Source organism: Cynocephalus volans, chromosome 16, assembly GCF_027409185.1.
Source record: "Cynocephalus volans isolate mCynVol1 chromosome 16, mCynVol1.pri, whole genome shotgun sequence".
Lineage (NCBI taxonomy): Eukaryota > Metazoa > Chordata > Mammalia > Dermoptera > Cynocephalidae > Cynocephalus > Cynocephalus volans.
The window spans coordinates 9,885,260-10,029,438 of record NC_084475.1 but is presented as its reverse complement, the minus strand read 5'-3'; the positions used below and the strand labels follow the sequence as shown (position 1 = coordinate 10,029,438).

Here is a 144,179-nt window from a genome sequence, read left to right as displayed (position 1 = left end):
CAAAATAAGAGACAAACAGGAAACCGTGTTTATTTTTTACCATAAGCCAGCCAAACTCCCACACCTATGCTGTGCATTTCCTCTGTTGGGTGTTATAAAGTGCAGCAAGAAAATGACCCTTCCCCTCCCTTTCTCTCAAGAAGCTGTCTTACAGTCACCCTGCTGGGCACAGAGTGTGTAAAAGATTGCAGTGGAGCACAGCTAGAGACAGGAAAAATGCTCCATTCTTCATCCAGGGTTCCTCAAGAGAGTTGTTTTGAAACTCTCCCTAATAGGGAACCATGTAGCTGTTTAGCAGTGACTACACTAGTTAAGAACAGGATAGCATTTAATAACAAGTCCTAACCTAGCATTACCGAGTCACAAGGTAGACCACGCTGCAGCCAAAAGTTGTTCCGTAATGAAGTGACGTGGAAGAAAACAATAGAACCCCCAGTGCCATGGGATGTGCTGTGTGTTCCTAAACCTTGCTTGTGAGGGCTGCTAAACTTTTCCTTCAAATCATGATTTTGTTCACAATTCCCCCAGTGAATTTTCTTTATCCAACAGAGGCTCTTCTTGAGAGAAGTCGAAACATGAATACCTGTTCTAATTTAGACTGCTCTTTTAACTCCATTTAAATTACTATTATCATGTCCAGCCTTCCGTAATGATGCACCTTGGTAGGCCAAAATGTCTCTGAGGTGCAGGCCTTTAATGAGGATCTTAGTCCCAGAGATATAATTTGACCTGTCTGCCGTGAAGCATTCACCAGCTCAGCTCGACCTTGTCCCCACTTTCTCTGAACTTCTCTTGCCCTTTTAAGATCCATTCTGCTTGGTTCTCTTCCATTTTCTCAAGATATGGGCTCCCGACTGTGTCTTTCTGCTGGGATCTACCTGCCCGTTCTTCACATTGTTATATATTATAGTGTCATAGCCTAACACTAATGGGAAGATTGGGGAAATATCCTTCTTCATATTCACACAGGAAAAAAAATCATTATAAGGTCATCCAGTTGATAAGAAATTTGCTTTAAAATGTAGTTGCCCTGAGATTTTACATATGTTGAAGAATGTGGATCTTCATTCTGACCTTTTCCCACGTGCAAAGGAGCCTGAAAACCCTTCTAAAAGTTTCCCAAAAGCAAACTGCTATTGTTCTCAGTGTAGGAAGGGTACTGACTTGGATGTAAGGTGTGTTTCCCTGAGGAGTCGGGTATGTGGAGGCATCACTAGGGCAGTTGGTCACATAAGATTGGTCAAATAAAAAGATCTCAATCATTGAGAAATAGGCAACTTTTGGCATAGCATGGGGGTCTGTCACTCAGACCAACCCCTCATGGATTTATGCCTGGGTCCTAGGATGAAGGGAGTTACAAGTAAAAGGATGGAGATGCTGAGGCCTTGGAGCCAAGAAAGTATTGGTCTAGAGCCACTGCAGAGTGACACAGAATAGGAAGAAACAGGAGCTCTTGTTAGGGAGAAAACATAAGCCACTTTGGTACCTCAGAGGCACCAGCAAATCAACAGTGTCAGCCTCTGTCCCTTGGCTCTCCCAAACAAGGTGATCTCTTAGAACAGCTTCCCACCTGCACCCCACAGCTAGTCTGCAGAGGAAAGTCAATAACCTACATTTACTGAGGAGTCACTGCTCCTTCTCATCTTTAAAGGAAAAATCCTTGAAGCACTTCACTAGAAAGTACATACCAGCATGTTCAATGAGTCCCACTCTGAAAACAGAGGGCCTCCAGCATGGGACCCCAGACCCAGAAAGCCAGGAAGGTGGTGCCAGGTTTGAGAAGACGGATAAAGAAAGCTGAGTTATAGTCCCAGCTTTGCCACTAATCGATGCAGGCTCTGCTGTTTCTTATGCAAAATGGGAGGGCTGCTCTAAACGAATCCCCTCTGGGGTCATCTCTGAGTCTGGTATTCATTCTTTTGAAAGGTAGTCTGGGACCTCTGGACTCTGGAAATACCTATGTGGCCAGGAAGTGAATGCACAGAAAAGTCCTCAGGATTTCCAGAGTCCACAGTCACAGGCTCAACATGCCATGTGAAAAGATGTCAACTGGCCACAGAAGCTGGAATGAAAAAGCGTCCATACATGCATCAGTGTCTATGCCCACATCACCCAGCTGGTTTTCCTCTAACCTGGACCCATTCTCATGTCTTACTTCTCTGAGCTTCTCATTAAAGTGGAGATTTTAAGAAAGTGAACAGCCAGAGCCTTCAGGAAAGTTTGCTGTTCTTTTTAATTTGTCAAAATCATGCCACCCTTATGTCCTTCACATCTGAGGTGGCTTGTTTTTCTTCCTTTCCCTCCTGAAACTGCAAGTGACATACATTCAGATGCTAAGGGACAAGATCAGTGCAACAAACTGAATGTTTGTGTCCTCCCGAAGTTCTTAGGTTGAAACCCTAATCCTTAATGTGATGGCATTTGGAGGTGGGGCCTTTGGGAGGTGACTAGGTCATGAGGGTGGAGTCCTCATGAATGGCATCAGTGCCCTTATAAAAGGGATCCCAGAGAGCTCTCTCATCCTCTTTCCACCATGTGAAGACACAATGAGAGATTGGCAGTCAGTAACCTAGAAGAGGGTCCTCACCAGAGCCCAGCGATGCTGGCACCCTGATCTCAGGCTTCCAGTCACCAGAAATAAATGTCTGCTGCTTATATGACACCCAGTCAGTGTGCTGTGATGACTGAACAGCAAATAAAGCAGTTTGGCTTGGAGTGTAGGGAAGTAAATGTGGGATGACTTTAGTAACATTTGAAAACAGAAGTAGGGAAGAAGCACAGAGGACATGTCCTTCCTTCGTGTAAGCACCTCCCAGCTTACCGCTATCCTGTCCAGAGATTAAAATACACAGTTAAATATTTGTTTAGTCAAGAAGACATTCACCCAAGGACAAAATCTCCTCTGGGTGTCATTTGCCACTTGCCTTTTTGTCCCTTAGATGTTGACCTCGAGTCTCAAACCCAAAGAAACGTGGAATAGGAAGACAGTGACAAGGCTGGATTTGTCCCTTAACTGCTGTTTCCTCAAGCCAGATGGGTCTGTCCTTAACTGCACTGTCCTACTGATTGGTAGGTCACTGTGTTATGTACTTGCTGGCATGTTTGGGTCTGGTCTGGTATTGATTTAAGACAGGGGAATAAGTCACAAATCCTTATGGGCAAAGATAATTGCAATGGGACGTGTTTTTCCTAACCAAAGTCATTTCTTCATTGCCACTGGATTTAGGAGGACTCCATCCCAACAGTCTCTGCCACAGCTGTCTCCCCAGAGTGGGTGTCCCAGTCCCTGCCCTCTTGGCCTTTAACGTGGCCATCAGCTAATCTTTGAGATTCCTCCTCTTTCCCTTTCCACTAGAAAGTTCCCAAGGCTTAAAAGAGGTTTTACTTTAGAGCAACAGCTTTAAATTGTCCAAATAACTGACTTTGTACTTGCCCTTTTGAAGTCTAATTTTTAAATTCATGCATTAACAAATGAAGTAATCTATTATTTTTACATGTATTTATATTGCAAACTGATCTAAGGATAATGCACAGCTCACAAGCTCTTTTTGTAGATAATGGCAGCTGCTGAAGAATTATCTATCTCACAACCTTCCTTCCAGGCTACAAGAAAAGCAAGTCTCAGACCAAATTTGCCCTGTCACATTGACATTTATTCAACAAACGTTTATCAGCAAGCAGGCACACAACATTTTATGCAGTCAATTCGTAGACTCAAACGAAGTCTCGACTCTCTGTCTTTTAGGAGACATGAGCATCACATTTACAGGAAAGGTTTAGTCAAGACAGACACAAGATTTCAGGAGCAGGACTCAAGTTGCTCTCGTTTGACTTCAGGCAACCAGAAATGCTCCAAGGTCAGAGGCTGGATGCAAGGCCCTGCAGGGATCCAGCCTCAGATGCCCACTTGAAGTGTATGGGCTACAACATTTTAAGATTTTTAGATTCTGGTCAGGGAGGGTAATAAGCATCTCTATAACATTTTAGCTAACACACAAAACCTGAATAGTTTCATTTCTCCAATGAGAGCTCATCTCTAATAATCCATGCTAATTATCAATCTATTATTGTCACCAATAAAAGTATTTCTAATAGCACTATGTTATCTAGCAAAGGCTCAAATGTTGATCGAAATCTGGATAACAGAAATACTTGGTTATGGCACCTGTGATACAACTATAACATGTAAACAATTTTTTGAGGAGGAAAACATGGAAGAATGAAAAGGCAGCTAGTCCCAAGATTTCAAATTAGAGTGTTGGTGTTATGACCTGCACATCTTTTTGGTCCCATTCAAGTGATAACCCTTGATATTAGAGTATTATGCCTAGATATGGGCACTGGTTAGGTTAAAGTATTAACTAGCTGAATGATCAACAAGTATACGAATTATACTTCATATTTCAAAAGAGTAAAATAAGACAGGGGAAAGAACACAGTTTAGGGGAAAGATGAAGTGTCCTGTTTTACATGTGTTGTGGCTAATTTCCCTACAGCGTGTGGAAACGGTTAGAGTCCAGTGGGTAGTTGTGTATATGGAGGGAGAAATTTTTTTATGATTGGGTAAACATATATGTTTAAATGCCAAACAGAAGCAATCTACGAAGACATTGAGGATGTAGGGGAACTTGGGGTTAACGAAGATTCCAAAGGACACAGGGTGAGGTTGAGGTAGGAGAAAAGAGAGGAAAGGCTGAGTGAGAGGAAAAGCAAAGCCGTGTGGGAATCAGCAGCACAGCCCATGCGGGTGTCCGGCAGACACTGCAGCTGGTGGGGAGGTGAGGCGTGACATGGTCGCCTGGTCTGAAGGTCTCAGACAGAGCTGCCAGGTAAAGCAACTTCATGCGAATGAAGGTGAGGTTAGACACTCAGAGGTGGTCTAGTCTATAGGTGCAGCAGCAGTTCATCCCAAAGTCCTATATCTACCGGCCCTGTCCTTAATCTGGACACAGGAGCCCCATCAGGATAAGATGTGCTCTTCCCTTCCCTAACTGAACTCTCTGCCACAATTACCTTGCTGGCCTCGGCTACTCCTAACTGGAGTGCATGTTTCCACCTGACCCAAGTAGGAACAGTGCTTCCTTGAATTATTAGGTCTTCTAATCCTCTACTACACCTGTACACCCAGTGTCACCATAAATATGCACCCACGCTTGGGATGTTCCCCCATTGATCCCAATGGACGACTATAGGCAAGGAAAAGTTCAAAAGTTTAAGAGCGCCTGAGAAACCAAACTGACACCTACTTATTGTTTTATTTGATATGAAATTACCACATAGTCAGGTGTAAAAAATTCGGAACATACAAAAAGAAAGTACAAAGAGTAAAATTAAAATAGCCTTAATCTGTAATAACCACCATGTTTTTCAAAACTTACTTCCAGACTTTTTTCTTCATGCAGATGACTTACATTTTATTAAAATGGATCCATTTACATAATAATGTACCCTGAATGTTTTTCCATGTAAGGAAATATTCTTCTACTAAAATAGTTTCCATGGCTGCATGGTACAGATTAATTTTCCAATTTTTTATTTTCATTTAAAAAATTGTGCTTATTATGCCTGTAAATAAGTCTTTGCAGAAATCTATTATTACTTCCTTAGGATGGATTCCTGGATATGCAATTGGTGAACCAAAGCATATGGGTACTCAGAAAGCTTTCAAGACATTGCCAAAATGCCCTGCAGAAACTTTGGATTAATTTTCCCTCCCGTCAGAGGTATATGAAAGAATATTGTTCCCTGTGCCAAAATCCTCCAATATTGGGAAGTCCAACCACAGCAACCACACAAACTAGATTGGCTATTTGCATTACAGAGGAAGTAGTCATCATGGAGTGGTCAAGAGCATGGGCTTTAGAATCAGATAATCCTGGGCTCAAGTGTGTGTTTCTGCCACTTATTGTGTGTGAGAATTTCAGCAGGTTATTGAGAAAGAAAAAGAAAAAGATAAAAAGTCTACCAAGGTATAATCACCATATGATCAATTGTATATATTTAATGTATACGATTTCAACTATAAGAGAACTGACATAGCTACACTAATATCAGACAAAATAACTTTAAGGTGAAGTGTTACAAGCTGATAAATTTTGACAGATTTATCACTCATGAAACCGTCACCACAGTGAAGACTGTGAACATATCTGTTGCCTTCACGTTTCCTCATGCTCTTTTGTAATTCCTCCCTTCTGGCTTTCCCTACTTCCCACCCCGGGCAACCACAGATCCTTCTGTCGTTATCCATTAGTTTGCATTCTCTAGAGTTTTGTATAAATGGGATAAAACACTATGTCCTCTTTTTCATCTTGTTTCTTTCACTCAACATAATTATTTTGAGACGCATCTGTGTTGTCACATATACCAAAAGGAAACTGGTGAAATCACGGTAGGATTGAGACAGGGAAGCTCCAGAGATGGAATGAACAGCGTGAGATCAGGGCCTGGACGGGACGTGGGGAGAACTGCGGGAGCAAGCGAGAGTTGAGGATGCAGTGGTGAAGGGTGGCAAGAACGGGGGTAGTGACACGCTGGGACCCAGAAGACAGGGACGACGGTCAGACTTCATTGCAGCACTCACTGAAGACATGTGGAATCACCGAAAGCTTACATCTACAGTGCATCATCATGAAGAGAAAATCAGACCCAACTACCGCGACGTAATAGTCATTGATCATTAGTGGGGGTTCCGGGATCCCCTAGACTTACCGCTATTTATGGACTTGCCAGAAGAGGCCCCTAGCATTTTGACACTCTTCACTTCTTTTTAAAATGGAATTCTTTTGAATGGACTGAGTTGAATTCACTGGAGTTATTTGTATGAACCAGCCCATACAGATTTGGGAGTTTTGCTTTATTCCATTACAGCCTATAAAAAGCCAATAAATAAGATTTTCTTACCATCTCTTGGCTATTTTAGAAGAAATAGAAAAGAAAAATTCTGTCACAAACAATCCTCGCTGAGTTTTGATGATGATCCTAAAACTTTCCCTCTGGTACCCGAAAGTAATTACACTCGGTTGAGGCAAAAAAATCTTTGTTTTCCAATCACAGAACAGATGTTTTCCAGGAGCAATTACCTCTACGCCACTCGTAAAAATAATCTAACAAATTGATCTTTGATTTAGGAAACAGCTGTGTGACTCTGCCAGCAGCAAGCCCTTATTAGAAAAAAAAAAAAAAGTAATTGTCATTTATATGAACAAATGGAACAAATGTATTTCAGAGCAGCTTTTCCTGGTTTCCAGAATCCTCAGATTCCAAGAATCAAGAGCCAGTGCCTGTCACTATTGCTCGTTCTGTGGCAGCGGGGGTCTGGAGGAACACTTAGTTTTGCCACAAGAGGCATTTCATGAGCATATCTCTGTTGGATCCCAGGATCTAGGTACATCTCGCATATTATATGCCCTGTCAAGGTACTGGTAACTTTCTACAGTGGTTCTGATCAGTCATTCACTTCATACTCACTTTGTTGAGCATCTACAATCTCAGACAAAGTATCACTGTCCTGCTCACACTGCCTCCTGTACTCAGAAGTGTCAGCAGCTCCCCTGGGAAGTGGAGACCCTCGTAGAGAGCTCTTCAGTCCCCTTTCTGTACATAACTCCCACCTCTGTGCTCTCACCAGGCTCTTAGCTTCCCCACCTCTGCTCCTTCACACCTCAGGTTGACTTCCCAGCTAGTGGTAGTCGCATTTTATGCAAGGAATTCATTTCTTCAATTCACATAACTTAGGACCAATCATCCTGCAAGAACATATATAATACCTGGAGTATATTTCTCTGAACACATAAAGTGACAAGCAAAATTATCCTTAAGGATGTATAGCCCCCTGTTTTTCCATTTTCACCACTATTTTGTCCAATTACAGAATTTTTGAGAACTTAAGGTGTACCCATTGTAAAGCATTCTTATTTTTTCTCAACATTAGCTCTATTGTTTTGCAGAGTGCATTCTTCTAAATTACCATTACGGTGTATCGTAACCACTGTTTGGTCTTCTTCAGAGCATTTTACCACATCTAGCTTTGTTCCAAAGTTAATGATATTTTAGGCACATTTTTCTGTATCAGACTTAGCACCACCACGTAATAAAAGTTTAGACAGTATTGTTACAAAGCACATTAAATACTTTAAATTATTATAATTGTAAATATTAAAATAGTAGCATAATAGTTGCCACAACCATAGAATTTCTAATACCCATAAACAACAAATTGATTTTTTGGATTAAATAATAATAACATGGAATAGCGAGTATTTCGTTTTACCAGCAAAAGAGGCATTGACATTTAGCAATAATCTGAGCACAGTTTACTATCCACTCAACCTACCAGCTTAGAAATTATAAAATAAATTGTGTTTTTAATTTGGGGGATAAGAATAATTCCAAATTTGGGACAATAGATGACACTTTATTAATATATCTATGCATCATATTTTCAAATTTCTATAATTCAGGTTTACACAAAAGGAAACAACTTTGAAACTTCCTCTCACTAATTTTCTCTCCCCTTTTCCCAATAATTTCTACCTGTCAGAATCGTACCAGTATTTAAGGCCTAGATCAAATACAGTCTCTTCTAAAAGAAAAAAAATGTAATCTTCCCAACACAATTCAATCTGCTTTTTGCTTAAATCCAGTAACATTTGGACCTGTATTACAACACTACCTTATGCGGATACGTCTGTTTTTCTTATCTTTTCCTCTTCTTCCTTAGGCTAATTGTTCCTTGCAGACAGGGACTGTGTCTTACCTTCATATATAGCCCTTGGGGTCCCAGCACAGCACTTGACAGAGGAAATGTTGAATAAAAGTTTGCTCTTAAATGAATCAAATTGTAAATCAACATTAATCACCTGTCTCCAAATGACCTGGCCTCAATACTGATTCCTTTGACTCAATCAGCTATAAGTAAAAAATCAAATATTTTCTCAGAAATAAGATTTGGCCCAATGTTAGTTTCCTATGGCTGCCATGACGAAGTACCAAAAACCAAGTGACTTAGAACGATGAAGTCTACTGTCTCACAGTTCTGTAGGCCAGAATCTGAGGTCGAGCTGTCAGCAGGATTGGTTTCTTCTGAGAGCTTGAGGGAGAATCTGTTCCAGGCCACCCTGCTAGCTTCTGGTGGTTTCTGGCAATCTTTGGGCTCTGTCAGCCTCTGCTACATCACTCCTACTCTGCCTCTATGTTCACATGATAGAGGTGTTCTCTCTCTCTCTCTCTCTCTCTCTCTCTGTGTGTGTGTCTGTGTCTGTGTCTGTGTGTGTGTGTGTGTGTGTATGTCTGTGTGTGTGTGTGTGTGTGTGTGTCCACATTTCCCATTTTCATTAAGACACTGGTCACATTGGGTTAGGGACCTATATTACTCAGGGTTCTCCAGAGAGACAGATCCAATAGGATATGTATATAAATATATGAAAGGGGACTTATTAGGGGAATTGGCTCAGGAAATTGTGAAGGCTGAGGAGTCCCACTATAGGCCACCTGAAAACTGAATGATGCTAGCATGTCAGTCCAAGCCCAGAAGTCTCAGAACCAGGGAAGCCACTGGTATGGTTCTCAGTCCAAAGCCAAAGGCCTGAGAGCCGGGGATTTTGCTGGTATAAGTCCTGGAACCCAGAGGCTGAAGAGTCTGAAGTTCAGATGTGCATAGACAGGAGAGATGTGCATAGACAGGAGAGATGTGCATAGACAGGAGAGATGTGCATAGACAGGAGAGATGTGCATAGACAGGACAGCTCCAGTGGATATAGAAAGAGATTCTCTTTTCCTGCATTTTTATTTTCTCCAGGCCCACCAGCCCATTGGACAGTGCCCACCCATATTGAAGGTGGATCCTTCCCACCTGGTCCACTCAGGCCCACATGCTAATCTCTTATGGAAACAGCGTCATAGGCACACCCCAAAAGATTGCTTTACCAGGTTTCTAGGTATTCCTTAATCTAATCAAGTTGACGCCCAGCACAGGACCCAACCTCATACTCCAGTATGACCTCATCTTAACTAATTATATCTGCAATGACTCTGTTTCCAAATAAGGTCACATTCTGAGGTACTGAGGGTTAGGACTTCAATGTAGGGGGTTAGGACTTTGATGGAGACGATTCAACCCATAACAGGTACCGTTTTGTAAAAGAGCCAAAGGAAAACACCTGGCATCACTTTCTGAAACAAAGGAATGGCCTTGTGAGTTGGCTTTCAAAGAGCCCTGGTTGCCAGTCAAGAGACCATTGTAGGTTGTCCAAGATGAGTCAAGAGCCTCTCAGGATCCTCTACGTATAACAAAACTTGCCCTATCATCCTCCATCAGTTGTTGGAGTAACATATGGGTCTCGCAACGTGAGTGATGCTCAGGGGGAAATCATAACACTCTGAAGAGAGAAACTATCTCACGAAGCTGTGCTTTCCTGCACTCAGTGCCCAACCAGGGCTCTCAGTTCAATGCTTAGTTGAATAAAGAATGAATAAACAGCCAAGAAACGTGCTGAAAGTTATTGATCCAGATGGAAATAGTTCAAACAGGTGATATAGTGTATCCAGAAAGGTCAGCATTTACATAATTATTACACTCCTTTGATATTTGGGGAGACAAGGGAAAGGAAAGTGTGATGATTGCACAATCTGCCGTACCAGCCATCAGACAAAGAACACAGTAACCCAAGCAAAAGGGGAAGAAACACTTAATCCATCTGCCTGGGGTTTTTTTAAACACTACATTTTATAACTTTGTTTATGACTTAGCCAGCAGATTTTGCCACCTTCCATACTTTAAACTATTTTAGGATGTTTGTTAGTTAGAAATATATTTTATAAAGCATCTGTGTGAAAATGTGTATTTCTGATCCTTTTCTTTAAACACTTGTGAAGATTCCCATATATGTTGTCCAACAACCTCCTTTCTTGGCTTAATAGCGTTTCTTGAAATTATTTCCTTATCCACCCACATAGAGCTACCTTTTCATTTTTAACAGTTGTATGGCATTTCAGTGAATGAATATACCACAGTTTATTTAACAGATCCCCTATCAGTGGATGTTTAGATTAGTTCCCAACAGAATCGATATCCTTGAACATTTTTCTTTGCGGTTTTCTGAAATTGTTTCTTCAGGTGTAACCCAGAAATGTAACAGTGTGTAATCAGGGAGTGAATTGGCAAGCCAAATTTTATTACTAGATTTCCATTCATTCCTTCATTCAACAAATATTTACCAAACATGAACTATGGCAACAAATATTTACCAAACATGAACTGATTCTGCCTTCATGGAGCATACATCTGAGTAGAAGAAGACGAAACAAACAAATGAATAAATAAGTAAGATTATCTCAGAAAAGAATACGTGTGTTTGAAGAAATGAACAGGGCATAGTGATAAAGAGCAACTGGTGGGTGGGAGGAGGGGGGATTACATAACTCAGGGCTCAGCTAGAAAATCAGAAGCTGCAGGAGATGTATATTAAGAGATTTATTGCAAGGAATTGAGTTATGTGATGGTGGGGTCTGGCTAGGCTAGTCCAAGTCCATAGGAGGGGCTGGCACCTTGGGCATGGACTGAAGCTGCTGTCCACCGCAAAATTTCTTCTTCTTCAGGGAAGCCTCAGTTCTGCTTTTAAGGTCTTTCAATTGGTTGAACCAGGTCCACCCAGATTATCTCAAATAATCTCCCTTTCTTCAAGTCAACTGATTATGGGCTTTAATTACATCTACAAAATACCTTCACAGCACCACCTAGATTTGTGTTTGAAGAACTGGAGACCATAGCCTAGCCAAGACGACACATAAGATGGCCCAAAAACGTGACATTTGAACAAAAATTTGAAGAGAGAAGCCGAGCAGAGGGAAAACAAGTACCTAGGCCCTAATACTGGAAAAAGCGTGAAATGCTTAAAGTACTGCTGAGAGGCCCATGTTCCTGGTCAGTTATAAACTGGGAGGAAAAAAGAGCAAAATTTCCTTTCTTTTTTTTTTTAAAGATGACAGGTAAAGGGGATTTTAACCCTTGACTTGGGGTTGTCAGCACCACACTCTCCCAAGTGAGCTAACCAGCCATCCCTATATAGGGATCTGAACCCGCTGCCTTGATGTTGTCAGCACCACATTCTCCCAAGTGAGCCTCGGGCTGGCCCTAAAAAGAGCAAAATTAAATGGAGGATACCAAATTAGATGGGACTTTAAGGTCATAGAAAAAGGTGTGGATTTTATTCAAATATAAGAAGCCATTAAAAATTTTAATGAGCAGAGCAACATAAGTTGACATAGTTTTAGAAAGGTAGATATAATTTTCCTGTGCAGGGAGATCAGTTAGAAAAATACCCAGATGAGAGTAAATTGTGGTTCCACTGGGATGCTGGTGGTGAAATGGAGAATACTGGATAGGCTTGAGAAATACGTTGAGGTAAACCAAGGCAGATGCAGCTATTTAACTATTGGTATTCATTCACCCGTTTTTACTTACCAACAGAGGTCCAGTTTTGTTCAAGGTAGAATATGTCCTACTGCAAAACTCGTTATCCCCAACTATCCTTGCTGCTGGTGTCGACCATAAAGGTATAAGGAGAAGTTGCTGGACGGGGCTTCCAGAAAACCTCTTTTTAAGGACAAGCTCTGCTGGCATGACTTTTTACCATTTGTCCTTCCATCTTATTCTTACCTAAAATTGGAATGCAAGTTTAGGTGCAGCAGACACCATCTTGCCACCATGAAGACAAAAGCCACACAACTTAAGTGTATGCATTTGTGTGTTTGTTTGTACTATGACGAAGGTGCTTATATGCACATACATCGGCACTGAGGAATGGAATCCTTTGTGAATGAGCTAATTTGCTGGGTCTGGACTTGAGTTATCAGAAGTAAAAGTCCTAGAAGTCCCTTCTTCTCCTTCTTGACAAACAAAGTACCCATTTATCTTTTTTCAGCGAAATCCAATTAGGCCTTGATGTAGAGATGGCAGGTTAAAATATTAGGATTCCATTTGCCATGTCCATAATTCCTTTAGTGCATTTGCCTCTCCAAGGAACCAGATCACAATAAACAAACTCCTGGCATTTTCTCAAATTTCGGTCTCTGGCATCTATCTCATGATCCTTTTCAGAAGAGATGGTGGAAAAAGAAGCCATGGTTCATTCTGGGTCAGCTGCCACAGCCACTGATTGACGCTAGCATCAGAGTCTTTCTCCGGATTGTGTCTTTACAAGGAAGAGAAGTGTGTGGGTGGGGTGACGTCATTCCCATTCACTCTGGAAGTTTGCAAGACACTCAACAGAGAGATGTTTACAATCTGGTGCTTTTTGGATTTTCCTTTGTTTTTCTGGCTTTGCTGGTGAGTTTTGTTAGAAAGATACCTCCAGCTTGTTTCACTGAAGCAAATGTCAAAGTGGTCTTGGGAATAATAGGACGTAAGAGTTTATTTGTAGTTGTAACATGTCTTACGAAACTAGATGCAGTTTCCGTAGAGAATCATTGGCTACACCAGATGTTTTGTTTTCACAGTTCTGATTCCCAATTGCCATCTTATTTACAAATGACAGACCAGCCTGGAAGAAGAGCAAAGGCCTAGTTTTTTTTTTTTTTAAGTGCAGACTGTAGGGCTAACCTCAAACCAATAAAGCAAAAACTTCAGGGGTGGGATTTAGGCATTTATATGTGATTTTGTGATGTATGGCTTTTTCTCACTCCTACGAGTCCGTAATGTCATGATTTCTCCTGGAAGAAAACACGAACAAGGCCTAAAGAATAATTCAAAGGCAAAGTCTGTTAAGTTGGCTGGTTCAGAGCTCCATATAAAACTTAATATGGTTGAGGAATACGCAGAAGAGGTTACCAGTCCTGCCACCATTTACTGGGAAAATCAACTCAATTCATATGGTAAAATGTTTCAGGAGTCACACAGGATAACATACAATAGGAGAAAGAAAATGAACCATAAACGCTGAAAATATGAGTGCTAAAATGATAATCAGAGTTGGGTGTGGACTGCTTCTTGTAAGAAAATTAGTTTGGTTTTGATATTGGGAAAACTGCACATCTGCATAAGAAATATTGACTTGATGACAATTGTATGTTAAAATTAACTATTTTCAGCCCTGAATCACACACGTGATTATAGTATATGAGGTAGCATTTTCAGAGTGGAGGAAAAAAAGAATTAGTATTCAATAAATTATGCTGGGGCTTTCCATTTCAAAAAAGGAGTTAGATCCCTCCCTCATACCATATACAAACATGAATTGCAGATGGATTAAATACATAAAGGTAAAGCACAAAACTGCAAAAGCAGTAGAAAAACATTGTTGTAATTCTAAGTCTAAGAAAGCATTCCTAAGGGAGACATAAAACCAAGACGGTGTAAATGAAAAGATGTGACGGATTTGATGACCCAAAAATAAAAAACTCTGCACCACACAAGACATCAACAAAGTTAAAAACAAACAAACCAATTTTAGCCTGTGAGAAAGTCCTTGCAGCAAATATATTAAAGGAATAATATCTAGGATATAGAGTTACTGCAGAAATGGGCAAATATTTCAAAAGAAAACAGTTAAACAATCAAAACCATGTAAAGAAATATGAACAGATTTCAGGAACAGAAACACAAATCATGAGCAAACGTGAAAATATGCTCAACCTCTTTTAAACTCTAAAGCAACAAAAATTATTACAGCGAGTATTTAACAAATACTGATAATATCCAGTGTTAGCTAGAAGGCACCCTCATACACTGCTGAGCTGATTGTAAACCCATAAATATAAATAAATAAATGCCCATATATCTGAAATCAGAAATTCCATTCTTAAAAGTTTATCCTCCGAAAATATTAGTGCCAATACTACAAAGATGGGTATAAAAAAAAAAAATGCTTACTTCAGAATTGTTTGTAATGGCAAAAAAAATTAGGAACATCTTTAATTCCCATCATTAATGGACTGGTTAAAGAAATTATGGTAAAGCCATACAATGAAACACAGCACTACTTTTTATATATGAGGTATGTGCTGACTTAGAAAGCTCTCCAAGTTTTATTATTGAATGCAAAAGGCAAGTCACAGATACAATTAATATCACTTGAATTAAAAATTGTAGACCTAAATATACACGAGAATGTACAGGCATATAAAGAGTCCAAGAAATACATACACTCAGCTCTTAACAGGGGCTGTTTCTAGAGAGAGGAATGAGATTGGGGAGAAAGACACTGAAAAGGGATTTTAAGATTATAATTCTAAATTTTAGACTTGTTACAAGAACACATTTATGCATTACTTGTGTGTCATAAAAAGTAATTTTTTAATTTTTAGTCAAGAAATTAAAAAGTAATACCTGATCATTATTGAAAAAATAGAAAATACACAAAATAATAAAAGAAAAAATTTTTAAATCTTTTGTACTTTCATCATGCAGACCCCTTCAAGTCTTATTTTAATAAATATATAACCATGTGTATACATGAATATCTAATATTTTGAATTCGAATTATTTCACTCTAAATATTCTTGACATATATACTTATATAATTTCTGATACTTATATAATATTCCATTATGTGAATTCACCATATAATTTATTTAACTATCCCTCCATTGTTTGACAGAGATGTCTTGCTATTTTGTTATATGTATGAAAAAAAGTACATAAATTATATTATATATACATAAATCTTTGATGAGATTCCTCACCCATCAATTGCTGATATATCTCTGATTTGTTTCTCTTCCTAGAAGTAGAATTCTTGGTCAAAGATAGGTACTTTTTTAAGCTTTCTTTTTCTCTGTCATTTCACAATTCTCTGTACATTTTCTACATAGGACTTAAAAGTAATTGAACAATCCTGCAATTATTTGTTCAGTGACTAGCTCCTCTGCCTCTCTGTAAGCTGCCTAAGGGCAGGGCCTGTGCCCAGTCATGCCTGACAGTCATTATAGAATGAGTGAGCCTTTCCAAGCCTTCCTTCAAATACCAAGTTCTGCTGAAATACAGTAAGTGGTTTCAGCTCATTTTAAGAGGGTGAGATTCCAGAAAGGATCCTGTCTTGTGCAATAAAGATGACATTAAGCTAGGAATTAGATGATTCAAGCTACATTGCACCCATAACACCTTGAACAAGTCATTTAACCCCTCTCAGCTTCAATAAACATGTTTGCAAAATGAGGATAATATCTTCTGCCTTTCTACAGGACTATTGTGAGGAAATAACTTGTGAGGTGGAGCTTTTGCTCAGTGTAGACCTGGGGTATAATCGAGACTGAGATATTTCTTGCAATAAAATGAAAGATACTTGCAACAGCTAATTTCTTTCTTCAGAAAATGTTTCTTCAGATTCTTAGAGACACTTATCATTTTACCATATCTCTGGCATAGACGCATCAATGGAGCCACGAGGAACTGGAATGGATCTGAGCTCTCAGGAAACAGGGTTGTGCTTCAGCAAAGGAAACAAACACTTGTTTTGCTTCAGTCTGAAACACAGTTCTGGGGTTTTAACACACATCTAGTCTTCACATCACCTCTTGAGATTATGTACTGGACACTTTTCAGAGTGTAGGTCCAGCATCCCATGTCCCTGTCATTGTGCCCTTATGAGAGCAGTGGACCCTGGAAGTCATTTTTTATGATGTGACCTCAACCCCTGGTCACAGATGATTGGTCTAGAAAGGGGCAGCTTACTCAAGCTCCTGCAGTCAGAGTCTGTCTCCAGGAACTTGGAAAAAGCCAGCCCCTCTACTGACTGAAGTTGTGTCCTTGGACCTTGTGACGGCATAATAACCCTCTTCTTTACAGTTATTAAAAGTAACTGGATTTTTGTATTCCATTGAATTCTGTCCTAACTGAAAGGATAGAATTTATCAGTAACAGTAAGACTAAAATCATGCCTGTTGTGGATTTCTGGCTCTCTCTCTTTCTCATCAATCTCCTTCTGATCATGCATATAAACAAAGGAGTAGACAAATTCACAAAACATCAGTACTTCTCATGAACAATTTTCCTCCACTGCTATGAAAATTAAAAAAACAAACAGCAGTAGACTTTCTCATCCACAACCCCCACTCTCCACCAGCTGTTGAAATTTTGCAAGCCAACAAAACCAGTTGTGGCTGGACAATGCAGCGTGCAGAAGAGGTAGACAAATCACTTCCTAGGCCCGCAGCTCGCTTGGACCCAATGGAGAAAGTGTGGTTCTTTTTCTGAGTGCTTGAAGTAGAGATGTGCTTTTGTAGCAGCTCACACAGCAGAAGCTGTGTGGTCTGTGGCCCTTTATTCAATAGGACAAACCATCTCAAAGAAGCCGTGTGTCACTAACATGGAAAGTCCCCAAACAAGTATTTTAAAATAATGACTTTCGCAGTCAAGTTTATACAAGCATCCTCCCTACCGCCCACGGCCACCCATATGTAGCTGAGAAGCCAGTCTGGGGGGTGGGAAGACGGGATTCTCTCCAGAAGAATAAAGAGATCAGAAAGAGAAGAACACAGGAAAAATCATTCTTCCTGGTGGTTTTCCTGTTCCAGGTTCCTGTTGTCCCTCATTTATGTGAGACACTCCAGCAGCCTTCTAATAAATCACCCTTTGTTTTGCTAAAGCTGGCTCGAGTGAAGTTCTAATACTTGTGACAAAAGAGATGTAAATAATACTGGTAGATATTACCACCCCCCTTTTTCAATGAGGAAACTGAGAGTCACTGAAGTTAAGTAACTTGCCCAAGGTCCAGTGGTTTTCCTCTCCAGGTTTATCTAACTCTGAAGCCCGGGTTTTTTCCACTGAGCTGATGAGGACAGGAAGGGCCAAGCCAGTGGCAGCTGAACTAGCAGGGTGTACTGCCTCGTGGGTGTCCCACCTCGCTCTCGACAAGAAGTCATCTAGTAAGAGAACCTCATTCACCTTCATCGTTCATTTGTTTTTCCATCTTCCTATTTTTCTGGTCAGGACTAGAACCCCACCCCAAGCCACAGCCCTTGAAATCTGAGTCATGGCAGATCTGCGAAAGAGGGATTTGGGAACAAGAGATTTTTGCACCTCTCCTCCCAGATCTGAGGTCAGGTAGGGTGCCTGCTGTTTACCCTGTATTATTGGATTGTGTATTTAGAGATTAAAAAGCAAGTGGCTAATTGCAGTCCAGCCAGTCTGCCAAAAACCAACACTCTATCTTCCCTTCCACTGTGTCTCATACATGGGAATTTTGGAAATGGAGGAAGTGGGCCCTACCACCGAACAGAATTTATGCCCTTGAATTTTCTTTATTTTTGTGAAAATTAGAAGAAAGAAAGCACACATCGCCTATAATCCTGTGATCCTAGCACTACCAGCATTAGGAATTTGCTACATTTTTTTCCCTTCCCTTTCCTTATGCATTTGTTTTATACAAAGTTGTTATCGAATATTTATCCAATTCTGTAGCATGCTTTTTTTTTTTATCTTAACATTGTTTCATAAGCATTTTCCATGTTGCTGCATGTTCTTCACAACCGTAAATTTAAGGACAGGCCAATTTTAAGAATGTAGCATAATTGTGGTGGGCATTTGCAGGGGGTTCTTTACGATGCTGCCTCCGGCCCTCCTATCTCGAAAGGACAATATGCTTATTACTAGAAGCTGAGCCAAATATTGCCTCTCCCCACCCCCTGGAAGCCAGGACTTGGGAACAGGATATAAGTCCAGCCTCACAATGCTTTAAGTCTTGTGAGAGAAATGCAAAGTTACAGGAAGATGAGAAACTGTTCGCTGCTGCAGAGGAGGTGCCGTGAATCCAGCAGCACAAGCTCGCTAACAGAGGCAGCGTCAGAGCCAGACCATTCCTGGAGCACAAACCTGGCTCTCTTCCCAAAACTAAGTCTCCCTTCGTTCCTACCATTTCCAATCTGGGTTCTCAGCCTCCCCATGGATTCAGAACTCTCTGATACATTTACAATAATTTCTTTCTTTTCTCCCTACTTCGGCCAGAAGAAACTTCTATTCCTCTCACTGGCAACCCTGACTATTTCCCCCACAGTTTGGGCCATTGAGTTCATTCATTCTAGTCAGTGAGCAACTATTTATTAAGCCTCTACCTCATGCTCTGTGCTGCTGGAGGAATAGAAAAACAGTAGTAAGAATCAGTTTTTAAAAAATCACTGCTCACATGGAGCTTACTTTCCAGTGGAGTTCTAGCGTATGTTTTAATGGAAGGGAAAATTGTTTCTGAATAATCACTGCTATTGTTAAGGTTAAGCAAAATTTAGAATGATGTAAATGATAGAGGAGAGGTGCCTATCGGGTTCCAAAGAGTCAAACCATATATAAACCCTAGTTCAAAATGGAAAGACTGCATTACCTCTACTTGCTTTAGGCTGATATGCCCCTTACTGAGATCATAGCTGTGTCCAGAACAGGAGCATAAATAGATCCTCCTTAATGAATGCGAATTAAAAGCAAGTGCGCAGTGTAACCTAGCCCAGAGCTGTGTACAGCTACAAGAACTGTATAAGGCTTCACACCTATAGAAAACCAAACCCATGTCGAGCTCCTAAAGAGGAAAATGTTGGGTTGGGGAGAGGAAGCCTAGATAGCTCAGAAGTGGTTCAGTCTTTCCTCCCAAACTGACCACAGTTGTCAATCCCTAAAGTTCTCTGAGGAGAACGTAACTGCTTCAGTTGTGCATTGGATAGATGGGTGGTAGAAGAATCGATTAATGGACAGATGGTTGGACAACTGGGGTGGTAAATGGATGGATAGATGTGGAAATGAATGGGTGAATGGGTGATGGGCGGGTGGATGGATGGACGGATGGATGAGTGTGTGGGTGAGTGCGTTGGGGAATAAGTGAATGAATGTGAGAGTATCAGGGCTAGAACTAATAGCCATGTCTGACGGGCATCTTCCATTTTTATTTCTAATGAACTTTGGGTGCTTTCTTTTCTCATTTGATTTTAACTTTTTATTGTGAAATATGAAACACAGAGGGAAAAGTGCAAAAAGAAAACATTCACAGCCACCATAAAGAATACACCCATGTTACCAACCCTCAAACCAAAAGATAGAACTCTCCCAGGCTCCAGCACCCCTTCGTGTGCCTCTTCTGGTCACAGCCCCATCCTTCTCCACAAAGGGGACATCTGCCATCATGACTTTTATGGTGATCACTTACCTGCCTTTTTATCTCATTTCAACTACTATTTATTCATTCTTAAAATCTGCAGTTTTATTCAGTCTATCTTGATCTTTACGTAAGTGGAATCATAAAATACATCATCTTTGTGATTAGCTTCTTTCGCTCAACGTCAGGTTGGTGAGATTCATCCACATGTTGTATATAGCTACAGTTTATTCATTTCATCTCAGTGGAGAACTTCACTGTGTACTATATATTGCAATGCATTTCCCTTGGGGCTATTAAATAACACTGCATTGAAATTCCTGTATATATCTCTGAGTGAACGTGTATGCTCCTTTCTGTTAGCTATACGCCTATGAGTGCAACTCCCAGGTCATGGTGAATGTGAATCTTCAGTTTCGGTGAAAAGTACCACACCATTTTCCAAGCGAGTGCAACAAACTTATACTCTAACCGATAGTGTGTAAGAGTTCCAGTTATCTCAGATCTTCCCCAACACTTGATTTTTAGTGTTAGGCATTCTGGTGGGTGTGTACTCTTATCTCATTGTGGTTTTAACATTTATCTTCCTGAAGTGTAGTGAAGTTGAACCTTATCACAAGTGCATTGGCCATCTGTATCTCCTTTTAAAGTGTCTCTTTAGACCATGTTCATTTTCTACTAGTTTGGCTGACTTTTGTCCATTTATTTCAATAAGGTGTTTTTCGTATTCAGATTTGCGTATAAAGTTATGTTGGGGAATGATCCATCTTTCACCGTTCTCTGGGAGAGTTTGTGGAATAGTAATATCTTTTTTCTTAAGGATTCTGGTATAATATGCCAGTGAAGCCATATGGACCTAGAGCTTCCTTAGAATGAAAATTTTAAATTTTTGATCAATTTCTTCAATAAAGGGGAGAACAATCAGATTTCCTATTTCTTCTTCTGTCAGTTTTGTTGAGTTGCTTTATCAGGGGATTTGTTTTGTCTAAACAATAAAATTTATTAGGGTTTATATTAGTTTTCTGGGACTGCCATAACATAATACCACATACTGGGTGGTTTTGACAACAGAAATTTATTTTCTCGCAGTTCCGGAGGCTAGAAATCCAAGGTCAAGGCGTCAGCAGATTTGGTTTCTCCTGAGGCCTCTCAATTTGGCTTGAAGATAGCTGCCTTCTCATTGTGTCCTCATATGGCCTTTCATCTGTGCATAGATCCTTGGTTTCTCTTCCTGTTTTTATAAGGACAGGACACCTTATTGGATTAAGGCCAACCCTTACAACCTCATTTAACCTTGATTACCTCTTAAAAGGCCCTATCTCCAAATAGAGTCACATTGGGGGTTAGAACCTCAACATACAAATTTTGGTGAGACAAATACAGTCCATAAAGGAGTTTATAAAATCCTGTTATCTTTTCAATGTCTGTAGTATTTCTGATGACTTTTCCTCTTTGATCTCAGGCCTTAGTTATTTTTGTCTACTTTCTTCCTTTGTCTCCCTGTTTATAAAACCATTTTAACATCTTTTTAATGTCTGTAAGATCTGTGGTGATGCCTCTTTTTTTATATCAGACATTGGTCATTTGTGCCTTCTTTCTTTTCTTTTAAATTACTCCTTTGAGAAGTTTATCAATTATTTTAGTCTTTACTAAAAGCCAAATTTTTGGCTTTGGCATTGGCCTTCTACTTCCTTATGGTCTGCTCTAAGCTCCTTTAAGTTCATTTTGATGGTTTTCCCCAACTTCTTGGAGCAGATATTTGGCTAATTAATTTTCAAAATGTTTTCCAATATACATGTTTAAGGCATTTCCCTGTAGGCACTGATGTAACTGGAAGTTCTCATATTTAATATTTTCAATATTACTCAATTCAAAACATTTTCTAGTTTCCATTATGATTCCGTCTTTGTCCCGTGGTTAATTTACAAGTGTATTTCTTAATACTTTCATATTGATTTTTTCTTTTTAAATCAATTGTAAGTATAATTTACTTAAATACAATAAAATATATACATTTAATACACACTTTAGTGAGTTTTGAAAAATATAAACACCTGATACAACTAAGAGATAACATTTTCTTCATTCCAGAAAGTTCTCCATCTCTGCTTTCAATCCCAGATAACCACTAAACAGCTTTCTAGTTTTGTTTGCTGTAGAATTTTATATAAATAGAATCATATAAAATTTACTCTGTTTTCACCATCATAATGTTTTTGAGACAAAGCCATGTTGTTGTATGTATTAGTAGTTTGCTTCTTTTTATTGCTGAGGAAGTATTCCATTGAATGGATATATCACGATGTTTTTCTTATCCATTCACTGTTTGATAAACATCTGGGTTGTTTCTAGTTTTTTGTTATTGTAAATAAAACTGCAATAAACATTTTTGTCTAATTCTCTTTGTAGACATGTTTTCATGTCTCTTATACACAAACCTAGTAATGAAATTTCTGGGTCATATGGTAAATATATAAGGTTTACAAGAAACTGCCCAACTCTTTTCTAAAGTATTTCTACAATTTTACATTCTCAGCAATAATAAATGAAGTTCTATTTTCTCTGTATCCTTACCAACACTTTCTACTGCTAGCCTTTTTAATTTTAGCCATCTTAAAATTCAATTTGGCTATAATGCTTAACATCATTTTATGTGGTTTTTGGCCATTAAGGTATCTTCTTTTGTGAAGTGTCCTTTCAAATCTTTTACCCAGTTTTGGGGGGAGTCATTATTGTCTTATTATTGAGTTGCCAGAGTTCTTTATATATTTTGGACACAAATCATTTGTCATATATATGTACTGCAAATATTTTCTCTGAGTCCGTAGCTTGCTTCTTCATTTTCTTAACAGTGCCTTTTTAATAGCAAAGATTTAAATTTTGATGGAGTCCAACACATTAATTTTTATTATTATGAGTGCTTTTTGTGTCCTGTATAAGAAATCTTTGCCTCCCCCAATGCCATGAATATTTTCTTAACTTTCACATTTAGGCTTAATATCCATCTTGAGCTCATTTTTGTGTATGATGTAATGTACAGTTTGAGGTTCACTTTTTGTACATGGACGTGCAGTTATTCCAGCACTCTTTGTTTTTGATCTTTAACTTAGTTAAATTTTGTTTAAATATCACTGTACGATTTGCATTTTTGAAATTTGGTCAGATTTCCTTTTGTTTTAGCATACAGACAATTTATATTGTGTGTTTGAAATTAAGGTGTATTCTCCAGCTGTTGGCTACAATGTTCTCTACGTGTCCTTGGGTCAAATTTGTTGACTGTATTATCCAAATTTTAGACCTTGTTGCGGATTCTTTTTTTTTAATATGTATGGTTTTTTCTTATTTTAATTTATCGATATACAATGTAGTTGATTTTCACATCCCCCTCCCCACCCCGTTGCTCCCTCCCTCACCCCTCTCCACCCCCCCCATTAATATCATGTCTGTTCACTTGTCTTAACAAGTTCAAGGAATTGTTGTGATTGTTGTTTCTTCCCCCCCACCACAGTTTATTTCTTAGTGTATTTATTTATTTATTTTTAGCTCCCACAAATAAGTGAGAACATGTGGTATTTCTTTTTCTGTGCCTGACATTTCACTTATTATAAATTTCTCTAAGTCCATCCATATTGTCGCAAATGGCAGTATTTCATTCTTTTTTATAGCAGAGTAGTATTCCATTGTGTAAATATACCACAGTTTCCATATCCACTCATCTGATGATGGACATTTGTGCTGGTTCCAACTCTTGACTATTGTAAATAGAGCTGCGATAAACATGGGAGTACAGGTATCCCTACGACATGATGATTTCCATTCCTCTGGGTATATTCCCAGCAGTGGAATAGCTAAGTCATTTGGTAGATCTATCTGCAATTGTTTGAGGAACTTCCATCCCATTTTTCATAAAGGACCGTTTCGCAGTCCCACCAACAGTGTATGAGGGTTCCTTTTTCTCCACAATCTTGCCAGCATTTATCATCCACAGTCTTTTGGATATTAGCCATCCTAACTGGAATGAAATAGTATCTCAAAGTGGTTTCAGACCAATAACAATAAAAGAGATTGAAGCTGTTATCAGAAGTCTCCCAGCAAAGAAAAGCCCAAGACTGGATGGGTTCCCTGCAGAATTCTACCAAACCTTCAAAGAGGAATTGATACCAATTCTCTACAAACTATTCCAAAAGATTGAAACAGAGACTATTTTCCCAAACTCATTCTGTGAGGCAAACATCACCCTGATACCAAAACCAGACAAAGATATAACATAAAAAGAAAACTACGGGCCAATATCCTTGATGGATATGATGCAAAAATCCTCAATAAAATACTAGCTAACAGAATACAGCAACATATACACAAAATTATACACCATGATCAAGTGGGATTCCTCCCAGGGATGCAAGGTTGGTTCAACATACGCAAATCAATAAATGTGACACACCACATCAACAAAATCAAAGACAAAAACCATATGATCGTCTCTATAGCCACTGAAAAAGCATTTGACAAAATTCAACATTCATTCATGATAAAGACTCTCTACAAGTTAGGTATAGATGGAAATTATCTCAACATAATTAAAGCCATATATGATAAGCCCGCTGCCAATATCATCCTCGTAGGAAGCAGACAAGGACTCACCACTCCTATTCAACACAGTGTTTGAAGTACTAGCCAGAGCAATCAGAAAAGAGAAGGAAATAAAGGGCATCCAGATTGGAAAAGGTGACGTCAAACAGTCCCTGTTTGCAGATGATATGATCCTATATATCAAACAGCCTAAAGCCTCTACAAAAAAAGAGTTGATAAGTGATTTCAGCAAAGTTGTAGGATACAAAATCAACACACAAATATCAGTAGCATATCTATACTCCAACAGTGAACATGCAGAAAAGGAAATCAAGAAAGCTAGCTCATTTACAATAGCCACTAAAAAAATCAAAAACTTAGGAATAAAGTTAACCAAAAATGTGAAAAATCTCTACAATGAGAACTACAAACCACTGCTGAGAGAAATTAAAGAGGACACAAGAAGATGGGAAGATATCCCATACTCTTGGATCGGAAGAATCAACATTGTAAAAATGTCGATACTACCCAAAGTGATCTACAGATTCAATGCAATCCCCATCAAAATTGTTGCTGATTCTTTATCCACTTATTTTATCAGCAGTTGAGACAGATGTGATAAAAATCTTTCAATATGACTGGGGTTCTGCTCATTTTTGCCTTAAAATTCTGGTTTCATATTATTGGATGCATACAAATTTATGGAATTCTTATAACGTCTTGGTAAATTGAATGTTCTAACGTTATGAAAATTCTTCTTTGTCTCTGCTAATCTTTTTGCCATAAAATCAGCATCTTTTAATCTTTACATAGCTACATCAAATTTCTCTTGGTTAGAGTTTGCATACTATAACCTTTTTTTACTTTTATACTCTCATTTCAGATTCTTGTGTTTTTGATATGTCTCTTGCAGCCAACATATAGATGGGTCTTCTTTCATTCCAACTTAACAGTCTGTGTCTTTTAATTGGAGCATATGGTCAATTTACATTTGACATAAATACTGATAGATCTAGGCAATTGTATTAGTGTGCTAGGGCTACTGCAACAAAGTATCACAGACTGGATGGCTTAAACAAGAGAAATTTATTTTCTCACAGTTCTGGAGGCTAGAAGTCTGAGATCAAGGTATGGGAAGGGTTGATTTCTCCTGAGGCCTCTGCCCTTGGCTTGTAAAAGGCCATCTTCTCCCTCTGTCTTCACGTGGTCTTTTTGTCTGTGTCATTGCGTCTTAATATCCTCTTCTTATAGGGAGACCAGTCATATTGGATTAGAGCTCACCGTCATGATCACATTTAACCCTTATTACCTCTTTACAGGCCCTGTCTCCAAGCATAGTCACATTCTTAGGTACTGTGGTTAGAACTTCAACATACGAATTTGCGAGGGGAACAAAATTTAGCATATAACAGTAGTAGACACACCACCAACTAGATGAAACTACCATATACCTATGCTTTCTGCTTGCTTCCCCTGTTCTTTTTTTTTTTTTTTTTCTATTTTTGTCTTTTCTTACCTATTTTGGACTCTTTTTGTTGTTGTTATTTCAACTTTTCTCTATTAATATGAAACTTGTACACACATTAATCATTCTTTTAGTGTTACCCAGAAATTACAACATGCACCCTTGACCTATCAAAGGAAGACATTAATTGATGCCTTTAGCCCTTCCTGTACAATACAGAAAACTTAGAACACTTTAATTCTATTTACTCCCATTCCCATTTAAATTTTTGTTGGCCTATATTTTAATTCTAAATACATTTTAAACTCCACATTGTATTATTATTATTGTTATTGCTTATACAATAAATATTAATTTAAATGTATTCCATATTTTCCTGGAAACAAAATTTCCTAGTTTAGCTTTTATGCTATTCTTCTTGCAACACATAAAAACAGGTATGTTTATCCTCTAGCGAGATGAATGAAGGCAGGATTAAAATTCCAAACTTTCTGGAGTCCTAAAAGAGGGATCAGAGGAAACTTTAATATCAAGAAGTAGGTTTAGAAAGAGGTAAATTATTATAATACTACATAAAGACATAACTTCTGTCATACCAGATAATATTGGTTAATTTCCACACTGTTTATATTATTTTGTTGAGAATCAGGCTAGATGGAAAAGTTCACAGGTGGAAGAAAGGATGAGGAAAACGCAAGAGGGGAAGGAAAGTGTAGGTGGGAAGATGAGCTCCCTGGAGACCTCCCAAGAGGGTTAACTGGGTGACATAATAGCAACCAGTCTGAGCTGGAACTCAGAAGCTGGTACATGTTTGTCATTCCCAAACTTAGGTTCCTGGATTAAAGGAGCCCAGAAAATCAGAGCAAAAGCCCATAAATCACACTGGTGACAGCAGAGCACATGACCTCCAAATTTATGAACTCTCCAGTGACAGATTCAACTTAGAGCGCTATAAGTATTGTCAGTCCCTGCTCATGGGCTTGTGAAAACCTGTCTGGAGCTTTGCAACTTGTGAATATTCAGCCTCAATTAATTCAAATGAGTTGCTGTTTAGGGTGAAAACATACTTTCCTTTGCCAACTCTAAACCATGCATCTTACTTCCTAATACGATTCCAGTTGTGGTGTTGACAAGTGCAGCCTTACCTGTTCTTCCCACAACAAGCATTTGGGAACATTTTACAAGTGGGCATGCTTCAAGTCTTGTATACTAAAGCCAAGGTCTCAGGTTTGCTAAATCAACATGCTCAAAATAAGGTATGTTAGAGCCATATTTCTATAGTGAAGGGAACAATGGCAAATTTACATCAGAGGCTTTGCCTGCTTTCAGGGCTTAAGATCAGTCGAATAAAGGTTTTTGCTTTTTGTGGGTTTTTTTCCCATCTTTATAAATAAGGATCAAATAAAGTACCTCCTTGAAGATGCCTGAAATGAAGAAATTTTCAGAAAAATCAACTCTGGTAGTATTATTCTTATAAGTTGACACTTATTCTGCATTTGCCAAGGGCCAGGCATTCAATGTACTTAGCGCTTAGTGTGCATTATATTATCTCATTCCAACTTTACAACAATCCTGCCACATAGATACTCTTATTATCCCCACTGGAAAGACTGGCAAGGTCAACTATATAGGAAGTGTCAAAGCCAAGAATCAAACATGCCTTTCTCACTGCAAAGCTGATGTCCTTAACCACCACCCTATACAGTCCGACACACTAAAATGAGCTTGCCACCAGTATTATCTCAATAACTGAATTAATTACCATTAGTTTATGTCACCTCACTACCATCTCATATAGGACACTCAGCATAAGCCACATTTTCAAAACCATGACCCAGCAAATGTGTGTTCCCTTATCCTCCCATCTTCTCCTCCAGCGCTGGGTCTCCCACCTCTCCCAACTCCACACGTCTTTGAGACCACGTGAAGCTCAATAGAGAAGGACAAATATGAGGAATAGCTCTTAGGAGAACAATAGTGTCATTAAAACACACATAGATCTACACAAATTATGTGGTAATTCATCTGGAGCATTAGATTTTGTAACAGGCAATATGTTTTATATGTTAACATTTTTGGCCCTTCCTTCCTTTTTACTAGCAAAGCTATTTTATGCTTACTGGTTCATAGGGTGGGGGTGAGAGGGCATGTAAAGAAAAAAGCAGGAAAAAAAATATTTTTCCTGGCTTTGATGTTTTAAAAGCCTATGATGTTAGACACCTGGAAAGAACTCTCAGCTTGGACAAAATATTTCTTGGAAAACATCTTGAGTAAGAGGAAGGCCATGTCGGAACCATACAAATGGGAACACGGAAGTCTCTCTGGTGACATGCTTGGGCCATTGGGGAGGATAAAATTGGGTGTCAGATGTCTTATCCAATGCCCATGTGACCAGAATATCTAAAACAGTAGATGAACTCATGGGGCTTCTAGTTACCCAGAACTTAAACATAATCCTAGGGCAGGAAGAAACCTCAAATTAACTGTGATTAAATTTTTTCACACTGGTGAAATAGGGGCTTGAAATAGAAATTAGGTTGAATTTCAAAAATACGTTATAAGTTGTTTTTCCTTGCACATTCAAGCTTCGCACCTATGACAGTTTATACAATGGAATGCAAATCAGGAGAGCATTAATGGTAGTCTCTGTCTCAAAGGGAATCTTAGGAAAGGATTGAAAAGAAGAGGTTACAGGACACAAGTTTAGGAGATTTCTGGATGGCGAGGGACAGGCTGTGCTTCATTGCCAAGTCAGCTCATAAGAAAGGACAATTTGTCTCTTTATAGACATCCCAGAGCAGGGATGTCAAACAATTTCGAAACACTTCTTGAGGAAAGGGCCAAAATGTTACATAAAGTTAAAAATCAGTTTGCAGCCCAAGGCCCAGGACTAGTACTGAACCCTCTCCAGATGTATTAGGAACCTTGTTTCCCAGAAAAGAGAGAGCTGTGCCTTCGTGCCCTGTGGAACACATGCCACTGTTTGCTTTCTCTTTGAGAAGAACTAGACATGCTCTCTTTTTAGCCAACAAACTGAAAAGGAGGAGAAACCCATGCACAAGTCTGTGCTGAATCTGGTCCCCCTCTGATTGCCAAATGTCTTATTTTACCACCACGAGTGCACGTCCAACTTCAAGCATACCCTGAGCTCGATGGATGGCTCGGAGCCACAACCAGGGAAGAAAGGGCAAGAGAAGTGCATCCTGCAATCTTAGCAGGTTCTTGACCTTTCTCTTCAAAGCATGGTCCAAGGATCAGAAGAAACAGCAGAAACAACCTGGGGGCTTAAGTGGATCTCAGGCCCCAACCCAGATCTGCTTAATCTGAATCTTCATTTTCAAACAAGATCCCCAGATGATTCAAAAAGCCCAATAAAGTGTGAGAAGCACTGGTCTAGGCAGCAAGCCTCAAGCTTCTGGGAAAAAAAATGAGGAACCCCCCCGCCACTCCCCCCACCCCCTCCTGCAACTGCTCCAGCAGGAAGGATTCCTCATGCTGGGAACTCTTGAATCAGAGACTAGCATGAAGAAGAATGCAGGCCCTGGAGCTGATCTGCCTGAGTTCGAATCTTGGCTTCTTTATGCAACATGCTCTCTGGGCCTCAATTTCCTAATCTGTAAAATGGGGACAATGATGATTATAATAGAACTTACTGCCCAGGGTTGTTACGTGGATTAAGTGAAATGAAATACATATAACGTTTAGAATAGTGCCTGGAACAATGAGCCCTCAATAAATATTAGCTATTAGTATTTTTTAGAGGAAATGTGTTATGTTTTGGATACCCAACAAAGGTGCTAAAACCATCTTAAAGATTCCTTGCATGTTCTTCCTTCTCAGCTACCAAAGGCACAATGAATAATTTTAACTGTTTTTGACAGGTCCATGCTAAGTGATGGACCACAAAGCCAATTCTAGGAAGGAATGGCATAAATCTCTGTTTCACAAACTTTATTTATTCCAGAACACCTGCCTTCTTTTTTTAATTAACCATAGTCATTTGCAACCCTTATGTATTATTTTTATTTAAATCAGCTTACAGTAAATTTGTTTTAAAAGCCACATCCTAAGCAATAAATAATATCCATGAAATCAGTAGTTCAATGTGCTAATTTTGTATTTTTCTAATCCACATTCAAGTGAAACCATAACTATGGAAATAAAAATATTCACACACGCATGAAAATGTTGCTTAGTACTCCAGGAGGTCTCTTCACTCCTACAATAGCATTTTGTTAGCTCTCAGCTACAGTTCTAAATGGTTTGGCATCAAATCTCTCCACCCAAGTGATTTGAGCAAAACATTTTGCATCCAGCTCATTTGGCTCAGCTAAGGACCAGAGCCACCAAGCAACTTGCCCAAGATAACACAGCTAATACAGGGCAGAAAGAAGAGTAGACCGTGGCTTTTCTGTAACACAGACGGTGTAAGAAGCATCCCTACTCTCCCCAGCAGTCCTTAGATGACAGCTGTGTCTGTACCCCAGCCCTGTCTTCTCTGCTTGGTGACTTTTGTCTTGTTCCTGTGATTGTTTAGAGCCCCCTTCCTTGCACATCTAATATAGTTCCTGGATTTATACAACAAAACTAGAAGTAATTATTTCTAAATGTCATAGCTTTCATTTTGCAGTTTTCCCACATCAGAAGAACCTAATTTTTTTAAGTATCATCTAGCTTTTTCTCCCATAACAAAAGCAACGGCTTGGTTTTCCTGTCATCCTACTTGTCACAAAGCATATTTCAAAGGGTGAGGCTCATGGGCCAGATTCCACTTTCCTTACACATGCAAAGCTTCTACAAAAGGAATGCATGAGCAAGCTTCCATGCCTGACAGCCTCCAGCCCAATTATTTCTTTTCCATGTTTTTTCCTCTGTGAATTATCTAGAGATACTCTAGTGATTCGTGACAATATTAATTAATGTATGGGGAAGGAAAGTGAATTAGCACCATCTGCTCTGCTTCTTGGTGGATATGACAGTGTTCTAGGATGTTACATTATCAACAGTCAGCTCAATTCAGGAAATACTCACATTGTTTGAGGGCTCCAGACTAGCCACAAGTGCTAGAGACTGCATGGGTTACAAGAGTTATATGCGGCATCTTATAGCACTCACGAAAGAGGGATGTGTCTACCTGACAGGATCACCAACAAAAAAGTTTTCCACTTGTGTGTATGTAAATCATGCATTCTAAGTGGAGGCAAAAAGGTTCTTAGAGGCAAAAATATCTTAGCTCTTACAAGCCTGCCTGACAAAACATAATCCTAGTATTTCACTGATCTTATCAAGGAGAAAGTTAATTTTTAAATTTAAGTTTAAATAATTCATTAATTTAATAATTCAAGTCTAATTTGGGGGGGGTGATTACAAAAATAAAAAGGTTGAGAAACACTTATCTAATGAAACCGTGACTTAAATGTGTTTCTCCTTTGACCTAGCAATTCCGCTTCTATTATCTGTCTTAGAGAAAGAATTCCCAGAAGAGGCAAAAGAGCAGTGAAGTTGCTGAATGCATCATCATTTTTAATAGTGAAACAATCTAAATGTCCATCAGTTGGAAATGGTTCAATGTGCACCTGTATGATGAAACACCACGTATCGGTTCAAAGAAACAGGTAAATCTATAAAGAGAAACTGACATGGGCAGGCTTCTGAGTCATGTTATTGGTTAGAAAAGCAACCTGCAGGGTATATATGCATGATCACATTTATATTAAAACAAACACATGACACGTCTATGTGTTTCCGTAAGTTCATGTCATATATGTAAATGCAAAAGAAAATCAGTGGAAGCGTACACACCAAAGTGACAAACTCAGAGTGTCTTGAGGATAGGATTGAACTTTACAGTATAGATGTGGTTGAAGAGGTAGATGGGCTTTTTATTTATTGCTTTCTATGAGCTTTGTTTTTGCATTTTGTACAAGAATCAGCTCTGAATAACTCATATAAATAAGAATGATAAAGAAAACAATATTTATAAAAATAAACCCTACCTTACCTACCTAAGATGAGGAAATGTTTTTCTCATCTGAAGAAAAGAAGAAAAGATTTCTTCAGCCCTGAAGAAGAGATGTGTCACCTGACTTCTAATAAAACTAGAAATCAAAAGCCTGCATGCTCCCGTTGGATGAAAGGTTTATCTATTTAATCAAATTACAGAAAAACGACACAAAGACATGCCGGGTCTTTGAAAAAAAATAATAATTTCCTAAGGTTTGAAATAATCAAAGAAGCCAAAATGTAAAAAGAGATCAATTTTAGTGTTTAAAAATGAAACACTGGTGAGCAACACTTCTAGAGGGCGGTTTCACATGTATCATTTATGTGTGTATCAAATATGTATCAAATATGTATTAAAATGTAAATGAGCATGCCTTTCAACAGCAGTCACGGTTTTAGGAATTACACAAGTATGTTTATTACTGAATGCTTTATAATAGAGAAAAATTAGAAATTATTTCAAAGTCCATTCATAGGGAATTGGATAAGCAAAATATGGAAGATATATACAAAGAAACACTTTCCATTCATTCCTAGTGGTGGTCTCTATTGACATGGAAAGAGATCCAGGAGATAGCACTGTATGGAAAGGTTAGGGAGGAGCACGTAGAGAACGACCTTATTTACAGAAAACTGAATGCATCTGTGTGTGTGCTCCTAGAGGGTTTTCTGGAAAAGTGCTCACCAGGATATTAACAGAAGTTATCACTGGCTGGTGGGTCCTCAGGTCATTTTTACTTCCCTCTTTTGTACTGTACTGTTTAGCTTAAATTTTGATGAGTCTATGGGAGTTTTACAAAAATAAGCTATTGTAGATAAAAATAACAAATACTAAAATATGAATATAACGAGACATAACAGATAGAAGAGGGAACATGAAAGAATGGGGAAAATATTTGTATCCAATACAATAGACAAAGGACTCCTAGCAGGGAGCATCAAAGCTGTACATCCCAATCCCGGCTCCACTGCTAATGGGCTGTGTGGCTTGGACCCTCCCCAGGCCTTTCTTTCCTAATCTGTAAAATGGTGATAAAAATCCCAAAGGCTTTTTGTAGGGATTAGATGAGATAACTATAATAACATCAATACTAGTTAAGCCTTCTGGTTAAAACAGATTGAGCACGGATTTATCTCCTCTCTCCCCTAAAGCCACACTGAACCAACAGCAGAGTGATAAAAAAGAGGACACACAAGTTGAAACAGAGCAGGGCGGGGGTGGGTAGCAATAAAGGAGGACGCCAGCAATATTTGGGAGCTGGACAGGGGATGAATAAGAGATGATAATCTTGCAGGCGAGGAGATGCTACAAAACGTGCAACAGGAAGCAAGCTGGTTGTGGCCTCAGAATCTTAGAAAGATCCAGGGATTGTAGGCAAGATGTGCCTCTGAAGATGGTGTGGCGAGTGGATGGAGGGGTAGGAAGGCTGTAAATGAAGTGAGTAGACCCCCCATATCCCCTCCCCACCCCTCGCATTACTCCTGGCCAGTACTCCTATTGTTCCTTCATGCAATCAGGAGTCAACCACACTTGGACTGGGAACTAGCCCCTTCCTCTCTGGAGCGGCTGAAGCAGAGAGACTGTGGATCAGGGTTCAAGGTTCAGCCGAGGACACAGGGAAGCCCTGTACTGGAAACAGAGGGAGTAGGTGGAAGCCTAGGAGTAAATGCTGAACATCGGCCTTCCCATGAGACAGGAAAGCCCATTAAAAATTACCAGGGCCTGGAGTCTGGAAAAGGTCTGGGCCCAACTATGTTGCAAATTAATGCAAAGCCATGTAAACATTTTTGGCACATCTGCTACTACTGGAGGGAAAGAGGAGGCAAAAGAATTTTTTTATTTGAGGTCCTAGCCCATTCTTGGTGTTCCTGACTCTGCCTCCACTGGGCTTCAAGAACACTAGCAGCCAGGCGTAGACCACTGCCTGCCCCCGCAGGTGGGATATGGGAGGATTCCTCTCCAGGGAAACTGATTAGTACAAGAGAAAAATCCTGCAGGTGCTAATATTTGAAAGTCTCCCAATGAAACGCCAGGTTCCTACTTGATTGCTCTACCGTGAAGTCCCAAACTGACCCTCCCTCATCCACCACAACAGAGTTTAGTGCCTTTTGGTGCCTCACTAGTAGGTATAAATGGACAGCCAAAGCTATCTAGACATTTGACACAAGGTTGTCTATGGTTTCACATTGTTTTGTGTTGGTATGCCACCTAGCTGGGTCCCAGCCTCTTCTAAGCATTTCACGTTAGGAGGGGGAGGGGAGAAACAAACCAAAAAAAAAAAAAATCAGTAGAAATAAAGACAATGCAAAAGGCAAAAGAATTTTTAAAAATATCCTCAGATAAATAGTTACATTACTATAAAACGATGGTCTATAAAAAGGAATAATAAGAGAATAAGAAAGAACTCTTGAAACTTAAAAACATATATAGCAGAAATTTCAAATTTGACAGAATGCTTGAAATGAGATAAGGTTGAAAAAAATCCTCCAACAAGAAAAATCCAAAGATAAAGTATGGAAAATAGGAGGAAAAAAAGATAGGAACACTAGAGGATCAGTCCAAGAAAATCTACATCAAAACAAAAACAAACAAACAAACAAAAAACAGTATGTGGAAAACAAAAGGGAAGAAATTAGCCAAAAATAACACAAGGAATGAAAGGCATGATTTTTCAGACTGGAAGTTTTCATAAAGTGTCCAGCACAATAAACAGAAAAGAAAGGGGGTGGGGGGTGGGAGAGACCCACAAGGCAAATAACCATGAAATTCAGGGTGAAAAAAGCGTAGAATAAAGAGAAAAGAGCAGATAAAATGGAATGGATCCAACTTCAGAATGGTATTGGAATTGGATAAAGAGCAAAACCTTCAAAATTCTGGGGAAAACAGTGTCCCATGTAAAATTTGATATTTAGCCAAATTGGTCTTTTTTTTAAAATTTCTTATTTATTATTAGCATGCTCATTCTTACAAATGGTGATATTTCTTTATGCTCTTTGCTGGACCTATCACTTCCCAAACCTCCTCCCTGCCTCCCCTGCCAATCTTTAATTTATTTTTTAATGAATAAATATTTTATTTTTATATTTATTTTATTTTAATAAAGACTTTCTGAGACATGCAAGGATACAAACATTTATTCCTCATAAACTCTTTCTTGGGAAGTTCCTGGAGAGTGTGCTCCATCAAAATAAGGAAGGGTACCAAGAAAGAGAAGCCTTGTGACTTGGGAAACACAGAGGTCCAGCACAGAAGAGAGGTTAAGGAATTTTCCAGGCATGGTGGCAAAGAGACATCTCATGATGTGCAAGCCTGGGAGGCAACCGAGTCAGATCAGAAAAGGACAAGAACTCAGGAGAGATGGCACCAAGAAAAGAAGATGAAACTGAGGGGACACTGAGCTGTAGAAATGTATTGCCAGAGATTAGCAATGCACTTGGAAAGTTTAGGGGTTCATTAGGGATTGATGCACTGGAGACCTGACCAAATGATGGAGAAAGTAGTTGTTAATTCCAAGAGTACAAAATGCTGTATGAGTAATGCAGTCGCAGCTCAGTGGTGAATCATAGTCGAGCAATCATAGTAGTGTAAGTATACAATGCTAATTTAAGCAACAATGGGAGAGGGGAGGAGCGGGAGGGGATATCGCACAGGTGCAGCCCAGACCTGTGAGGGCACTGAAGGCCCCCAGGCAACCCTCAACAAATGAAGGACCGGCACCCTTGGGCCAGTGCCCACGCCTTCCTGACCTCGAGTGGGACGATTCTGAGGCTTGCTCCACAGTCTCTCAAAGGAGCCCCAGCAGGACAGAGCTCAATCCGTCCACAGCCACCATCCACTCATTAAATGCACCTTTGTTGCCCTTCTCCCTGCTCCTCTCATTCCACCTTCTCTCTCATTTGTGTTTCCTGGGAGCGCCTCCGAACTAAACCACTGACTCCCACGCCCTGATCCTAATGTCTGCTTTGGGCAAAGTTGCCAGAATTAGCAAATAAAAATACAAAACTCCCAGTTGCATTCAAATGTCAGATAAACAACCAATCATTTGTCCAAATATTGCATGGGCCATACTCATACGAAAAAATGATTTGCTGTTTTTCTGACATTCAGATTTAACTGAGCATCCTGTATTTTATCTGGCAACTCTAGCTTTGGGGAGAACAAAATCTAAGACAGAGGTAGAGCCTCTTCCTTTGCAGTAAGAAGTTAGCAGATAATATATAAAACCAAAAATCAAGAAAGAACTCCTCAAGCGTATTATTTTAAAATATGGAAGCAAATAGCAAAAGGAGGGGTTGGGGAGGGGACCACTGTCTTTCATAGTATTCTCCATGGTAGTATTGGACTCTTTAAAGCTAAGAACAGGTATGACTTTGATCGAAAGTCTTTTATGAAAGAAAAATTAAAACATTTGTTTATATTCCCATCTACAGACTCTCTCTTCACACTTCCACCAGCATAAGACACATCATGCTTCTTTCATCTTAGCTAATCCAGTGGGTGAAAAAATGTAATAATTTATTTCTTCCAGATACTAATAGTTTTGGACATTGGTATCCCTATATTCCTTGAGCATTAGTAATTCTCCTTTTACAAATTACCTATAATATCTTCAGTCAAATTTTCTGTTGTGTTTTTTAAAAATTTCTGTGTTCATTTCCATGAGATCTTAATATAGTATATGGTTGATGTGACTTTTAACTCCAAACCAAGTTTATACTACTGAGAGATGGTGATGTATAAGTTTGAATCTGTGAAACACTCCATAAATGCCAAGGTTGCAAACAGAACAATTAAATAGAACCATTGGGATCTACCCTCAGTATGCAGACCCCAGCACAAGTCTTTGTGTATTTACCAGATGTAGTGGATTGAATTATTTCCCCCCAAAACTCACTGAGGCTTGAATTGTGTCTCCCAAGTTTTATGTATTAGAAACTTAGTCCCCACTGTGACTGTTAAGAGGGTGGGAAATCCTATTTTGGTAACTGAAAGGTGGAGCCTTGAAGAGGTGATTGGATTGTAGGACAGTGCAGTAGTGAATGGATTAAAAATGGTGGTCAGGGCATGGTTCTGAGGGCTTTAAAAGAGGAGAGTCTGTCTTTCTCTCTCTCTACTCTCTCTGCTTCCACCATCTTGCAATGTGAGACCCCTGGGTCACTGTCACCACTACCAGATGGACTTTGGACTTCCCAGTCTCAGAAACTGTAAGCAATAAGTATCATTTCCTTTATAAATCACCCATTTCCATAAAACAGTATTCTGTTATAAGCAACACAAATGGACTAATACAGAAAATTGGTACCAGAGAACTGGGGTGTTGCTTATAACAAATACTTGAAAATGTGGAAGCAGCTTTGGAACTGGGTGTTAGGCAAAGGTTGGAGGAATCTGGAGGACTCAAAAGACAAAGAGACAAGGGAAAGTTTGGAATGTCTTAGAGACTGGTTACATGGTGGTGAGCAGAATGCTGAAGAAATATGGACTGTAAAGACCATTCTAAGGAGGTCTAGATAGAAATAAGGAGTTTATTGGAAACTGGGGCAAAGATCACCCTTGCTGTGGACTGGCAAGGAATTTTGCTGCATTGTGTCCATGCCCTAGAACTTTGTAGAAGTTGGAACTTAGGAGTTGTGAACTAGAGTACCTGGCAGAAGAAATTTCTAAGCAGCAAAGCGTTAAGGAAGCTTCATGGCTACTTGTAACAGGCTACACTGAGTTATGGTGGCAAAGGCATGACATAAAGCCAGAATTTAAAAGGGAAACAGAGTGTAAAGATTTGGAAAATTTGCAGCCTGGCCATTTGGTAGAGAAACAGAGAGCATGCAATGGTGCAGCCCAGCAACCATTAGCTAAGATTAATGCAAAAGAAAAGGATTATCAAGAGAAGGAGAAAAAGGCCCTGAAGGCATTGTAGAAGGCTCTGGGACTAACCCTCCCATTTCAGGCCCAAAGACCTAGGGAGACAAAATGGACTTGGAGAACAAGCCTGAGGAGCCCTCCATCGGCTCACTGCCCAGGGCCACCTCAGGAAGCTGCTTCCAGCACCAGCACCCCAGCTGCTTTGGCTGCTCCAGCTGTGAATAAATTGGCCCCAGGTGTGGCTGAATGTGCAGCTTTGGAAAATACAAGCTAGAAGCCTTGGTAGCATCCACGTGGTGTTAGGTCTGCTCGTTCACAGAATTCTAGAGCTGTGGAGGCTTGGGAGCCTCCAGCCCTATTTCAAAGGATGTATGGAAAAGTCTTGCAGCCCAGGAAGAGATCTGCCACAGAGGAAGGGTTACCACAGACAACCTTTGCTAGAGCAATGCTGAGTGGAAACATGGGGTTGGAGTTGCAGCAGAGAAACCCCATTAGCACCAAGCCTAATGGAGCTGTGAGAGCAGGACTGACATGGAGACCCCACTCCTGGTACCAATTTTCTGTTTTAGTCAATTTGTGTTGCTATAACAGAACTACCTGAGACTTTATAAAGAACAGAGGTTTATTTGGCTTACAATTCTGGGACAGCTGCATCTGGTGCAGGCCTCAGGCTGCTTCTACTCATGGCAGAAAACAGCAGGCAGCCAGCAGGTACAAGCAGATCACATGGCAAGAGGAAGCAAAAGAGAGAGAGAGGAGGTGCCAGTGTCTTTTAAACAACGAGCTCTCATGGGAACTCATAGAGCAAGATCTCACTCAGGAACCTAACCCACCAAGGAGAGCACTAATCCATTCATGAAGGATTTGCCCCCATGACTCAAACAGCTTCCAACACTATCACATTGGAGATCAGATTACCACATGACTTTTGGGGGAACAACACATCCAAATTCTATCACCAGACCCTTGGCTTCTTCTTATTTTTCTTAACCTTTTTTTGCTTTTGACTAAATCTCTTTACTTTAAGAAAAAACCTTATTTTTGTTACCTATTACAGCATATACCAAAATTTAGCAGCTTAAAACACCATCACTATGTCATTACATCACAGTTTCTATGGATCAGAAATTCAAGAGTGACTTAATTGAATGATTCAGACTGAGGGTATCTCATAAAGCCACAGCCAAGGTGTTGGTGGGAAGCAGTTATCTGAGTGGGGCTGGAATGGTCACCTCTAAGATGGCAATTGTCCATGACCTCAGGTCCTCACCGCATGTATCTCCTGCTTCACACTGCTTGAGTGTCCTCATGACACAGTAACTGGTTTACTCCAGAGTGAGTGATATAGAGAGTAAGACAGATGCAGCAATGTTTTGATGACAGCCTCAGAAGTCACATTCTATGATTTCTGCAATACCCTATTGGCTACACAAGTCATCCCTACTCAAAGTGGAAGGGGATTACATATGGACATAAGAAGCAGGAGGCAGAGCTCAGGGGGATCCTACTGAAGACTGCTACCATGGGTACATATTTTTCTAAGTTTTTGTAAATCTTATTAAGGCAAAATAGGCCAAGGACAAATGAAGGTAACTATGGCACTGTACAAATTGTTCTTTTTCATCAAAACTAAAATTATGTCAACTGAAGGACATGGCATTATTTTCTGTACCTCCAAAAAGTAATATAACTTTGAGTTTTTATTTTATTCTTGTATTTAGTAATTGTCATATATCACTCTTGTGTCTTAATGAGAAATAAAATATTCAGGGCTTGAGTGTTCTAAATCACTTTTCCAACTGAAGTTGTCAATGTCCATGTTTTTCCACACAAAATCATCCTTTGTGTTATTAATGATTCTGCTCTGGGATTTTCTTTCAGCACACTGACACCCATTCTGCAAATTTTGATCTTACCATAATCAATCACAACAGCCTCTCATTGCTTTGAAATTTCTTTCATCTTATTCTGTGGAATTTCACAATTTCTCCTGCCTTCAGTTGCATTGATGGGCTGTGTCTCAGGAAAAGTAAATAAATAATACAGCTTCATCTACTCATGAATATCTTTTTTAGATTCCAAAAAACAGTTGATCGGGCCAGTCTCGTGGCTCACTCGGGTGAGTGCGGTGCTGGTAGCGCCGAGGCTGCAGGTTCAGATCCTATATAGAGATGGCCGGTGTGCTCACTGGCTGAGCGTGGTGCAGACAATGCTGAGCCAAGGGGTACAATCCCCTTACTGGTCACAAAAAAAAAGGAAAAAAAAACAGTTAATTGTTGTTTTGCAAAAGTAAAATGTTTTAAACACGTAACTGTGGTCACTTATTCAAGATAAATACAGCCTTCACAAATATCAAAATGCTTTACCTAGATTTATCTGGCTGACTATAATTGCAAGATGCATTTCTGACTTCAAAGATGTTAAAATATGAAAAATATGCTTCTTATAATTAATGATATATAATAGCTATTCAAATTTCCCAACAGCCCTGTGAAATAGTTATTGTTTTTATAGAAGAGGATACTGAAATTTAACCAGATAAAATTGCTTTCCTAAGATCACACAACCAGTAAAGCAGGACAGATATTCAACCCCAGGTTCCGCTGGCTCTAAATCAAGGCACAGAAGCTCTCCACTACTGCTTCTCAGATCAGCATAGCCATCCTCATGGTCAGCATCATTAGCATCATTATGAGCATCGTCATTCTCATAATCATCACTGTTGTCACCATTGTCATTTGTGGAATATACTATAAAGTATATGTACTTCACAGGGCCTGGTTTTCCAAAGCCTTGCAGTTTCAAATAATAACCTTCTGGAGGACAGGAAATTTTCCTCAGGCTATAAGTCTTTGCTGCAAGAGAAGAATTGTGGCACAGCAGGTTGCTGGCTCAAAGACAGACTAGTTACTAATTGTTATGTAAAGATACTGAGAAATTGCATAAGAAGGAATATTTGTTACAATCAAAGCTTTTGTTGATAGGACCACTTAATTGCCTTACTGGAATGTCATCTGGCTTGTTTCACTGAAAGTTACCAGCCTATATTGTTAAACTATAACCCCGCCTTTGTTCTCTTCCTGTAACTTCCTGGTCTGGAAAATAAATACAGGAAGAGAACCCCAATTCAGCATTAATTTCCCAAATGGAAGGGTTGGCTTTTGCTTGAGCATTCCCAGGGAGATTAACCACTTTGGGGCCTCACTGCTCAGAAGAGATGGACTTTGAATAATCCTTTGCATCTCCATCACCCAGGGGAAGTGGGGGTGACAAATCCATGGGGGGCGAAGCAATGCAAAGCAACAGTCATTCTTATCATCACGATTATCCCAGGCATCTTTAGCATTGTTGTTGTCACCACAATTGTTGTCATCATTATCATCATCATCACAGCTGATATTTACTGAGCACATATTATGCACTAAGCTATCTGCTAAGGGCTTTACATGGCTTGCCTCATAGCTACCCTTTAGATAATCTTTATTATTATCCCACTCTACAATTACTGGTAGTGAAGCTCACTGAGGCCAGAATAACAGCATTGGATTCAAAATGAGGCCATCTGACTGTAGAAACCACATAGTATCTGACTATAGAAATGACTACAGTATTAAGTACAGTACACAGCAGATTGTAGGGCTCTTTAAATGGTGCATATAGTTGTGCTTATTCCACAGACTGGCAAACAGGCAATAAATGATTATAACAATAATAGCAGCTAATAGGTATTCAGCAATTGCTATGCACCAAGAATTATGTTAAATGCTTTATAAAGTTTATTATTTTAGTTCTCATATGAGCACTATGAGGTAGGCACTATGTTTATTTATCCTCATTTTGCAGGAAAGGGAATTGAAAATTAGAGAAATTAAGAAAGTGTCCAAGGTTACACTAGCAGTTAATGATCCAGCAAAACTTCAAGTCTAAATATTGTGATTCAAATGCTCTTGTTCTTAATTACCATCCTACACAATATAACCTCCCAGAAGAAGTATCATGAGTGAATTTGTTTTCATTGATTCACCCCACAAATATCTCCGGAGCACATACCATATGCTGTGTGTTATGCCAAATGCTGTGGAGACATTAAAGAAAAGATGGATCCCACCTTCACGGAAATGATAGTCTAGAGAAAGCAGCAATAAAAATGAGAGCTATGAAGATCACCTAGAAAGATGGTGATAAAACATTCATATTTACTCTTTCCAAAACTCCACTAAGAAGATACCAGGATGGTCATGATGATAATGAATATTTATTGAATGCTCACTAGGTGCAGAGACTGATCTGAGCATTTTACATGTATTATAACATATAAACCTATAACAACCCATTTTACAGATAAAAAATCTAAGGCATACAGAGGTTAAGCAATTTGTCCAAAGTTAAACAGTTAGATTTTGGCAAAGCAAGCGTAAAAACCCAGAGCTGTGCTTTTAGGCATCTCTGTTCACAGAAAAGGAGAAAGGATATAAATTCTCAAGGACAGAGACATCAGGAAAAGAGACATCCTGAATGGGAGAAATCCACAAGGCTTTGAAGAATAGAAAGCAGGGAAGTAACTTAGTCAGCAGGGCAGAGAAAGCCATGAATAAAAGCAGAAGGTTGGGAAGAGGCCTGCCTATTCCCACCCCAGGACATCAGAGAGACTCATAAATTGGGGACACCTGACATCACAGAGTGGGGGATGGGAACACAAGGATTAAACATGTAGGATAAGATGGAAGCTGACATTCACAGCAATCAACACCTTCACCTGCTCCTTCTCCTGCACACAGTGCTGGAACCCAGGCTCTGACCCTCCACCCCAAGGAGGTGTCAGCAGGGAAACTTACCAACTTCTGGTGTTTCCTTGCAGATGGAGGCATGACACACTCTTGGCCTCTCCCACCCTCTCACTTTCTCCTCCCACAGGGCAGGAATGGTGAGATTGGGAAGAAGAATTGGTCACACCTAGTTCAGCTCCATCCTTTCTTCCTGGGAGTGAGCGTGGCTGAGAGAGTATGTTTTCTTCTGCCACTGCATGAGGTAAGTCTGGCCATCTGAGAAGCCTGTTCCAGTCCAGTGTTGTCCATGATTGGCAGTATAAGTCTACCAATTCTGGAGTCCAGTTTGCAGGCCCACTTGAATCTTACCATAAGCCACATCCTTTACCTTCAGTGGTTTAATAAAAATGATATTTTGACCTCCCACGTGATTTGGGGTTTTTTGTTGTTGTAGTTGTTTTGTTTGGGTTTTCTTAATATGTCCAGAGTTTAAGTTAATTTATAAAGGAGGGGGGTATGAATTGGGAAGGGGGAAAAGAGAGAGAAAGAGAAATGAAAACTGAGAGTGTAGAATTTTTTAATGTCAAATAACATCCTTGGAGAGATATAAGAAGGTCATGTATCCATATAGCAAGAACTTTTTAGTTGGTGAGAAAGAAGAGTTTTTAAATAATAAAGACAGAGCACCTAAAATAAAAATTTCCATGAATTAGCTTGAAGATAATATTCATCCCAGTTTCCTTCCCAGAAAGAAAATAAATAGAGAGGAAGCAGGGCAAGATTGCAGATTAGAGGTGCCCAATGCATGATTCTCCCACAGAAGGGGACCAGAGCAAGGAAAAGACAGCTAAGTATGGGGGCGAACATCAGTAGGAGAGGGTGGGAGGGCAGTGAGAGCCTGGTGAGGACCCTGTGGAGCATGTAAATCAAGCAAGATGGTATAGAGGAGGAACAGGCATGTGGCTTCAGCTGCTGTCATGTCTCCCAAACCAAGATCAGCCAGGAGGAATTCTCCCTTGCAGCAGAAGGAATGTGCTCAGCCATGAGCACTTCCCAGGAGTAACCCTCCTCCTGCTCCTACCCCAAACTGCCCCCACCACCATTGCAGTCACCTGTACCACTGTCAATTTTCAGAGTCCCAGAGCTGTGGCCCTTCTCCATGCACAGGAGTTCATCCAGCATAGCACACCCTACCACGTGGCCCACACAGCCCTATGCAGCCACCTGCACAGCCAATGACCCCAACTGCTCAGCTACCCATACTGTCCCATCTGTCTGCCTGGAACCAACTGTCCAGCCACCTGTGCGGGACCAGCCTTTTACCCACCCATGTGGGCCCAGCCATACAGCCACCCATACGGCCCCAGGTGCCCCAGCCCTGTGCACAACCCCAAACACAGATGTAGCTGTCTCCACCTCCTGGAACTACTGAGTCTATCCCAAACTACTGAGCTTACCTGGAACAACTGAGCCTACCAGAACTACAAAACTACTGACTTTACCCAGAACCAAAACTAAAACACACACCCTCCCTGCTCCAGGAGGCAATATATAACAAATCTACATAAGGAAGTCTTTCTCCTCAAAAGCCACTCAGGGGTAATAGAAGAAGCAACTGCTTCACCAGATGACTAGACATCAACATAGGAATACTAGAAATCTGAAAAAGCAAGACAACATGACACCCCCAAAGTAATTCTATAATTTGCAAATACCAGACCCTGAACAGAAGGAAACACTTGAAGTGTCTGAAGAGGAATTTTGAGTAACAGTCTTAAAGAAATTCAATGAGATACAAGAAAACTCAGAAGACATAAAGAAATGAGATGAAAGACCCATTCAATTAAATAAAAACTACAATTGAGAGCATAACCAGCAGGCTAGAGTAAGCAGAAGAAAGCATTTCTGATCTTGAAGACATTCTTCTCAAAATAACCAGAGGACAAAAAAAGAAAAGCAAAAAGAGTGGAAATAAACAATATCTAAGAGAGCTAGCAGACAACCTTAAGCACACAAGCATACAAATCATGGGTGTTCCAGAGGGAAGGAGAAAGGAAAAAGCATTGAAAACATATTGATTAAATAATAGCAGAAAATTTCCCAGGTATTTATAAAGATATGTGCTTCCAGATCCAAGAGGCTCAAAGATCCCCAAACAGATTCAGTCCAAAAAGGTCCTCTCCAAGACACATTGTAGTCAAACTGTCAAAAGTCAAAGACAAAGAGAGAATGCTGAAAACAGCAAGAGAAAAACATCAAGTCACCTATAAGGGGTACCTGTCAGACTAACAGCAGACTTCTCAGCAAAAACCCTACAGGCCAGAAGAGACTAGGATGATACATGCACATTACTAAAAACAACAACAACAAAAAAACTGCAGGCCAAGAATACTAAACTCAGCAAGGTTATCCTTCAGAAATGATGGGAAAATGGTATATTTCCCAGACAAATAAAAGTTGCAGGAGTTCACCATCACACAACCAGTTCTACAAGAACTCCTTAAGGGAGTTGTGCACTTGGAAACCAAAAAATGATAATCACCACCATGAATACATGAGATAGAACAAACACCACTGGTAGAGCAGACATGGAAACAGGAAAGAGAAAGAAACTATACCATACTGCCTCAAAAAATCAATGCACACCAAAAACAAACAATAAAAGGGAAAGAAAGGAACAAAAGATATTTAAATCAACCATACTAAAAACATTTAAATGCCAGGAATAAGACAATACTTTCTAAAACAACCCTAAACATAAACAGATTAAATATTCCACTCAAAAAAAAAAAAATAGACTGACTAGTTGAATTAAAAAGCTGGACCAAACTATATACTGTCTACAAGAGACTCATCTCACCTGTAAAGAAACACACAGACAAATAGTGAAGTGATAGAAAGAGGAGATAAAAAAAAATGGAAAGACATTCCATGCTCTTTGATTGGAAGAATTAACATTGTGAAAATGTCCATACTACCCCAAGCAATCTACAAGTTCAATGCAATCCCCATCAAAATACCAACGACATTTTTCACAGAAATAGAAAAACAATCCTAACATCCATATGGAACAACAAAAGACCCCAAATAGCCAAAACAATCCTGAGCAAAAAAATAATAAAGCCGAAGGCATAATACTACCTGGCTTCAAACTATACTACAAACCTATAGTAACCAAAACAGCATGGTACTGGCTTAAAAACAGACACTCAGACCAATGGAACAGAATAGAGAACCCAGAAATCAACCCACGTACTTACAGCCAACTGATCTTTGACAAAGGAAACAAGAACATACATTAGGGAAAAGACAGGCCCTTCAATAAATGGTGCTGGGAAAACTGGACATCCATATGCACACAAATGAAACTAAACCTGTACCTCTCACCATATACCAAAATCAGCTCAAAATGGATTAAAGACTTAAATATAAGACCTGAAACTATAAAACTTCTAAAAGAAAACATAGGGGAAACACTTCAGGAAGTTGGACTGGGCAAAGACTAAGAGTAAGACCTCAAAAGCACAGGGAACAATAGAAAAAATAAACAAATGAGATTATATCAAACTGAAAAGCTTCTGAACCACAAAAGTAACGATTAATAGAGCAAGAAGACAACCTGAAGAATAGGGAAAATATTTGAAAACTGTGCATCCAAGAAAGGATTAATATCCAGAAAATACAAGGAACTGAAACAACAGTAAAAAATAAAATAAAATAAAATAATCAAGTAACCTGACTAAAAAATGTGCAAAGGAGCTGAATAGGCATTTCTCAAAGGAAGATATACAAATGGCTAATGAACATACAAAAAAATGCTCAACATCACCAAGCTTCAGGGAAATGCAAATCAAAACTACATTTGAGATATCATCTCACCCCAGTTAGACTGATTACTACCAAAATGAGAGTATAACAAATGCTGACAAGGATGCAGAGAAAAAAGAACCCTTCTACACTGTTGGTGGGACTATAAATTAGTGTAGCCTTTATGGAAAACAGTATGGAGGTTCCTCAAACAACTATGGATAGAATTGCCACATAATCCAGCAATCCCACTACTGGGTATATGCCGAAAGGAATGGAAATCATCATGTCGAAGGGAAATCTGCACTCTTACGTTTGTTGCAGCTCTATTTACAGTAGCCAAGAGTTGAAACCAACCTAAATGTCCATCAATGGATGACTGGCTAAAGAAACTGTGGTATATATACACAATGAAATACTACTGTGCCATAAAAAAGAACGAAATTCTGCCATTCACAGCAATATGGATGAACTCAGAGAAAATTATAAGCCAGGCACAGAAAGAGAAATGCCATATATCCTCGCTTACAAGGGGGAGCTAAACAAGTAAGCAACTAAATGTTTTTTTAAAAAAAGAAAGAATAATACAACAATTACAATAATTTGTTGAGCTTTCAAAAGCAGAGAACAGAACTGAGGCCACACAAGGTGGGGAAAGTGGGGCAGTTAGTGTGAAATTGGTAAGAGCCACAAAAAATGATTACATTGTGTATTGTTGAATATACTAATTATCCTGATTTGAGCATCACATATTGCACACATTTAGTGCTGTACCCAACAGATATGTACAATCAACTAAGTTTCAATAACTTTTTTAAAAAAAAAAGAAAAGAAACAGATAAGAACATGAAAAATATAGGGTGGAGAAGAGACATAAGAGAAAAGATTGATCCAAAAGTCTAACAGCCAAATAATAAGAAAATAAATTTCCAGTTCAAGACAAACAGAAAATAGCAGTTAGAAGGAACAAATACACACACACACACACACACACACACACACACACACATCCCTATATTTATATACATACATACATACATACATACATACATACATACAGGAGTGAGAGATGGGAGCCTCTAGATTAAAAGAACATATTAAGAGCCAATCATCAAAAGCAAAAACAGACCTATATCAAGAAACATCATCAGAGAATTTTACAAAAGATGGATCAAGAGAATGACCTAAAAAGATTTTAGAAGAAAAAAAATGGTGGGGGAATCACGCTGATGTCAGACTTCTCAACCTCCACACTCGATGCTAGAGAGCGATGGAGCAAAGCTTTCCAGGTTTTATGCAGCCCTTACACAGGTTGGAGAAGATTGTTATATAGTATTATGAAACCATTTCCAACGTATATTATTAGGTGAAACGAGCAAGGTGCAGAACAATGTACATAGTGTGCTACCAACTGTGTTAAAAGAGAAAAAAAGGGAAAAACAAAGAGGAGAGGAATGCTTGAGTATGCATGGAGTATTCCTCCTGGAAATATACAGAAACTGGTAATAATACATGCACATGTACTATTTGAAATTTTTTGTCATGTGTTTGTATTGCCTATTCAAATAAAAATGGATGGGAAAAGGTCACATACAACCTGGTGCTATGTCAATGATAAAACATCTAGAGGAAAAATTATTATAAAAATGTACATATATGAGAATTACAACTACCATAGTGTCACTTATCCTAAGATGCACATTTTTTTAACACATTAGCATGTCTGAAATTAGGCTATGTCCTACAATCAGCAGTGTATTATCTGTCTTAAGATAGACCATATTGGCAAGGGTGTTTCTTATTTAGGGTACATAAAATAATATGTATCTTACAATTAATGGCATCTTAGAGTTCATGACATATGTGTGTATTTGTTATCTATTGGTGTGTACCAAATGATCCCCCAACTTTGTGGCTTAAAATACCATTAATTATTTTACAATGTTTGTGGGTCAGGAATTCAGACACAGCTTAAGTCTGGTGTCATCTCAAGAACTGATGGGGGAGAAATTCATTTCCAGTTCACAGTTGTTGGTAGGATTCAGGTCTTTGCGATTTGTTGGGCTGAGAGCCTCAGTTCCTCACTGGCCATTGGCCAGAAGTGACCCTCATTTCCTTGCCACACAGTCCCCTACATAGGGCAGTTTTCAGAACAGCAGCTGGTTTATCAAAGTGAGAAAGTGAGAGAGCAAGAGAGGGCAGATGAGACAGAAGTCACAATTTTTTATAACCTAATCTCAGAGGTGACATCCTATCACTTTACCATTTTTCTATTCATTAGATGTAACTCACCAGGCTCAGCTCATACTTTATTGCAGAGCCCTTTTAGAAGCTGCCTACCATAATACGATATACAAACATATATGTATATGGACAAAAAATAAGGAAAACACTAGAAAGTATGTTTTGTCATATTGTTGATGCTTTAAACCAAAACTGGCACAGGAAAAAAAAAAAAAAAACCTATTGTCCATTGTGTCATTACCTTCAAGCAAATCCATTGTGTCATTACCTTCAAGCAAATCCACCACTGTGATCCCTTGAGGGAGTGAGATAAACCCCAGGGGCCTGGAAGTCTCTGTCCAGAGCTAGACCGCACATGCCACACTGATTTAAAGTCAGAAGGAGCAGTTGTGTCCTCAGGTCTGTAGGAGGAGAATACATGCTCACTGCAAAGCATCACAGTTAGGGCCACAACCACTTTCCTGCCAACACTATCTCCCCCAGGCCACTGAGTAAATCACACTTCGAGGTGTAGACAGTGAACGTTCAAAATCTTCACACCTTCCAACCCCTTGTTTTTCTGCTACATCTATTTTGCCAGTTCCTGACCCTGAATAAAGCCAAACATCCATTTTCTCTGTTCCTGCTCCCAGGCTGCCAAATATTGCTGGTGGAAATTCTAAAACAATGCCAACTGGTGCTGCTACAAATCCAGGCTTTGCAGCTTGAGCTGGGCACCGACTCATTTGCAGTGGACCTCATTTTTCATCCCCCCCATGGCAGCGAGCAAACAATTGCATGTGTGTCTATTCGCAGATAGATAGATAATGACAGACAGTTCAGAGATCAATATATGGATATAGACAGTTCAGAGGGAGAGAGAGAGAACAAGAGACAGTTCAGAGATAGATAAGTAGATAATGACACACAGATCATAGATAGAGACAGATGATAGATCAGAGGTAGTTTGTAATACAGGTACAGAATATAGAATATGTTGTTTTAATATACATAGGTGCATATATAGCATATATTGATATGAATAGATATAGATTTGTACAGATATATACATATAAAATCAGACAGTAAATAAGTGCTCTAGAAATGCAAGTGAGTACTAAACCCACCCCATTCCTTCCTGAACAAGACCTCCTCGCAAATGCTATTGCCCTGTTTGAAAGGCTCCTACACACACCCACTTGCCTGGATTATTCCTTCTCATTGTTAATATCTCAGTCCAAACATCCTTTCACCCCAAAGGCCTTCCTTGGCCTCCAATGTATTGAGGTGCCCCAGGGCACTGTAGTGAACCCACAGGGAGCTCTCTGGGATATTGTAAAATTTCAAGGGAAACCCAGTGATAGTTGACATCTGTTGGACATTGTGAGAATTCCTAGTCAGAGGAATTTTATAGTTTCAGCATTAAGTCACTGCATTCCTTTTGATGACATCATATTTTGGCAAAGTTGGGTTTGGGGTGGTTGCTGTGATAAAAAAGCAAGCACCACATGAAAATCAGTGTGGAGAAGGAAATGAGGGTGTCAGTGTCTGACCTGATTCCAAGGTTCGAGAAGCTGTGTGGTGCCCAACAGGTACACACCTATCACTAGCAAGTAGCTGTGGCTTTAAGAATAAAATTTTTCAAATGTTTTCTTTCTATCTGTATTTTTTAAACTGTTACTGAGTTGTTAGGACATGAATACTTATTAAGTTTTTTGGACCTAACTACTTAGTGAACAGAACTCTGTAGGTATTTCTTTTGCCCTAGGGTGCTATGAAAGAATTACGAAAACACTAAGAACTCTGTGAACACAGAAAGTTTGGGAATCTCTGCCCCAGACGCTTATCTTCAGTATTATCTGTCTCCTGCTATTTACCTTCCCACACATAACAATCATTATACTTTGGTACAACTGCTTAAGTAACAAAGTATCTGGAGCTGCCTGGTGCTAGTGTAGACAACACACACACCACTATTTGAATCCTTCCATAGGCACAGGCACTCCCTCTACTTATATCTGATATTTGAAAGAAGAGATTTGGGGAATGATCCAAAAGAAGGGATGAAGGACACGAGAAGGGGAATGAAACAATGTCTGTGTCCTGCCCACCCCACTGGGTCCCTTGGACCTGTATATGGCGTGAAGACACTAGAGGCAGAAACCATGAGAGCTGTTCTGTAATTCTGGAGATGAGAAGGGAGACTTTGCAAGTGCGGGAGACAACGTATAACACAAAGTGCACAGGAAGGCCTGTCCAGAGTCACACCCTCACATGTGACACTGGTGCTCTCACAAACACAGGTTTTTCAGGTAAGATAAGGGGGAGCTGGAGTAAGACCGTATGAGCAGAACAGATGCAATGTGGCAACTGCAGGGGATAGACTGGTTTCTGGGCCCATCCATTTGGAGATTCCCCTAAATATCTGGGAGATAGTTTGGATGAGGTTTGAGGCCCTGCCACTCACAGATGGGAACTGTCTGGACCAATGTAAACTGTATGAATACAAGGATCAGGCCAGACATCTTTACCACTGTCTCTGCTCCTAAGACAGGACTCATCACATAGTAAGTACTCATTTACCTGTTTTTGTCTATGTGCGTTTCTTTGTTTCTAAATCTCTGCTAGAAAAGCACAGATATTTCCCACCTATCAAACTCGGCGTATCCCAAAACAAACTCATTGACCTCTCCTTTGCCTTAAAATGTCCTTTAACACCCCACATCCTTTGACACCCCATATCCAATCCTCCCCTGTGATTTCTATCTACATTTCTCTTGAGTACTGCCTTATTTAGGTCTTCATTTCCACTTACCTTGAGGCCCTCTTCCATTCTAACCCATCCTACACGTTGCTTTCAGAAACCCAGTGGTTCACTCCCCTTTCCATGGCTTCCCATTGACTATCCAATAAAGACCAAAGTCCTTAGTGAAACTCCTGATGGCCTCCACCTTCTGACCCCTTACAACTTCAATTTCTTCCATTTCCCTCATCCTACACTGGATACCACCTGCCCTGATTTTTGCATCTCTGTATTTCTATTGGTGTGTCATGCCATTTCTTCTCTCTCATGCTAGATCATAAATTTCTTAAATCCTCAGACATGTCATTTATCTCTATATACCCTTGTGCCAAATACAGTGCCTTATTTTGGGAGGGGTTCTTAGTATTCACTCCATGGGAAGGGCATCACTTAGAGTTATGTTCAGAACTCTCTCTCCCTTCCTCAGTGACTTCATCCCAGGGGAGGAGGAGACAACTTATCTGATGCATGAGTTTGGCAAAAGGATCCAAGTTTACCTAACTCAGCAACCCCCATTCTCTCTTAGAGGAACCAGCCAACTGTAGGAAACCTGTATTCTCGGTGTATTTTCATTTGTTCTTGGCCATCCAGCAAGCTTACTGGGGCAGGATTATCTCTGCAAGTGAGGCTGCAAGTGCTTGGGAGAGCGATATAGGTTTGACACAAAAGACTGTAAAAAAAAACAAAACCTGTTGGCTAAGATCTAAGTCACGCCCCCTAATATACAGCCTTACAAGTGCTATGGATAGAATGTCCCCCCCCCCAAACTCACTGAAGCTTGACCCCCATTGTAGCAGTGCTAAGAGGTTTGGAAATGTGATTAAAGTATTTGAAAGGAGGGGCCTTTACAAGGTAATTAGATTGTGAGGACTGTGTGCTTGCGAATGCATTGATCCATTTATGGAGTAATGGGCATGGTTCTGATTTCCCAAGGAGGGCAAGTGAGAATGTTAACCCTTGCTTAGGCCATTCACCATGTGACACCCTGCATTGCTATAGAGTCACCACCAAGAAGGCCCTCACCAGATGTGCCCCCTGGACCACAGCCTCTAAAACTGTAAGAAATCAACTTCTTAAATTACCCACTTTCAGGTATTCTATTATAAGCAACAACAAATAGACAAATCCTATGAGTAACAAAGGTAATATTTTGGACTGGCCAGTTAGCCCAGTTGGTTAGAGTGTGGTGGTGATAACACCAACGTCCAGAGTTCAATCCCTGTACCGGCCAGCTGCCAAAAATAGTAACAAAGCCAAAGGTGATAATTTTACCTCCATCTGTTTAATGCATATGTCTATTTTTCGACTCTTTCCAATTAAGTAACATTAGAGGAGTGTTGTTTGTTAGGTCATCTCAAAACCTAACATCTCGTACCTACTATGTGTTCCCTATAAGCGTCTTGATTTAACTGACTTGAATTCTGTCCCAGAGACTTATTTTCCATTTGCTTATCCTGAGTAAGGTTGAGCAAACAAAGCCTTGCTTTATAAATAGTATAACAATAACATGGCATCACTCAGCTGAGGAAATTGAAACATTTGGGGTTTGAGAAACATCATTTGTTATTTCACAAACAGCAGGAGGTTGGGAAAAACCAAAAATGGATTTTCCATGTCAAAATTTTCTTCATCTGTAAGCCCTTCCCTTCTCAAGGACATTTATAGGTTTCTGGCTTCCTTCCCTTTGGTCATCAAATTTAATTTCCCAGGAGTTGTGTTTTGTTTCTTCAGGGTTTTTTTTAGTTTCAATGCTAAACCTGCAAAATGTTCCCTACTCTTAATGTTCCAGATCTTCTCCTCTCACTTTCATCCATCTCTTCTAACCTATTCCTTCCCCTACCTCTACTCTCCACTTTTATTTCTCAGTAAATTTCATAAATGACCAGACCTCTTGCTTCTCTAAGAGCCATCTTGAGCTTTTGTGTTTCTTTTGTTATCATCTCAAAACATCTGCCAATTTACCTTTTATATCCTTCCTTCCAGCCTCTCTTCCTCGAAAAAATGCACCTTTCACTTCTATTCTTCATAGCACCCAGGAGACCCACTTTTCTCCAGTCCTCTTACATCCTTTCTATCTCTTTTCTCCACTGACTCCTTCGCACCTCCCTTTCCACACAGCCAGATTTCCTGCTGTGAATAACCTCTTACCTCTCACTTGGTTTGTGGCCCACCTCTAGCTCCCTTCCCCTTTCACCTGCCCTCGCTTCACTTTGAATATCATTGTGCCTTCCCCACCTGTATTTTCACATCACTGGACTGTCCCATAACTCCATGACCTCCTGCTTCCAACCCAACTGATCCACTGAAAGAATTACTCTTAGAGTTCATCAGCAATTGCTCCATTGTCATCTCTTTTAGTCTTACACAGTTCTCACACTTCTTGACTTCTTTACTACATTTGATCCTGTCGATCCCTTCCTGACCTTTAGCCTCATGTTCATGTGGTCCAATCCTGGGTCTTGAACTCTGTGGCAAGCACATAGGGTTGTCCTTCTCACCTTCGGTCTTACAGAAAAAGTGCTCACCCCCATCATGGCAAACTATTCCCCGTTGACAGTGATTGGGGTAAAGGTAGGCACATGGCCCATTTTTGATCAATGACCTCTAAGGGACTCTGGGAAATATTTTACTCTCTACAAAAGAGACACATAATTAGAAAAATATTTTCTCCTGCCCCTTCCCTCTTTCTTGGGATATTGTCACACAAGAACACAAAGCATTGAGTTGTGTCATCCTGCCATTATCAGAGAAGGCCAAGAAGACCTTAGAAGCCAATACAGTGCTCTGACCTCAGGGAACTGCCAAGCCAGTGCTGCAACTACCCGCATGCTTGAATGACAGCAGGTCTAATTTTAAGTGAGCAACTACTCGTTGTATTTCTATTACTTGCAGCCAAATACATTAAAGCACTCTACTAAAACTCTCTACCTCATCTGTTTTCGCAGAATATATTGTGATGTCTATGCTGACCTCACCAAAGTTCATTTCCAAATATCCTCAAGACTCCCCAAGCACTAGATATTTCTACCTGAATTTCATAATCAGCTCAATGCAACATGTTCGAATCTAGACTCATAAGTTTTCCCCAAAAGTCATCAAGACTTTTGTCATATTCATAAAGATGAAGAACCCCTTTGAGTTTTGTTAGAGTAACATGAGTTCCAAGACCTCTAAGATGAGGGGCATAGTGCAGACAGGTAAGACAAAAATTAAGATTTATGTCTTCATGAGGCTTAGCTCTTCTGCCTGGGTGTGCTAGGTATGTCACAATGACACATAGGTACAAAACAACATGGATGAGACAAAGAGCACACAGTGAGAAATGGCTAAAGATAAAGCCAATCAGATAACTCAATCAGACCATGAAAAATGCCTTCCTAAAGAGTTCAGCGTTTATAGTGGAGGTAGTGTAAGATTTTCAGCTGTGAAACAACGTGATCAGATTTACTTTTCCCAAAAATATCTTCAGCAATGGCATGAAAGACGGAACAAAAGATGCAAGGCTGGAATAAGTAAAACAATATAAAAATTCTGTAGTCAGAAAATAATGAAGTCCTGAACAAAGACCCTAGCAGTGGTAATGGCAGGGAAAGGACGTATTAGAAAAATAATTAGAAGAGAATTCACAAGACTATGAGACAGATGGAATACAGAAAGTGAGGGAAAGAGAAGAGTATAAAATGAGAGATTTGGATTAACCAAATAGTGAATGGCATAATTGTACAGGAGGAAACATTATAATTATGGTGGGTCAATATAATGGAATGCAGCTTAGCACATGTCCGAACTGAGTTGCCCATGGGACATACAGGTTGCACTTTCTAATAGCCAGAGGAAGACATGTTTCCCAGACTCAGAAGAAAGATCATTCTGGCCAACTTTGTAAGTAGGAATGTTGTGTGGGACTCCTGGGAAAACTACTTAAACTCGTATGACTCAAATGGGAGGTAGACTCTGCTCTTCCACTCCTCTGCTGACATCGAGGATGTGCTAGCCAGATCCCCAAGAGCTATTTTGGCTGTAATGTGACCTTGAAGGTGGAAGCCATGAAGTAAAGATAGTACAGCAGAAAGATAGAAGGATCCTGGCTTCCTAATTACCATGGAGCCCTCAGCCCTGGACTGAGCACCTCCAGACTTATTTTACGTTGAAAGCATTTTTGGGGTTTTATGTTTGATGCCCCAAAATATAACCAACTGATACACCACATTATTATTAACTTCTATGTAATCTCTGGCACTGATGACAATAATGACAGGCCGTATTAGAGCTATGGAAGTGGAAAAGATGTTCCAGAAAGAGTTTATGGAAGCAGGAGAGAGGAATAAGCACAGGTTTCTGGGAAATCTCAATGCAAAAGGCAGAGGAAGACAAGTCAGCCAATGAGATCTGGAAGGAAGAGACAGAAAGTTGAAAGGACGCATCACACAGATTCTAAGCCATAAGGAGTGTGGCTGGTGGACAGTCTCTAAGTGTTAGTGCCGTCACGGTCCGCTTCAGTTCTTAAAGCCATACCCTCCTTGGGCTAGCCCTGGGCCAGTAACTGAGTGACATAGTGGTAGCCAAGATCATTCTTCTTAGGGCAGCCTTGCCCATGACTAAGTAAGGCATGGTACAAAATTTCCACCCAACGCATGACTTCTCCAACAGGCACTCTATGCTCCAGAGCTCCTCATTGGGCTGGTAGAGACTATCAGATCTGCATCAGTCAGATGGATCCCTCTGCTTAATAAATCTCTTGTACTCCTAACTCTTCCATTTCAGCATCTGCTTGCCAGAGAACCCAGCTGACACAGAAGATATTAAGAAGTTGCATGAGCTAATGTGTATTATTTGATTTGATTAAATAAGCATTAAATTATTTAATTTCTAAGTGAAATGGTAGGAGGTGGTTTCCTCAACTAACCCAAACTACCAAATACAGGTATTCTTACTCAAAGCAATTCACTTTCCAATTCATGTGCTCAGTCCTCCTTGGTTTTTTAATCTCTGTGAACCCAAAATAAAGCCATATTTCATCAGTAGTCCCTCCCAAATATCATCCATTTCTATTGTCTTACTTTCTTTTATGTTTTTTCTTGCAGTCAAATACCTTATTATGTAGGAAAATGAATGAGGATGAATTAATAGTATCACAAGTAAAGGAATTCATTTAAACCCCTTTGTATGTATCATTACTGACTACTAGCCAGCTTCAGCTACATTACGGTATAAAACACAATCATTCAACACATAACTCATATGGTAAAAGCTCCATATGATAAAATGAAGTCATAAGGCAAGTATTAAACATTTTCCCAGAATATGATGGCCAGAAGTATTGTCAATAGACTTATTGAAAAGATTCTTGTTTCTGAGAATTCAACCATTTATTCCACAAAGACATATTTCATTTTTTCTTTCTTCCTTTTACGTCAATCATTTAGCTCAAATTAATCTCCTAAGAAAAGTACATATACTTGCAAATAGGTTGGCATTTCCTTCTTTCAAGAAAAACAACAAAACAGAAAAATCTGCTTTCTCCAACTCCAAGAGCTCCTACTATTGCTATATTACTGCAACTCTCTAATGTTCCACTTTCAGGAGTCAGCAAATTACCACCCATGGACTAGATCTGGCCTCTCACCTTTTTTGTAAATAAAGTTTTATAAATAAAGTTTTATTGGAACACAGCCATGCCTATTAGTTTGCATACTGACTATGGTTGCTTTTGTACTACAATGGGAGAGTCGAGTCACTGCGACAGAAACCATCTGGCCTACAAATCCTAAAGTATTTACTATCTGGCCTTTAACAGAAAAGATTTGTCAATCTTTGTTCTAGATATTAAAAAAAAAATTATTGTATGCTTTTACATTTCAGGTATTTATTCATTCATTTCACTGACATTTTAATATGTTAACATCCTTATTAATAGGTGTCCTTCTAAAATCAGACGAGGCTTTTCAAAGATCACAATACCTGCCCTTTTCCTTTCATTGAAAGGTGCTTATTATTTTTAATTAATCTAACTTTTAAAAACTTATCTTCTACCCAAACAGCACTTAGAATCTTGAGTTCAACACTTGATAATCAGCCATGTTTTAGGGCAGAGGTTTACACTTCAAATTTTAGAACAAAGGAAAACATTAGTCCCCAAAGAGACTGGAAATAAAATATGCACAGCTTTAAGAGAAATGAAAAGATAATTATGCCCTAACTCCCATGTTTTCCCTCTTCTCCTTTCGGAAAGATTGCCTCTATAAATAAAAGAAGAAAGATGACAGCCTTTTAAAATGGCTTTCATCCTCAGACCTTTTGACGTCACCGACCTGCCTATTTTAATGGAGCAACATATTCTAAAAATTCATCAATGAATCATAGCAGGAGGAGGGTGGGGAAAGGAGGTCTGCACTGAGAGAAAGCAATGCAGGGAGATTCCAGACTTGACCTGTGGGCTCAGATGGTGAGTGCTGTAGTGACCATAAGTTGCTCAATTCAAAAATACCCAGAAGACTAAGCATGAAATTCTGGTTACCAAATTCCCTGTGTCCAGTTTTCAGCTGTGAGCTGCATAAGTTTGCCAGAGCATTTACAAAATTAGGTCTCTGTGTGATGATTTTGCCCTTCCTCCTGCACATCTTTATTTTCTCCTACTGTTTTCTTCTCTGAGTGGATACAATTACTTGGGGTTTTGTAAGCCATGGATTCAACCATATCTCCAAGATGATGAAATCGGCACTGCTCAATGCAATCCCTCATTTTTCATATGTCAAATACTTTTTTTAAAACTTTCTTTTTACTTCAAAAATAGTATGAATATCTCTGCATAAAAATCATAAAAATACTGGTAAGCAAGAAATGAAAAAACGAAAGAAAAAGAAAATTTAGATTACCCATAAATTCTACCATCCAAAGAAACCACTGTAAAATGTTGCTATATGTTTATTTATATATGCAATGGGTTGAACGGTGCTCACCCTTCACCCACCCTCCAAGAGATGTGTCCAAGCAGAACCTGTAAATGTGACCTTATTTGGAAAAAGGGTCTTTGCAAAGACAAACATAATTATATTAAGGACCTCAAAATGAGATAATTCTGAATCATCTGGTAGGCCCTAAATCCAATGGCAAGTGATTTTACAAGAAGAAAACTCAGACAGAGAAGGCTGGGTGAAGATGGAACAGAGATTGGATTGATGCTGCCACAAGCCAAGGAATGTCTGGAGCTTCCAGAAGATTGAGCAGGCGAGGAAGGAATCTCCCCTGGAGCCTCCGAGGAAGCATAGCCCTTGATTTCAGACTCCTGATATACAGAATTGTAAAAGAATAAATTTCTGTTGTTTAAGGCAAGTTTGTAGCAATTTGTTACAGTAACCCAAGTTAGCTAATATAATATATTTGTTCAGTAACTATTTATTGAACAACTGTGAGCCAGATATTACAGCCAGGAGCTGGTAAATAAGACACCAAACCCTTGAAAGTTTTTCCTATATATAGATAGAAATACATGTATAAATATGTTTTCAATGAGTCCTAATATAATAGTTCTTATTACTATACCTTTTCTATCTAATCATAGAAACATCTTTCATATCATAAATATGGCTTCATCTTATGGATGAACCCCTATTTTGTTCAAGCAGTTCTCAATTTTTGAACATTGGGCTTGTCTCAATTTTTTCCTATACTCCAATAACCATTCTTGACATAAATAGTATGTAAAAGAGAATAGAACAGTGGTTACCAGAGACTGGGGAGGGGATGGAGGAAGGGAAAACAGGAAGAGGTTGGTCAACAGGTACAAAATTACAGTTAGATGGGAGGAATAAGTTCTGGTGTTCTATGGCACAGAAGGGTGACTACGGTTGACCGTTAAGTTTTATATATTACATAATAGCTAGAAGAGAAGCTTTTGAACATCTTCACCCTGAAGAAATGAAAAATACGTGAGGTGATGGTTACATTAACTATCTTGACCTGATCATTATACAACACATACATGTATCAAAACATTACATTGCACCCATAGGTATGTACAATTACAATGTATCAATTAAAATTGTTTGAAAGTATACAGTTAAAAAAGAATCTTATGTACACCTTTAATCGTTTTCTTAAATTTTTAGAAATGGAATTCAGAGGTCAAAGTCTGTGCCAGTTATCAATTTATTGTCTCCCAGTTCCAAATCTACCTCTCTTTCCCCTGCTTTGCGAAATTGGAGCTGGACCCTGTAAACATTTCTCCTTTACCAGTTGGCACGATGATAGGCTTTTTAAATAGAGGGTGCTGGAGGAAAAGTTGAAGACATTAGTAGCAGGAAGACACTTCCCTTCTGGGTCCCAGTCCTTCATTTTATTGCAGCGAGGGGACTCAGCAGCCCTCACAGAATAGCTCCAACAACACTGTCAGGTCACAGTGCCCACTTCCATCCCTTCCCTGGGGCTGTTTCCACAGCAGCTCTGGCCACGGCCTCGGGCATCTGTCTGCCCATCCATGAACACTTCTACAGACCAACGTGGCCTGCTATCTGGAAAGTGTCTTCACCACCAGTGGCTGGGTTTTCCAGTGGTAGACTCACCCGCTACAAAGAGATTTAAATTTCAGCCTGGGGAAGGGAGTGGGACAAGCCTCCCGCTGTGGTTCCTTCATTGTCCTTTTTCCGTCAGCCTGGACGTAGCAGCTTCTTTTTTGCAGCTGCTACTCTGGATCCTTTAGAGGTGTCTTATCACTTTTAAAAGTTAACAATTCTTTTTATTAAATTCTTCCTTTTCCACAAATTAGTGTGCTTTCCAGTCTCCTAACTGAATATAAAGTCTACATGCATTTACATGACCAAATTAACTTCCAGAACAGTTTCTCCAATAAAATCCCTTCCCCAAGCCCTAACCAATTCTGTATATTTTATTCATTTTTCACAATGGAAAGATGGTAAGAAAGAAATAATCCTTTGTCAATTGCTTTAATTTGCATTTCTCTGATTACTAGAGGAAAAACAATCTGAGTATATACTGCATTGGAAAGAGTCACATCAAACCAACAGTGGTTACCTCTGGGAAAGGAAATAGGGTATGGGAGAGGGAGAAAGAAGGGAGACTTTCACTTTTTACTCTAAAACCTTGTATATTGGTCACGTATTTTTATAAAGAGAAAATATTCGTGTATTATTTGTATAATTAAAAATAAATACATCATGAAAATATGGTGCTGTCGAGCCCTCTCTCCGACTACACACTGCAGCTGCTAGTCAGAGTGGGTTGTTTCCTTCCTTAGCAGAGCTGAGCAATCAGCCTTGGAAATGGCTCATCCAGAGCTGATACCACAGGCTCCAATCATGACCACTGACTCGTCCCTTTAAGGCTGCATCTAGAACACCACAGGGAAGTGAGGGCACAGGACAAGTGCCTGGTGATGGCAGCTGTAGTTCCTGTGTTTTCAGGGATAGGAGAGTCATGATTCTTAATACTCTGTCTCATTGTAACAGCAGGTGTAAAACTACAAGCTGGACCCCAAGTCCAGATATTTAGCTCATCACATATGGGCACCATTCATCTGGGGAGGAAGGTGTAGGATCTATTTGCATTTTCCTAGCTACCAGATGAAGCTTGTGAAACGTGGAACTTAGTCTAACCCAGAGAAAGAAAGAGGGCATGACTAGTTCAACACAGGCTTGGGTTACAGTCATCTGTTTCTAAAATGACTAATCATCTTTTACACCTTTCATCCCTGCTTCCAGATTAAAAGAACAAAAACAATATGAGGAGAATGCAGATGATGTCATTGTACTTGCTCCAACGGTAATTGTTAATTTTATGATTTTTAATTGGACAGAGCTAACATATTACAATATTATATTATAAATATCTGAAATTCTCTTTCCAGGAAGGAAGGGTCCTTTAATGATCCCACGAGCTTGCAGACCTCTGTGGGGCTGAACCACTTGGTAATTGAGGGGAAATGGCAAGCACTGGGAGCAGAACAGATTGCCTACACATGGAAGGGTTGTGGTGGATGAAATAGACAAGAGGAAAAGCGTGGTGGACTTGGTGGGAGTGGAGGTGGAAGGGTGAAAGGAAGAAAAGGCCATAAAGCAAGGACTTTGTGAAGAGAGACGCATGTGTTAAGGATGTTCAGGAAGGAATACAATCGTTGTGTACCTCAGTAATGTAATTCTTACTTCTCCGCCCCCTCAAAAGTAATTGAGTGAAGACCTATGTTCATTTGCAAAGGTTTTTGGAGTCATTTTTATTTATTTTAGCTGTATCGATGTTCTGAGACTGAACTTTGAGCCGGAACAAGATATTTATTTGTGTTACATTTGTTTAAGGTTTGTCTCGCCCACTGGCTGTGAATCTGTATCATGGATTAGGAGTTGCTAGACAGCAGTTAAAATACTTAAGATATGACTTTCCAAAGACTCAAAAAGTCCTAACTTCCGACCTTTTGATAATAGCTGTGCTGTCAAGGTAGTAAAAACTGAAACAAGGAAAACACATCTGTTGTTTTGCAGTCTGGTGTCTCAAGCTCACATAATATGTGCAAGGGTGCTGCTTACAAGGATTGCATGGTCCGAAAGCAGTTACACACACAATTTGTGAATCTCTTGCCATTCTAAAATATAAATATAGTTAATTTAAGTCAAAATTGTTCTTATTTATATTCTTTGCCTTCTATCATGCCTTTGAAAAGAAATAGGGCAAATTTCTTGACTGCTGACCTCTGTTAATCTGCCTCACGTTAACTCAAAGCCCAACACTTTATTTATCTCAACTATTTCTTTAAGAAACTAGAAGAGCCCAGGATATGAGGCCACAAGGGAAATCAAGTCAAGTCGTTAATGAAATGTTGTAAGTATACAGAAAAGTATACAGAATAACATGACCAGCATCCGTATATTACCACCGAACTTTGTCAAGTTTTAGCATTTTGTAATATATTCTTCAGATCTGAATTTGGTGTTTGCTATGGGCTGAATATTTCTGTGTTTTTCCCCCTCCACAATTCATATGTTGAAGCCTAAATCCCCAATGTGATGGTACTTGGAGGTAGGGCTTTTGGGAAGTAGTTAGGGTATGAGGGTGGAGCCCTTATGAATAGGATTAGTGCCCTTATGAGGGAATGAGAAGACCCAAGCTCTCTGTCTACCATGTGTGGATACCAGACGATGACCATGTACAAACCAGGAAGGGTGTCCACACCAGACACTGGAACTGCTGGCAGCTTGACCTCAGACTTCTCAGCCTCCAGAACTGAGAGAAATAAATTTCCATTGTTTAAACCACCTGTCTGTGGTATATTCATTAAAGCAGCCCGAACTAAAACAGTGTTCGTCATTTTCGTGCATATTATCAGTTTTACTAGGTATCTATTTATTTATAAATAACATTAATTTTGCCAGTTTTGAAGCTTATCTAAACAGTGTCATATGCTGCACACACATGCATTATAAATATTCATATCCTTTGCAACTTGAAGATGTATCTATATTGACAAAATACAGTTGTTCTTCCTTCATTTTAACTGCTGTTTCTCATTACATGACCACTATGGAATTTATTTATTTATTCTCCTGTGGATGGGCATTTACTTTTTTTTATAACAATCCTTTGCTATTAAAGCCAGAGTATAGGAAAAATTATTTTGGATGGAAGTATGCATTCTTTGCTTTTTTTTTTTAAATGTACAGTTAAGTGAATAACATGATCAATAAAGTTTACCTTATTTTTTTAACGTACAGTTCTGTCAGTTTTAACACATGTATAGATTCATAAAACCATCATCACAACAAGAATACAGAACAGTCCCATCACCCAAAATGTTCCTTGGTAGTCATACCTTTGTCACAACCCCCATTTCTAGAATTTCATATAAATGTAGTCATACAATATGTAAACTTCTGTGACTGGATTCTATCATTGGCAAAATGCCTTTGAGATGCATCCATGCTATTGTGTATATCAATATCTTGATCCTTTTTATTGCTAAATAGTATTCCATTATATGACATACAACAGCTTATCTATCTGTCCATTGAAAGACATTTGAATTATTTCTAATTTTTGGCAATTATAATAAGCTTCTACAAAACCTTTATAGACAGGTTTAGTATGCACAAGTTTTCAATCCATACTTTTTATAGCAAGATCACACTACATACCCACCTTTTGTAAAGAATGGGCACTGGAGCTATTTGTTTGTGCTCCATGGTAGCAGTGATGGATTATGTTTAGCCAAACACACACAATCTCTCTAGGTCCCTAACTCATGACCTACGACACCAGTTGGACAGCCAGTTTTAGGCAATGAATCCTAGCTGGACCATCTGGAATCAAATCTATGACTCTGTTCTCATTAGCACTGTCTTTTCAACTAGTGACTCTCAAACTTTAGTGTGTGTCAGAATACTATAAGCTGATAAAAATCAGCTACTGAAAATGCACATTCCTAGCTTTGCATCAAAAATTCTGAATCACTAGATCTAGGATGTGTTCTTAGGACTTGCATTTTTATAAATACACCAGGTAATTCTAATCTACAGCTGCATTTGGAGAAATCTCTGGCCCATGTTGAAGCATTATGTTTTGTTCCTAAATAGAAAATTTTAGACTTTCTAACTCAGAATAAGGCATTGGATAAACACCAAATCAGTATCAGTTTTCTTAAGCTCACTCCATTCTGGATCTGTCATTCATAGTAACTTTAGCAGCCTCTCTCCTTTCTCACTGATTGCTGAGACAGCTAGCAGGTAAAGGTGTGAGATACCCTCACACACATCTATACTGTCATAAAAACTCTGAGGGACAGAGCTATCTACATTTAACATAGTTATTTCCTTATGTCTCTTACCTATTTCTCATTCAATCGGTTCATTTAGATTCTATTAGATGTTCTAATTAAATATAGTAGTTAACACTTATCTGAGGCTAGATTTTGTAAAGCCACATTCTTATTCTAAATACTCTCTTCAAAGCCACTGCCCCCACCTCCATACATGAGTACACATAAACCTGCAAACACATAAACACCATTTATTTTGCAGGAATTTGCTAATTCTCTTCTGCATGCCTTGCTGTGTAGGAGATCCTGTGAAGGCAGGAAATGGAAAGAAAGCATGTTAACCTTGTATTCACGGAGTTTCAGTCTAGTCTAGAAAACCATCCACACAAACAAGAAACAACTATGCATGTTTTAAGCAACACGTGAACCTGTGCAAGATAAAAATAAAGTATACCCTTCACAGATTGAGAAACACTTGTGTTTAAATGTTGACTCTGTTGTTTTCATGATTTAATTCCAAAAAGTAGAGAGCTTGATATTTAGCTAGACTGAAAGGAAGCACATGTGCCCTTTGTGTTTGCTGCTTTTGATGCATGCAGTGGCACAGATTCCTCATCTGCTCGGTGGACTGCCTTGTACTCTTTCTTAATTGGTTTGTAGGTACAGACAGATCTTGTCTCTCTAATGATCATAAAATATGCTTAAAGGCAGGAAGGAACTGTGTCATATATTTCTTCTGTATCTCCAATAAGATCCAAAACTATGTCATTTTTATTGTGACCAATAGTAAAGCCCTTACTGTGTACTGGGCCCTGTGTGAGATTCTACAATTGCAGAGATGGCCAACACCCGTGTCCTTATTCAGCAAACATTTCTTGAGCATTTTCCAAATGATGGCCCTGAACTTAGAGTGCTCTGCATGCACAGATAAGTAACACTCTCTCTCTACACTCAAGCGGTGGTGCCCCAGTGAGGAAGACAGACGTGCACTGTATTTGCTTGCAAGGGCTGCTGTAACAAAGCACCACGTACAGGATGGCTTGAACAGCAGAAATACTGTCTCTCAGTTCTAGAGCTTATAAGTCCAAGATCGAGGTGTCGACAGAGTTGGTCTCTTTTGAGGGTTGAGAGGGAGAAATGTGTTCCATGCCTGGTGGTTTACTGGCAACCTTTGGCATTCCTTGGCTTGTAGAAGCATCACCCCAATCTCTGTTTTTGTCTTCACGTGGCATTCTCCCTGTGTGCATGACTCTGTGTCCAAATTTCTCCTTTTAATTAAGGACAACAGTTACATTGGATTAAGGGCCCACTATCCTCCAATATAACCTCATCTTAACTAATTACATCGACAATGACTCTATTTCCAAGTAAGGTTATGCTCAAAGGTCCTGGAGGTTAGGATTTCAACATTTGAATTTGGAGGGGGGGAGGGAGGGCCATGATTCAACCCTTAACACATACAAACAACTAAACACAACATGGCCAGTGCTGTCATGAGGAGGTATGGGGGCACACAAGGGTACAGGGCAGAGTTTAATGGGCATGAAGACAAGCTGCAGAGAAAATAGGACAAGTGGCCAAAGCTCGGGTAGACGATGGATGTTCTCCAGGTGGGGAAGGTGGAAAGAGCTTTTGATTAAAGCCACAACTCAGAGCATGAAACACTGGGGAAATTGCAGAAAGTATATAGGGGAAGGACTGGGAGGGAGTCATGTAAAGGAGAGGGGAGATGAGGCTGGAAAGGAAGGGAGAAGCCAGACCATGAAGAGCCATGTCACAATGAGTGACCTAACCCGGAGGCACTGAGAAACTGGGGGTTTTTCAGGAGGGGAATATCCTGGTTGTACCTGCACGCTAGATTGTTCCCTGTGGCAAGAGTATGAATGGGCACTGAAATGGGACAATACTGGCAGCAGAGAAATCGGGGCAGAGCCTATCTGTAAGTCTAAGCAAAAACTTATGAGTCTCTGGACACATTCAAGTGCAGTAGAAAAGGAAAAGGGGGAATAGATTTCCAACAGGAAGGCTTGAAACAGAATGCTGGGTCCCAGCAAACAGCAGTTTAGATAACTTCAGTGTGAATTAAGGACATGTAGGGGAGCCAAGACATGGAGGATCAGATGAGGAGCGGAAGGGGAAGGCTCATTTCTGCGAGAGGGAAAGAGAGATTCGAAGCAAATCTTGAATGACAGCAGCATCGGACTGGCCAATTCCACCAGTAGGACTTCCATTCTCCTACCCCAACCCACTCACACTTAATGTCTGACTTCCACATGCAGTTTTCCGATGACCTTTATAAAGCAGGGAAAATATACTTAGATAATCTCCAAGCAAGTTAGAAATACTGTTCACTAATTTGGGGCCAAACAAAAGAGTCTAGTCTACTAAGGGAGCGTGACTCCGTAGGTTGGGAGAATTGAAGTCATAAGACTTGTGACGTCTTCGTGTCCACATCCTCTGCCAGTTCAGAAAAATGCAAACCCGTTTGCCACATAGTTATTGCAAATACAACAGCGCTGTTCAGTGCCTGCCTTCCTCTTCCACTGGCCTTGATGCCTAATGAGATGTATCAGAAATTGCATGGCTTCTCAGAAATTGGACACCAGTTAAACTTTAATTCCAGATAAAAAGGAGACGTTTCCAGAGCCCCTCAAAATGCCTACCACCACACCCAGATGAGTGAAGTAGCTGGGAATAGTGTCACCTCGGGGTTGCACTTGGAACGGGTGTTCAGGTCACAGTGTGGTGCTTCTGAAGACGGTCCATTTCTGATATCTTCCTTTTCCAGACTTTTCTATTTTTGTCCCACCCATGAACAGTCTCTAAACTAACCTAGGGTACTACAGGAACCAAGAAGTAATCATAATTATAACAAACAAGTATTTTGCACTTATTTATCATGAGCTAGGGGCTGTTCTAAGCCATGTATATACTTGAACTCATTTAAGCCTCCTAATAACCCGAGAGGGTGGGTTTTGTTATTATCTTTATTTACAGGCGAGGGTGTGGTGAAGGCCACAAGAGACCTTCCCCTGAACTACAGGGAAAGGATCTCTGATCTGAACCCACAAGTTAGCGTACACTTGAGGGTTTGCGACTCCAGCAAGGAAAGGGAGGTGGTTCAAGGGTAGGATTTGCACACATGGGATCTCTGTGCCTCGACTGGCAGCTCAGGGAGGACGACGCCTTTTCCTGAACATTCACAGCAGGGCCAGGCCGTCTCCCCCGTCAGTCTTGCACTTTGTATACTCCCAGGTCATTAAATAGAGGAGCCAGGAGTTCAGGGCTCCGTCTTTCTTCCTCAAAAGGAAAATCGGGTGGAGGAGCATAAATTAGCTCACAGGATATCAGGAGAAAGCCTAAACGTGTCCCGCAGCAGTTGCGTTTGGGTGGGCCACTTTCACACCAAGCTGAACTCAGAAGTTCAGAGTAGGGTCATCAGGAACCCCTCCCTCCTCCAGTGCAAGAAACATTTCCTCTTTTTAAAGTACAGGCAAAGTTGGAGTCAAATTCCATCCAAACAGGAAATCACCAAAATTCTAGGTAAAACTGGTGATTTCAAAACTTTTGTTTTAAAAAGTCAAGCTCTTTCATTCACCGTGTAGGTATTTCTTGAGCACCTACTGTGCGGCAGGCACATGGCATATAGATGCTAGACACACACAGACAAAGAGAGAGAGAGACAGAGACAGAGACAGAGAGAGAAAGAGAGAGACAGAGACAGAGAGACAGAGACAGAGAGAGAGACAGAGACAGAGACAGAGAGAGACAGAGACAGAGAGACGAGAGAGAGACAGAGACAGAGACAGAGAGAGAGACACAGAGAGAGAGACCTACACACAGGCACATCTGGCAAGGCTTACCGGAGAAAAGCTTTTAGGGGGCTGTGGTGTCTTTTTCCTAAAAAATAGACGTGGAAGTAAAAGGCTTCCGACCCCCCCGCCCCGCCCCCTCCCTGGAGTCCCCCAAAGTGTCCAGACTGAGACTGGAGCAGAGAAAGTGGGAGGCCTGGAGGGCGGGGGATAAGCGCAAGAAGTGGGCCGGGCGACCAGGTGGCAGGGCAGAGCCGGCAGAGGGATCGGATCGGGAGCTGGCTGCCGCCGAGCTGCCCCAGAGGCAGGTGCCAGCTGCGCGTGGGCGGAGGTGCGGGCGCCGGGCCAGGCGGGGGCAGGCCCCGCGCTCCCTCTGCCTCCCGGAGTCCCGGCGCGCACCCCAGCTCGCCCGGAGCCGCCCCGCTCCGCCGAGTGCCCACTCGCGCCGCCCGTGCCAGCCGGAGACACGGGCGTCCCCGCCTCCCGCAGAAGGAGTCGCGGGTGCAGCGGCCGAGCCACGGCACCCTCTGGAGAGACGCCCCAGGCTCCGCCGCCGCCCGCCTCCTCCCGGGGGACGAGCGCCGCAGGCTCCCCGCCCCGCCGCCCGTCCGCTCGCGGCGGCAGCAGCCGGCACCCGCGCCCCGGGCTCCTTCACCTGCCGCGGGCTCCTGGGCGCGCGGGCGCAGGGGAGAGAAGACGCGAGAAGCGGGGCCCGAGGGACCCGGTGCCCCGGTCTTCTCCGCTCGGAGCGAAGAAGCGACGCCCGCCAACACCGCGAGCCCCGGCGCTCCCTGCACCCGGTCCCCAAGTTCAAGGGCTGCACCGCGCAAAGGGGGCCCATCCAGCGCGGTGAGCACCGCAGCCCCATCGACCCCGGCCGGCCCGCAGGACTCCGGCCGCCTGTCCTGCCTGCGCCCGCGGCGCCCTCCCGGGTCCCCGGACACGGCCCGCGCGCCCCGCCGCCCCGCGCCCCGGCTGGGCCATGCCCGGGCTGCGCCGGGACCGCCTGCTGACCCTGCTGCTGCTGGGCGCGCTGCTCTCCGCCGACCTCTACTTCCACCTCTGGCCCCAAGTGCAGCGACAGCTGCGGCCCCGGGAGCGCCCGCGGGGCTGCCACTGCGCCGGCCGCGCCTCCTCCCCGGCCCCGGGCTCCGCCGCAGCCTCCTCGGACCCCGGCACGGTCGCGCACAACTTTTCCCGAGCCGGGCCCGCCGGGGCTGAGCCGGCCGACGACTCGGGCTCCAAGCTGCAGGCCCTCTTTGCCCACCCGCTGTACCATGTCCTGGAAGAGCCGCCTGTCCTCGGCCCCGAAGACCTGCTCCTGGCCAGCCAGGAGGCGCTGCGCTATTACCGGAGGAAGGTAGCCCGCTGGAACAGGTGAGGACCCCGCCCCGGAGACCCCGGCGTCACCCAGCCCGCACTGGGCTTCGAGTGTGCTCCCCAGCCGGCCCCCCGCAGCTGTCGCAGACCTCAAAGCTCACTCCCGGAGTCTGATCTCAGTGCGAGAAAAAGTTTCCAGGCAGCAGCGCAGCGAAGAAATGCGCTCTGCCCTTCCCCGCGAGCTCCTGGGGTTCACCGCTTAGCCCCACTCCTGTCCCCTGGTCCGTCCCCACCCCCGTTCCATTTGTCCCAATGTGGAAAGCCGCTGCTGGACTTCGGTTGTCCAGAGCGAGGTTTGCAAACAGAGCCACTCCAGAGCTGGTTCGAATTCACCGCTTGCCTCTGCTCTTTGGGCAGACCTGGGCGCCTTCCAGAAAGCATGCTACTCCCCGAAGAGCCAGCTTTTTCTCTTTCCTTCTTGCCCAGCCTAGTGTCAGAGATCGCAGGGGGTCAGCTGGGGCAGGACGTAAACGGTCAGTTCTGGGACACAGCCACCCCACTGTTCGTGTTTCAAACGTGGCTTGTCCCTTGCTGGCGAGTGTTATAACTTGCAGGCAGTTTAATTATCTTTTATTATCGTGGTGATTTGGGCTGACTTGGAGCTGAAGAGATAAACATCTGCCTGGGAATTTTTAAAACTCAAAACAAAATGTAGAGGAAAAAATATCAAACATATTTAGGATAAAATTAAGAAGTATGCTTTTGTAAAAAGGTTGGTGGATAGGGGGTGTTGGAGAAGGCAGATGGTGGTTGCTGAGGTCCCCAAGCTCATGGCAGAAAGCCTTCATGTGAGTTAAGGACGTGTTTTGAAGTACAGAACGTATCTGAATATCCCTCACCACCGGAGTTCACTTTCGCACCACGCCCATCTATTTTCTTAATATGAGAGATTTCAAAATGAGATGTCGTCGGTGGCTTTACAGTCCCTCAGGAGAAAGGGTAGACCATAAATCTCTGTTGAAACTCAGAGCTAGCTCAATTTAAGTGTTTGCTCATTATTCTTAGTGCTGAGGCTGGGGGGAGGGAAAAAATTCTGCAGAAAACAAAAATACTGGCTGAATCACTGTGGTGAATTTCAATTGCAACCCTGTGGCTGATGGTTTCATATTAGAAGGAAAGTGATTCTCAATTCCATTGCTAATTGTGTGCAATAAAAAGGCAGTTTGATTACCTCTCAGACACTGTCCTTTTCAGTATTACTTTTATTTCATCAATAACATGGGAGTCTGGATCAATGAACTAGGAAGTTTTGCCATTAAAAAAATTATCTGCAAGTCTACTGAGGATTTGAGAATAAAGGACTGTGGGCAAAGTCACTCACTTCTGTAAATGTAGACCAGCATTCATTTAGTCACACTTCTGTGGCCTTAAACTTCCCTCTCTTACTTTGGTCCTGAAGGAAAGTCCAGGGGAATGTTTTGTCAGCAAAGCAAAAATCTTTCTCATTAAGCTGTCTTACAGTCAGTTCTAAGCTTCTACACTGTTATGTGTCAAAAAAAAACCACACACACACACATTTAATGACCAGAAATGATCTTGGTCATTTAACAAAGGATCAGTGAGAGCTGGTGACCTTGATGCATTCAGAGGTCACGGAGTAGTTGTGTGTGGGTTGGTTGAATGTAACAGTTTCCCAAGCAAGTTCGTGGGCTGTAACAGGAGGGTTGACTGCACTTATAATGTTGAAACTGGACCTCCCAGGCAGAGAACACCCTATCTTCACCCAAACTGTATTGTCCATGTCAGCATAATGGTATTAATAAGCAGAGGTGTTGTTACTTATATCAGGGCTAAAAATGGAACACAGAAGACTCAGCCAATGTGAATTTGAATCATGCTCAGAGTTCTATTGTGAGAGGAAGTCACTCATCACCTTAAGTGAGGTGTGCTCTTGTGAATATGAGGACATATGAAGAGCTGTCGAAGCTCCAGTGCCCACCCCAGTGGACAGGACCAAGGAAGCCTCCAGATCCCGATGCAGATACATCATTAGAATGAACGGCAAAGAAGGAAACAATGAATGACTCTTCTAACTGTTTTTCTCTTGCACAGACAAGCCCTCCTTGTTTGTAACCATAACCCTGCCAATGTTTAAAATCTAGTGATTTATTGTATGTGGACGCCACCATGCCAGTAACTACCTAACGTTAACTGCTTTCCAAAATAATTGTCTCAGCAAACTGTCCAACACGCCAGGAGAAGGGCAGGTAATAAGCCAAATCAGCATTCTTCACCACTTGCCCAAAATAGACCATTAGTCTGAGTGAGTGATTTTTTTTTTTACTATTTTTACCACCACCCTAATAAGTAATGGTGAGAAGTCAGAAAGGATCTTTCTACAACTGGAGCTCATCACCAATAGGAGGTGGGTAGTGGCTCGACTTTTCTTGGCATGGTTCTTTTCGATTTCACGTGGTGGAAGATGGAGCCTGTACACTGTTTTGAATGTTTTGGGTTCTCAATCAATATCTGCCCATTGGATGTCAATATTTACTTAAGTTGAAACGCAGAAGACACGTCGCGTGTAGGGAGGGCTGTCTGTGTGCTATCTGACCCTCGAGCTCTCCGCAAACTTCCTGAATCCACTGTTCTCCCTCCCTCCCTCTGTTTTCCCCCACAAAATATAACTTAAAGTGGCACTATCCAGGTTAACAATGCAATCAGGGAAAGCATCTCTGCCAGGTAGTCTGTCGCCGATCACAGCCAGCAATCCAGCGCTGGCTCCATGGGACATGATGGCATTTGGGGGTACCTGTCTTGAATAGTAAAGAGGAAAGAGCATTAAGAACAAGGAAATTTAGTCTTCAGTATTTCAAGCTGGAAACTAACAAGCCAGAATTGTCCTGCTCTCAGTCTTTTTTTTTTTTTTTTTTTTAATAAGGATGTTAAGAAAGGCTTACCTGGAGCACAGGTAACAGTTACGTTGTTGCTATCCTTGCATTCTCAGACGCTGAGCTTCAGATTTCTTGCCTGGCCCACAAGCTGCCCAAGCCAACAACATCTGTCCTTCGGCATGTCAAAACTGGTCAGCTCGGTCTGGCCTTTTGCCCACATATCTTTGGTCAGTTCCTCTGTAACCCTGTGGTCTTGACAGGCAAGGTCGAACAGGGTCATGCCTCTGTAGTGTCGAAACTCCAGCAGCTACGACACAAATTTGAGTTCTGTACTCTCTGCTTTCCTTTCTTGACATCTTTCTCAGCTATCAGGAAGGTTGTATTGTCCTGCGATTACAGACTCAGCATTTCTCAGAAGTGTGTAAGAGTGTGTGTGTGTGCGTGTGCGTGTGTTTCCCACCATCGGAAGCTCCTGTCTTCCCCTCTCCTCCTACTTAACCTGCTGTCACTGAAAGAAAGCTTAGCCCCGAGTCTCTCTTTGAAAATCACAGCGAAGAGACTGGGCAGCTTTTCAAAAATGACAGTTGTTCAAGGGGAGTAAATTGGCTGATGTTTTTCTGGGGAAGCTTTGAGAAGAGCCAGAAGCCGAAGCAGATAGAAGAGAGGGGGCAGAAAAAGCCAGGAGACAGGGAAAAGAATTCAGCTGGAAATAAGCATTGCCTAGTCTAGGAGTTTTGGAAAGATAAACTTCTTCCTGCCACGGTATCTGCGCGATGCACAATGCAATCTCTTTATTCTCACCCCCTCCTTTTCTCCACACTCCCATCTCTTTTTTTATCTCTTCCCTGCTTATCTCCTGACTGCCACCCCCCACCAGACCATGTGGAATGTAGATTTCTTGTAAGCAAGCAGTTCAACCCACAGGGTGGATAGAAGTCCAGGTTCTTATTCAAGGATGGTGGCCATTTGTCATTTTCCCAGAGTCAATAGGGTCTTGGCCCTTCGTCTGATTCGTCCACCAACAATGTCAGGCTAAGAAAGGAAATGGCCTCCAGTGATTTGAAAATGGGCCTCAACCACGACCTGCGTGTGGTTAGCAGCGGGAGTGGGGATCCTTACTTCCATTTCCCATTTCTGCCAATTAGAGCCTTGCTTGGCTGGTTTTTGGACAAGCTATTATTTTAGTGGTTTCTGAATCCCCGGACTTGTAGCTAGAGGAGACCTCTCTACTCTTCTCAGAATCCAAGACTCCAAGCAGATGGTTTCTGAGAGGACTAAGCCAGAAGTCCATTTTCAGATGCCTGCTTCCTCCTTCCAAAGCCTGGTTCTCACGGCCATAGCCACAGCAAAGACTTAAATCAGGAAAGACTTAAACAATGTCAGTGTTGTTCACTCAGGAAGGACAGGCATTTTCTGTTTCCAAATAGATCAAAATGAACCCCCTAAGCCAAGAAGCGGAGGTGGTTGGTTCCATCATTTCCAACCCCCACTACTCTCCTTCCACCCCCCAAGTTCTCATCAATCCTGGTAACCCAAGTGGGTAATTTTTTGCATGCATATCCTCCTACCTGAAGTATGCTTGTCTGTGCCAAGCACCTTACCTCTACCTGTGAATTCAGGCCTCACAACTTCTGTAGAGGTAGCTACATGTGGTAGGCAGAATTCCAAGACAGCCTCCAAAGATGCATAGCTTTGGTGTACACACCCCTCTCCTAGTTATTCAGTCAAATGCTAACGTGAGTACTGCTGTAAGGGGATTTTATAGATGTAATTAAAGTCTCAGATCAGTTGCTCTTGGATAGGGAGATTATCGAGTGAGCCTGACCTAATTGCATGAGCGCTAAAGCACAGAGTTTTCTAAGGCTGATCAAAGAAGGTACAATATAGATACGACGTGCCACTGCTGACTTGAAGATGGAGGGGACCATGCAGCAAGACATATGGAACTAAGATTGGCCCCACCTAACAGCCAGCAAGAACACAGGGACCTCAGCCCTTCAACCACAAGGAAACGAATTCTGCCACCAACAAGAATGAGCTTGAAAGCAGATGAGAACTCACTCTATTCTAGCTGACACTTTAACTTCAGCCTTCTAAGACCCTATACGAAGAGCGCAGCCACACCAAGCTGGAGTTCTGACTTACAAAACTGGGAGCTAATAAATGGGTGTTGTTTTAAGCTACTAGGTTTGTGGTGATTTGTTACACAGCAGTAGAAAATGAATACAGAACTGCTGTTTACTTCATTTTATAAAGACACTGGGTAAGAGGAGGTTATATAACTTGTCCACCATCAGGCAGCTAGCAAAGCACAGGCAGGCTTTGTACCCAGAACAGCTGGCTCCAAAATCCATGTCCTTCACCACCAGTGCCACCACCCTGTGTCCTTTGATGTCCAGAGGCCCTAGATTTTCTCTTCTGGAGAGGCTTTTCTGACTACCCACCCACTCTGGTCCCTCCTTGACTGTATACATCCCCTCCATATATGCCATTATCCACTATGTCCAGCTATAATTTGATGGCAGCTCTCTGGAGCTTCGTGTGAGAATGAATAGCCACTTGCTCTTGGCATGAAATGCCCCCAGCTTGCATGTGGTCACTCTAATATGTCTGTTTTATGATTTGCCACAAGGTAGAATCAGAGTATATATATCTGTAAAACAGATAGTTGGGAACAGATGACACCAGGATTTTGGTGCTTTTAGTCGAAGGCCTATTATCTGCTTTGAAAACAGCCTTGAACAATAACAATCCCAACTGTAGTATCACCCCACTTATAACTTTCTACTCTTCCCTATAAAAGTCTAGAGCAAAATCACCCTGCTAAGACATTCCGGAATTTGGACCTAGGGTACTGTTCCTATTGCAGTAGCCTAAATAAAATCAATTTTTTAAAAAGCCATGAAGAAAAGTTAAGAACGTGTCATTTGCCAAGAAGAGGGAATTTCTTCAGCTTCCTGTGCTTTCTGAGGAAGAGTAGCCAAGAAGTCTTGGGTTAAATAAAAATGGGAAACACAGAGACTTTGACTTAGCCAAAGAAATCCCTGCCCCACCCCTTGGCAGATGCAAACCTATATTTTTTGGGTAATTATTCATTAAGCCAGAGGCTGATGAGAGCCTGTGGATTCCGCTGAAGTAGGCTTGCATATGGCTAAAAGCCAAGTGGGGGTACCATTCTAAACAGCTGCAGCTTTAGTGGCACAGAAGTTACTACCTGTTATTATGGGCAGGCACACACATATGTGCCTAATGAAAACCACAGTATGGAAAAAAGGCTTAGCTCTTTTTGTGCCCTGTCACTTGGCAGAAGGTCCTATGATTGAAATGTGAAATCAGGACAGAACTGAGTTTGAGTGCTTTGGAGATGCCAGCATCCAAGATTTCAATCCCTGGAGCCTGGCTTTGGAAGCTTAGCAGATAGCCAGTAGAATTTGGCTTGAGCAAGAGGCAAAGTTTAAGTCCCAGAAAAGGGCCTATTTTATTAGATTCACTAGTAATAAACCAGATAATAAATTTAGGAAGCACCAGGGAACACAGCATAGTAGAGGACTACGGTTCCTTAGAGGACAAGAGCCTGTAATAAAATTCAGCAAAATATGGAGAGTAAAAGAGAAATTTAAGGAGTGCTGGCATAGCGGAATGTGGACTGAGAAGTCGGACCATAAAGAACAAGGTGTCCTGGGAAGAGATGAGATTGTAGAAACCTTGGAAAAGGTTGACAGGCTAGGAAAGATCTCAGCTGGCAGTAGAAAAACAGAGCTGTTCAGCCCTGGGAAGCCAAGCACAGCTCTCAGACAGCAAACTTGCCTTCAATTGTCAACACCTGGGTCAAGCACCATAGGTCACAGATAAATACTTTCGATGATGCTAACCAAAATGGAATCTATACGGAGGGACAGATTGTTTCTCTTGGCCAATTCAAGTGTCCCACGGGGTCTCAGTTTCATCAATTGAAGTGGAATTTTTATACTTCTGATTCATTTTCTTCAGTGGCTGAATAGCACAACTATCTTTCTGCTCTCACAGCTCAGCTCATGCTCTTTGTTACCTGAGTTAAGAATTACGTACAACCTGTAGCTGCTTATTTTTGCATTCCGTGAGCTCTCAGAGATACCAGAAAAAAGTCAGATGGGTGCAACACAATTCCAGCCCCTTATGAACCAACGTTTCATTGCAAGGGTATAAACTGGGGTCTTTGAATCCTACTGAGTTCACGTGGTGAGGTCCATATTTCCATGAAATAGTATTCAAAATTTGCATTCTGTGCCTTTTTTCATTTTCCTAGGAAACAACTCATTATATCTGCAAAGCATTCCCTATGTTCATCAGGTTTCACGTGGCAGATACCCCATTCTAACTTAAGCAGGAAAAGGAAACGTAGAGACTGAAGTAGCCAAATCTCAGTAAGGACAGGAAGAACTGGTCTCACACAACTAAACAGCCTTTGGACCCTGTCTTTCTTTCTGCTGTCCCTCTGCCTAGTTCATCTGCCTGTCTTCATGATCAGAGAGAAAAGAAGGCTTCTCTGACTTCCAAAAAGAAAGATCCTGGGCGAAGACGCTCATTGGCCAGATCTGGGAATACAGCCAATCTATAGAGGGCTGTGATTGGCCCAGCTGGAGGCAGGTGTCACCCCTCAACCAATCACTGATGAACTGGAGGAACTGTAGTGACTGTAGTGATGAGAGAAGTTTCTCAGCTTTCCTCTGCTCCAGTGTCTGACTCCTGTAGTTGCTGCTCTGGAGTTTTAATAAGACTTTTTATTACTATTTTTTTAATTTAATCATAACAAATTCACATGTGCATATCGATCATTAAAATCCTCCCAAGGAAATAAGAACCTTTACTTACTTGGGCATTCTCCTTAATAGACCTTACTCTCTTTGTGGGAACCTAAAAGAGTAATTGATGTGCATCAGCTCATTCCTGGGCTCATGTCTCTTCTGAAAAAGAGAATCCAATTGGGAGCCAAGATGCCTGCGTGTGAATCCTGAGAAAAGCATTTTCTTCCTCAGGTCTTAGTCCCCCCTCCTGAAATGAAGAGGGGAGTCTGGGGCCCCTGATGCCTCCTCGCAGCTCTGTTTTCCAAGCTTTTCTCATCTTCAACCAGGATTTCTTCTTCAAAGTCTGTACGAATGAAATACCAGACAATAATTTTCTAATTGTGCTTGGTGAACTTCCAGGGTTCTGGGAGGTGCCTCCCAGATTCTGCAAATGATTGATTAAACTTTCATTTTGATTTATTTTATATATTGGGGATTCTGTATAGATTACTTTTGAAAAAAATGATTTCAGTTCTAGAAAATTTTGAAAACCACTGATGTGGGATGTTTGAAAATAGAGTCAACTTCTTTTCTTCCTGTCACTAAAATTGATGCACCTAAAACCAAAGCCTCCTGCTCCCAGGCCCCCACTCCCAGCTATTTTTAGTAGTGAGAACATGGTACTAGTTCTCTAATAATCATCCGCATGGCTTTGCTAATACATCTGGCCACTTGAATATGAGACAGTATCTTGTAGGCCCTGTGCACTGTTAGCTTTTGCTTCATAACAAACCATTCCAAAACTTAGTGACTTAAAACAAGACACATCTATTTAGCTCATGATGCTGTAGGTCATGGACTGGGTTCTGCTGAGTGGTCCTTCTGGTCTCTGCTAGGCTTACTCAGGCATCTGTGGTCAGCTGCTGATCAGCTCTGCTAATCATGACTACACTCCCTCCCACGTCGGGATCCTTGGCTGAGATGGTGATCTTGGCTCTGCATGGACTCTTATTCTCTACTAGGCTAATCTGGGCTTGTTCTCATGGTGGCAGCAGGGTGCCAAGAGAGAATGGAAGCATACACAGCCTCTTGCAGTCCAGGCCAGAACTTGGTAAACGTCACTTCTGCCACTTTCTGTATTGACCAAAGTAGATCAGAGGCCATCTGGAAAGATTCATGGAATAGGAGGTGATCTGCACAACTTGGTTCTGTTATACTGAGCAAAGGCTCAAGAGAAGTTCCTTCTGCTGGTGAGTTGTCCAGCAGTGGTCATGCAGCTGACAGTTGTGAGAGCCCAACTTCCCATATGTTCATGTGGAAAAAAATCTAACCCTTGAAAAATTTAATGAGGCTGTTATAAACTGATTTATGCTCCTCAAAATGTGTATGTGAAGGTCTAAACCCTGGTACATCTCAGAATGCGACTGTACTTGCAGACAGCGTCTTTAAAGAGGTAATTAAGCTTTAATGGGGTCCTAATCCAGTATGACTGGTGTTCTTATAAGAAGAAAGAGAGACACCAGGGATGCGGGCACACAGAGGAAAGACCACGTGAGGACACAGAGAGAGGGCTGCCACCCACAAGCCAAAGAGAGAGGCCTCAGAACGAAATCAACCCTACTGACACCTTAATCTTGGGCTTCCAACCTCCAGAAGTGTGACAAAATAAATTTCTGTTGTTTAAGCCACCCAGGCCCTGCTCTTTTGTTACGGCAGCTCTATCAGACTAATACAGAGGCTCTCTCACCTGGAACCGTCATGGAAAACCGGCTGGCTAAGACCTGGCTCCACTTCAGCTCTCTGGGGCCGAGGCAAAGCCATCTCCGAAACGATCTCTCTCCTTTCCATGTGGTCCTTTCAGCGTCAAGAGGCTGCTTGGCCTAACTCGTTAGGCTTCCTGCCTCCCAGATGAGACGACCTCAGTCCCCTCCTCAGAGCAAAGTGTCTAGCTCTTCATTTATTCTCACTTTAATCTACTTGTTTATGGATAGACTTTAAACTCTCCTTCCTCTGGGGCCCATTCTTTGAGGTCAAAAGCTGAAAATTGACCCTGTGTTTCTCTTCACGTTCCTCCTATAATAGTTCTGCTCCTTGCCAAAGCTATAGGTGCTGTGTTTGGATGGGTCAAATATATCACGTCATTTCACAAAGCTTTTGAAGTTGCTTTATAAACTCTGAAACGCTTCCTTTCATATTAACCAACATAAAATTCAGAAGCAATAATGAAGATTTGTTTGTTCTTAGTTGTATTAAGTGTACATTTTATAAATGTATTTCCAAAGGCCATTATCTGTCCATTTATCTATAGGGCATTAGTGATAATAATTGTTAATGTCATTGACACCATGAACATGCAGAGTTATTTCTACTTCCTGAAGCTCTTTTCAATCATCTGTAATTAGTTCACCTCTGAAAAGATTGGTCTGTTCAACCAGCAAGAGGGTTGACCTGAACATCCCTGTGGAAAGGTATCTAGCCAATCCATATTTTATTATAAAACAGCTTCCCCTGGCATCTCCCAGGGTGACTGGGCTTCAGTTGTCCCCAGCAGACTCTACATTGAGTCCCTGGTGAAAACATTTGGCAGGAACCGCAGCTACTACTCTTGCATTGAGACCCCCTGGAGGTCGAGCCTCCCAGAGGACTCTCCGTCGAAATGGACACAAGTACCCTCGGTGCAACTCAACAGTATTAAAGCAACACAGAAAAAAATGTGTGCTTCATGTTTATTATCATGCAATCATTATGTCTTAATGTAACGGTGAGAAACTGAGAATGGGTCTTCCAGTACAATGTTCTATCAGAAAATTAAATATACCATCAAGGATAGATTTTCTATCACAAACTTTTCTGCCTCACTAGCCCAGACCCCATGGCAGAGCTGCACAGCCACACTGAATGCCTGAGAGGTCAAACTTCCAGAAAGTTGGAAGTCAGGTTTGTAAGCCAGCAATCTCAGCATTTCCTGAGCAAGGTCTGAAAAGAGAATTCAGTCACTGTGTTTGTTTCCTAGGGCTGCTGTAACAAATTGCCACTGTTTAAGCCACTGCTGGTGGCTCACAACAACAGGAATTCAATGTTTCCCAGCTCTGGAGGCTCACAGTCTAGGTGCTGGCAAGGCAGCACTCCCTCTAAGAGGCTCCGGGGTGAGCTCATCCTGTGTCTCTTCTGACTTCTAGCGGCTGCCAGCATTCCTCGACTTGTGGCTATGTCACTCCAGTCTCTGCCTCCACGGTCCCATCACCTCCTGCTCTTCTGTCTTTGTGTGTCTTTGTCTTCTCTGTCTTCCATCTGTGACTCTCTCCTATAAGGACACTTGTCATTGGATTTAGGGCCCACCTGGATAACCCAAGATGATCTCATCTCAAGATCCTTAACTTAGTTACATCTGCAAAGACTCTTTCCAAATAAGGGTTCTGGGGATTAAATCATGGACATATCTTGGGGAAAATCACCCTTCAGATGACTACAGTCACATTTCATGACAAATACAAAGGTCATGCAGTTACCATTTTATTTTAATTTTTTTTTAAAAGATTTTTTAATCTTTTAGATAACAGATAAGAAATAATGATTGTTAGATAATCTTTTAGATGTAACATAATGTATTTATGATAATCACAATATAAAATAAATGTAAAATAGTTGAGAAAAGTGGGTCAAAGGGAAAAGAGAATACTCAAAACCAGTGGGACCAAGAGTGAGAAACTTCTCAGAATACTTGCCATGAAAACCTACCCACTGCAGAGTTAGCTCCGCTGGGGGGATCCACCAGCCATGTCTGTAAAGTAAAAACCAGCCCAGGAAGAGTACAGTAAATCCTGGCAGTGACTCATAGAAGGAATGTCTTCCCCGTGCCCCCAAGAGACGACACTGTGTGGTGTCAGGACCAGCATGTTCTACCACGTCTTTAGGGGAATTTCCCACTGATGGCTTTTAGTGCATCACTCAGAATAAGCACATGGTGCCGTGCCCCACAGCAAGTTGTAAAACGTGTGCACACAGGCCCCGTGCCTCCCAGTCCCGGTACTCAGGCCTGCCAGCTTGTCTTGTCTAAGGAGAGAATTTACAGCATTGAGGTTCCAGAGGAGTGGGCAGCAGACTCATCCTTTGAGCAGTCCTCTAGGGACCTTCCTCTTTTATTAGCAGGCTTCTGATTGATGTGGAGTGGCAGTGCATTTAGGAAAAAACTCTCGGCAGCACCTGGAGTGTACTTTTTCAGGGTTGTCATTCAATGCCAAGAAATAGACTTGGTAGTTAGCTAAACTTGGAGGTAGGAATAAAAGGCTCTTTATGAGAGTCGTGGAGTCCAGCAGGATAAGTGAGTAAACTCAAAGCCACCAGCCTCTGTCCAGCGAGGAGCCAGAGGTCCCAGAGCAAACCTAGATTCTCCTCTGACAGTACTTTTGGGTCTGCTGTGACAGGCGTGCCAACCGGTAATCAATACTCAAAGCCATATGCCGTGGAAGGTGGCTGCAAAATTTTTGACCAGAAAAATATTCAAATAGATTATAGCCAAATGCCACCTTAGGTATTAGAAAACCATCAATAAAGCTACCAATGAATGCCTCACTTGGTCAGGGCAACTTACCGGTGGCTCCTCTGGGTTAAATTCATTGCAAAGTGTACACCCCAGGTGGCTGAATGAGGCAACATTCTGTTCTGTTACTAGCTATAAACCTGTTAAAAGGTGGGCGATGAGCTTGGACTTACAGCAATTGATCTGCAGTTGGTTTTTTGGCAGCCACAGAACCAGGGGTCTGTTAAGGCTACTTGCATTTTGCAGTGTTTAAGCCATTTTATCTGCGTATATGAAAAATACTTCTTCACTCTGCTGGCAGGGAACACTGTGCCCAACCCATCCAAAAGCATAATTTAACTCACTGAATTGTCAATTAACAAGCAGAGGAGCCAGCACGGCCAGGCCCCACTGGAGATGACCAGCTGGATCCTTCTCGTCCTTTGGGTCTCCTTTTAAAACTGCCCACTCAGAGGGGCCTTTCCTGTGCTGCCAAGCTGAAGGGGTCCCAGGCGCTGTCCTTCACCAAGCCCTATTTTATCTCCAGCAGAGCTCTTATCACCACTCAACGCCTTCTTGTTTATTGATTTGCTTGATGCATAGCCTCACTAGACTGTAAACCCTTTAAGGATTGTATGGGTTGAATGGTGGCCCTCTTTTGCATTCCCTAGGATGACCCCTGTTGTAGGTTGAATAACAGTTCCCCAAAAGATATTCATGTCCTAATCCCTGGAAGCTGTGACAATCATTTTATTTGGAAAAAAGCTCTTTGCAGATGTAATTAAATTGAGACTCTTGAAATGAGGAGATTATCCTGAATTATCCAGGTGGACCCTAAATCCTATGACAAGTGTCCTTAGAAGAGAAAGGCAGAGGACTACAAAAGTCAGTATGGAGGTTTCTCAAACAACGACAGATAGAACTACCATGAGATCCAGCAATCCCACTTCTGGGTATATACCCAAAGGAAATGAAATCAGTATGTCAAAGGGATACCTGCACTCCCATGTTCATTGTAGCATTATTCTCAATAGCCAAGATATGGAGTCAACCTGAGTGTTCATCAACAGATGATTGGGAAAAGAAAATGTGGTATATATACACAACAGAATACTATTCCACCATGAAAAAGAACGAAATCCTGTTATTTGCAGCAACATGGATGGGCCTGGAAGACATTATGTTAAGTGAAAAAGCCAGGCACAGAAAGAGAAATACTCCACACTCTCACTCATATTTCAACTAACTAGAAGAGAGGATATTGAATGTTCCCAAGGTCAAGAAATGACAAATGCTCGAGGTGGTGGAAATGCTAATTACCCTGATTTGATCATTACCCATTGTGCACATGTTTCCAAATATCATCCTCTACCCCATAAATATTTTAGTTATTGTGTCCATTTAAATTATAATGAAACAAATTTTTAAGAGCAAGGCAGAGGAAGAGTAGACACAGACAGAAGAGGATGAGACAGTGTGACCAAGAAAGCAGAGGCTGGAGCAAGGTGGGGACAAGCCAGGAGCACTGACAGCCACCAGAAGCTGGAAGAAGCAAAGCACGGTGCTCCTCTAGGGCCCCCAGGAACACAGCCCTGCTGACACCCTGATTTCAAACTCTTACACTCCAGAACTGTGAGAGAATAATTTTCTGTTATATTAAGTCACCAAGTTTGTGGCGATTTGTTACAGCAGCCACAGGAAACTAATAGAAGGTTGGAGTCTTCTTTGCTTCCTGAGCATTGTAAGCCCAGTATCTAAAATGCTGCTTGTATATAGTAGGCACTCAATAAATGTTTGATAAACAAATGAATAAGACAGTGCTTAAGAGACTTTGTCGTTAGGCAACTACGGGTTTCAATCCTAGCTATGAGACCTGAGGCTCATTTCCTGGAGCCTCAGTTTCCTGGTCTGTAAAGTGGGATGTAATGTGTACCCCAAGGGGCGGCTGTGGGGGAGTCAGAGATGCATGTACTGCACTGAGCAGGGAGTCGCCAATAGGGGGAGGACCACTGGTTGGGTTTTTTTTTTAATGTTCCTTATAGGCTACTCAGTGCCCATCAGTATCTAGCTTTGTCTGTTTATGTGTGATGCTTCAGGTGATGGTGATGGACAAACAGCTTTTGTGGTCTCCTGTTGCCAGGGAAAAGCACCTGAGCTTCCAGCATAGTCGTTGCCCTCGCCTGACTTAGTCACATCTGGCGCTTCCAGACAGAGAAAATACACGTACCGATCTCCCCTCCGTCGCTTTGATGTCAAATACCTAGTGCTTGCAAATGGGGAGAAAACACACAACGGGATCAGTCTGCAATGAGTCTACCTGTTCAGAAACTATACCCCCCTCACACATGTACTGCAGATTCTAGAAATGACTCCTTTTCTTTCTCTTTTTTCTTGTAACACAGCATGTATTAAGCCAGTTACACAGGCAGATCTCTGCTCACTGGAGACCTTCCCCTTTAAACTGTGCCTCTGATGAGCTGGTGACACGAATGCCACTGACACTTGTGTTAAGCACAGTGCTGACCATGTCACATATCTCATTTAATCCTCACAACAACCCAGAAGTAGGTATTGTTATTCTCACTTTCAGGTGAGGGAAGAGGCTCAGACAGGCAAAGTTACACGGGAAACTGGATTTCAAAGACAGGTCTTTTTAACTCCAGAGCTGAAATTCAACACTGAGTTTCACTTATCTCATGTCTTAGACCAGGTCCTGGAAACAAATCTGAGATGAGATTTGTGTTCGGGAGGCTCAGTGGGCAGTGCTGTCAGGGGATCAGCCTGTCACAACGAGGCCCAGAGATTAGCAAGGCAGAATTACTTCCAGCACCCAGCTAAGGGGAGTGCAGGCTGCTATGGCCTTTCTGGACAGGAAATTGACAATAAGCATCAAAGCTTTGAAAATAGTCCACCTTGTCAGTCCTTACACACCATAGGCATATTTTTTATTTTTATACCAAAGATTTTTGGCTTTTATAATCGGGGGGAGGGGATCATTATTGGTAGGCTCTCTAGCCCATATTCTGATTTCATACTTGGGTCTAATCTCAACGCTGCCATTTCCTAGCCGGGCCAACCTGGACAAGTCATGTGTGCTGCCAGCTCCTAGTCCCTGTATCTTGAAGACAGAGGTATTAATAATAATACTGACCTTCTAAGGAGTTTCTGGGAGGATTAATTGAGTTCAAATTTGCAAACTGCTTAAGACAGTGCCTGGTGCAGCATAAGTGCCACATAAGAGTTAGTTGGCTGTTTTCCTTATTCAGACCTGTAGACCCATTTGGGGGCACTGGTCCTTTTAAATATGATTTTTTGCTCACTGGGACAGACACCACATGGTACCCACCCGCGGGACAGTCCGTGATCTGCCCCTTCTCATTCAGGTCCCCTGTCATTCGGGTCCACTCCAGTTCAGAAGCCCCCTGTCACTCTCTGGGTAGGTCGTACTCAGCTGCTGAGCCAGGGCTATGGTTCTGTGAGGTCAGGATGGGGTTAGGGACCCAGTTAGGCCAGAAGGAAAACAAGTGGTCCATTGCGACATAGCGTGAAGCCAGCTCTGAGAAGAGGAAGTAATTGTATTTTAACCAGAAGGGAATGAGTTTGTGTTGGGGAAACCAGCCCATTTGGCAAAATCTCACTAAAATTTTGGTACAGTCATTGCTTTCTCAACACCAAACAGATAAGCAAGTACAGTGTTCCCCGCACCACCAGCACCGCAGTGATCTTTAAGGAGGCTCCATCAGAATCAAATTAAATCCTTGACAAAGCATCATTTCTCTGCAGCCACTGCAGAGGAGCAGACAAGTCTCAGGTCAAAAACCTGGCTTTAGTCCTCCTTTCCCACTTACTATGTTGTTACTTCCACCTCGTGGACCTTAATTTTCTTAATCCACAGGACTTGAGGGGACTAGAATAACATGGAAAGAATTAAAAAAAAAAATTCGTAATGAGCACTACACAAATGCAAATTATAAGTAGCATTAAATAGAAAGACACATCCTGTGTCCAGTACGTACCCACAAGGCTGTGGCAGAAGCATTTACTTCTCACCAGAATCCACGTGTTCTCCTGTGTCCCAGCCTCCTTGCAGTTAGGTGGCGCCATGTCACTAGTCCTAGTCCGTGGGATATCAGTTGAAGTGACCTATGTCACTTCCTGCCAAAGCATCGGAGAGCCAGTGCTTAACCCTCCAGTTCCTCTCTTTTCTTGCCCTGATGACTGTGAAGTCCACGTGTTGGGATCTAGGTGTGTTCCTCAAGCTGGGTCCCTGGGTTATTCCATGGAGCAGAATCCCTCTTGACCTTCATGAGACAAGTAGCGTGAGTGAGAAATAAGCCTTTGTTGGGGGAAGCCACTGATATTTTAGGGTTAAATTGTTACTCCAGCAGAACCCAGCATATCCTAACACAACAGGTAAATGAGTAATGATGGATTTTGCTTCACCAACTCAAGCGTGAAAGTGATGTAGCATTGATTTATTTTTCTAAAGTCAAATCATATGGGACTCTAAGTCCCCCTTTTCTGTTAGGTTGGCTGGAAATTCAATCTCAGTCATCACTGGAGCTCCTTTTTCCAAAACCCCCAATGTTGGGTGAGTGACCTTAGGGTCTTTGGTAGCACAACATTCGAGAAGGACCCAAAGTCCATTTTCCATCATCTGGTCTCATGCAGGTGGGTGGCACTGCTGTTTCTGTTTCAAACTCAAGCACAGGATTGTTTGCTGAGGCTGGGTTCTGGTGCCTAAAATGAGTCTTCCTAGGCAAACCACCCAGCCACTCCCCTGCTCTTTGGGTCACCTGTAGGAAATAGGCTGGATGTAGGACCTCAGCCAACTTTCCTTTCCTAATGTTGGAGAATCTTCATGCTTCCCCCAAATTTTGTGCTTCTTTGTGCACTTTCTACTGTCCTCCAAATCCTCCTGTCTAGTAGATTACTTCACTGAGTCTACACTAGACTTTCAAAAAAAAGAAAAAATCCAGAGAAGGAGTTGGCAAAGCCTGTCTAAGCTTCCAGTTGGTCCTAGATCATAAATGCCCTCTGATATAAGGGCACACAAAGGTCCTGCTACCTTCTTAAGACAGGGGTGTGTAAAATTCTGGAAGAACAAAAAACACATTACCATCTCAATAATTTATCTTACCACATGGGTGACTGATCATGCTAAGGAGGAAAATGGATCAAAATCTGAAGTCATTCTCTCAGTTTGTAAATCAGGTGGAAAAATAATACCATGCAAATTAGCACTAGCTCACAGGTCAAGGGCTTGAAAGAATTTAATCTGGGTGAGCCACAGGAAATTTGCCTATGAACCATAAAATATGTGCTCCAAGCCTAATCCCCGATTGCAGCCCCCTACATTCAGATCCCACCAAATTCAGACCCTTCTATCCTTCAAATGCCCATACCTATATACCTATATAACAGGAAATAAAGCAAAGTTCACACACTTTTAAAAATAAATATATTCTGGTATATTCTTGATTATTAGAGGATCCGGGATGTGGATTGTTAAGGCTCCTGCTTTTTCTTGGTCTACTTGGAATTTGCCTTTAGACCTCATTTCTGCTTTCTGCACTCAGGAGAGAGAGGACACATCCATTCAATGTCAATGTCATTTGCTAATAGTGTCTCTGTGCGTGTGTGTGTGAATTTGTGTGTGTGTGTGTGTGTGTGTGTGCGTGTGTGTGTGTGTGTGTGTGTGTGTGTGTGTGTGAAAGAGAGAGAGAGAGATTTGTTCATTTTAGGATTGCACAGTTAAAGGATGGAAAGAACCAAAAGTATGATATTTAGGTGGATCAATATTGGATCCTTTGCAAGTAACATGTGTGTTTGTGTTTTATGAATATGCTTGTTAGGTTGGTATAAATCTGACAACTAAATGTCTGCTGACTCAAATTTGTTTTTCTTAAACAATTAAGTAACATTTTAAATTTTTGCTGTGCAGATATTATAGAAGGAGTGTAGGAGGCCCCGAGGAAGGCTTTTATGCTGTCTATGGAAAATATTAAATTGCACAGAGTCCAAAATCCATCATAGCAATTCTCAGGTCATCATCAGAGGATTAAGTGTTTTATTTGCTCATTACTCTATGGCTCTAGCCCAGGGTTTCTAACCTCAGCATTGCATTACTGACATTTTGGGCCAGATAATTTTCGGTCGTGAAGGGCTGTCCTTTGTTTTATAAGATGTTTACAAAATCCCTCAGCACTCTCCCTACCAACTATGACAACCAAATAAATGTCTCTAGGGCCAGCCCTGTGGCTCACTCGGGAGAGTGCAGCACTGGTAGCGCCCAGGCCATGGGTTTGGATCCTATATAGGGATGGCCGGTGCACTCACCAGGTGAGCGTGGTGCAGATGACACGAAGCCAGGGGTTACAATCCCCTTTCCAGTCAAAAAAAATTTTTTTAAAAAACGTCTCTAATCATTGCCAAATGTCCCCTAAGAGGTATAACGACCCCTAGTTGAGAACCTCTGGTCTACACCAGAGTCACGGGTCCTATGGAAAGATAGTCTGCAGCTGGGGGCCTCCCCTCCCCATCCCCCACCCTTCCATCCTGTGAATTATCACATCACAATTTGGTGGAGGAGCTTCACGTCCAGTGTTAATACTTCATATTTCCTGAAATGTGTTGTGTGCGACACAGAATTTAGGGGTGTGGACATGTGCTACATAAGGATATGGTTTAAGAGACGCCCTTTGAACAGGAGGCTGGGCTGCAGGACTTCTCCGAGCCTTGACTGTCCACGTATGCTATCGCTCTCCCAGAAGGGTTATGGTTTGCAGCTCTTTTGAAATGTATTTGTGTAGAACAGTGATGTTTGTTAGTCATTTTGGATCTTAGCTATATTCCCAAGACTACAGCCTGGGGAACTTGGCCCAGCTAGGAGATATCTGCTGGTTTCCTGACTTCACTCTGGGCATCCCTTAGAGGAAGGATCGTTCTTTTGTTCTTCTCCAGGGTGTCCAATCTACCCACATCTTCAGAGATCAGTCTGAAAGTTGTTGTAAAGGTAGAGAAGCGAGCTTCCCACTGAAATCATAGTTCCAGCTACAGGCTGTCTTGGAATGTCCCTCCTAGCTTGCCATAGGCACCTGGCATCAATCTGTAGCCATCTATACTCAGATCTATTAGGCCATCTGAAATAAACAGGGTCTGAGCAAAATGGGCAAGTCTATCCACTTTGATAAAAACCATTAAAAAGATAGATGGAGAGAGAGAGAGAACATATGTTGGGTCATGAAGACCTAGGATTCCTAATTTTATCTCAGATTTCTGCATCAATTGAGCAAGTCACTTTATATCTAGGTCCCCACCTACATGCCACTAACATTTTCTGTGATACCCTTCACCAAGTGTCTGAAAGATGTCTAGTGAAGATCTCCCTACCTGGATTGAGTCCCTTTGTGCCATTTATGGGCCTACAGATGTCTCTCACTGGGAGGAGGCTGCAACAGTAACAGGAAGCCTTGGGCTCAGAGCTTCAGCAGGAGGAGCCAGAGAGTGGGAAATGGACCATGATATGGCCAGCACGTAGTGTGGTGATGAAAAGCTTGGCCTAAGAAGCCAGTCAGCCAGATTCACATCATTGCTCTGTGGCCGCCACTCACCAGCCAGGTGATCTTGAGCTAGCTCAAGTCAGTTTCCTGACTTGTATCGGTTTCCTCATCTGTAAAATGGGCTAACAACGAACCTGTCTCCCTGCATTGCAGTGCAGAGTAAGGCACTAATGCTGCGGAGGGCTTCACAAAGGGGCTGGCACAGAGCAAGGGCTCCATACATATTGACTGGTATTAACATGTGTGGGAGTGTGGGGCGTGAACACAAAGAGCGCAGGCATGGAGGGGGTCCTAGAGACAGAGAGAGGAAGGGCGTGGCAGCACAGATTTGGATCTGGCTGAGCACTGAGCTGTTGCCTGTCACTGGGCTTTTGGATTTTTATGGGAACTTGTTTCATGGCTGGCCAGATCCATTTAAAGGGTCCATTGTGCAGCCACGTGGGAGGGGTGGGAGGAATAATAACCTCTCTCCAGGCTAATAGCATCCACTTTCCCCAGGGACAGCTCCTGGGCATGGGAAAGGTGGTCCTCAGGGGGCGCCCCTCGACTTGGTGCCCAAGAGCCCCTCCGTGCCTGGTGGTTTCCATCGGCTCCATCAGCGGCAGCTGCCAATGGCTGCTTGTGTTTGCTTCCTAAGCCTCCATAATGCATTGGTGGCTCAAAACAACGGAAATTAGTCTCTTACATTTCTGGAGGCCCGAAGTCCAAAATCAAGGGGTATATAAGGCCACGCTCCCTCCTGAGGCTCTTGGGGAAAATTCCTTTCCTGTCTCTTCCAGCTTCTGGTGATTCAGGCGTTTCTTCACTAGTGGCCACTTCGTGCCATACTCTGCCTCTGTGGTCACACTGCTCTCCTCCTGTCTCTCTGTGTTCATTATGTAAAGGTACTGTGATTATATTTAGGGCCCACCCAGATAATCCAGGATCATTTTCCCATCTTAAGATCCTTAATCACATCTGAGAGTCCCTTTGGCCGTATAAGGTCACAATCACAAGTTCCAGGAATAAGGACATGGATATCTTTGGGGGAGCCATTATTCAGCCTACCACAGGGGCTGTCCTAGGGGAAGCGAAATAGAGCTCTTGCCTTCACCCTGATAAGCAGAACTGGGGTAACTGGGAAATTAAGCGGAAGTTGCAAATAATTCTTCACAGTCCTCTTTCCCCATTAATATGGATTATGTCCCCCAAGTTTTGTGTATTAGTAGCTTGATCCCCACTGTGACTGTTAAGAGGGTGGAAAATCCTATTATGGTAATTGAAAGGTGGGGCCTTGAAGAGGGGATTGGATTCTGAGGACCATGCCTGGTGACTGGATTAAAAATGGTGGTCATAGGCCGGCCCGTGGCTCACTCGGTAGAGTGCGGTGCTGATAAAAATGGTGGTCATGACTGGTTCTAAGGGCTTTAAAAAGGAGAGTGCATGAGGAACTCTCTCTCTATCTCTCTCTGCTCTGCCATTTCTACCTCGTGAGACCCCTGGGTCACTGTTGCCACTGCCAAGACCCTCACCAGATCTGTTCCCTAGACTTGGACTTCCCAGCCTCCAAAACTGTAAGCAATAAATTTTGTTTTCTTACAAATCACCCAGTTCCATGTATTTTCTTATAAGCAACAGAAACACTTACACACCCACATAAGTCATAAAGGCACCTATATAAATGGAATCCCAGAAATCAAAGTTCATAGTAATAATAACTCACATAAACAATTATCAACTCATTTAATCTTCACTAAAATCCCATAAGGTGGGTACATTTATTATCCCTACTATTCAGGTGGGCTGAGGCATAGAGAGACCAGATAACTTGCCCTAGGACACACAGCTGTGAGTGGCAGAGCCAGGACTCCAGATGATGAATATGTCTCTCCTACCCTCCCTCCTCTCCAGATTTGCAAACTCATCACTAATAGTGACTTAGCAGCATTGCCACCTATCTTCTGCCGCTAAAAATCAAGGTTTGGTTCATGAACTAGCTAAAGCAGATACCCTCTCAGGGCTGAAGGACAGACTCCAAAGAGTGGATGCACTTCCATCTTGGGCAGTAAAATGAGACAACGAGGAGTAATTGGGAACTCACTCTGGGATCTGGCAGATCGCTGCAGCTCCGGCTCACTAATATTGCTTCAGAGCTGTGGTTGGACCTCCCTTGACCTCCAGGACACAGAGATTAGTAGGTGAGGGGACAGATGAACAGAAAAGGATGAAATGAGAAAGATGCTCTTTGAGTCCATGAGACGGAACAGTGGGGAGTCAGTATTCTTTGGCCCATTTATGACCCACAGGATTTTGATGGTAAGTCCACCAGTTCTGCTGAAGGTGCATTTTCAAGTGGTGGTTGTTCTACATAATTCTGTAGTGGACACATGCATCGAGCAGCGACTCAACGCTGGGGTCTCAGAAATGACGTTCATTCAAGTCATGACTATCACAAAGCCATTTCCGAAAGCCCGTGCCCACTCAGTCCAAGCACTTCCACTCCCTGTTATTGCTTTGGCATTCCCATATTCAGGAACTGGCTAGGAGAATCAAAAGGGCCCATGATAAGGCCCCTGACCTTGATAAAATAATGTGCCTGAAAGTGACACACCAGGTGCTCAGTAAACATTTCTGGATTGTGAATTTCCCAATTGCCTGTCAGAGGCAGATTAACCATGAATCTGCTCAAACTTCAGCCCAGGGTCTCTCACTTCCCCTGTGGGTACTGGGAGCTGTAAAGTTGGGAACTCAGTAGGGAGAGGAGCCATTTCTACATAAGTATGAAATCTCAGAAGAAAGGGATCTAAGTCTTCAAGGTACTAGTAACTTGATTTCTTTTCTCATTCTCAATAGTTAGTCGTTCTCATACTAATTTTGTGCTCTTCTTTTTAAAGATGGATCCCCAAATCATCTAAGCCTAAGGTCCCACAAAACCTGGATCCTTCTTTGTCACAGGAGAAATTGAACAGGACAAAGGAGGATTTTTTCAAACTCATCACACTCTTGAAAAAAAAAAAAACTGAGAAAATATTCCTTCTAAGGCCAATGATAAGGATAAGAACCTTGAAACAGATGTATGAATCAAATGGATACAAGACTTAATTGAAAGCCAACTACCATAGAAGCTCACTATAAATGCTTTTATAATTTTCTTTATAGTAGAGTGTTTTTGGAAATACATAAAATGTGCAAGACCAACTGTATGAACTCTATTCTAATGGAGATAGAATTTAGTCTAATTCCTGTGTTCAAGAGATTTTCCCCCCCATGTTTTGATGCGAGTGTTTTGGAATTTGTTGGGTTTTTGCAGTAGGAAACTTGTCTGGGCATCTAAGAGTCGGTTATTTACTGTGTGCCTAGCACTTTGCCAAACACTGAGGAGGATGCAAAAGAAATCCCAGGCAGATCCTTGCCCTCACAAAACTTAGAGCTTTAGTTGGGAAGAAAACACCTGGCTCCAAATCTTTCATTGCTGTGCCATCTCTCTTCTGATGCTATGGCACAATGGCCAGGAAATTGAATTTCCAACAAAAAGATTTTGCCTGAGTGCCTAATTGTCCCATTCCTGCCTTCCTCCCACTCTTCAGTATCACGAGCACCAGTGCTCAGGGCTCCATGAACTTCTGCATGTCATCCATCCTGACCCAAGTGACAGGACAGGGGGGAGCCTGTCACACCTGTCCACCTGACACAGCACCTCCTGGAATTGCTCAGGAATGAACAGCTCCAGGAAGTGAGCAGGGGTTCAGACAATTAGAAAATAATTAATGGATTATCAGCAAATTCCTCCCCAGGGGGACCTCAGTGTGAGCTCTCACAGCAGAGAGAATGTCATTTTTCATAACAGCTTGGTAGCCAGTGAATTTAGCAAACTATAAATCCTGTGGCATGCAATTTAAATAGCCATGCTTGAGAGGACTTGGCATCACTGCTTTTAGAGGACAGCTTATGGCCAGATACCAAATGGGAGCGCAATTATATCAGCAGAAAGGACAGAAGTGATTTCCCATTATCAGTTCAGTTCATCTTAACTCAGAAGAACCAGAATGTTTAAGAGATGAAAGAGTTTGGAAGAAACAAGGATGGGGGTGGGTAGGATTTCTGGAAATTTTAATATTGTAGCAAACATATGAGATCTCAAAAGCATGCAAATCAGGTTCTCTTATACCGGGCTTGAGTAAGCCTGGGAGCATTAGCTGTCGTTCTAGAAACATGCAGAGGGTAGTTCTCATAGAGCTGTGTGCATCCACTATGGGTAAGATAAGGAGCACATTCATTCATCCAAGAAGTAGTTATTGAGTATCTGTTATGTACCAAATGCTGAGGATCCAAAGTTAAGCAAAAACAGAAATAGGCTCTACCTTTGCGGGTCTTGGGGTGGATAAACACAAGCAAATGTGAAATTGTAAGTGTAGCATGGATGGAGGAAGGACATCATGCAATGGGACACAGAAATAGGGACATGGGGCCTATCCAGGGGCCAATGCAGATTTCCAAGGAACTGAGCTGGAGGACAGACGAGAAGGATTTAGAGAGACAAAGACTGAAGGAAAGAGTGCCCTGGGTCAAGAAAGTGATGTTCCGAGCTCCTATGGTAAATGGATCATTGCCTTTGTAGCTGGAGTGGAGGATCATGAGTCTAGACCAATCAGTCTGCTAGAACTTTCCACAATGGTGGAAATGTTCTATAATTGCACTATAGTCACAAGTGGCTAGTAAGCAATTGAAATGTGGCTGGTGTGACTAAGGACCGAATTGTTCCTTTTATTTATTTTTAATGAGTTTAAATTTAAATAGCCACATGTGGCTAGTGGCTATGGCCTTGGCCAGTACAGGCTTTGTAAGTGATATTAAAGAAGCTGGTCTTTATTTAACAGCAAGGGAAAGACACTGAGTGCTTCTGAGCAGGAGACTGACAGTATCAAACTTACATCTTGCCAAAGCAATCATTCTGGTTGCAATTAGGAAAACTGATTAAAGGGAGTCAGAATGGGCACATCCAGTTAGGAGGCTACTGAAAAAGTACAGGTGACAGACTAGAGTGATGATGGTAGAGATCAGAAGGGTGGACAGATTCAAGGGCTCTTAAAGTGGTAACATGTACTTGACTTGGTGATGGCGTGGACATTGTGGGAGGGAGAGAGAAATTTTAAGAATAACTCCTAGGATTCTGGCTCACGAACCAGATGATAGCAGTGGGTGTCAACACTGTTGTCCCCTTCCCAGCTCTGCACCCACCCTCCAGCTTCTGTATGCTTTGCTGCTAGTGGCTAAGGCACTGACCTCACCCTTAGGAAGATCCAGAAGTTCCTGGGAGTTTTACTCTTTGCCTTAGGTAGGAAAATCCCCACCCCTCACCCCCCGCAAAAGATATCCACGTCAAATCCCTAGAACCTTTGAACGTTACCTTATTTGGAAAAATAGTCTTTGCCAATGTGATTAAGTTAAGGATCTTGGGAGGAAGAAGTAATCTTAGATTATCTTTGTGGGCCCTAAATACCGTCACAAGTATCCTTATAAGACAGTAGAGGACAAAGAAGCAAAGTGACCACAAAGGCAGAGACTGGAGCAATGCGGCTACAAGCCAAGGAACACCTGAAGTCCCCATAAGCTGGAAGACAAGGAATGGGATCTTCCCCAGAGTCTTCAGAGGGCATGCAGTCCTGCTGATACCTTGATTTTGGTCTTAGAGACTTCAGAAGTATGAGGGAGTAAATTTTTTTGTTTTAAGCCTCCAAGTTTATGGTAATTGGTTACGGCAGCCACAGTAAACTACCACAGTCCCCCACTCTCTCTTTCCCCAAGAACAATCATAGCCTGTGACTGACCAGAGTGAGAATACAAAAGTCCAGCTCGTTTGCTTCAGTGCAGGACAAACTTTTAGGTAGAACAAGCTCAAGAGCTCCCCCAAAGGATCGGGTAGAATCTGGGGAATGCTAGAGTGAAGAATTTGGACTAGAGTTTATGGACAATGACCCATTGCAGGATTTTGTAGGAGGAAGACACATGCTTGGAGCTGTGCTTTGGACAATTAATTTGGCAGTGAAGGGGGCCTGGAGTGAAGAGGGAGAAAGACTCGATCATGAATATGTTAAGGGATATTCCAGTATCCAGGTAAGAGAGTTGAGGTAAGTCACAGGCAACAGGAAGAAAAGGAAAATTGAAGAGGTTGTGGAGGCAACACTGCAATATTCAAACATGGTTTGGAAGAAAGAGAATCAAAGACGTTTGCACTTGGTGCAACTTCGTCCTCAGGAACGAACAGCATGCTCTGTAGTTTTGGAGAACAGAGGTCTTGCCTTCCCCTTCTGATACTGTCACAGTGTATCCTCTCTAACAGCCATCAGAGGGTACCATTGTATCTATATTTAGCTGGTCTTTGAAGTTATTCCAAGAAGGGCCCTACCCCAACACACAAGGAACCTGTAAATGTAATAAAGGCATCTATGCCCTGAAACCAAGTGGTGATGGGAGGGGGGTGTCAATCCTATTCCTTCCATTTCCTCCAGACAGGGAAATGTAGGCACCAAAGAGGTTTTTCAGACCTAAAGCTATGTGGTCGGTGACTAGGAGCATGGGGAGCCCGCCCATGCCCCTGAGAACCTTCCAGATCCTCCCTGAACCTTCTGAGTCACAGCCATTCTCCCCTCCTGGCCTGGAGCACTCACAGTCCCTGGCTCGTTAATACCACACCCCAGTGACTCTGCCTTCAGGATCCCAGAGGAAACAGGGCATGGACTGGCATCCTCCACACACCCTTAGCTCCCCTATCCCCAGAAGCAAATGAGAATCCAGGCTCCACATAGCTCACGAAGCTCCAGCTCGAGACTACCCACTCCTCCCACGCCAGCAGACATGCCCTCCTATGTCCCCAGCCCAGACCTGCCTGGGCCTCCTCTCCAATGCCTTGACAACCTGGCTACCTCTTTTCTGCACTCCAAGAGACCACAGACAAGCTACAGCAGGATTCTAAGGTCCGATGGATGATCTGCCACCTCACAGTCATGCCAAGACATTCAAACAGCGGTGCCTAATGCAACTGTACAACGTACATGTCATTCCCTTGCTTGTGAGACGTTCCAAGGGCTTTTGCTCCAGGTAGCAAAGCCGGTTGTTTCTAGTTACCCAGTAGGATTGTGTTTCTGAAAACTCATCCACCTCGTCTCTAGTCTTCATAAATGGTAAAAATAATCATTAAAAATAATGACCATTCTTGGATGCCTACTCTGTGGGTGGATATTAATGTACTTAATTCTTGTGTCATACAGCAAGGTAGGCATTGGTATTTCAATTTTCCACAATAGGTAAACTGAGGCTCAGAGGGATTAAACTATGTTTTAAGGCTATACCTTTTCCTCAGTCTTCTCACTTGCAAATTGTGGATAAGGGTATGTATCCCCTGGGGTGGTTGTAAGATCACATGCGATATTATAGGTGCAGCGACAGCACTAGCCTGATCCTCAAAGTCGCTCCACTGAGGAGAGGCAGAGCCAGGTCTTTGCGATGCAAACTCTGTGTCCTTTTCCACTATCACCCTCCTGATTAGTTCTTATTTAACTCACTGTACCTTCTGTGACACGCTCACTTCATTCCAGCAGAAGTCAAACTATGTCATTGTCATCACTGTCACCAAAAACAGGCCTCCCATTTAACTTCTGTGCTGTTAACTCTTTCTTTGGGGGAGTCAAAGAAAGATTAATGCTGGAGACGGAGCATTTGAGGTGGCTCTTGAAGGAATTCTGCAGGTGAGGACTAATGTCAACATGAACTAAGTCTTGGAAACATCTCAAAAAAGATTTAGAGTGATTTAGGGGAAAAAATAGCCCTAATTTAGTCTATAGATGAAACAAGGGTTTAATTAGGCACTGAGTGATAATGAAGATTATTGAGAAAGGCACCTATCATGTTGATTCCCCCATGAAATGATATTAGGGAAGAGGTTTTGATTGTTTAAGAAAAAAGAACCTAATAATTGTGGACAGGGGGAATGGATTTCAGGGTCTTGCTTGGACACTGTGGGACAGATGACACAGCCGGACTCTGTGCCTCCATAGTGTGGGCTGCGTAGAGGGGAAGGTGACAGTGTCTCCCAAAATCAGTGCAGGTGTGTGTCCTGTCAGGAACAGGGTTCACGTCTTTCAAAGGGCAGGTGACAGAAACCCAATCATAACCAGCTAGAGGAAGGGGATTTGTGCCATTCAGATACCTGAGAAGTGCCAGCATGAGGGCGGCATCTCAGATACTCAGGTACTCAGGTGATGCTGTTAGGCAACCTCTTACCCTCTGTTGCTCACCTTCCACTTCTGTGTTCCTCGATGGCAATAGCAGGCAGGATTTCCAGTCACCAGCAGCAGCTTCTCATTGACAGTCCCCTTATAGCCGCGAATCCCAGAAAAAGACAACAGCCCTTCTCTGGTAGCCCCTGGAAAGTCTAAGCATCCTCAGGCTGGTACCGCTTGGGTCATTTGCACATGCCTGAATTAACCAAGGGGATGGGCACTGTGATCCAAAATTGTGGGTCACAGACCACACAAGTACAAGGAGAGCTTGTTCGCCAGGTCAGGGAAGGGCAATTCAAACAAGAAGACGCAGTGCTGAAATAAAGTGATGGGGAAGGACGCTGGAGGAGGAAATGATCGGAGGAGTGAAGAAGAGGTATGCAAAAGCAACTTCTAATGTTATCTGTTTAGTTGAAAAATTACAGACATATGTAAAGTGATCAGCGAAAGCTGCTCATCATCCCCTGCAAGGCCTACCGCCACTGACTTTGGTTTGTGTTCTTTTCATGCACATCAGACATAAGTGTTTGTGTTTTTGTGTCTATATAAGTACATGCACATGACATTTTTAACAACAAAAAAATGAGACTCACTCTACCTACTGTTCTGCAATTAGACATTCTTCTATGTTACTACATATAGATTCATCTTACATATACCTATTATAGATATTTATATTTTCTCCATTGTTATAAACAACACTTTAGTGAACATCTTCAAATATGTTCTTGCACAACTGTGCAAATAATTCTATGGGATAAGTTGCAGAAGTAAAACTGCCAAGTCAAAGGGTAAACTCATTGCACGTTTTGAAATGTACTAGAAAACTACCCTCTAGAAAGATGTGCCAATTACACTCTCATCAATAACGCAAGAAAGAGTTATAGTAATGCTACTTGATAAGCCTATTTAAAACTTTTTAAGATTCCCAGTTTTAAAGAGTTTTGAATCATGTAAATGTATTTCTTATTCAAAAATAAATAAGTAAAGTTAAGCATTTTTATATGCTTTTATTCCCCCTCTAAATGAGATGTTGTTCTTTTTAGGAAATTATTTTCAAGGAAAACTCTAGTGTTGCAGTGATTTTTACTCCTCTCCTCAAGGCCATATGATTTGTAACTGAAGTTTTACTTTTATTAATGTGAGCCACAGTCATCAATACTTTGTGCTTTATTTTTGTGACGTGAACTTTTCTCTTCTTTTAAAAGCAAAGGCAAAAAAAGAAACCAAAAAAAAAAAAGCATAAAAGTAAAGGCTAGGCTGACTGGTTAGCTCAGCTGGTTAGAGTGTGGTGCTGATAACACCAAGGACCCGGGCTCAATCCCTGTACTGACAAGCTGCCAGTGTGTGTGTGTGTGTGTGTGTGTGTGTGTGTGTGTGTGTGTGTGTGTGTGTGTGTGTGTGTGTGTGTGTGTGTGTGTGTGTAAATGAAACTAAAGGCTAGCTTTAAAACCAAGATTATCTTGGCTGATATTATTGCACCTGGCTACATAGATTATGTTTTATGTAAATGGATTTTTATATATTCATTTAAAATATAGTGATATTTGCTCTTGCCACATTGACCTGCTGTTCTAGAATGCTACTTTTTTTTTCATAAGCATAACAAGCAAGAGGGAAAAGCAGGTAAAATCTCTGTTCACCATTTTTATACCTGCAAGCACATGGCCAAATCAGAGCACCAGCCAGTGGTGTGCTGGAAACCAGCTCTCCTGGGGCGGGGAAGCTCTGATTTGTAACATTTACCAATTATCATGGTGCAAATACTCCCACCACTGCTGATCTCAAGCTACCTGTTGAAGCCAGCGCCTGCATGCCCCTGCTGGTTGCCCACCCAGGATCACTGGGCACTCAAGCAAAGTTTCTGCAAGAAATAAATTACTCTTGACAGTTCTACCTTCACTATTTAAAAAAAAAAAAAAAAACAGCAGGAAGGGTACAGCAACACCCTTTCTTGCCTCTCCTTGCCCCCACCCAGGAAGGTTGCCCAGCTCTGGCAAGGGCCGAATAGCAAACCGGAGATCCATGTGCATGTGTCCCCACCTCACAGTAAATGTGAACGTTTTAAGGAGCAATTTGTCCTAGTCCAGAAGTTCCACTCAATTTGCCAAATTTGTTTTTTGATCTGGATGCTGTATCCCTGACTGTTGTTGTAGCTGGAATCTATTAGTTATCGGCATCACTTAAGAAAACTCCACCTCCTCCCACCACCCCCCCTCCCAGCAGCCAGCTCAACCAGAATAATTGTTCTTTCTCCTGACTTCTATTCTGTGCTGCTCTAGTTCAGGGTGACTAACTTAGCTAAAGACTTTCTGCTCTTTGCAGCAGACTCCCAAGAGAGTTTAGCTTCAGAATAGCCTTGGAAACTAGAGTCTGGCCGGGCTATTTTTTTAAATAAAAATAAATGCTGGCTGGAGACCTACAGACCTGGTGAATAATTTGCCCTTTCTCTTGATCTTCGTAAAACTCTAGGTCTGAAGCAGTTTAACATTTGTCAATTTAAATAATTATACCATCAGTACTGCCTGGGTGTGGAGGAGGGTAGCTGGACTCATGGGCCTGCTGTTGACCTCAAGGGAAGGATTAAGTGCCAGTCCCAAGCTGGGAGGCTGGCCCAAGCCTTGCTGTCTTCGGAGCAAAATCTCAACCATCTTTGGATTGCTCTTAAAGACCAATGTCTCAAAATAATAGAGTGTTCCTTTGCCTTGCCTTGTCTCCCCTGTTCATATACTTCCCCCAGTTATGCATGTGTGGGAGGGGGGTGTCTTAAGATTACCTCCCATTGACACAGCTCACATCTGCATTTGCTTTAACAGCATCAGGAAGAGAACACAAACTGGCTGCAAATTCTTGTTATTGTCTGGCCCACACAGGGTATTTTTAAATTTGAATCACCATTGTTTTGTTTTAAAGGGATTCCAAGTTCTAATCAGAGTCTGAATTTTTAGCTTCTTTTGAAAACTCAAAATAAATGATTTCTCAGGAAAATATTAAGTTTCATGAGAACAGCGATATTGTTGTGTACCCATCCCCAGCTCCAAAATATAAATCAATGTCTAGCAGCCAACAACTATTTGATGAATGAATGAATGAATGAATGAATGAATGATGACAGGTCAGCCCACACCTAGCAGCAGGTGCTCCCCTTTAGATGGGAAGTGTGTGTGCTCTCTAGTTTGACACACTCTCCACCCGTCCTCATTGCCTCCAGCCTTCATTCTTCACTCATCCCTCCTGCCTGCCTTGTTTCTTTAGGTATTTACATCCATGGACCCTTTCTCCATGGTACTTCTGCAGCCTATATCTCTTTTGTTAAGTAACTCTGGATAACTCAGAAATATAAGTCCCATCTGAAAGCTGGTTAACCACTTTAATGACAAAATAACACTCCAAGTCTTATATGAATTGTTTTCTGCATTAAAAAAAAATTTTAGGGTGTATTTTTTTTTAAATGAATAAAAACATATGCTTAAAATAAGAGCATTTAGCTTTCCAGCATCTCTGTGAACAGGATATGTATTAGTTTTTTTTTTACTGCTGAGTATGCTAATTACCCTGATTTGATCATCACACATTGCGTACAGGTACTGATATTCAGTACCCACAATATGCATAATCAATACATTTCAATTAAAAAATAATTTTTTTTTAAAATTAAAAAATAAGTGAAAAGTAAACATAAAGACTTAAAGCAACACCCAGTTTGTTCTGTAGGTCAGAAGTCTGGGATGGTGTAACATTCTCTGCTAGGGTCTCACAAGAATAAAACCAAGGTGTCCATTGACTGCATTCTCATCTGGAGCTCAGGGATCCTCTTTCAAGCTCTTTCCTGTTGTTAGCAGAATTCAGTTCCTTGTAGTCGTAGGACTGATGGCCCCAGTTCCCTGCTATCAGCCAGGAAGAATTCTCAGCTTCCTGTGGCAGTTCTTTGGTTCTTGCACTTGGCCCTTTCCATCTTCAAAGCCAAAAACAGGGCCGGCCCGTGGCTCACTCCGGAGAGTGTGGTGCTGATAACACCAAGGCCCCGGGTTCGGATCCCATATACGGATGGCCGGTTCGCTCACTGGCTGAGCGTGGTGCTGACAACACCAAATCAAGGGTTAAGATCCCCTTACCGGTCATCTTTTAAAAAAAAAAAAAAAAAAGCCAAAAATGGCTGTCAAATCCTTCTAATGCTTTTGATCTTTCTAACTTCTCCATCTGCTACCAGCCAGAGAAAATTCTCAGCTTTTAAGGACTCATGTGGTTAGATCAGGCCTAGCTGCATAACCAAGAGAGTGAGAGCTCATCGTGTTCACAGGTTCCAGGGTTGAGAGTGTGGAATCTTGGAGGCCACAACAGAATGCCATAAACTTACAAACAACAGGAATTTATTTCTCACCATTCTAGAGGCTGAGAAGTCCAAGATCAGGGCACCGGCAGATTCTGTGTCTGGCAAGGCCCCTCTTCCTGGTTCATAGAGGCTATTTTCGTGCTAAAACTTCACATGGCAGAAGGGGCCAGGGATCTCTCTGGGGTCTCTTTTATAAGGGCACTGATTCCATTCATGAGGTCTCCATCCTCTTGACCTAATCACCTCCCAAAGGCCCCACCTCCTAATACCATCAACTTGAGGGTTAGGATTTCAGCATATGAATTGGGAGGTGGGGGAGACACAAACATTCAGTCCATTGCAATAACTAAGATCACAAACTGATTCAAAGCCCTGGCCTATAAAGGGTGGTGAAGGGGCTGCAGAAACTAAACCTGAAGATGGGTAGATGGCAAGGTCACATGATGACCATCTTCAAATATTTAAAAGCCTATAATGAAAGAAAGGAATTTGTTCTGCCTAACTCAAGAGGGTAAAATCAACACTCACTGATGAAAGATACAGAAAAATTTTGGCTCAGTATTGGAAAGTGCTTTCTAATAGAGTTGGACAGACTGATGGAGCTATTCTGGATATGACACATCTCTTTCACTGGAACTGGTCAAGTATAAAACAGACAGCTCTTCGGTAGGAATGTCATGAAAAGGAAGGGAAGTTGGGTTAGATAGTCTTTTAGGTCCCTGCCAACCCTGACATCAATGCTCAACAGTCGTGGCTTCCATGTAACTGCTTTTTTGGTATAAACCTTCTGTTTGTTTCTCTTCTACGTGGTATGCTTGTCCCTGCTGTCAACCATCATATTGAGTGTCTAAGTTTGGAATTGTGCTTCACTAACCCTTTCTTTCCAGTTGGATATATTCAGACTCAAGGCTTGAGTAATAGCAAATATGAAATATGAAGTGAGGGGATAGAAGAGAGAAAGAAATAGTTGTCCCAAGAGGACTCATTAGACTAACCAAATGTACAGGTACAGGGCCAATGGAGCTCTTGCTCTAGAAATGATCACATGGATAAGAATCTGGAAAGGAGAGCTAAGACCAAGGATAAATAGAAGGAGAAAGAATAGGCAGGATATAGGTGCCACCAATTAGGTCTAAGGACAGCACAGGGTCTTAAGCGCCAGAGCAAACAGAACGCAGGAACAAGATTAATGAAGTAGACACATGACTAAAAATTCCATGGAAACTTAAGGACCTGTTCTGGATAACATGGCAAAGCTTCAAGTGTCTAAACCTATCCAAGCATGTAGCCTGGCAGAGCCCTGGTTGGGAAGGTAACTGGCAAAAAATCAAATAAACAATGAGTACAAACATCAAGAAAGAAAGTGGTGGTGGAGATCCAAAGGGGCATAGGGTCAATATCAGCATCAGGTGCAAGAACCTAATCAGCAAAGGCCCAGGCAGCCTGCATCAGACATCAACAAGTTGGAAATCCAGCCACTGAACACTGGCTCCTGAAGGTCCCATGTCCAGCTACTGAAAGGCTGATCCGTGGGTCAGAGTGTGCCCCATGAGAAGTCGGGTTTGATGCTGAAATACTGAAACCAGATCCCTTTGTGGAGTGTTTCCCTGAGTGAAGACTGAATCCAAAATGTGGAATGGAGATTATCCAGTCAGTGGTGTGTGGTACAGCAGCCACAAAGAGTCGGAGCAAGAAGTGGCAGGTAACTAGGTTCCCAGACTACCAGGGGAAACTGTCCCTGACAGCTCAAAGGCCTGATAGAACAAGAATTTGTCTCTGACTCTTCTCAGCTTCTTGAACAATTAGGGAAATTACCATCATAAACATAAAAGATAATGATGGACTCCTTTGAGTCCATCTATGACTCCTTTGAGTCCATCTATGACTTTCCTTTCCAGTTTGGGAGTTACTTGTGCAGGTAGAGAAAGCATGAATGGGTATCTCACAGACGACTCTTGGCTTCTTTGCCAACATCATTGTGCTTTGTTTTCACCCTCCTTTGTTAAAGAAGTGCTCTAACACATAGTTCAAGAACACAGCTAGAAACAATTTTACCTGGTCAACAACCGTTCACTGTCTGGAAACTAAACTGTCTTTTTAGGGAGAAATATACTCACCTATTTTTGAAAAAACAAAAATCAATAACTGTTCATAGCATGCGTTGCATGTTAAATAAGTAAATATTCTCTATACATGAGCTGGGGTGGGAAAATAAAATGTGTATTGTTGTGGACTAAATGTTCGTGTGCCCCCATAATTCTTGTGTTGAAGCCTTAACCCCCAAGGTATTGGTATTTGGAGGTGAGACCTCGGGGAGGTAATTAGGTTTAGATAAGGTCATGAGGGTGTGGTCCCCATGATGAGATTAGTGTCCTTCTAAGAAAAGGAAGAGAGACCAGAGCTTTCTCTCTGCCAGGTAAGGATTCAGCAAGGAGATGGCCATCTGAAAGCCAGGAGTAAAACCCTCACCAGGAACTGAATCTGCTGGCACCTTGATCTTAGACTTCCAGCTTCCAGAACTGAGAAATTAAAGTCTGTTGCTTAAGCCATCCAGTTTACAGTATTTTGCTATAGCAGCCTGAGCTGACTAATACATGTATACTGCTGACAAACACTTAACTTAGTCCCCAGAGATGCTGGTCAAAGGAAGAAGGAACATAGGCAACCCTGCCTATCATAAAGGAGTCCAAGCAAATTCTGTAGATGGATAGAAATGTGCCTGGATAGGAGGTTCCTGCTATGCCTTACGATCTCACCCCTGCCCTCTCCCAACTCCCTGGCCTGTCTAGAGGAATGTCTTCTGGGGTGGACCTTACTGGTGATCAGGAGCAAAGATTGTGAGTGAGAAGTATTATGGACTAAATCGTGCTCCTCCTAAATTCGGGTTGAAACCCTAACCCCCAATGTCACTGTATTTGGAAATAGAGCCTTTAAAGAGGTAATTAAGGTTAGATGAGGTCATAAGCATGGGTCTTAATCCAGTATGGCTGGTGACCTTATAAGAAGAGGAAGAGACAGCAGGGATGTGCACACACAGAGAAAAGACCATGTGACGACACAGCAAGAAGAGAGCCACCTGCAAGCCAAGGAAAGAAGCCTCAGGAAAAACCAAACCTGCAGATTCCTTGATTATGGACTTCTGGCTTTTATAACTACGAGAAACAAATTCCTGTTGTTTAAGCCACCAATGTAGGGTGCTTTTTTATGGCAGCCTGAGCTGACTAAGACAGCAAGTCAGAGTCCTTTACCCATTAGCACGCTGGACACAGTGCATAAGACCTACAAAAGTTTTTGAAACACACTGACACCTGAGCAAATAAAATGTGTTAGCTCAAAAATGAAAAGCAAACTCCAAAATCAAAATGAGTTAATATATGATTGTTTGCAAAACAATGAGTCCATGTTAACTCACATGGTTATATCACTAGATACTTTATTCTTAACAGGATTCAAAATGATGAAAGAAAATTTTCAAAAATTATAGCAAAAACAAAAAAGAAAACATTTAATGGGCAGTAATTTTAATATGTTTGATAGGATATGAGCTGAAGGTCTCCAAAAGTAGGAGCGCCCACAGGTTACGAGAGCCCTGGAGTAGCTAGGATCTCGCAGGCATTCATTCCTTCACATCAACTTGTGAAACGTAGCCTCTTCCTCAGTCCAACTGACTTTCACCCAGGATGGGAAACCCCAAAGAAGGACAGATGTATTTCACTTCATCTGCACCGGGGTGAGGTGAAGGATAGCAGACGCCTGCTCAGTTCCATTAGGCCAGAACTTAATGACCCAATTTGACATCCAGCACTTCCCAAATTCTTCCACTAGGGGCAGTAGAGAAAACAACACCATCTACTCCCTGAGGGTCTGGACTTTTGCAGGTACAGTGAGAAGACTACCTGAAATTTTCTTTGAAAACTAGGATTTTGGATTTAAAATGTGTGTATTTTGTTTTCTTCCCCATAATGTGTCCACATTTATTTTAATATAAAGTGATTTTTTAAATTCTATATCAATGAAAAATTTGACCCTCCAAGATCAGCCTCATGTTTGTTTGATTGTTCACCCCATCATGGACCCCAGAGGTGTGGTGTCATTCCTCTGTCACCCTAATGCCACCTACCCCAAGCCCTGCCCCCATAAACCCACCTATCCCTCACAATCAGCTTCACCTAGCCGGATGACATCATACTAATTTGTCTTGCCTTCTAATCAGGAGGCCACCGTCTTTTTATTCAACCATCCAGCTATGCAGTCTTCCTACCTAATCCCCAGATAGACCCATCCCCTGCCCACCTCTCAAAGTGCTCATGTCATTCCCAATCCAGGAGCATCCTCTGCATCTCCCATTCAGTACAAACACTTCCCGTTCTTTAGGATCCAGCTTAAGTCCGCCCTCCTTTGACTATTTCATCACATAATCATCTTCTGCAATGTGTTGAGGCATTTCAGTCTGAACCACGTCTGGCAGTTGGTTTACAATTGCTCTAGTTATTTCATAGACATTCACCTTGTCTCCCAAACTAGTTTCTTAAGCCTGTAAATGCCAGTGCCATTGTTTGCAACTTTTTTCTTTTCATTGAAAAGGCTGCCAAGCAGCATAAACAATAAATAGCTAATTAATTCTTCTTTTCCTTTAGAATATACTGATTAATCTAACTCAGCTTCCAGCCCTACTTAAGGATCCTCACCCTTCATCCTTTTTATTCTTACCCATTACCTTCTCACCTATCTCCTGACTCCTTCGGACATAAAATATCAGGAGATAAAAGATATAGGCTTTTTAATGGGAAAGTGCACAAAGAGGCCCAGGGTCTCTCCCTGAGACCTCAGATTATATGAGGCCTCTAATTTTACTCTTAGTGTGCTGCCTTTTCCTTCACAGGGTGTGTCACGGTTTGTAATTAAGTGTTTGTGTGTTCGTCTATGGTACTGCACAAGTATTACAGTTTGCCTGTTTTGCTCTCTAGATTGCAAGCTCTCCAAGAGCAAAGGAATCTCTTGCTCCCCATGGAATCCTAAGCCCAGCATAAAGCCTGGCCCATAGTAGGTGCTTAATACACATGTTGAGTGAATGAAAGAACAAAGAGAGAATCCAGACAAGGTACTTTTGGAAGGTCTTTGCATTCTTGTTCTACCAATTAAAAAAAATTTTCTGGCTTTTTCAGACGACACAAGATGTACCGGGAGCAGCTGAACCTCACCTCCCTGGATCCCCCGCTGCAGCTTCGACTTGAGGCCAGCTGGGTCCAGTTCCACCTGGGGATCAACCGCCACGGGCTGTACTCCCGGTCCAGTCCTCTCGTCAGCAGACTCCTCCACGACATGAGGCACTTTCCCACCATCAGTGCTGGTGAGGCTCATGGGATCAGGCAGGACAGAGTGACTCTCTCCCAGAAAGGCTGGGCCAAGTATCTCAGGCCAGGCTCTGGGGTGGAACATTAAAGTGTTGACACTGACACTTGATAGACAGAAGAACATAGATGTTGATTTTTTTCCCTTTGAAAGAGATCTTAGAACCATATCTCATCATGACCCCACAAGGGAGGCATAAGGAGGTGTTCCATACACTAAAGAAAGGCAGTCACTTTCATTTATTGAGTGCTTCTTTTGAACCAAGCAATGCATTCTCTCTTATACAATGACCTTAGGGCATGGACATTATTGTCACCATTTTATAGATGGGAAAACTGAGACTCAGAGAGGTTAAGTCACTTGGCCCAGGACCCAGGGGCAGAGCTGGGATTCAGACACAGGCCTGCTGGTACTAAGCCTCTGCTCTCAAGCACTATGACAGTCTAAGCAACATAGCAGATTATTAGCAGAGATAAAATTAGGTTTGGTCTCCTGGACTGGAGTGTGCACTGAAGAGCTAAAGAGTGTGAGGCCTGGGATGGAGCAAGGTGGAAGACTGAAGCCCCGGGAGAACCTCTACTGAATGGTCAAGGGCCCCAGGTTGCATCAGTTTCACCTTCTGGTCTGAATCAGAGTCGAGAGCCCCGTGTGGTTGGCTCTCCCAGGAACTTGGCTGGAAGTTCTCACTGCCCTTCTACTCCTTTGCAGATTACAGTCAGGACGAGAAAGCCTTGCTTGGGGCATGTGACTGCACCCAGAGTAAGTGACCTGGTCCTGCCTCCAGTCAGCTCCTATACGTATGAACCCCAGCATCCTCTACGGTGGGGACCGGCCTGGGAGATGAAGATGTGTGGCTCTCTCTGCCTAATCTGAGTACTCAACATTTGTCCCCACCCACCCACACACAGAAAAGGCATTTAAGAGGAACGCTAGGATAGGACCCACTGGCCAGAATGTGGTCTGGAAACCAGCATCGTCAGCATCACTGGGAAGCTTGGTAGGAATGCAGAATCCCAGTCCACTCTGATTTTCTGAATTTGAATCTGGATTTTAACCAAACCCTCAAATGACTGGAGTAGGTTTTCAGATTTAAGAAGCAATTATACAGGATGCTGGCAACATAATACAATTACCTGGGGAGCTCTAGAAAGTGCTGTTGCTTAGCCTCTGCCTCTGGAGGTTCTGTTTCAGTGGCAAAGGGTGAGGCCCAGGCAGCAGCATTTTAAAACTGCCCAGGTGATTCTAATGCAGCCAAGGTTGAGACCCGCTGGGGTAAATAGTCAATAGAATCAAAAAGCTAGGCATAAGAGTAGGAGAGCTCCCCTCCGGGGTGTTTTGAGCTGGTCACAGGTGGGCTGGACACCTAAACCCCCAGGTCAGTCACCGCTGGCCATGAGTGGTCTCATCCATTTACCTCAATGTGCTGAGCACATGTCAGAAATTTCTACCTGCGGCGTGATGTGTCAAAGGTTTGAAAGACAAAGGTGTACAGGGCTCCTGGCTTCCCTTCTTTTGTTAAGCACCTGCCATTTGCCCTTTTATAGAACACAAGATAAGTGAGACATTGTCCCCACCTTCACAGGGCTTACAGCAGGGTTGGGACAAGGTGAGGCAAATGGGGTGCTTAGGTGCAAAATTTCGGGAAGCACCTAAGGCGCAATCATTCTCCAGACCCACGTCCCAGCCCAGGTGTGCAGACTTAAATAGGAAGAGACACAGATAAACAAACGCATCTATTATAGTATAACAGATGGCATGGTTGTTACTGAGACCCCAATAATCGAGAGACAAGAGTTGGTGTAAGGAAAGGCAGCCTTTAATCAGGAAGCTGGCGTCTGGGAAAATGGTGGAGGTGGACTTATGTCTCAAAGACCGTCTTTGCCTCTCCCAGGATTGCCAAAGGGTTTTACAGGGGTTTGTGGTGGAAAGCTGATTCATGCTGACCAAGCAGGGACATGCAGACATGCTTGAGTGTTTCAGATAATTGCCAGGGAACTTTCCAGGTGGGAGCTAACCAGCATCGTACTTCCTTCTCTATGGGTTTCAAATAAGATCAGAGTTAGTAAGCTAGTAAAGAATGACCACCTACCTTAATAATTTTTCTCTCATTATTTGTGTACAATGTGAGAGCAAGAGTCATTGTGTTCTGGCAGTTAGCTGGGAGCTGTGTGGTTTGGGTTATAGGAGAGAACTAGTTTTCAAATCCAAAAGTTTAACAAAATGGAGTCACTTCTGTCCAGGCTATTACATAATCAGAATCTACAAGGGTGCCATTGAAACACAAAGAGGAAGGGGTCAGTTCTTCTTAGGGAGACATTCTTTGGGCTTTTCAATAAGTGTCTATCTGGAAAAACCCATATGATTTGCCCCTTTCCCATACCAGCAAAAAAAAGTACTTTCTTGAGCCCCTGGACACACTCTCTCTGGCCTAACACCATGAAGTTTACTTTGTATGCTTTGAAAAGCAAATCCTGGCCTTTAGGGTCTTATTAGATGAGAGAACAGAGAAGAAACCAGCCAGGTGTATTGAATGAACAGAGTCGTGGCCCTGAGCTCAGGCCCTGAAGCCTCGTTAACTCATCCTTCTGCCCTTCATTCACAGTCGTGAAACCCAGCGGGGTCCATCTCAAGCTGGTGCTGAGGTTCTCGGACTTCGGGAAGGCCATGTTCAAACCCATGAGGTAAGTGACCGCCTTCCTCCCTGCCACGCCCAGTGTGGCAGCCCTGGGGGAGTTTTGACCAGAAAGTCATAAAAGTGACCTAAAATCTTCATGCCAGTCATTTGGAGACTCTCTTTTGAATAATCTGCCCAAGCATATAACTGTTCTGGCAGCTTAAAGCACTCTCTTAAGGGGAGGTTGGAGAAGATCCATTGCAGGTTGGATTCACTTGAAAAGCCTTAAAAAATCCTGAAGCCTGAGTTCCTCTTTCCCGTAATCCCAAGGCCCTGGCAACCTTGAGAACTGCTGCTATATAAGGAGATCCCCCATTTTTCCTATGCAAAAATCCAAAAACCTAGTTGTTTGGTCAATTTAAATATATAACTTTTCAGAGATGGACATGAAACAATTGAATTGTCTGCGAATATTTAATTTCTTGATTTTTAAATCCCATCATATAAAACACTATATAGATTTAGAAATATTGCCTACCCACACTCTCACATTTCACTTGTCAAAATTTTTGTCATTGGTCATCCTCATCACTAGAGTCAAGTTTGGGGCCAAGTTAAATCAATATTAAATTCTGCCCCCACTACCCACCCCCATCAGCACCAACAACCTGCTTTAACCAGTTGCATCAGGCAATAAAACCAGCAACAGGGTGAAGTTATTTGAGGTTAGTGAATCTGTCCCCCAAAAATAATTGAGAGGGCATCCCCCATCATTTGAGAAACTATGCAAGGATACCTCTCTTCTGAGGGACAGTTTTGGGAGAGATCTCATCTTATATTCAGACATATACAAAGCACTAAAATAAATAAATCGAATTCCTTTAAAATGAGAGCAGTATCAGTGAGCACACATGGCCATTCGCAGGGGTTCCACAAGAAGTGTGACTCTGGCACAATGCTCAGCTGAACACGAGAGCCACCAGCAAGGTTCCAGCTATTACAGAGTTTTAAATTATTTTACAGTCATGTACATTTCATGTATACTCATGAGAGCACCAGTTAGAGAGAGGCGACACGAGGAACACTGACGTAGAAATGCGAGACGTTAATAAGAAGCATAAAAGTCATGATAAATCTGCAAATTCACCACAAGTCACCAGATCCATAAATTACGTTCTCCAAGCTAAATTTTCACGTGGCTCATTAGGATGTCTCTAATTTTTAAAAACTGGGAGCAATATGGAGTGGATGAGCTCCACTTTCACATTTCATGTATTAGGGAGGAAAAACCTGCATTGTTTCATTTGCAGGAAAATAAATTAACATAAGTAACAGTCTAAAACCTCTTCTGCCTGGTTGATTAGAAATAAACACAAAAATTGTTCAAATTAACTAGGGTTTTTTTTCCCAAATATAATGCAAAATCTTCCAACATTCAGTGGTAAGAGATATTTTACCTATTCTTATGCCATAACACAGTTTAATTTACATTTTTATAAAACATAGCCCAAAATCAAACTAAGTATTATGTTACAATGTATTTCCGGAAAAACCGTGCCTTTTTTTCCATAAGTAATTTAAAGCAAGCAGTATTTTTTCCTTATTAAAGAGGGAAAGTTGAAACTTACCTTGGGGCAATATAAATTATGAACATAATTAAAGACTATATTTTAAGTATAATATACACAATATAATGTACAGTAAGTGCATTAGTGCTTCTCAAAGTATGCGAAGCATTGATGTAAAGTATAAGCAGTTTTCAAATTTAAAATCACTTCTATCATATGCCATACAAAAACAAGGAAGTGATGTTTTAGAAGATCCTAAAGAGAGTATGAGAGATTGTGTATTCCTATGGTTGGAATTCAGGAATTAAAACAAGACTGGGGACCTGGACTGTCCTTACAGACCTAGACATTCGGTGGGTGACACTGAGGCAGAGAAGCGGGTCAGGCCTGAGCACAGAGGGCTGTAATCTAAGTGGGGCTGTACCTTGTAAAATAGAATCTCCACTTTCGGCAGCAACTCACTGTGGTTTCCAGGACTGGCTCATGTTTTTTGGCAAAGTGCACATCGCCATTTCAATTGCAGGTGCTGTTTATTTACAGCTTTCCACAGCATTATGTTTATTTACATTTAAATTGCTCTTGCAGCCGTGGTAACAGTCCCACGTGGTAGATTGTAAAATTATTTGAAGATCATTATTCTTCCATGTTTATTAACTTCGAGGTAAAGTCACCCTAGAGGCCAGAAATCACACCACACACAATGCCCTTAATGATTAGCACTTTCCTGAAATGCACACCCAGCTGGCCCCATCCCACTCAGGGAGGCTGGTGCTCTTCGGGAATCCATAACAGATTTAAAAATAAATGTAAATCAATATCCTCTACACTAGCCTCCCTCAACCCTCTGGCTGGACCACTCTCATAGCCCAGCTGAGTTCCTTTGAGGGGATGGTCCCATGTAGTTCTCCCAAATCGCCTTATTAAGACTGGGTCTGTCCTACGTTCTGCTAGCCAGTCCTCTGTCTTCTGTTTACAACTAAAGAATGTCTGCTTTTCTTCCTTCTCCACTGCTGGGTTTTTTAAAGACTCAGCCTCAGACACCAAAGCTTGTAGGAAACTTGGTACTGGTGGTGCCTGCAGGCCAATGTCTTGCAAGAAGCCTGGCCCCTCCTACGCTGCAGGTCTCCTCCTAGCCCAGGGAGCCACGGGCCATTCCTGATCTGTCGTTCCATCATCTGTGTACACAAAAAGCACAGAAGCATGTTTTTCTTTCTAGCTGGGCATGCTTATCAGCTGTCTTCTCAGGCTCTTAGCTGGAGTCTGAGTCCAGGGCATGATTCCTTCCTTCCTTCCAGACAGCAGCGAGATGAAGAGACGCCTGTGGACTTCTTCTATTTCATTGACTTTCAGAGACACAATGCTGAGATCGCAGCTTTCCATCTGGACAGGTAGGGTCTGGCCCCATGGCGATGGCTTTGACGGTACAGGCAATCCCCCAGGAAGGGGCGCTGGACAGACCCTCGGGTGGGAACCCCCTGGCATTTCTTTGTTTCGGCTTTTTATCTTCTTATACCTTAGTGTGATGCCTTTAAACCCAACACCTCTCATCAAACCCAGGGATTAAAAAACACAAGGTCTTTTTTAATGTAAAGAAAACTAACGCCTTACAGCTCATGTTGCTACCTTGGTTGTGACATTGCCCTTTGCTCTAGTCTCCTGATCTGAAAATGAGGACAACGTGCCCACTCCCATTTATCCAAGGGGTGTTAAGATTGTGACACTAGGAGGTAAAAGCACATACCAAGCTTCCCACCTCCTTATATTTGCTCAGTTATTGCTACTCAAGGTGCGTTCTGTGGACTAGTATCATGAGCACCACCCAGGAGCTCTCTAGAAATGCAGAATCTCAGCTTCACCCTAAAGCCACTGAATCAGAACCTGCCTTTGAACGAGATCCCCAGGTGATTCGCATGCACTTAAAAGTATGAAAAGCACTGACCAAGACCACAGCTCGGATGGTGGGAGGGTTTGCCCAGGAGGCTTGATGGAATAAGGATTTCTTCTGCAGCCCTTTAGCTCTGGGCACTATCAGCCCAACTCTGCAGAGACCCCGTCAGCAGCCACCTTGCTGGGTCTGGTCAGGAACGCCAGCCAATTTCTAACGTGTGCTGGCCTGGGGACAGGACCTGTCCTCCCAACTCCCTGACCATCCCTCGGACCTGAACAGGGCTCCCTGTCTTTCAGGATTCTGGATTTCCGACGAGTGCCACCAACAGTGGGAAGGCTAGTGAATGTCACCAAGGAAATCCTCGAGGTCACCAAGAATGAAATCCTGCAGAGTGTTTTCTTTGTCTCTCCAGGTAGACTACTAGCCAGAGCAATATTCTGGGTCTACGTTCAACAGTGGCCTGCCCCACCGCTGGCAGCACATGCATTCTTGGGATGGGCATGTGCTGTCATCAGACACTCCCACCATGGTCTGCTTGAGAGTAACACAAGATGAACTGTGGATGGGAAAGGGTTGTGCGTGAGATGCTAACCAGTCTGTGTGGGCACAAGACCTACAGTGCTGGCCTCCCTGGTACTAGACATTATCCGTATTCTAATCATACAGATAGGATGCACACTAAGTCTGTGTCCCACACTTTCTCTGTTCTGAGCCATTTGAACACTGGTACCCAAGACGCTCAGTTTTGTAGCATCCACTAGCACCTCCATCTGGAAAAGGCAATGTTTCTTCCTTCCTCTGCCTTTTCCCAAGCTTTGAGTTTCCCACTCCTCCCAGTGGTTTCTTGGGGCCGGGAGAGGGCACGCCTCCAAAGCCCGCCTCTCACTCCATCTCCTCTCTCGTCCCCCATGCTCCAGCCAGCAACGTGTGCTTCTTTGCCAAGTGTCCGTACATGTGCAAGACTGAGTACGCTGTCTGTGGCAACCCGCACCTGCTGGAGGGGTCCCTATCTGCGTTCCTGCCATCCCTCAACCTGGCCCCCAGGCTGTCTGTGCCCAACCCCTGGATCCGCTCCTACACGCTAGCAGGAAAAGAGGAGTGAGTCGGCCCTGGCCACAATGGCATGCCTACCGTCCTGCAGTCCAGTCCTTGAGAGTGAGCATGGTCCCTATACCAGGGATGTGTGGCTAGCCTGGCTTTTGGACCCCAAAACCTGCCTCGGTCCTCCTTCACTCCATTTGATATTGATCCTGGAACCAGCTGGCCTGGGTCTGTTCTCTCTTTGGTTCTCTTATTCAGTGATAAAGAGCGTACTGTGTACCCAATTAGGTGCTAGGGGATATAGCAATAAAAGACACAGGCTCTCCCCTCAGGAAGCTCCTTGGTCTAGTGGGGTGGACAGAAAAGCTGCCAGATTATGAAAATAAGTGCAGTACTTGCTGTAACTGAGACACTCTCAAGGAGACCTGGGAGGGACACCTGGTTCCCCTGAGCAAGATCCATGAGGCCAAGGATCTCATCGTCATATCCCCAGGGCCTGGCTGGCACACTTCCTGGCATGTAGCAGGTACTCAGTATTAGTTGACTGAATGAATATGCCCATTAGTTACACCACCATGATCATGGTGGGAAGAGAAGTAACCGGGCACATGACAACTCCTAAGGGACTTTGTGAAGACTGAGAAAGAGGCCACTGGATGAAAAGGGGTACGGGGCATTGTGGGCAGAGGAGTATGTGGAGAAATGACAGAGGACAGCCTGGAGGAACGGGCCTACACACGGTACAGGAGCACTGGAGGGCCAGAGTCTAAGAGTCCTGGTGAGAAGGCTGTGCAGAAGCGGGCGAGGGACACGCACCAGCCTTTGCCTGGCCCGCCCCATCATCTCCCCTCTGGCACACATACCCCAGCCATCAGTTTAGTGCCCAGCAGAGTGAAAGGACCCAGAACCTTCTCACCACACGGAACCTGCAGCCTCCACGTCTCTGTGCCTAGGGTCCTCCTGAATATACAGAGAAGCTGCCACCCACCCAGGGCAGGATCAGGGAAGCAGGGATTTTGGAGTGGGGGAAAAGTGTGGGGAGGGCCCCCAACACCTTGCCATCTTGGCTTTTCCAGCCCCAGGACTTCTTCTCACCCTCAGGTGGGAGGTCAATCCCCTTTACTGTGACACAGTGAAACAGATCTACCCGTACAATAGCAGCAACCGTCTCCTCAACATCGTCGACATGGCCATCTTCGACTTCTTGATAGGTAGGTCCCCACACTCAGGGCACCTGGCAGGAGTGGGCTCCGGCCGTTTGGCTGGAACTCACTGTGACCCGGGGCAAAAAGTGACAGCTCAGCTCAGGAGTACTGAATCACCCTGCACCTCCCCCAGCCTCAGAAGTGGTGAGGCCCACGAGGACAGAAGTGAAATGTTCCCCTCCCGAGTGGGCATCAGATCTGAAGTTATATGTTTCCTTCACTAAGTGAGGGGAAACCAGGTAGGAAGGTAAGACAGTGCACAATAAATGTGTAGCAGTGAAAGGCCCTGAGGCAAGGCCACAGGCCCAAGAGACTAGCAATTCCACCTTCCAGTCCCAAAGGGGTCAGGAAAGGGTAGGGAGAAAAGCAGTTAGGCAGGTGGTCGTCACACACGGGCTGAGATCTAAAGCACAGCAGACAGACACCACTCTCGTGCCCTTTAGGAAGTTAGCCTGTGTCTGTCTACTTAACCAGGCCCCAGCTGAGGGTCTCTGGGCTGAGGAAGGCCGACACCAGTATGTCCAAGGGGCACAAAGGCACATTTCTGTGCATCAGAACCGCTGGCCCGGGGATGGGGGGAAGAGGAAGGGTTTAAGCCTTCAATTTGAAAACAGCCCCTTTAGGGCTTGCTTGTTTAGCTTCCTTCTCTCTCTGCAACTTGCCTGACACCCTGAGGAAATGGCAGCTTGTGGCTCAGCTTCAGACTCCCATCTCTAAACTGTTAACAGGCCCCCTCTCTCTGGAGAGAACTCAGAGGTCAGGAGCATCTGTCCCCCTGGCCTGCTGGCCCTGATTTCTCCCCTCCTTTACAGGAAATATGGACCGTCACCATTATGAGATGTTCACCAAATTTGGGGATGATGGGTTCCTCATTCATCTTGACAATGCCAGAGGGTAAGTGTGACCGCCCTTGTACCAACAGTCCCTGCTTCCAGCCACGCTTTGTGCGGCTGCTCAGGGGACACAGAGGTCCCAAGAACAAGGGCTTCCACCATCCTGTCTCCTTTCTCTCTCTTGCCCTACTTCCACTTCCTTTTTCCTTTTGATCTTTGCTAAGTCCCATTGATTCTCCTCCAGCCTGAGAGCACTCGTGTGCCCTCTAGTGAAATAGACTGAGGTTTGCCCTAAGGTTATACCAGACAGTACACGCCTGGAGGCAGAGACAAGGCTTAATCTCAGTGCCTGGCCCTATGTAGTCAGTGAATGAATGAATGGAGGATGGCTTGGTTTTAACATCTTTGGACAGAGGGTTTTGGGAGCTGACTGAGAAGGACTGGAGAGGCAGCTACCATGATCCCTGGCATTCTACCCCAACACAGATTCAAAAAAGGCCAAAAGAAAGCACCAAGGGAATGAGAACAAAGCTGCCTTGCCACCCATGAAAGCTGTTTCTTCTCCTAGGTTTGGACGGCACTCCCACGATGAAATCTCCATCCTCTCACCTCTCTCCCAGTGCTGCGTGTAAGTTTTCAAGGGCAGGTGACAGTTGGAACTCTTCACCCTCCTTGCAACCAAGCTCTGAAGGTTTTCACTGTTCTAGGACGTGGGTGGGTAGAACATGAATTACCTCATTTCTTATACTACAACTATCAAATTTTCCTCAGCAACATCTCAGACTTTTTCATCTTTCAGCATTAGCATCAATCAGGATCTAATCTTTTTTTTTTTTTTTTTTTTAAAGATGATCAGTAAGGGGATCTTAACCCTTGGTTTGGTGTTGTCAGCACCACACTCAGCCAGTGAGCCAACCGGCCATCCCTATATAGGATCCGAACCCATGGCCTTGGTGTTATCAGCACCACACTCTCCCGAGTGAGCCATGGGCCGGCCCTAGGATTGAATCTTTTAAACCTTTCGTCAACTTTAATCTTTTTTTTTCTTTTAAAAGATGACCGGTAAGGGGATCTTAACCCTTGACTTGGTGTTGTCAGCACCACGCTCACCCAGTGAGCAAACCGGCCATCCCTATATGGGATCCGAACCCGCAGCCTCGGCGCTCCCAGCGCCACACTCTCCCGAGTGAGCCACGGGCTCGGCCCTCAACTTTAATCTTTAACCTACTCAAAAATCATCACCTACTTTTGCAGAACCTGACGGTCTCTGATATTACTAATCAGACTTCTGCTTTGCCTAGCAGTCGTAAAAGCTCATATTTATTTCTTATTTGATCACCATCTGAGCAAAGTCCTGACTTAAGTCCCATAAGCCGGTATTAGATTGCAAGCAAGCACTCATGCCTCTGCCTGGCCAGCACTTCTGTAAAGGATGCCTAGCCTATTTCCATGCCTCTCCAGTGTTTTCAGCCAGGCTGGTAAAGTCATATACCTGCTCAGCTGCAGTGTCTAGAGCTAATTATAAATATGTGATTTACACCTAGCAAAACCATCTCATTCATTTCCAGTGGAAAACTCAAAGAATGAATATTCTTCATCAACTTCTTAGGTTAATTTCAACATGTTTCAACTCCTTGCCTCCCCTCCTCCCCTTCTGCGCAAGAAAAGCAGTAACTGTTTATGGCAGAGGTCAGACAATTAAGCTGCTTACACATCTGAGTCTAAGTCCAATTCCCATGTAAAAAGAAATCAAAATCCTAAAGATTGGTCCCCCCTGATTTTCATCTCTCTGATTTTAGAACTACATTTTATTATTATAAAGTTAGCAAGAAACAACTTGGAGGCTGGCAGTACCTAGGGTTTTGAGATGGCAGATAGCTTCATCATTTCTCCTACTAAAAATTTCTCTCATTAGCTTTAAATCTCCTTGAAAAATCATAGGTGTCACTTCTGTTTTGATTCCTTAGCAGTGTCAGAAGCAGTGCACAGGGCCGAGCCTCACCATGTGTGGCATTACAATCATTACAGTACAAATGGCTCAGTGGGTTCTTGACCAAAAGGCAACTGGACAATGGATTGCAAAATATTGGATGTCACCTCATTCATTCCCTTATTACCTGGTTTTTATTAAAATATGCTTGAGGAGACACGGGGAGAAGGCTCTAAGAACATCCAGCTACAACATCTGTTTGTGGAGAAAGTACTTCAGACAGGTTATTTTCTTTACATTTGCTTACTTGGTTCCTATGACTTTGCCTTTTCAGGATAAAAAAGAAAACATTTCTGCACCTGCAGCTGCTGGCCCAAGCCAACTACAGACTCAGTGATGTGATGCGGGAGTCACTGCTAGAAGACCAGCTCAGCCCCGTCCTCACTGAACCCCACCTCCTTGCCCTGGACCGGAGACTTCAAATCATCCTGAAGACAGTGGAGGGGTGCATAGAGGCCTATGGAGAGCAGAGTGTTGTAGCCAACGACCTGACAGAACAATCAGCCCCAGACTCTGGCCAGGCTAACTTGACAAGCTAAGGACCGGTAGAATCAAATTTCAAAAAATATACCTGGAACCAGTAATGGATTCCAAGTGCAGGCCAGTGCTTCCTCACTTCCAACTTGTAATGCTGGAAGCCAACTCATGAACTCAGGAAGGAGACGGGGCATTTTCTGTAACAGTAACTGGGATCCACTGAACTTGATCAAAATATCAGAAAAGGGTTATTTCAATTAAAATAACAAAAAGTATGCCAAAATAGCAGCCAGTAACCACAGAAGGAATTTTGATGAAGGGAAAACAAGTAGAGGCCTCAAAGGTGAGAACAGCATGGGAATGGGCCTAGCAGGGACATGAGCCTGGAGTTAAGGCAGGAAAAAAAGCCAGGGCATACTCCACAGCTCCCCAACCACAACCTTCTCATAAAATCTGAAGAACTGTCCCCCACCCTCCCACCCCCCAAAATGAGCAGCGGGTGTCTGGGGAGGTAAGGCCTCCTAGATGCCCCTCCCTCCAGCTGCTGGCTCCGAAAGGCCTAAAACAAGTTTCTTTTCCAAGCGCCTTTAAAAGTAAAAGTAAAAATACAGAGTCCCTGTCTCCACCTTCTCTCTGACTTGTTGACATCTGGAACTCCTGTAATAGGAAGCTGTGTTTCTTATTTTGTAATTAAACAATGAAAATACAAGTGACAGGAACATACTCTTTCTATGGAGTGATGAATCAATCGACAAGTGTAAAAACGCCTGATTTCATCAGATCAACTTCTCTTCTGATAAACGCCAGGGGTTCAAATACCAGAAGTGTGAAGGGAGTAGAAAAGAGCTGTCAAGAGAGTACAAGGACAAGAACCAGAAATGTTATCCAAGACTTATGCAATGTTTCCAAAGACAACCCAAAAGGACAAGTAACAGTGCGTACTTCTGACCCCACCGGTACCTTACATTACTGGTCCACTGCCCCTGAACCTTGTGTCTCCACAATAACAACATCACACCATTCACTGGGTTCTTACCATGTGCAAGGCACTTTACCCACAACACGGAATCAACACATGGGTTTCCAATCTTCCCCAACATGTAGATATAACTGCCTACCTCCAATGTGCACAGAAGAAGATTAAGGCTCAGAGAGATTAACTAAAATCCCACAATTTAACAGTTCAGACCTATTCCAAAGTGTTTGTTCCACTATAATACAAAGACGCAGCAATATCTCAACTGATTTATGTAGTTATATTTGTTTGCTTTAAAAAAAAAAAAAAAATCTACTCTTTAACACAGGAACTTGAATCCCAGAGCCTCCCCTGACTGAGGTGGCCCTACCGCAGTAAGGGCTTCCACTTCATCAGCTGTTCTCCTACTTCGTCATTTTTTCCCTTTGGAGGAAGGACTGGAAAGCACACACAGAAGAGGGAGTAAAAAATATTCAGGCAAAGATGTCCAAAGAATAGCACAAAATGGTTTGAAACTTCCAAGTCACAGAGCCTCAGGAAGGTAAGCTATAGCTCTTTCTCAAACCAAGCCACTTCAACAATAGACTGGTTTTCAAATAACCTATAAGGAAAATGTTGCTGTACTTTACAAACTGAAAGTAATAGAATTGAATTTGAACACATGTGGAGTACCTATACACCTTATTATTCACTTATCTTTAACATTCCATTATTTTTTGACTAGGAACAAAATTCTCTATCATTTGTCAAAAATAACAGAAAACAAGACATTCCATTTTTAGAACTATCAAGTTCTTCCAATTTGTTTTCAACTGTTGTTCAACTTCCCATGAAATAAAAATTCGCCTGACTCTGAAAACTTTTCATGTTATTACTGACAGCAAACTAAAAAAAGGGAATTGTACAGTAAGTGAATTGGTGGAGTGAGGGGTTTAGAAGAATTTGTTTTATACTTCCCAAAAGTCGGGACAATTTGAGTTTGAAGACTACAAAAAAATAGGCAATTCTCTTACTCATGGTAATTTTATGTTCTATGAAGTCACCGTGGCCACTGAGTTGGCAAATACTGAACTATTGCTCCTTGGGAAATAAAGGGTTAGGTTCATATTTTCATCAACTGATCAATACCTAATCTTGTTTTATGTGTTAAAGTGTGTTAAAGACACCTTATTTTATAGTTGATTCATTAACATTGCACTCATGGCCTGTGGCACTGTAATCCATGCCTGAATGAAGCTTATCTAATATACCTATCTCCTATACAAGGCACATTACAGCCTTCTCACACTTAGGACAACTCAGCACTTCAGCACTATACTTGGGGGCATTCTAAGTAGTGAAGTCACCAACAAAAAGCACAAGAATGTGGCACTCAGAAAAGGACACATTCACTATGAGACCTGAAACAAGAAGACTGAGCGCCCCCTTGTTCAACCCCAGCTGGAAACGGAGACTCATTCGCTGCTCTGCTCATGCCCACTCATGACTGCAAAAGTGCTGCAAGTACCGATTTTGGGGTTACAAATAAATTTTAACAAATAGCCAAATTTGCAAATACAGAATTCATGAATAATGAGGATCAACTAACTCATTTGAAATTAACAAAGATGATTAAAAACAGCTCTCCATCTAGTGGCAACTTCTAAAATCGCAAAGCCACTTAAGCAAAATTGGCAGAACTTTCACAATACAGAACAAAAAAAAAAAACCCCAAAATCATACACATTAATGGTCTTGGTTTTAGGTGGAGTTAGGATGAAGTCACAGTTCTGAACTTATGTCAAGAAACAAATAGGTATACACAACAATGCTGGTTTCTATGTAAAAATCCCATAGCATAAGAAGAAAAGAATAAGATTCCCCTTTTTAAATTCACATAGCTATAGTCTTTACTGGTAGCTATTATGATAGATACTTCGGAGATAAATTAAATGGTTATCTAGCCATCGCTCCTTGATGCTGTTTTAGCCCATCTAAAAATACACTGCCAGGGTCTAACAAAAGTACAAAAAGGGTCCAGCCATTAATTGGTGGTTGGAGATAAAGCAATATTAAGAAAACTGACAAGATGCTACTTCAATTATAAAATGTCAACATTCAAGCCATTAAAAAACAAAAACTGAGTCCACATGGGCCACAGTTTAAGGAGAATTAAACTATAACCAGGGCAGTCAACCTAGGAAAATTTTCTTTAGTTATATTCTTTTGTGACTCTAAAGGTTTCAACTCCAGCTGGGGGAAGGGATTACTGAACCTGGACAAGGTGTACATGTTACTAAGCAGCACAAATTAAAGAATGTTCTTCTAGCATACATTGTCTCCAACTTCACTGGATATAAAGAAATTAATACCAATATACTAATGAGTACAATTTAATCATCTTACTCCTCAGAAACCTAAGGAATAAGCATCAAAAATAAGGCTTTATATATGCAAAATGTAAAAGCATCCCTAAGTAGCTAAATATATATATATATATATATATATATATATATATTAAATTTAAACCAAAGTGTATGCTAATCCAGAAATGATGTTTCCCCATTAACTTTGGGAAAGTTGCACGGACAAAGAACCAGTCTGTCTTCAATAAAAACGAAAACTTTGGCTTTTGAATCTTTTCCTTCCATGAATCAGTAGATAAATCTGCTACATCTCAGTTACCCTTTAAGCAAGGTTCTGAGATCCACTCTTTGACAAAATGAATTGGAAAGCACTGAAAATAAACATATTACTCTTTCAAAACACCAATCCCATAATTCACTTTCCCTTTTCATTCTTGCCCACCAGAGTAGACTTTTGAGGAGAGAGAGAGGAAGAAGAGAAGGAAAGGAGAAAGGGAAGAAAAACTGATTCATTTAAGAATTTAAATTATTTAATCTCTTTTTATTACTTGACCTACTATTAAGACAATCTATAACAAAAAGAAGAGTATATTAGCACACACAGTATAATCAGACTGGTAACCGGGAAACAATACAAAATGGTCCTTTGGCCATCTGTACTTTCTAGAGCAGTAGATCTCATAAATTATCTTACCAAGCCCAGAAATAATGACTTCTAAAGCCCTGAATATCAACTAAGACAAATTATGCCAACTGTGATTTCTCACATATACTTAGATTACACAAAGATAAAGCTTTAAATGTGATAATTTTTAAATTTAGACTTAAAATGTCTTAGATTAAAAACTACAAAAGGGAGTAAACAGCAAGCCAAATGATTTAAGAGGAAAACTCGTTTAGAAAGCATCATGTGTATCAAAATAAGCATGAACATGATTATACACATATATGAAACTGTGCAATTTTATGGCATTCTAAATAACTCATTTAAGTACATTTTTTGGCATTTAAACAAATATCAAATCAAGCTTTATCAAATAAGACAATTTTTACTTTTAATTTTTTAAATATAAAAAAGTAAGCTAAACACAAAGATACGTACTGGTCAGAAAACCCTCGTTTAATATAGATTATTTTGGGAATTAAGAAATTTGTAACAAGGTGGCTTTCTATTCCACACTAAAATGTAAATAAAGCCTCTTCCCCAGACTTATACTCCAAATTTAGTAACAACCTAAAAGCTTTTCAAAGCTATGAGAAAAATCTACCAATTTAATTTCCTGGGAAAGTGTAGGAGAGGGGATTAATAATCAGAGCCAGTTGCACACAGATGGAAAAATGCTTGCAGTCACTCCCAAATATAACCCCACATTATACATAAATGACAATAAAAATAAAAGTGCCTACATTATGGAACTGTGAAATTTTGTTTAAAAAATAATAAAAATAAACTGTTGGGTACCGTTGGAATAATGTAACACATAAGGCTGAAAAATACTGAAATACAGTTAAGACTCAAAACACAAGTTTACTTTAACAAAAAAAAAAAAGTTTGCCAGAGAAATAAATGCTAGACAGGAAAGCAGGACTTTCAGCAGGATGGCCTTTTAGACCAATTTGAAACAACAGAGACACATCCTACCCCACTCCCCAACCCACCAGAAATTCCAGCTGAAATAAAAAGGAGGGAAAAAAGACCAAACCAAAGCAAAAAATTTCTTCCCAAATCTCATGCCCCAATGAATTTAGTAAGGGAAAATTCCCAACACTGAACTTTATCCACCTGGTATTTCTCCTTTAGCAATATCACTTTACTTTTCTATTATGACATTTGTTTCATCTATACCTATTCTCAATAAATTCAATCTCATGGAATCAGATCTTAAATGAGCCTGAGAGACTATACTTGAGTCAACTGAAAGAGATGCATTAACCAAAAGCTTTAACTTAACAACCAAGAGTATGGACCTCAAATTCTTGTTCTCAATTCAGCATCTGATGATCAATATTTGGCACTAGTTGGATAAAGGTGAAATCAGAATTTGTGAGCTGAGGCAGATGTAGTTAAATCATAACCAAATATATGTAGTCTGATTTGTTTTCAAACTTAAAAGGCAGGTAGGTACAGACAGCCACACCTAAAAATATTTCAGAATTGGAGAGGCAACATTAATAACAAGATATAACAAAATCTAAACAAAACCAGGCAAACAAAAACTGGTTAAAAAGGAAAAATAAAAACTGATCATATTCATCTGAAAATGAGCAAAAATGGGCATTTTTCCACCCTTAAACTAGTTTCTTTACAGGCAGATATCTTCCTACTACACTAAGATTTTTCTATATCCATTTTTCCTAATCCTTACAGCTTAATGAGAAGTCATTTATTCTAGAAAGAAATACAGCTTATACAGCCACAGTCTACAATATGCTTATAGCTGGAAAATTATATCACTTAAAAAAAAAATCTTGCACTGTTACATCATTACTCCATGGTAATTCATTTGGTGCTGGGATCTGCCCTCACTGAAAAGCATGGCACTCACTGCCCAGGTTGAATACTAACACTGCACAAAGAGAAGCAGTAACAGCAAAGTCTCCACAGAACTCTTTCTATTTATTTAACTGCGTATGAGCGTTCAGATTATACTCCAAATTAAAAACGGTGCAATAAAAGCAACTTTTAATATAAACAGACAAAAAGCTGCGATGCCAGTGGCCACTTGGCGCTGCAAATAGGGAAAATAAAGCAGTCTGCATGACTGAAGCATGGACTGGGGAGAGGAGAAAAGGGAGGCACAAGAGGCAGATTTCAGACAGACAGTGACACGAAACTGTTGTACTGCTGGATGTTTCGTTTGAGGATGTCTGAGCATGGGCCAAGAACACGTTCAAACCTAGGTCGGTCCAGCTTAACACACTTCAAGGGGCCACGTGCAACCACCGTGGCAGCACGAGGACGATTCATCAGTAGTGCAATTTCACCTGGAGAAGGGAAAAGGTGAAGAGTAAGAGCAGGCCAGCTTCTATGGAAAACACTTCCTTAAAGAGATGCACTTCTGAGAAATAAAAATGCTTATTTCTGTAATAACAGTACAGGCCACACGACATCTGCACTTTAAAAAAACTGAGACATTCAGTAACTTAACTGTTAACTGAGTAACACTCAAAATCTCAGACTATTTCTCTGAGAGCCATAAAGACTGCTGTTAAAAAAATAAAATTCAGGTGAAGAAAAGATGAAATTATAAAGACTCTAGTATTTTGCTGAGAGATGACTTAAACTATTGTTGTACTGTGAGGAAATCCACACATACCAAAATAATCAGAAGGCCCCAATCTTCCCACTTCAACAAACTCTTCATTTTCTGACCGACGTTGTAGCACAGCAGCCGACCCCTGTAATAAAATTACCAAAAAGCTAAACTCTCTCAAACGCAGGGTGGCATTTTAAATATCCTATGCAATTTTAGCCACTTTGCAAAAAAAGGAGGAAAAAAGGATTCAGTGCTTATTTCAACTCATCTGTGTTCATATAATAAGAGGTGACTGCAGTCAGTCACTACATGAGCTTTGATTTCTACTTACCCGGCATGCCCTACTAGCAAGCTGCTTCTTTTCAAGCTAAGGTACTTAAAGGTTTCAGACTTGAGTTAGAGAATTATAAACGAAGGGCCAAATCCAAGATCACTGCCAGTTTTGTAAATAAAATTTTATTGGAACACCACACCCATTCATTTAGGTACTGTCTATGGCTGCTTTGTGCTATGACAACCAAACTGAGTTGATGCAACAGAAACTTTATGGTCCACGAAGCCTAACTTACCATCTGTCCCTGAACAGAAAAAGTCTTCCCATCCGCTAGCTTAAATAAAACCATTTAGTGACTATGGAGCCACATTCATAGAAATCTGCTATTTGGATCTGCCTGGCAAGCAAGAGTACCTGCTATACTTTTGACAGATCGGGAAGATATAAAATACCATAACTTCTAAAATTTAAATAATTACCTTTGATCCTTGTTTGCCAAATAGCCCAAACACTTGCATTTTAACAAGGATGATGCAGAATCATCATAGTTTGTTATGTGAAATGACTGAGTTTTGTTTGGCTTGTATGGTGAAGAGTAATATGGGTAGGTCAGGATTTGGCTAGTTATATCTAGAGCCCTTCTGGAATTGATTCAAACTCATCTAAAATGTAGTGGCCTGGCAGAGAACCAAATAATAGCAGTTCAAAGTAAAAGATAATTTTTAAATAAAACTGTCAGGTATTCTTAAAAACTAAAGCTGTAAGTCTGAATTAGCCCCCTTTCTTCCTCTTATGTTGGACAACTTCTAAAAGTATCAAATGCAGAGTTCTTTACCTCTAAAATAATGAAGAACTCATCCCCTGGTTCTCCCTGCACCACAATCTTCTGCCCATCTTCAAACTGGACTGGCTCCAATGCATCAGCTACCGTGAGACGTTCCCACTTGTCCAGAGACTCTGAAAGACAAGAACCAAAACAATTTCTTTACATTATTTGATGCTGCTAAATATTTTTTAAAAATAAAGGATAAAGAGATTCAACCAAATAGCCATGCCTGTTCAACACTCTAGTAGCGGCTCAGATTAAACATGGTACCTGTCTACAATTACCTCTAGTCTCAGCATGTTTCTCAGATTACCTGCAGATGGCCCTTAGAGCCTTACTTCACCAAAAAGCATGGCGCAGTGGTGCACGGTTAATTTATATTAACTACACCCAACAGCAAAGGAATAAGAAAATATGCTCATTAAGTACTACTAAGATTGCCATCAGTGCAAATCAAACCTACAATTACAGTACCCAAAAGTAATAGTTTCACCATCCATATTATTCCAAAGGTTCAAAGAAATAACTTATCTATTTAAATCCTCGGTTGAATTTATTTATGAAACAAGAGGAGCTGGAAAATAACTTTTGTTCCCACAAGTCAAACTAATATCCAAGGCACTAAGCAAATGTAACCATTTCAAAGGAAGGGCAAATAGCGGGGGAAAAGTCACAGCACTGCAACAAAACAATGGCAAAAGACAGTTACCTTACAGAAATCACCATTTCTCTTTCCCAGAACAGGTTTCTAACATTGTCTTCAAGTCCACATAACAAAATACGCAGAAGTATCTCCAATTAACCTGCTTTCCTCTAAATTTCAACAAACTTCTGGCATTTTTTCAGAGAATACCAGCAAATGACACTTAATCTTTCCACAGAGGAAAGACTCTTAGAAATACTCACTCTCCTGAACCAATAAACCCAGTGATGGAAGCAGAGACAAAAGTCATGGAGGGAATAACTGTGAACGTCCAGTTGGAAGGACACTTTCAGTCTCTTCAGGAGGAATGAGTAGCACCTGTACTTTCAGAAAGCTTTTCCCAAGTCCCACCATTTCTAATTAAGGGGTTTGTCATATACTAACAAATTCGAAAAACTTTAAAATTACTTTTAATTTAGTCAAACTTTCAACATAGTCAAATGAAACTTCCATGAGTTTTCATTACTATTAGCAAACAAAAAAATAAATAAGATAATTAGAGTGGTTTTTATGAAATACAATAGGTTCTGCTAAGTATCGTTAACACTTCAATTTAACAATTCTCCACGCAATTTTCCAAAACTCACCTAAAATAGACACTTTACTAAGGAACTCCTCATACATCTTCCGTTTTCTCAGTGTGCTTCCCTGTAAGTAAAAAAAAACAAAAACAAAACAACAACAGTTATATCCCAAAAAACTGTAATTATCATACAATGCTGTGGAATAATAAATATTAAATTTCAAATAAATTTTAAGAACAGAAAAGTCAAAGTTTGCTGCTGTTGCTTTTTGATTTGTGATAATTTTTATTCATGTTCAAGATGATGAACCCCTCTTCGGCTCTATAAAAAAGCTCTTAGTAACTTGTTCCTCAAAGGAACACCAAAGAAGGTTCATAGCACACCAATTAGTGAAAAGTGAAATAAGCAAATGATCAACTCTCAAGGAAACCACCAAGTAACATACATGAGTGACTACAGCTGACTATATTCCCAACCCAAGATCCTTCACCACAATCCCATCTCCCACAGAAGTAAAGAAAAAAACTGCTGCTACGTACAAACCAAAAAAAGGGGCGGGGGAAGCACCCACAGCCCCAAACTTAACCAAGCTGTCTTATCTGAAAAGTTTGTTAAATATATCTGGGGGAAAGAGAGAAGAAAACAAACCAACCTCTATAAAAACTTTCTTCACATGGTAAATTGCCTTAACCCTCTCCCCAAATATATATACCTACATACATACGTACAAAATATATACAAGTATATGTACTTTGAAATGTTTCCATATTTATTTGGGATATAAATATATCCCACATACAGAAACATTTCAAAGTACAGAAACATTTCAGAGTATGTATACATATATCCCAAATACAAAAAAATTCCAAAGTACATCTGCATATTTTCAAATGGTCAGATGGGCACTGCACAAATTTAAGAAAACCATTCAAAATGACCAATGCCATTTGCTGCGACTTAACATTCAAAGCTACTCTATAAACTTGACACCAAGTTCTCAAAAGTCTGACTATATCAGCAGAATGTCCCAACGGTTTTATTATTTTGTTTATTCCTTGAATGAGAGGGGACATGACATTTGCTCACTGATAACCCACTTTCACAGTTTAGGGAAGCTGATTACTTCTGAACGGCCCTAAATAACTTAACGTACTTAAAGGCAGCACCTATCGGGGTATCTGCTGTGATGGGGAAGATTAGGTAAGTTAAGTTGTGCCTATCGGCAAATGGATAGATTTCCAGACATGAACTGACCATTACATATACACCACATTTTGTTTCCCACATTATTTCTTGTCAGACTTTTGTTCTAAAATATTACTGTCTCAAATGGCATAATGAATGCTAAGTCGGCTTAATGGAAAATATTCCATCACTAAAAGTAAAAACTACTCTCATTTTAATTTGGTAATATTCAAACATTAGTTTCATAGACCAGAACTGTAAATCATACTCCAAAACCATGACCTCTTACCATAAGGATTCTTCTATAGCTGTCTCGGTCGATGCCCCACAATTTCACATTCGTCTTTGCTTTGACAGTGGCTGCTCTAGGTGTTCCATAAATCAAAGCAAGTTCTCCAAAGCTCCCTCCTTCCCCAACACTGGTTGCCCATTCACTATTGACATAGACCTAAAATGCAAATGACAAAGAAGTTTTTTCCAACAAACATATGTTAAAAATCTTCAAACCTATTTTTTTTTTTTTTTTGTGGCTGGCTGGTATGGGGATCCAAACCCTTGACACTGGTTTTATAACACTGCACTCTAATCAACTGAGCTAACTCTTCAAACCTTTTTAAAAGGTCAGAATCCTTAACTTCATTTTTAAAAATATGTTGGTTTCAGTACACAGCAGAGCAAAATACTTGACTTCTGAAAATAAGTTAAATATGTTAAGCATGTCAAGGATTTACCTGATTTAAAGATCAGGGGAAAAGGTTAACTAAGAATTAATACTAATCATATGCACTGATAGTTTGGATATGTTGTCTCCCCAGAGCTCATGTTGAAATCTGATCACCAAAGTGGCAGTATTGGTTGCTATTTAGATCATAGGGGGCAGATCTCTCATGAATTGATTAATACTCTAGTGGGGACGTGTAGTGAATGAGTTCTTGTTCTATTAGTTCCCCCAAAAGCTGTTTTTGGCACCTTCCCTTTCTCTCTCTTTTGCTTCCTCTCTCACCATGTGATCTACTTGTACCCACAGGCTTCCCTGCTTTCTGCCATGAGTAGAAGCAACCTGAGGCTCATGCCAGATGTAGCTGTCCCAGAATCATGAGCCAAATAAGCCTCATTTCTTTATAAATTACCCAGTTCCATGTATTTTGTTATAAGCCACATAAATGAACTAATACATACATTTAAAGAATACTAAATATTTTACTTGCATAAGATCACTGAATTTTTCTAATAATCCTTTAGTATTAATGCTATTATTATCCTCATTTCATTTGTAAACAAGATTTACAGAATTAAGAAAGCTGTATTAAGTCTCATAGCTAACGACCGGGTCTAGACTCCCCCTTACATTTGTCTTACTTCACTGCATGCATACACTTCTTACCTACTACGCCAGCAAGAGTTCTGAACTGCACGTCTGGCTAGAAAAATTACCTTTAAAAAGTCTGTGTCATAAAAATACTTAGCAAAAGGTGTTGACAGAATTTGACATACAAGTACAAGGGCTGTAACAGACCTTCAGAAACACTATTCCTGTTACTTAGAAGCAATAAAAATCAGTACATTGACTTTTAATATTATCAACATATTTTTGCTATTAAATCTTACATCCATCTCTCCTTGATCAATTACATAGAAGTTATCCCCTTCATCACCTAAAAGAGAATAGAGTAAAAAAGTTAGAAGCATGTTCCAAATAAAAGAAACAAACTGAAAACTACCAAATATAAAACAATAAACTCATTTTATAGTGGTGCTATGACAGTGTGTTATATGTTAACATAACCTTTCAAAAAAAATCCAGCAATATATTTTAAAAGTCACAGAATTGATCAATATTTTTAGTCATCTCATGGTGAAAAATACATCTGAAAAAATAACTTAAAAAAGCCATATATCTGCACAAAGTTATTAATTGCTATGGCACCTATAACACTAGAAACAACTCAAATAGTTAATAGCAAAATATCAAACTGCCATAAAATGGGAAAAATATGATTTATGAAGACCCATGAAAATGTTAAGAATAAATAAGAAAAAAAGGGGAAGCTATCCAAAAGATTAGATCAATGTTAGCATGTGGGCAAAAAGGTAAAAATCTGAAGAAGGCATAGAACCTTATAAATAGATGGGCTATGAGATGAAGAATGTAGATATTTCGCTGCAAATTTCATTTTAAAAGTGGTTAATAATTAATATAAGAGACATATGAGACGTATGGTTCTAAAATTCCATACAATATTCAAAACAGAAATGTAGGCATTTCCCTTAACAGTTACTATAAAACAAAATTGTATCAGAAATATTAGTCCCTTAAGGATAGTGTTCTCTTTAGCACAGAGAATTTTAATTAAAAAAAAGAAAAAGAGGGCCAGCCTCGTGGCTCACTCAGGAGAGTGCAGTGCTGGTAGCGCCTGAGGCCGCGGGTTCGGATCCTATATAGGGATGGCCGGTGCACTCACTGGCTGAGCGTGGTGCAGAAAACACCGTGCCCATGCGATCCCCTTACCGGTCAAAAAAAAGAAAAAGAAAAATCCAATAGTGTAACAGAAGGGAAATGGAAGAATCAAAGAAGAAAATTTCAATAAAACAAAACCAAAAGAATCCTCCAGCCTCGCTTCCTCTCCCATAACAATACCACATGCCACTGAAACAGTGGCCCTTACCTTGCTGAATAACGGTCTCTCCAGCGATAAAGGAAACTGGGAACATAGCATCAAAAATATCACTGCAAGAGAGAGAAGGTCTTATGTTACATTTCTCATGTCTCTTCCATGGATTTCAAACATTAATCTCAGAATTAAAGCTCCCAGATTTTTAGCCAAAATTGTCACCTAGTGAACAATGATTAATAGCCTTAAAACTTGCATCAATGATGAGAATAGCTTGGGAACCACAGCCTTATTGGAAACATAGTATAAGAAAAAACCTGTACGTACCTTCTCTCATTATCATCAAGATGTGAAAACAGCACATTCTTTTCAATGGCTTTGGCTAAAGCAGCCATTGTCTTATAATCTTTTGGTATAACCTAGAAAAGAACTGAAGGTCAAATGGCAATTCCATAAACCAGAAACATTTCATGCCTGCAACCTGCATTTCAATTAAACATCAAGCCACGTTATGGTATTTACACAAGGCTGCTTTGAGTTTAATATTTCACAACTCACTTGTACTATCTTTGATCCACATGGTACTCAACAAATATTGACTGACTAATCCCCTTGCCTACAGCCAGGCCTGTATTTAAAGGCTGATACTTGGTTCCCAGTTAGGTAAAGAAACTAAAATCACCTTGACCAAGGTCATTATTCTGAGGCAAAACTAAGTATTTTGTAACAATTTCATTTTTTTAAACTGTGATCACGTACTATCGGTTTCATAAGCCATTTCATAAGTGCCAGGACAATTCTGTTCCCCCTTAAGGCTAATAGCATAACTCAAAATGGCAGGCTGGCTCTAAGAGTACATTAGGACAAATAAAGCCTACAGGATAAAGGTTAAAAGCCACAACATGATTTACAGGATATCAAAAACTGACACCATGATCTGAGAGAAAAAGAAGTACTACCTACTTCTACTGCAAAACAGCAGCACAAAAATGACAAACCACCAAAATGCAATTATTCACTGGTTATTATCACCATTAGTTATTTCATCTGATAACATGCTATTACAAAAATCTGTTCTCAAGTACCCAAGAACTCTACAGAAAAACTACAAAAACTATACAGAAAAACTACACTGTTTTGTATTTTATTATTCAAAATACTGCTATGTATTCATCAAAGGAGACTATATGACTACCAAGTGGATCCCAAAAACATTTTCCCAATGTTTAGATATCAAAACTACCTTTCTAACATATGATGCAGCATCTTCCTCTGTGTAGACTTCGGCACTGATAGCACCTCGTCGCCTCCGACCCTTAACCACTGGGTTAGGTGGAGGAGGAGAGATTTCATCTTCCCTCGAGTCTGTACGGGTGCCTGCTTTCTGCAGATTCTGAATCTGTTTCGCCTCCTCCTGAAAGAAATGATAGGTTTGTAAAATGAAACCCTTCAGCCTGTAAAGCTCTCTTCCAAAGTGGTCCATCTCAGTCACTTCAAATCTCTTCATCTTATTACCAATGTGAGTTAAGAAGAAAAGGCCAATTCCAAATGAGAAAAAAAATGGAGTAAAGCTTGAAAAGAAATACTCTGAAGAGATTGTCTCAGATGTTAATAGATGCTATTCTTTATTAACACGCAAAAGCCATCAATACAAGGACACATAACATGTGAATAAAAAATTAGATTTCCATTATAATACTGTATAGATAATAATGATCTGTGATTCACACAACAGGAACAGACTGAAAGACAAGTCCTGGGAATTAGCTTTTTGGAGGCTACTTCAGACAGCACGAGATTTTTCCCCCCATAACCCCCCCCAAAAATGCTATCCAGAAATAATAATTCAACCACGGCAACATGATCCAAGAATGTATAGATTAGTGAGTTATTTCATTAATTCAATAAGCATTTTCTGGATCTGTCATGCCAAATCCTATGCTAGGCAATGAGAACATAAGAACAAACAGGAGAGGGTCCTGAGCCTGTGGAATTTACATTCTAGCCTGGGTCCCAGATATAAACAAACCATAAAATGATGTGATGGTAACCAAGAATTTAAGTAAGATCAAATCTAACAGTACTCCCAGCAGAGCCAGAAGCATTCTTTATCAGAGTTTATTCTTAAAGTGAAAACAAAAAAAAGAGAGTTTACCTGCTTTTAAAAACTACTTCTTATTGAGCCAATTCATATAAAAACTGAGATGAACTATTAAACATTCTTTTTTTCAAGTCTAGAACCTTAAAAAGAAATTCTTCTTAGTCCTACAGTAAAGAATGAGTTATTATGCCTGATGTAGAAAGGAAAAAATAAGAATGTGTTATCTTCTATTTTCTCATTCATTAGACCCATTCTCCATTATTTTTTCAAACCATCTTTGAAATTCTTTTATTTTTTTTTTTTTTGACAGATGGCTGGATCCAAACCCTTGACCTTGGTGTTACAGCACCACACTCTAACCATCTGAGCTAACCAGCTAGCTCCATATTTCAAATTCTAAATGAACTTAGTGTTTAATGATTATTTTAGAAAAAAATTTGATAAAGAAATTAAAGAGATGCCCACTTTTTTTCCTGCATGGTCCTCAGCCCTGCTTTCAGCATCAAAATAAATAAGAACTATATATGAGGGTACTTCAAAAAGTTCATGGAAAGATATGTCCATGAACTTTCAAGTCTGTTTTTCCACAAACTTTGTGAAGTGCTCTCATATATGCAGCATGAAAAGTTTAGAAGGATAATCATCAAGGTTTAACAGTGTTCATTTCTATTCGTTCATTTCTATTCATGCCTGATTTTTACTTCTTTTCTAGAGTAAAGAATTATCATTATTTTTCTCATTTCTCTGGATTTTCTGATTTTCAATTAAGAAAAAACATGAGAAAAACAAACAAAAATGACTTTTAACATTTTTGTATATACTTAATTTCAAATATATTTACTTCTTGAATCAGTAATCCAATAATTCTACTTCCAGGAATTTATTCTAAAATATGCATATGTGTGAAATGACATATATACAAAACTATTTGTTGTAATATTGTTTTTAAGAGTGAAATATTGCAAACAACAAAACAGTCATTGGTAGAGATGATTAAATAAATTATAGTACATCCATACGATGGAAAGCCGTGCAGTGTTGGAAAAAGAACAGGAAGCTCTTTTATATATGAATGTGTGTGTAAATGCCCATATATTACATTATCTCTAGAACAATGGCTGCATTCAAGAAAGGCAACGGGCTGGGAAGGAGACCAATTATTGTTACATCTTTCTGTACCTGCGGAATTTTGAATCACGTGTGAACCTATTTTTAAAAATACATTTTTTAAAAAATTCATTTCATTTACATTCTGGTAATTCCAATAACTTGTAAGGTTTTCCCATTTAGTATTAACCCAGAATCATAAAACTCAAGTCTCCTCCAACTTTAAACTAAAGACTATAAATGAAAACATAAATTCTACCCCCAAATTTGTCATTGGCATTTCATAAAAACTTCACAAGTAACATCTCATTTGGGACTATATTTTACTCAACTGAATTTAAGATAATTTTGAAGTAACAAAGCATTTTGATTTTCACATTGTCTCATGGATTCTACTGAGTCTTTTTAAAACAGCAATCTGAATATAATCCAATCCTGATGACTCAAAGCCATTACTGACATCATCAATTTCTAATATGTACAGTGATACATTTTTATATCCTTTCTCTTGCTATTGTCATTCTGCTGTCAATTTCCTCCCTCTTCATCTCTTTCACTTATTTAAATAAAAACAAAACAAAGCAAAAAACTCCTTGTCTACTTACTGGTTAATTATGTTCTCGACTCTTTGGTTCAAATTCTGCCACCACCACTTTACTTAATACAGTTTCACAATTATTTGTTCCCTTAATGCCCTAGCCATTCTTCCCTGCAGGTGAAGTAAAATTCCCACCCCACTGACTTAAGGCTTGGCCATATGACTTGCTTTGGCCATGGAATGCAAGTTGACATGTCATACTACACCTGCTTCTGTAGCTTGGCTCTGCCTACCTTGAGCACAGCATGCCCTATAGTGGCTGCTCCTCCCACGCAGCCCCAGAACAAGACATGTGGAGTCAAGAAGACAAGACAGGCTAAGCCCAGAGAACTGAATATGACCAAGAATACAATCTGCTGTAGTAAGCCACTAAAATTAAGGGATTATACGTTGTTACAGTAAAAGCTAACTACTAGACTCTGTGACCACAGCCAAGTTACTTAATTTCTCTTGGCTTTACCTGCTGCCTCTGTAAAATGGTGATAATCACCTACCTCACACATTTGAAATAATGAATACGTAAGTACGGGAAGTGCTTCACATAGTACCTGGCACACAGGATGCACTCAAAGGTTGTAGCTATTATGTATAATTCCTCTTATCTATCAGACAGGTTAGGCTCTAATACATATATGCATAAAAGAGGACTCAAATTCCAGAAGATGGCCTGAATTAAAATGCAGAAGCTTTCAATGGACCAGCTGTGAATGTGATGCATTTCTTATGGAGTAGTTGAAGATACCAGAAACATAACCTGTGAGTAATGAGGAAGGAGGTGATAAGACTGTGACTGTGTATTTTCAGACACACAAATTAACACCTAATATACAGAACAATAACCTGTTAAAAAGCTGAAAATCTAGTTACATGAAAACCCAGGTATCTACATTCAACCCTGGCTAAATGAATATCTACAAGTGAACAAAGACCCTTGAGTTACAGGTAAAAGTCTGTTGAGCTGTGACTTTAAGAGGTAAAGAAACACATTAAATCTAAAAATCCCATCCACAAATAAACTACTTTAACAATTATTTCTTGCTTTCCACCTTGATTAGTCCTTAAACATTGCTGTGGTAAGTACATGCTCTGAAACTAGCACCACATTCAACACTCCCTATAAAAAGACACCCACTTAATGTCTCACCAGCTTAATCCCCTTATATTTAAGGTTTCTATTGATGTCCAAAGAAGAGGGATCACCTTACAGTGACCCATTTCAGAACCAGATCTCCAGGAACGCACATGATTTCAAAACAGGGAATATCCATGCCTGCTCTATAGTACTTCCTTTATTTGGAAATTGCTTTAATAAGAGAAAGCCAGAATTTCTACTACAGTTCCCAGACAGCAAGGCTACATTCATAGGGACTGGTTTGATTTTGTTTTTAATTACTCTAATCATGGTACTAAATACCAATCTTAACAGTTTTTCAAGAACACAGTAGAAAAATACCTGATCACTGAACTATGTACTACACAAACATTTTTTAAAGTTTAGCATAGATTGTTTTACTGATAATTTTTTTCTGATTAAGACACTGTCCAAACCAACAGGAAATAACGTGAACATTTCTATTATGCTATTAGATAATTAATGATCATATATACACCAAAACAATATCCCCCAATTGGTTCATAATCATTATGAACCCCTCAAAATTTCAATACGCACAAGAAAACCTGTAAATTTATCCTGCTGATTTACAGAAGCGTATCAAACTACTCAAAACACTTGGTGATCCAGATTTTTTTCACTCATCACTTCTTCAGGGAAGTGAACTGAATGAAGCATTGTCCTTGATGCAAAATTATCATTTTGCTTAGAAAAGCATACACCATATATGTAGGTCAGACTGACAAGGAGATGAACAAAGAATAAAAACTGGATTAATTTTTTTTCAAAGGGAAGCAAGTCCTGAGTAAAATTCTGAGCACCATCCATCTTGATATCTTCACCCTATAGTCAATTCACCTGAGATATACTCTACAGTAAAATGGACTTCAGTAATTCAGAATTACTGATATATCAGTCACAAACTAGATTCAAATGTTTCATTACACTAGTTTTTAAAGGTAGGATAGGTTTATTAAGCTTACTTGCTTTGGTGAAGAAGGAAAAAGCATTAACTGCTTTCAAGTACTGCAGAATTTTCTCATTTCATACAACTGCTGTACTACCAGTTTTATGTTAGTTTTACATACTAATTAAAACAGTTACAAGGAACTATGTTTGGAAACCCTTTGTTAGCCAAATTAACTTAGCATACAGATTCATTTTCTGATAAATTCTACTGATTAAAAATTTTAAAATTACTACGGATGCTCTGTTTTAGACTCATTTATTCAGAAATCCTTTTCTTCCAAAAGATACAACTTAGCAACCGCATTAAATAAACAACTGTCAGGGTCATCCATCCTCTCCCCTCGTTTATATTTACCTTCTCCAACCTCTCAAAGTATTCCCTGAGGAATGCCATGGGTCTCTCAGGCCGAGCAGTGCACAACTGCACGATAGAATCCTTGAGCAGTGCCTGAATGTTATGCTTCTGGACATAGAGCTCACATTCCCGGAGGCTGCGCTCCTCCTCACTGGCGGCAGTGCTGCCAGACGCCATGGTTCTCTGTGTGAGAAAACATACGTTTGTGTAAACTTTTATAAAGCACAACTGACAATTTGGCCTTTAACTTACTAAATTCATTAGGCAACTGATTCATAGGGACTTTTTTTCTCACTAAGTAGATCATGTTTTCAAACAGTGGGGACTAGGTAATAAAATATGTACGGAACTAGCATTCTTCCAAACAAGAATTTCATTCAGTTCCTGCTGCAGGATCTGGGAGGCAACACTGAGAGGCAATAACCTCAGCTCCTGGGAGGAAGTATGAGCCAATATCCCCTGCAGAGGCCGGCGGCTGAGGAGTCAGGCCCTTACGGGAATTTCATTCAGTCCTCCCTTGCAAAAGAAATCATGATGACGTGGGAAGTGTGTAAATGGTAAACAGGACAGAAAATCACAAAGGCACACAAGTCAGCTCTAAGTGAAAGCAAGTATGCACAAAAAAGAACGTCTGACATTCCCTATATGTAACTCCTATCACATGGAACTGTCCTTCTGGCACATAGCAAACCACTGAAGCAAAGGATCTGATTAGCCAACCACTACTGTAATCAAAATTTTTAAAAGCACAAAAGGAACCCCAGATGAGTTTTAAAAGCAGCTTTTTATTCCAGAATCCTTTACCAGATTCCAGCCCTAAATAACAACACACTTACCAGTGGTAAAAGAAGGAAAATTGTTAGTAGGGGGACAAAATACTTACCAAGTAAACTAAAATATTTGGAAAGAAAAACTGTCAAAACATATTCTTCATCTGGACAGGAAAACGTTAAAATACATAAATTTCAAACTCCCATGAAGATTCAACAGATAAATTGCACATAATGGATTTTATAGGGTTCAAACTATATTGACTATGTTAATGTGAAGTAAAATAAATAGAGATATAGGGGTATAATAAGGAGCAGCCAACCTCACCCTGAAATTAAGAGCTTAGTAATCTAACAACGGGTCACACACAGTTTTCCTTCCAACTCCTAATTACTAACCAATTAAGATTAGAAGATAAGAGTGTGCTCCCCTCCACTCTGCAAATGAATTCAATACTAATCAGACTTTTCCAATTATAATGCACACAAAACCACCAAGACCAAACTAAATCTAAAACGAGACAGAAAGAAATACCACATTAAAATGCTATCCTAAAGTGCTACACTGTTACTCATTTTGTTTAGACAACTTTCATGGTAAAGGTCAATAACAAGTAAACTAATTAACAGACCATGAAAAAGTTTGTGACTCCATGACAACATGACAAGCACATAAATTGAAAGCCATGGAAAAAGAACCATGTTGCTACCTCAGACACGTTATTAAAAAATAATAATAATAATAATAAATCTCATTTACTTTAGGATAGATTTATACCAGCCACTTTTCCAGGCCAGGCAATCAAATGAACTGAAACTCCACTTCAGTAGAATCTTCTGCATTTTAAATAACAATTGAAGGCAAATAAGAACAGTAAGTCAGATCTTTCAGGCTTCAAAACATTTAGTTGTATTTCGGGCATATCAATACATGTATTCAACCGATCTGTGGCTGATAGAGATGAGACAGTTGGGCCTAAGAGGTGAAGCTGATTTTTTTTTTTTTTTTGTCTGTTTTAAACAAATTAATGTACAACAAAGACTAAAAAGGCAACACTGGTAAAAAGGTAGTATAACAACAAAAATGCCCCAAGATTAACGTAGTTACCATGTGAACCCCCAATAACGAAATTTCAGGGTCTTAACATTTTTAATCCAATATACCTGGGTTCTCTATCTGTACTTATTTGTAAGAGCCCAACAAGTTAGCTCCCCCTCACAAAAAAAAATTACTTAACTCCTGTACTTTCATAAAACTTTCATTGCATTGCCTCTATTCATAAGAAAACACTCCTATTCTTTTATTTATTGAGTCGTAGTAAAGATGTGTTTCAAAAGGATTACACTCAAGGAAATATTTGAAACACCTTGAGAAACTGTTCCTGACTCAGACCGCAGCCCCTTAACCCCTGCCTAATGAAACACACTTCCTTGGGGTCATCCTGAGGAAGTGTCGCTTTCCTCTCTCTCAAGTAAAAAACTGGCTGGCACCACACATGCCCTGAGCTGGAGGGGTTAACAGATACCGCGCGTTTTCGAGAACAGACAGGATCGTGCCCTTCACTGAGGCCACGGTCATAACCACAAAATGAAGGAGGAAAGCTGACCCCGCATCCTACTCTAGTCGGAAGGCCACGATGGTGACGAGGCGGCCACAGGGGAAAAAATCGGGAAAAGCAGGGAGGTGGGAGGGGACAAAAGGCAATTTCGGGGCCAGCCTAAGATCACAGCGGGAGGAGACAGAAGCCACTGCTGAAAATCACAAGGACGAGACAATGCAGAGGAAAAGAGCTGCCCGGTGTCAAGACCAGCCAGAACCGGCGGGTGCAGCGATGGCGGATTCCAGGAAAACCGAGCTGTGTCCTTCAGGAAATGGGGGAGGGTAGCGAGGAGGACGCGGCGCGCGGGGGCGAAGGCGGCCGGGGCGAGCCGCGGAGGGCCGGGGACCGAGTGCCGCGAGCCGGGAGCGCAGGCGGGGGGAGGGGAGCGGAGGCGGGGCGGCCGGGGAGCCCCGCACCGGAGCAGACGCCCCGACGGGCTCGGGGCCGCAGCCTCGGAGCAAGGGGGCGCGGCCCGGGGCCCGGGGCTTGCGGAAAGGTGCCCTCCGGGAAGCGCGGAGGCAGGGGGTGCGGCCGTCCCCCTGCAGGTCGCTCCCCGTGACGCCATCTTGGATCGGTCCAGAGCCCCCCGATGGGCGGCTGCGCCTCGCAGCTCACCGCGCCGGGGCCCCTGGCCGACCCCACTCACCTGGGGACGGGCGGCGGTGAGCACGGGGCTGCGGGTGCGAGGCTGCGGCGTGTCTAGCTCGCTCAGCGCTGTGCTCCCAGCCCAGCTGCGCTCTGCGATAGCTGCTCGGCGGCGGCTCCACCGGAAACGACCCGGCTGCAGCCAATCAGCGCCCGGCTGCTGACGTCAATGCGCCTCGCTCTGGCCAGAGTCGTCGCTTTGGCAACCTTAAAGGCGCCGCGGCTCCCGTTCTGCCCCCGCCCCTCTCCATGCTGGAACCGTCCTCCTCCTGCCTTTACTAACGTCTTACTTCATCCTTATCCGCAGCCCTTTCCTCACTCCCGCCTCTTCCCCTCTCCCCACTCCCTCTAGCCCGGTTCTCGCCTCCTCCTGTCCACCTGCCCTCCTTACCTGTCCCTCTCGGCTGTTTCGGGTCCCCTCTCTTCTGCTCTCGGCTCCTCTCTCCTCCACCCTCCACCCCCGCCCCTCGCCCGCCGACCCACGTGGGGCGTCTCGGCCGACAGGTGGGCGACTCCGCCCCGCGGCCCCCGCCGGGGGAGGACGCCGGGCCGGGGCGGGGCGATTCCTGCCGTGTCCAGACCCCGAGGAGACGGCGGCCTCGGCGGATCGGCAGCCGCTGCGCCGCGGAGCCAGCGCGGGCGGATGCCGGGATGCGCACGGCGGGCCGCGCCGCAAGGGGCTCCCGGCTCGGGCCCGCCGTCCGGTCCAGGAAACCCGAGCCCTGCCGGGTCTCCATCTGGCCGGCCGGGCTGCTCTCCCCTCCGCGGGATGCTGTCGTCACTCGAGGCCCCAACGTCCCTCTGGGCACAAGGCACAGGAAAGGACTTTGTCAGGGTCCACAAGAGGCCTGAGTCCTTCAGAACCTGAAACGCATCCCCGCCGTCGTCACGTCCGACCCCCCGAGAAGCGCAGAGCGCGCAGATTGTCACGCTCTGTGACCACAGCCCGAAAAACCTGCGCTCATCGGGAGATTCGAGAGAAAGCGACTTCTTTACTCCTTCAGCCATTTTCTTTTTCCATCAGTGTATCTGCCTGTGAGGGAGGGTAGGGGAGACAGGGGACAGTTTTAGACATATAAAGACTTTAAACGAATAAAGAAGGATCTTCGAGGACACGTATCCAGGTGTCTGGCTGGGAGCTGTTGTAGTGGCATCGTCTGTGAAATACGTCATGGATTTAACACTTAAGACAAAGAGAAAGCAAAATATCTCAGTAATTTTTACATTATTTCCAGATCGAAATGATAATAGTTTGGATATATTAGGTTAAATATTATGAAAATTAATTTCACCTTTTTTTTTTTTTTACTTTTTTAATGTAGCTATTAGAAATTTTTATATTACGTACACAGCTCCAGTTATGTTTCTGTTGAACAGCGTTGCCCTGGGAGACCAGCTGCTCCCCTAAATCCACCAGGCTGTGATAAGGGTCCTGCTCATCAGACTATTTCTTTTATTTAGTTATGGTTGTCCCCTGCTTGCTGATAGTCAGGGGAAGCACAGGCAATATCAGAAGGGCTGATTAGGCCTACGGCGGGGATGTAGGATGGAAGTTTCTTCTCTCATCGACCCCCCACAAGTTGACCGTTGGCCTTTCTCCAGGGATGAGCGGAATGGGGGAATTAAAGACAGAGCCTCAGTCATATAGGATTTCACCCTTGTCAGTACAAAGAAGGGCTGATTAACTGACCCCTAAGCTGGCAAGCAGGAAAGGGAATTCGATAGCATTGAGCAGGCCTGGTCGTATTCTGGGCACAAAATATTGCAGACGGATAAATCTGAGTTTGGTTTCAAGTTCTGCCATCTCCGGTAATTGACTTAATCTCCATGAGCCTCAGTTTCCTCAGTCTGTGTTAAAAGGATAAACAGGTCTGTGTTAAAATTAACTCGTCAGGATAATAACAGCAGACACACATGTAGCACTTACTGTGTTCCAGGCCCTGTTCTAAGTGCTTTACACATAATAATTAACTTAATCTTCATAATAATTCTATGATGTAGGTATTATTATTACTGTTACAGAAAGAACATGAGAACAAAGTGAAGTGACTTGCTCAAGGCCACGTAGCTAGTGTGACTCAAACCCAGGCAGTAATCTTAATCACTCTTTTTTGCAGCATATATATAAATAAAGTGTCCAGTACAGTGTGGGATACATTAAATAAATGTTAGTTTACTTCGTGCTTCCCTTCTGCCTTCTAAAAGAGCTACCCAAACTACGAGGCTAAGTCTCAGTGGTACTGTGTGCCACCATTAGTGTTACCCTCCTAAGGCAGTAAGACACTTAAAATAAAGAAACAAGCAAGTTGGTGACACTGAGCCCAGTGCTTTGAGTGACAACTGCTTCCTTGCTAAGGCCTGGCTGCGTGTCCTCATTCAGTTGCATGCAGGCTCCAGTCCAGCCACGGGCCGTTTCCTGTGTCAGTCTCACTCAACCTTGTTCTGGCTGCCAAACCGTCATCTGCTGGGGCTTTAGAAAGACAAAAAGGGAAATGGGTAGTAGACAGTTGAGCCTGGGGAGAGTTCACTGAGACAGCTGTTCTGAAAAGCCACACAGCCTCCATTCTTTCCAAATGGTGCAAGTGTTCTTTCAGTGCCACTGTGCCGCTGTGAGAATGCCACTTGTAAATTGCATTTCAGAAATGACAGTTGTTTTCACTGAGGTTTCTCTATGGTTTCTCTTTTCCAGAGGCTTCCGTCCTTAACTCAAAATTCTGTTGGCCTTTCCTTTGGCCTGTGTCCTTGAGAAGCTCCATAAAATGAGTTTTTAGGGTAGTGAGATTGCAAGTAGAATTCCTCTTTAAAACATCATTGCTGTCATAATGTTTGAAACATTGAATAGCAATGTTGAAACCATAGCAAAAAAAAAGGCAAAATAAACATCGGAGTTACCTATAATAGCAAAAGTAGAACTAAGAAAATTAAAACATAAAAGAAAGGGAAACTTTGGTGGCTCATTTCTTAGTGTTTCTTATGCATAAAGTTTCCATTGGCTAAACACAGATCCACATATTTCACATTTCCAAGGAGAACCTCTGGCTATCGTATTACCCTCTCTTCGTGGTGAGCACAGGTGCCGAGTATTTATGCTTCCTATGGGATCCAAAGTTGTGGTTCCAAACATAACCCAGTTCCACCAAACATACAATGCCTTTGGTCTTCCCACTTTGCTCACTGGCAAACACTCATCTAAACTAAGAGGGGTGAGGGCCAGCCCATGGCTCACTCAGGAGAGTGCGGTGCTGATAACACCAAGGCCACGGGTTCGGATCCTATATAGGGACGGCCGGTTAGCTCACTGGTTGAGTGTGGTGCTAATAACACCAAGCCAAGGGTTAAGATCCCCTTACCAGTCATCTTTTTAAAAAAATAAAATAAAATAAATAAACTAAGAGGGGTGTTTATCTCAAGCATTAAATGAAAATATTAACCAGGAAACCAGAAGGGTGACAATCTTGAT

General features: G+C 41.6%; 2 protein-coding genes across 3 annotated transcripts; one reads left to right on the top strand and one right to left on the bottom strand.

Moving 5' to 3' along the window:
* Positions 1-69,122: 69,122 nt before the first annotated feature.
* On the top strand, positions 69,123-118,819 carry FAM20A (FAM20A golgi associated secretory pathway pseudokinase). Its single transcript, XM_063081338.1, has 11 exons — positions 69,123-69,517; positions 106,955-107,139; positions 107,850-107,900; positions 109,744-109,822; positions 112,619-112,711; positions 113,508-113,623; positions 114,129-114,309; positions 115,354-115,463; positions 116,270-116,351; positions 116,859-116,918; positions 118,555-118,819. The coding sequence occupies exons 1-11, from the start codon at positions 69,123-69,125 to the stop codon at positions 118,817-118,819; spliced, it is 1,617 nt and encodes a 538-aa protein (XP_062937408.1).
* Positions 118,820-122,598: 3,779 nt separating this feature from the next.
* Positions 122,599-141,189, bottom strand: PRKAR1A (protein kinase cAMP-dependent type I regulatory subunit alpha). Of its 2 annotated transcripts, none has more exons than XM_063081072.1 (11): positions 141,111-141,189; positions 137,704-137,886; positions 132,703-132,873; positions 131,787-131,878; positions 131,514-131,575; positions 130,456-130,502; positions 129,137-129,295; positions 127,726-127,786; positions 126,445-126,566; positions 125,396-125,477; positions 122,599-125,063 (listed from the first exon to the last, which is right to left on the bottom strand). In XM_063081072.1, exons 2-11 carry the CDS (start codon positions 137,878-137,880, stop codon positions 124,891-124,893), a joined length of 1,146 nt encoding a protein of 381 aa, XP_062937142.1. In that variant the 5' UTR covers positions 137,881-137,886; positions 141,111-141,189; the 3' UTR covers positions 122,599-124,890. The 2 variants fall into 2 exon arrangements, with proteins under 2 accessions (XP_062937142.1, XP_062937141.1); XM_063081071.1 differs by lacking the exon at positions 141,111-141,189 and adding an exon at positions 140,721-140,845.
* Positions 141,190-144,179: the final 2,990 nt, after the last annotated feature.

Coding starts and splice junctions, on each gene's coding strand:
- PRKAR1A (XM_063081072.1), bottom strand. CDS start 137,880: ATGGCGTCTGGCAGCACTGCCGCCAGTGAGGAGGAGCGCAGCCTCCGG. Junction 126,567..127,725: donor TAGTAAAGTGTCTATTTTAG/GTGAGTTTTGGA, acceptor CTTGTCTTTCAG/AGTCTCTGGACAAGTGGGAA. Junction 125,064..125,395: donor GGGGCCTTCTGATTATTTTG/GTATGTGTGGAT, acceptor TCCCTTCTCCAG/GTGAAATTGCACTACTGATG.
- FAM20A (XM_063081338.1), top strand. CDS start 69,123: ATGCCCGGGCTGCGCCGGGACCGCCTGCTGACCCTGCTGCTGCTGGGC. Junction 107,140..107,849: donor CTTTCCCACCATCAGTGCTG/GTGAGGCTCATG, acceptor ACTCCTTTGCAG/ATTACAGTCAGGACGAGAAA. Junction 112,712..113,507: donor GCAGCTTTCCATCTGGACAG/GTAGGGTCTGGC, acceptor CCTGTCTTTCAG/GATTCTGGATTTCCGACGAG.